Source organism: Cetorhinus maximus, chromosome 8 (assembly GCF_964194155.1).
Source record: "Cetorhinus maximus chromosome 8, sCetMax3.hap1.1, whole genome shotgun sequence".
NCBI classification, from domain to species: Eukaryota; Metazoa; Chordata; class Chondrichthyes; order Lamniformes; family Cetorhinidae; genus Cetorhinus; species Cetorhinus maximus.
The window spans coordinates 107,674,372-107,796,522 of NC_135886.1; the positions used below are offsets into that span (position 1 = coordinate 107,674,372).

Consider the following 122,151-nt stretch of genomic DNA (forward strand, 5'->3'; position numbering starts at 1 on the left):
GCATTCCTGAGATTAAAAGACATGCGAATGTGGTTCCCGACATGGAGGGGTGAGGAACCCCACCTGGCATGAGAGTCGGGAGCAGAAAATTGCAATCCATTTTTTCGGTGGGAAACTGACTTTTAATCATGCTCTGAATTTTCCAGCCCTGCCCACCGATGGCGGGGCCAGAAAACTCCATCTTAAATCTCTCTACTTCTCTTTCCTCCTGTAAAATACTCTGAAAAACCTACCTCTCCAACCAATCTTTTGGCCATCTACCCTAATCGCCTCATGTGACTTAGTGTCATATTTTCCTTTATAACCTCCTGTGAAGCAGCTCCAGGTGTTTTATCATTTAAAGGCACTATATAAATACAACTTGTTGGTGTTTTTGTTGTTCTGCAGTACTGCATCCAACCACCAGAGACCCTAAGTAATGTAAATATAATGGTGCTATAATTCTCTTTTGGCATATGTTCAGTATATATTTGTGCACTTTTATGCACATTACTGGCACAGATAAAATTTGAATTTGCAAGTTGAATTTCCTTCCCAAATCCACCTTTTTGGCTTGAAATAAACACAGAAAATCCTGGAAATACTGGCAGAATTTGCAGAGAGAGAAACCAAGTTAACATTTTAGGTCCTGTTTATGGATCTTGGAAATGGGCTAGAAGCAGGCTGTTCAGGGTTGAGGACAATGAGGTTCGAGGCCATGGAGGGAAGATCTCCAGAGATGAGGTCAGTGACAGTCTTGGAAACGGTGACTTGATGTTCAGTGGGAGATAGAATGAGGTATCAGGCAGTTGGCATTTAGCCTTTATTGAATTACCTTAGGTGGAGGGTGATTCGCCAAACAACAACAGTGCCACCCTTGTCAACAGGTTTGATGACGTTAGAGTTGGACCTGAGAGAACGGAGTACTGCAACTTCAGGGGGAGGCAGGTTAGAATGAATGAAGAGAGCAGAGAAATTGAGATGGTTGATTTCACACCAGCTGTTCTCAATGAAGATAAGAAATAGGGAGCAAGAATAGACCATATAGCCCACCGAAGCTGATCATCCATTCAGTGGATGATCTTCAGCTTCAATTCCACTTTCCTGCCTGTTCCCCACATTCCTTGATTCCCTGAGAGATCAAAAATCTGTCTATCTCAGCCAAAATATTTTCAATGATGGAGCATCCACAACCCTCTGAGGTAAAGAATTCAAAAAATTCACAACCCTTTGAGTGAGGAATTTCTCCTCATTTGTCCTAAATGATCATCCCCTCATCCTGAGACAGTGATCTTGTGTAGATTCCCCAGCCATAATGTGTACAATGTCTTCCCTAATTGGTCCTGTCACCCCACCTCCTTTTTTTCTTTCCCTATCATTTCTGAACACCTTGTATCCGTCAATACTAAGCGCCCAGTTCTCTACGCTTTTAAGCCACATTTCCATTATTGCCACTGCATCATATTTCTACATGGCAATTTGCACTTGCAGCTCACCAACTTTATTCAACATATTTTGCATGTTTATGTACATGCATTCTAAACCTATCTTTGTATTCCTCATAGTCTTAAACTGCTCTTATTTAATATGGTACTACTTCTTTCTATAGTACCATCCAACACTCTCATTCCTTCATGCACATTATTCCTGTTTCCTGCTTCGAAATGTTGGCTTCCACCCTCCTGCCAATTATTTTGAATCCTCCCCAACTACACTAGTGAACCTCCCTGCGAGGGCATTGGTCCCAGTCGTGTTGGCATTGGTCCCAGTCGTGTTGGCATTGGTCCCAGTCGTGTTGAGGTGCAGCCCATCCCTTTTGAATAGGAGCCTTCTGTCCCAGTCCTGGAACCCAATACTCCAAGAATCTGAAGCCCTTATCCTGCACCATGACTCAAGTAGTGCAATGATCCTCCCTATCTTCCTATTCTATTCTTGCTGGCATATGACACTGGGAGTAATCCAGAGATTACTACCTGCAAGGTCCTACTTTTTAACATCCTCTCCGAGCTCCTGAAAGTCTAACTGTAGGACCTCAATACCTGCCCTCTCTATGTCGTTGGTTCCGACCTGTACCACAACTTTAGTTCACTCCCCCCGCCCCCGCAGAATATTCTGCACCCTCTTTATGATGTCCTTTACCCTGGCACCAGGAAGGTAACACACTATACGGAACTCACAATGGCAGTTACAGAAATGCCTGTCTGTCCCTTTAACAATGGAATCTCCTATAATAACAGCATTTCTACACTTGGCTGTTCCCCCCTGCACAATCCCTTTCCCATCAGTGCCATGGTCTGGACTGCAGTCCTTCAAGGTATTGTCACTCCCAGCAGTTTCCAATGCTCAGTACCGGTTTGAGAGTGGTGCACATCAGAAAGATTCCTATACTTCCTGCCTCCTCTTGCTCTTCTGGGTGGCTGCCAATCTATTATCCTGAAATCTCTCTGTCTGTGGGGTGGCAACCTCCTGGAGTGTACAACCAAGTAAACTCTCAGCCTTTCTGATGCTCCGCTGTTCCTCAAGCTTGGAAAACCTGGTCTCAAGCTCCAGCAGCTGGAGACACATCTGACACACAATGTTCACAAAAATATAAGAAGCATTCTGGAGTTCACGAATGGCACAGGCATTGCAAGTGGCAGATCTCAGCTGTCCATTCATGATCTAAAAAAATCTATTTTCTCTTTTAGAATCTTATAAGTACTTTGTTAAACTATTAATTTTAGTTAATGCCTCTCGACTTCAGTCTCACTGTCTCTCACTCCCTCATTGGACAACTCCTTGCTTTTTTAAAATACCAGAACAATGCCTCTTCCCTCACTGCACAGAAGTTCTTCACTCACCAAATACCCCAGTGTTTTGTACCCTATAGAAGAAGTACTCTGTAGAGCTGGACTCCATGCTACTTACTTGTAAGCAGGAAGAGGCAGCAGTACTTGAGGCACACCAGCTCAGGTGAGGTGTGTACACAAAGTTTACATTTGCCCAGCTCGATCTGAATTGTAACCCTGGAATCCAAAAAAATGGCTCTATTCAATTTCTAGGTCTTTGTCCTTTTGTACAACTAGAGGCCAATTAGGTTTATTGGCTGTGGGTAGCAAAATTTACTTAGCATGCACGGCCAGGTGTGACCTTTTATATCTTATTTATTTATTTGTTTGTTTAATGTGGTTTATGAAAAGAATGCTGGAGGAGAGGCCAGTCAGGAAACTGTGGCCATGCGATTCTGAGAAACTTGTTCTAAATCTACGATATGCAGATACAACTGAAGATGGGGTGACTGCATTTGCTCTCCTTAGGACACATGCGTGATTTTGTTCAGCTTCTAAATTTCTAGGCCTCCTCCTTTCCAGGGTTCAATTGGTTAGACATTGAGACAATTTTTCCACTTCTAGTGGATTCAAGAACCAGAGACCACAAATATAAGATAGGCACTAATAAATCCAACAGGGAATTAGGAGAAGCCTCTTTACTCAGAGACTGGTTAGAATATGGAGCTCGCCACCATGAGAATTGGCTGAGGCACATAGCATGAATACATTTAGACAGAAGCTGAGGAAGAACAAAATAAAAGGATGCATTGATGGGGTTAGGTGAAGAAGGGTCTGCGGAGGATGATGTGGAGCATAAACAGCAGCACGGACCTGTTCGGCCAAATGACCTGGTTCTGTGCTGTAAGTACTTTTGTAATCTCTCAGTTACAACAAATGAACTTAACATCAATGGCTGAATTATTTCCTCGGAAGATCAAGTAGGAGCAACAGAGAATGCGGGAGTGTGGCAGAGAATGAAAAGAACACAATCCCTGGATGGAGAGAATGAAGCAGAGTAGCAGTCCGAAGGAGAGAAGACCCTACAGAGGAACAACTTGAACAAAGAGAAACAATATGGAAAGAAGACCACATGGTGGATCAGACTATATATAGCCATATCCTGTATTTTGAAAGCATTGCCAATTCAACAACAAGCACTTTTTTTAAAATTTCACAGCATGTAGGCATCCAGAAATCTCACCTGCGTTTCTGCCCTCTGCCATTTTGAGCAGCATGGGAAAGTGTTCGGGCGGCGATCAGACCCGCACCTATTAAATACCTCATTGAGCTCATTGAGGCCACAGTAAAAATCCCAATTTAAATTGCAACACTATTTTCACAGAGACAGACAGGAACTGGGAGCCCTCAGCAATCACCCCCAGTGAGAGGAGGCATGAATAGTGAAGAAGGCTAGTCAGCAGGTAAGGAAAGTGTGTATAACCTAATTTGAATTGTTTGAACTGGCTGAAAGGTCTCTACATCTGCTGAAAAGTTGCAGGAGCTCATCAAGGCAGGGTAGAGAGGCACAGGTAGGTCACTGGCACCTCGGGGCATCGAATGCAACAGTATTGCCAGGGCATCGGGGCATTGAACCAGATTATTAGCAGCAGGACCTGGGCAACTAGAAGAGTGCATCTATAAATGGGACTTGCTTCCTCACACATACAGGCTGGGTGGTTGAGGCATCACCGGAGCAGCATGCACAGCGAGGAAAGGTCCCCAGACATCAGGAGCTTACAGCCACAGTCACAGAGAAGAAGGAGAGGTTACCTGGAGTGCCGGATATACCGGAACTGGCAAAGCTATGTAGACATTTCAGAAAGGCAATGCCTAGGGTAAGTGTGACTCTCCAGGATGATGATAGATGGATTCTAGGGGACAGGGGCTAGTTTATGAAACAATGGCTCCTAACCCCTCTTCAACGCCACAGAATGCATCCAAAAAGCATTATAATAACAGTCATCTGCTGCCAAGAACCCTCATTGAACGTCCATCAGCCTTCTCAAGATGTGCTTTAGTTGCTGGACCGCTTGGGTGATGCCCTGTAATACGCACAGTCCAGGGTTTCTCACATGATTGTGGTCTGCTGCATGCTTCACAACATGGCTCAGCAAAAGGGAAGTGACCCTTGAAGAGGTGGAGAGAGGAAGGTGTGATGTCCTCAGAAGAGGATGAGCAGGACGTAGGAGAGGATGTGGCAGGGAATGCAGAGGGGGAGTCTTCTGTTGCACGAGATGGTCCAGGTGTTCATGGAGGTGGCTAGGCCCCGGGTCTCACAATGAGGTCTGCCCTGGAAGCCACTGTAGCAAGGGAGAACCTGATCCAGCAAAGGTTCAGCAGATAAACTCAGAAGCCTGAAAGACAAACCAGATGGCTGTGAATGCAGCAGGCATATCCTGGCACGGGAAAGACAACCGAGCATCCAGCCTATACAACCTGCCATCACTGAGAAATGGACTATTGTCACCAGTGAGAAGCTGGTGTTTTATTCATAAACTGTTACTACTGTTTATCACAAAGTTTTAAAGAAAATGCAACTTTTTGTGACGAGGAGTGAATTTATTTATTGAGTTAAACTTAATTCTTGCATGTAACATCTACAACACACCACAATGACCTACTTAGTGATCTACCTAATGCGATGTACTCTGAATTCAGACACTGCTACATTGTCCTCTCTGCAGGAGCATCCCTGCAAGACAGCTGACATCACTGCGACCCGGCACACAGCTGCATCCGCTACCGGGGGGTCAAGGATGAAGAGGGAGACACGAGTGTGGGACCATCATCTTCCTCTAGCACATCCTTAGCCCCTGGAAGGCTTTCCCATTTGCCTTGGGGAGTTTTCTGCTGGGACACACCTAGCATCCCATTGACCAGCAGCAGGCCACCTGTTCAAAAGTCCTGTCCAGGCTGCTCAGTGCTTCATGTCTTCCATGGACATCAGTGCGTAGGCCCTGAACTGACTAGTCCAGGCTACATAAAGCACCCTGCATCCTGTGCCGGACATGACATTGTCTTTGCTTGCGCACCAGATGTTGCCACATATGCCTCTTCATGAGGTTGACCACTGTTCACAGGAGGAGCTCATGCGCTTAAAGCCCTGAGACACGGAGGAGCTCATCTGCTCCATGTACTCCTCCAATCGCAGTCCATGAGCCTGCACGGCCTCAGAGATCTCCAACAGATGGCCAAACATCTGCATCTGGTTCTCCAAATACCATACCCCAAACTGTGACTCCTGAGGCCCTTCTTCACTGCCCAGTGAAGCATCCCTCCAAGGGCGACGGTCCATAGATGCCTTTGTCTCAGACACCTCCTCCTGCACACGAGTGTACCTCACCCTGTGCCATCATTTCTACACGCACACATGGACCCATTGAAGTAATAGAACCTGCACTGGTGGATAGTGCGCTAGTCTGCTGTGACGATGCATCCAAATAAGAACATAGCGTCGTCGGACAACTCCATCTCCTGCTGCTGTCCAAGGGATTCCTCAGAGGGACGGGTTGGCCTGAGACTGCTGGGACCTGTGTGAGACACAAAAGCAATTGATGAGAGTTAGCCTTAGAGAACCTGAACGCTCTCCAGTGCTAAAGCCTTCCACACCACCCAATGCTCAGCATACTTTCAAACGAGATGTCGTGCAGTGGCACTACCCTCCTCGAAGCACCATACCATATGCTCACGGGCCTCTTCATCTGTCATGTGAACCTGAGATGTCGGTCTCACCATCACCAACCTGTGCCTGCTCGGGGACCCTGGTTATCTCCATAGCCACCTCTTCGATTGCCCTGGTGGTCTCATCGTTGGGGCCCTTAGCCCAGTCTGGGCCATTTCGCCGGTGTATTTCACTCATTTCTCCTGCAAGGCACTGCAGTCTTGCTTGGCATAGGACAGCTCCTCCACATGGATTGAGGCAACATGTTGGTGTCTTCACCTGCAACTATGAGCATTATGCTGCAAAGTTTCTCCAAAGACTGAGTGAGTATCCTAGGCACACACTCCTCCAAAGGTGAGGAGCAGCGTGAATCCTGTGTCCCCTCAGCTGCTGGGCCTGTAGCAGGCTGTGTGGCCAAGGGCCTAGGTGACTTCTCGGAGGTCAGACTCACCTTTCCACATGCAAAAGGTCATTGAACCACTTGTGGCAATGGAACCCAAGTGTGGGGCTACTCCCCTGTGGCACTGACACTCCGCGATGTTGATCATGCCCTTTTGATTATTGACAGCGAGAGTTTTGGGCTGGGAAGTTCATTTCCCTCCTGAGTGTGATCTCATCAACTAGAAACTGAAGATCCGCACCTGTGAATCTTGGGGCTGGCGTGCACCAGCTCACCTGGCTGCTGCCTAACTATGACTGGGGCCTGATGCAGCTACACATCACTGAGTGCAGACACATGCAGGGGTTAGCAGGGAGAGGTTGGGCCACCAGTTTAGTTGTGAGGGGTGTCAGAGGTGGCAGTGTAAAAGCTCATGGAGTCTGCAATGGTTTCACTATTTCATAAGGGCTCAGTAATGCTGGGAATCTTTCAGAGAGGCAGTCAGATTGTTATATTATTTGAAAAGAATTAGGAATTATATTGTTATGCGTATGTATGTGTACGTAGCCAGGATGCCACATCACTCACTACTACACCACAGTCTGTGTATTGAACTGGCAATGGCCAAGATTTTCCGTGCCAGCTGGCGTCGGGCGTATTCGGTGGTAGGAGTGGACGATATGGCACGATCGGTTTCATGCAGCATGAAACCAGTTCACGATCGTCCATTCAGCCCGCCAATGACGAGCCACGTTCTCCGCCATTGGACATCGGGAACCTAATTTTAATACATCAGCATATCATTATTAGGCCTGCTTAGCAGAATTGTTCCCCCCCTACCACTCCCGCTGGATCGTCTACCCAGCCGACGTGTTTCACAAGAGCACATGAGCGACATGCGGGCTGCACTTCGCTCGGGACTTCAAGATTTGTTTGCCTACCTTGCTACCAGCACTCTCAGTCATCAGCGCCAGGCTCCACAGAGAGCACCACATCACTTATAGGAGGGCTCACGGCAGGTCTCTACCTACCAGATCAGCCATATGTGGGTGGCTTTTCAATGGCTGCAGGGCAAGGCCTTGCTTGGGGAAGGGGGAGAAGTGGCCTCAGGCAACGGAAGAGGCTGCAGGACGAGAGCTGTACTGGGGAAGGAGGGTGGGTGTGGGGGCACATGTTGATCTATGCAAGTGGCCTCAAGCTGGTGAGGGCTGAGGAGGCAGTCTCCAGAGGAGATGAGGCCAGATGGACATGTAAGGTATGTGTGTGAGAATGGGTGGTGAACTGGCAGTGAGTGAGATGCTAGTGTGTGTGTGATGGGCTTGAGTGTGTGAGTTTAGAGTGATCAGATGGCTGCCATACCTTGGCTACACGGATGAGATCATTCATCCTCTATCTGCATTGGATGGCTAACCTATTCTGTTCAGTATTGGCACTGATCACCACTGCCACTGCCTCCCAAGCTTGGTTGGTCATGCCACTGCCCATCCTGTGGCCAGAGCAGGGGTAAAGGTCATCCCGGCAGGCCTCTACAGCGTTCAAAAGGCGTTCCAGTAATGCGTCACAAAACCTGGGGGCTGCAGTCTTTTTGACTTTTGTGGGCATCTTCCCTGCAGTAGTCATGGGCTGGAAACACAGATCTGTGCACGTGGCTGGACTTTAAATATGGCATCGGCATGATGAAGTGGCGAGGTGATGACATGACGGGCGAATGAGAACCCGCCCACCATGGAAACGGCATGTTTCCCAGGAATGCATAACCAATGCGGCGGGTTTGGGACAAAAAACCTGCCTTTACAGCTGGTGGGTAAAACGTCATTTTAACCGCCCGCTATCGCACTTGGTGCAAATCTGGGATGATTCCGCCCAATGTATCATTTCACAGCATATGGTGAGGTCTGAAAAATACATTTGATGTCAGCTCCAATACCTGTGACTAAAAGTCTGATTATTTCAAAATTTTGAGAAACACAAGACATAAATATTGCACATCAAAGAGAGATAAAATATGACGGTCAGTACTCACATTCCAAGCTGCAGCCAACACTTTTAAGCCACCACGATATCTGCCAGCAAAGATGCCAAACAAGCTCCAATCTTTAAACAAAAATGCCGAGATAGGATTTTCAGCAGATCCACTCCAGAATCATTCCGCCTCTAGTTCTGGTGCGGGTCTTCTAATGCAGACAGCAGACCGCCCCCTCCTCCCGCCTCCCCACTATCCCCCCCAACCCCTTCCACTCCCCAACCCCTTCCAGGCCAATTAAGACCCGGGTTGCAAAATCTGCTACCAGCAGCTTGGAGACTGAGGCAGGAACGCGACTCAGATTTGGTCCCAACTCCAGGGGCTGAATTTTTCCGTCGGTGAGAAGGGAGCGGGGCCCGCTCGCTGACGCGTGATGATGTCGGGGGGAACTCCCAACATCATCCCGCCCCATTTAAATATTCAGGAAGGCGGGGGCACAGCACGATCAGCTGTCCGCTCACCGACCTGTCAATGGCCAATTGAGGCCATTGACAGGATAATTAAAACAATTAAAGGACCTGCCCGTCCAACCTTAAGGTTGGTGGGCAGACCAGGAGTCCCCGGCGAGCTTCTGAAAAAGCATGAAACCTCATCCACTGGCGGGATGCGGCTTCATGCCGGTTTTAAAAAAGTTTAATAAAGTTTTTGTGCAATTTATTAACATGTCCCATCTCATGTGACATTATCACATGAGGGGGACATGTTAACGGTATTTTTATTTTTCTATTTTTAAACTTTGAAAACCTTTCAGCGATCTCCCTGAGGCACCATTTAGCCTCAGGGAGATGTGCGCTCTTTCATGCGCATGCGCAAAAGAGCGCACTCTCGCATTTGGGGAATTCCCCCCCGCCCGCACAGGAAGCGCATAGCGCTTCCTTTCGGGCATCATGCTGGGTGGGCCTTAATTGGCCCACCCACTTAAAATGGCGGCGAGGCACGTTTCGGCGGCGGCGATCGGCGGCCCGCCCGCCGCCGAGTCGATGGAGCCCGCCCACCCGTCAAGGGCAAAATTCAGCCCCAGATTTCTGCCTCCATGGGGAAAATTGGGTTCCTCTTGTCCAACTATACTCTGGATAGTTACCTGCCGCTGATGGGATCTCTGTTGCATCATAGTAATTCATTATGGGATTCCAAGGGAGGAGCCCTTGCAACTGATAATTATTCATATTAAAAATAATTTTAATGTACCTACCACAGCTTCAGTCCCTGCCCAACCCCAACCAATCACTTAATGGGTAAAACTACTACTGGCAAAGCGCTTATCCACACAAACCGGTCTATCTTGAATTCACAGGACTTCAGCATGGTAGAAATGTGCAAAGGTTTCACAAAAGTTTAACTTATTTTTCTTTGCATTGTGGGTTAAATTCATGGACCCATCCTACACAAATAATATGAATATACACCACCAACCTATACAGACATGTGCAGCTTGAATCTACAAGTACAGCCTTTTCTTTTACTTTCTGATTGTACTCATCAATGCAAAGAACTTGTGTATTGAAAAATAGAAGTCCTCTCATTTCAGCACAGCTAAATTTGGATTAAAGCTCCTTTATAACATATAGTAAAGCAGGAAAGGTGGCTCAACCATGGCTTACAAAAGAAATTCAGGATAGCATTAGATCCAAAGAGGAGACATATAAAATTGCCAGAAAAAGCAGCAAGCCTGAGGATTGGGAGCAGTTTAGAATTCAGCAAAAGTGGACAAAAAGATTGATCAAGAAGGGGGAAAATGGAGTATGAGAGTAAACTTGCAAGGAACATAAAAACTGACTGTAAATTTTTGGATATTAGGGGCGTCCAGGGGTATGGAGAGAAAGCGGGAATATGACTTTGAGATAGAGGATCAGCCATAATTATATTGAATGGTGGAGCAGGCTCGAAGGGCCGAATGGCCGACTCCTGCTCCAAGTTTCTATGAGTTCTATATCAGAACCTACCCTTTGAAGAGCACCCATGTGTGTTATTTCTGTGCGAGATTTGAATCCACATGCTACGGGTGGAAAGTCAACATTTAACTCATGGGCCAGAATTTTTCTGTTGGCGAGTTGGGGGCAGGGCCCGCTCGTCGACACGAAAATGACGTGGGATGACGTCGGGAGGAACCCCCGACATCATCCCGCCCCATTTAAATATTCAGGAAGGCGGGGGAACAGCGCGATCAGCTGTCCACCTGCCGACCTGTCAATGGCCAATTTAGGCCATTGACAGGATAATTAAGCCACTTAAAGGACCTGCCTGTCCAACCTTAAGGCTGGCGGGCAGGCCAGGAGCCCCAGCGGGCTTCTGAAAAAACATGAAACCTCATCCACTGGCGGGATGAGGTTTCATGTCTGTTTAAAAAATCTTTAATAAAGTTTTTGTCATATTTACTAACATGTCCCATCTCGTGTGACATTGTCACAAGAGGGGGACATGTTAATAATTTTTTTATTTTCCTATTATTGAAATTAATAAAACTTTCACCGATCCCCCTGAGACAGCACTTAGTCTCAGGGAGATGTGCGCTCTTTCGCGCGCATGCGCAAAAGAGTGCACTTTGACGGTTGGGCAATCCCTCCCCTGCACCCCCCCCCCCCCCCCCCCCAAAGCACAGGAAGCGCACTCAAAATGGCGGTGGGGCCCGTTTCGGCAACGACGGTCAGCTGTCCGCCCGCCGCTGAGCTGGTGGGGCCTGCCCACCCATCAAGGGCAAAATTCTGCCCATGGTATCACTCATTTCCACATTCCAATTCATCTTTGTACAGGCACTGCATACCCACCATTGTACAGTCATTGTACCAGCTTGGAGACATTATCAATATAATATTTAAAAGCAAAATACTGTGGATGCTGAAAATCTGAAATGAAAACAGAAAATGCTGGAAATACTCAACAGGCCTAGTAACAGCAATGAAGAGAGAAACAATATTAACATTCAAAATCTCTGACCTTTCTTCAGAACTGAGAAAAATTAGCAACTTAATAGATTTTGAGCAAGTGAAAAGGCCGAGGGTGGGAAGAACAAAAGTAAATGTCCATAATAGAGTGGAAGACAGGAGAGAGTAAATGGCAAAAGGCTTCATGGTACAAGGTCAAAGGGAGTGGTAATGGAATCCTGAATACCTGCTGTCCAAAAGCAAAGTAAAGGAAATAAGAGAGGAACAAGAGAGAGAAAAAACAAACCAGCAAAGAAAAGCAAAACATGAGCAGAGATTACGATCCAAAATTGTTGAAATTAATGTTGAGTCTGGAAGTCTGTAAAGTGCCTCGTTAAAAGATGAGGTGCTGTGCCTCGAGCTTTGGTTAGGCTTCTTTGGAACAGTGCAGCAGGCAAAAGACAGAAAGGTCAGGATGGGAGCAAGCTGGAGAATTGAAAGGACAAGCAACTGGAAGCTTGGGATCATGCTTACGGACTGAACAGACGTGTTCCAGAAAGTGATCGCCCAATCTATGTTTGGTCTCCCCAGTTTAGAGCAGACAACATTGTGAGCAGTAAATATGGTCTACAAAATTGAAAGAAGTACAAGTAAATCACTGTTTCACTTGGAAGGAGTGCTTGGGGCTTTGGACAGTGAAAAGGAAGAAGGTAAAATGGCAGATGTTGCATCTCCTGTAGTTGTTTGGAAAAGTGCGTAAGAAAGGGAAGTGCTCGAGTGACTGAGGAGTGGGCCAGCTTATCACGGAGGGAATAGTCCCTTTAGAATGCTGAAAGGGGAGAGGAGAGTAAGATGTGTTTGGTGCTAGCATCACACTGAGGAATCCTATCATGGTTCTGGGAGGGAGGAAAAGGAGTAAGAGCAGAAGTGCTTGAAAAATAGAACAGACAAAATTGAGGGCTGTCAACCATGGAGGTGGGGGAAACCTCGGTTGAGGAAATAGGAAGACATATCAGAAATGCTGGTATGGAAGGTTGCATCATCCGAACAGATGCGAGTGAGAAGGCGAAACTGGGAGAATGGAATAGAGTCCTTACAGGTAGCGTGAGATATTATCAGCCTTGACAAGTATTATGCTAACTTGAAGCTATATTCCCACCCTTGCTAGGTCGTGTGCTTACTTGTAGCTGCATATCCACCCTTGTGCAAACATTGAGTCATCCTAGAGGTACATTATTTTTATTGTATCAGGGTGGATAGCAGACATCAGTGAACTCAGGAGAAAATTAGAGAGGGTGGAGCAATGGCACACCTCTACACAGACATTCTCAGTTCTCTGTAATTGTAAGGCAAATTTTATCAAGTAAAATCTCAGGCATGTAAACCAAATCCAGAGTGGAAAGGGCAGTACTGCCTTCAAATAAAGCTGTAAAATCAAGATAAAGTTACAGCCTAGTGGGTTAGTTAAAAACTCATAATTATTATCACAAAATCACAAGATAATTATGGATCCGGAGAAGTGTTGATCTCTTTCTGTGTAAGAAAGAAATTCCTGATATCAATCCCAATTAACTTTTGCTAGTTTAAACCTGTGCCCTCTTAGCCTATTCCCACAGTTTAAACTATAGTCTGATTTACCTTTGACATATGGTTTGCTAACTCATACATCTCTATAAGATTGCCTTTCAGATGCCTCCTTTCCAGGCTGAGAAGAAACTGGTTGTTCGTTTAATTAAACCATATCAATCACTTTAATTGGCTTAGAGCATTGATTTTCAATTAATCATTTAAATAGGTTGATACACTTTCATGCATATATTTTAGGCCTGATTAGGCCACAACTAGAGTATTGCATTCAGTTCTGGTCACCAGATTTTAGGTAGGATGTGAGTGAGGGTCCTTGAGTGGGTGCAGAGATGTACAAAATGGTTCCAGGCGTGAGGGATTTTAGCTACAAGGTTAGTTTGGAGAAACTGTTTTTTCTCCTCAGAACAAAGAAAATTGAGGGCAGTTTAGCCTGAGGTGTATAAGATTATTACAAGTTTAGGTAAGAGAAATAAAGAAAAGCTGTTCCCTTTAACTGATCGTACAAGGACAAGGGGACATGGATTTAAGGTTTGGGGCAAGAGATACAGAGGGAAAGTGAGGAAGAACTTTTTATACAGTGAGTTGTAATGACCTGGAACTTGCTGCCTACAAGTGTTAAAAGTGAAGGTGATCAATGATTTCAAAAGGAAATTGAATGGGCATTTGAGGGAAATAAACTTGCAGAGCTATAGGATTGAATGGGGGAATAGGACTGACTGGATTGCTCTACAGAGAGCCGGCATAGACTTGATAGGCCCAGTAGCCTTTTCATGTGCAGTAATGACTCATGACACTATATTTATGAAAAATCTAACTGATGCAGAACTCAGACATCACCACGCCTGAAAAAGTAGATGAGTGGGGTAGAAATTGACCTGCATTGTTCCCAAGTTCTGGATGCTAAATGAGTGCTTGGGAGATGAATTTCAGTCAATAGAATTCCCTAGATGCTCCCCACTGAAATGTGGTTGGTGCCCACAGGTGTTAGACATCTTGAATACGCTAATCTAAGGCCTGCACCATGCGTGTTTCACTCAGTTTTTCCAGGTCTACTGTGGCCTAACCATCAGTTCTTAAAGGGACTGCTGGCAGTCACTGACAAAATGCAAGTAATTAAACGTAGGTCTCCCCTTCCCATTTGCCTTCCCTCCCATCATTGCCCGCTATCACCCTCACAACCATGTGCCCCCAGCAGGATCTACCTGTGGCCAGATGTTCCAGTTGCTGCCCAATTCATGTGCCTGGTGTGAAACCAACTTCTCAGCCATTGTGTCTTCACAGGCCCTGGTGTAACTTTTCACCATCTGTTCTAGAATTCTACAATGCAAATGCACATGGAAATTTTACAGAAAGCTTTAGGTAAACTCTGCCATGGACTTTGCTGAAATGGACTCAGATATTAGATCAGGAAAAAAATTAACAGCAGATTGATAAGGACAGTGATCAGGAATTTAGCCTTTCCACTCGATTCTCACCCTGTCCCTTGACATTAAATCAAAGCAATGAAATAATTCCACATAACAAGTTTTCTCTCCTCTCATGAAAAGGTTGACCTAATTTGGAACAACTGCTAACAAGCCTTCCAGAATGGATGTTGTTCACTTGCAAGTCTGCAAAGTTGTTTGAATTTGGTGGAGAGTCATCATTAATCTTGTCCCTGTCCAGCACTTTAAGCACTGATTGGCAACTCACCAATTGGGAGGGAATAGACAATAAATAAATGGCTCCATCACAAATTTCATTAAAGGGGACAAGTTATGCTGAGGATGGGGCCAGACAATCATCCTGCCCTCACAAAATTGATTTCTAAACGAATGCACATACTGGGCAGAAGTTTACGTCCTGCAGGCGGGCGTGCACCCAACCCGATCAGGCGGCAAATTGCACGAGAAGACGTCAGGCGAGCATCCCAACATCATCCTATGTTCACACGATATTTCGTCCTGCGGGCGCGTGCAAAAGTTGGAAGCCCGCCCGCCAACAATCAAGAGGGCAATTAAGCCCATTAACGGCACAATTGACTCCGATTTTTCGTGGTCCATCCAACTGAAGATGGTTGATGAGAAGAAACCAGCTCCCAAGAACGGAGCCATGAAAGCCTTAAAGAAACCGTCAGCAAAGGGCGGCAAGAAGCAGCGAAGGTCAAGGAGGGAGAGTTACTCCATCTACATCTACAAAGTGATGAAGCAGGTTCACCCCAACATCGACATCTCTTCCAAGGTCATGAGCATCATGAACTTGTGCGTGAACAATATTTTCGAGCGCATTGCGGGTGAGGCTTCCCGCCCGGCCCATTACAACAAGCGCAGCACCATCAGCTCCCGAGAGATCCAGACCGCCATGCGCCTGCTGCTGCCTGGGGAACTGGCCAAGCACGCTGTGTTGGAAGGGACAAAGGCGGTGACCAAATACACCAGCTCCAAGTAAAACTCCGCCATGTAATGAAAAACATTCAATCTCACGGTTGGTGTACGGGCAAATTGGCTAGGCGGACTTTGCATTTTTCATGAAACCTCATCCAAGGGCAGAGTAAAGTTTTTGTTATTAAATAAAATAAAAATCTATGGACAACACTTTTTTTTATCTATATGTTCAGGTGCCTGATTGTGATGCTTGGACATTTTTTTCCGTAATTTTCAAAACTTTATTTCATAGTTTTCGGGTCTGCAGCTCCCTGATGCAGCTCTCTGCCTTCAGGGAGCTTTCTCACTGCGCTCACCCGCGCCTGCGGAAACATCATTGCCCGCCTCCTCCCGCCCCTACCATGTCAGCGCTGAGCTTCTCAGTGCGCGTTTCACACTGGCTGGCCGTTATTTGGCGAGTCGGCGTGAAATCACGGCCGGGGGCTGATCATGTCCACCCGCCAAGCTGAAAATTCAGACCACTCTTTTCAGAGTGGCCTCTAGCAGTCCCTTTGAGGACCGTTGGTTTGGATACTCTATCCTGTTCCATCCACAGGAAGACCAGAACTGCATTGTGATCCTAAACAGATCGTAGGACAGTAATACCATAAATACATTAAGAGCAAGGTACTGTAGATGCTAGAAATCTAAAATATAGACAGAAAATACTGGAAAAATTCAGCAGGTCTGGCAGTATCTGTGGAGAGAGAAACAGAGTTAATGTTTCAAATCAGATGATAGGTCACTGACCTGAAGGGTTAACTCTATTTCTCTCCACAGATGCTGCCAGACCTGCCGAATATTTCTAGCATTTTCTGCCCTTATTACTCATTTAAATATATTTGGGCATAAGTGCTATCTACCTAAACCTAAAGCAAGGCTCTTCCAAAATTGTTTGAGGCAAGCGTAAGGTGGCAAGTGAGCAGTACTTCGTTTTAAAATATTTGTTATTCTACTGCCCCAGTCCTACTGGAAAAAATGTTGTGTTATTAAGGTGAAAATCTCCTCTCCATTCCTCTACCTGTAGTTATCAGCTTTTGAGAAGCCATTGGTCAGCTTTTACTAGATTTTTAAGTTGGCAAATATGGATACATTGGAACTGATCACTTATTCAGCTACTAGCAGAAACATGTCAGAGTGAGTACAACATAATTTGTTAGCCCTAACCGCAGAAATACACAAATATGTTTGAACAGGTTGAAGTGGTTTAAAATTTGAGCTACCAATAAGTCCACGCAGAGGTGTCTGAATGAATCTACTTGCTCCCAAGCTATAAATTTATTTACATATTCCCTGTTTTGTCTGTATTGTGATATGATTTCAAATCAAATAGAGAAAATAATGCAGCATAATAGTATCAACAGACCAATTTCCGCCAGATGTCAAGTGAACTAATTTCCTCCCAAAGTACAATAAGTATTGAGAATGATGAATGGTAATGTTCTGTTATTTTTATCTCAGTATTTCCCACTTTTGTTCATATTAAACATCTATGCATGTTATTTAACTCCTGTTAGGTATAGTATTGAATTATCCTCAGTAGCATTGGTATGGAATAACAATAAAGAAATAAAAGAACATTTGCATTTACATAGCGCCTTCTACAACCTCAGAATATTAAAAGCGCTTTGCAGCCAATTAAGTACTGCTGTAATGTAGGAAACACAGCAGCCACACAGCAATGACCCACAAACGGCAGTGTGACAATGAGATACACTATGTCTCCTGCCAACGCAAGTTGGCCCATGGCTGTCGATATCGGCCAGTGCATGCACGCTTGTCTGCACATGTGCAGAAACCCAATGACTTTGGTTGCAGGAGAAACAATGCCAGCAAAAACCTGACTGTGTTAGGAGCTTCCTTGCAATGGTTCCAAAAGTGACAAAAACATAAAGGTGTGGCATTTCACGATAAGCATTTTTGCAGGTTTTTTTTATTAGTCTGTCAGTCCTCCAGTTACCTGATGTAGTTTTCCAAAAACTGGAATAACGTTTGAGTAGCCAGTTGATTTCTCAGATTTACATTAATTGAAATGAGCAAATCACAAATAAAAATATAAACTGAGCGCAATGCTTAAAGCTTAATGAAACAAGCAAAAGGGGAAAGGGTAAAATACAGAAAGAATAACCTATATGACGGTCACTTTAAGATCAGTTCAACAGAGGTAGGGGGTCACATGATTTGTTCAACCAATGTGTGGCTAGCGCGGGGGAATAAATTCTAGGGAGGGGTTTCCTAGGGAAAAGAAGATGACTGTATGAGGGGCTGACTGGACATAAGCAGCCACAGAAGCTCTCATGTAAATAAAGTTTGTTTTGTTTGACTAAGAAGCTTCCCAGATCGTGTTTCTACAACGACCACAAATGAACCGTGCATGTACCCTGCTGCATATTATCCCCTATAAAGATGGTGGCCACTAACCTGGGTCTATCATCACCATGGAACTACACATGTATGGCACTGGCAGCAAACACAGCTGATTGGATCATCTGTTTAGTGTTGTTGAGCGAAAGGTAAACATTGCTCAGAACACTGGAGAAAACTCCCCTGCTCTTCTTTGAAATTGTGCCACAGGATCACTTGCTTCCATAAAATTTTAGAATGGTTACAGCACAGAAGGAAATCATTTGGCCCACTGTGTCCGTGCTGACTCTCTGTGAAAGCAAATCAGCTAGTCCCACACCCCGCCTTTCCCCGTAGCCATGCAAATTTTTGGTCTTCAGATATTATTCCATCTGAGAGGGCAGACAGAGCTGCCGCGGTTTAACTTATCAAATCATTATACATAATCGCCAGGAACAATTCCCCCAATATAGGTAGTACTGGATACTGTGGAGGCAAAGTATTGGATTCACATCCACATCCATATAGAGTATTCCATTGTTAGAGCCTTATTAAATGTATAAGGTGTTAGGATCTTGGTAGAGACCAGTAGCTTTCTTAAAATAGAAGAAATATGAAATCCAAGTTATTTAGCAAAACGATTAAGCCACAAAATTCCACTGTTTAAAACAGAATATTTTTACTATGCAAGATACAACAAAAGAAACACTAAATACTAGGGTCTTAAAAGAAGTGGCTAGTGAGATAGTTGATGAATTGGTTATAATTTTCCAAAATTCCCTGGATTCGGGGAAGGTGCTGTTAGATTGGAAAATAGCAAATGTAATTCCTTTATTCAAAAAGAGAGGGAGACAGAAAACAGGAAACTACAGGCCAGTTAGCTTAACATCTGTCATAGGGAAAATGTTGGAAGCTATTATTAAAGACGTTGTGGCAGAGCACTTGGAAAAATTCAAGGCAATCAGGAAGAGTCAACATGGTTTTGTGAAAGGGAAATCATGTTTAACCAATTTATTGGAGTTCTTGAAGTAGTCACATGTGTTGTGGATAAAGGAGAACCAGTGGATGTACTGTACTTAGATTTCCAGAAGGCATTTGATAAAGTTAAATCTTAACCTTAAAATCATCAAAGGTTATTGTGGAAAATAAATGCTCAAGATGTAGGGGGTAAAATATTGGCATGGTTAGAAGATTGGCTAGCTAACAGGAAACAGAGGGTAGCCATAAATGGGTCCTTTTCCAGTTGACGGGATGTGACAAGTGGTGTGCCACAGGGATCAGCGCTGGGGCCTCAAGATTTTACAATTTACATAAATGACTTGGATGAAGGAACAGAAGATATGGTTGCTAAATTTGCTGATGATACAAAGGTAGGTAGGAAAGTTGTGAAGAGGGCATAAGGAGGCTACAAGGGTACATAGATAGGTTAAGCAAATGGGCAAGGATCTGGCAAATGGAGTATAATGTGGAAAAATGTGAAATTGTCTATTTTGGCAGGAAGAATAAAAAAAGAAGCATGTTATCTAAATAGTGAGAGATTGCAGAGCTCTGAGATTCAGAGGGATCTGGGTGTCCTAGTGCATGAATCACAAAAAGCTAATATGCAACAACAGCAAGTAATTAGGAAAGCTAATAGAATATTATCATTTATTGTGAGGGGAATTGATTACAAAAGTAGGGAGACTATGCTCCAGTTGTACAGGACACTGGTGAGACCACATCTGGAGTACTGGGTACAGTATTGGCCTCCTTATTTAAGGAAGGATATGAACACATTAGAAGCAGTTCAGAAAATGTTTACTAAACTAATACCAGGAATGGGTGGGTTATTTCATTAGAAAAGATTGGACAGGTTATGCTTGTATCCGTTCGAGTTTAGAAGAGTAAGAGGCGACTTTATTGAAAAATACAAGACCCTGAGGGGTCTTGACAGGGTGGATGTCGAGACAATGGGTGGAATTGTCCCAGATTTGTATTAAGTGCGGTAGCGAGTGGGTAAAATGACGTTTTACCTGCCGGCCGCAATGGCGGGTTTTCACGCTGTATCATCCCAAACCCGCCACATTAGCTATGCATTCCCGGGAAACACACCATTTCCATGGCAGGCGGGCTCTCATTCGCTCACCACGCCATCACCTCGCCACTTCATCACGCCGGCGCCATACTTAAAGTCCTGCTGTGTGCATACATCTCAGTGCTTCCAGCCCATGACTACTCCAGGGAAGATGTCCACAAAAAACAGAGAGACTTCAGCCCCCAAGTTTAGTAACGCATCACTGGAACGCCTTTTGGATGCCGTGGAGGCCTGCCACAATGTCCTCTAGCCTCACTCTGGCCACAGGATGAGCAGCGACGTGACCAACCAGGCTTGGGAGACAGTGGCAGTGGTCAGTGCCAATGCTGCACAGAAGAGGTTGGCCATCTAATGCAGATAGAGGATGAATGATCTCATCGGTGCAGCCAGGTTATAAACTCACACACTCAAGCCCATCACACATTCACTGGCATTTCACTCACTGCCAGCTCAAGGGACATCACCACCCATTCTCACACACATGCCCTCACATGTCCATCTGGTCTCATCTCCACAGGAGACTGCCTCCTCAGCCCTCACCAGCTTGAGGCCACTTGCACAGATCAACATGTGCCCCCACACCCACCCTGGGTTACCCTCCTTCCCCAGTACAGCTCTCAATCTGAAGCCTCTTCTCTTGCCTGAGGCCACTTCTCCCTCTTCGCCATGCAAGCCCCAGCCCTGCAGCCATTGAAAAGCCACCCACATATGGCTGATCTGGTAGGTAGAGACCTGCCGTGAGCCCCCCTAAACGTGATGTGGTGCTCTCTGTGAAGCCTGGCGCTGATGACTGAATGCTGACCGAAGCAAGGTAGGCAAACAAACCTTGAAGTCCCGAGCAAAGTGCAGCCCGCCAAGTGCACATCGCTTATGTGCTGTTGTGAAACACGTTGGCGGATGGGCAGACGATCTAGCGGAGGGGGAACAATTCTGGCAGGCAGGCTTAATAATGATATGTTGATGTATTAAAATGAGGTTCCCGACGTCCGATGGTAGAGAACGGGGCTGAGCGGGCGATCGTGAACTGGTTTCAAACTGTCATGAAACTAATTGTGCCATATCGTCCACTCACGCCACCAAACATGCCTGACGCCAGCGGGCACGGAAAATCCCTGCCGATGTTTCCTCTTGTGGGAGAATTTAGAACTAGGGGTCACTGTTTAAGGGGTTTCCCCATTTAAGACAGAGATGAGAATTTTCTTTTCTCTCAGAGGGTAGTGGGTCTTTGGAACGCCCTTCCTCAAAAGGCAGTGGAAGCAGAGTCTTTGAATGTTTTCAAGGCAGAGTTAGATAGATTCTTGATAAACAAGGGGGTGAAAAGTTATCAGGGATAGCGGGGAGTTTACAGTCAGATCAGCTATGATCTTATTGAGTGGTGGAGTAGGCTCAAGAGGCCTATTCTTGTTCCTAACTCGTATGTTCGTTTGTTCATATTTATCCTGTAGGGGTTCCCCTTTTTCCTCAGAGACCCTCCCCACACTCAAGTTTTGTGACACCAGATTCACAAGTGTATGGCTTGAACAGAATGACCAGCGAGACAAGTTTCTTCTGATAATTCACAATTACTTTATTGAATCACCCACAACCCCACAGTACAAAACCCAAAATTTAAAACAACCTATTCACAGTACCCAACACAAAGTCACCACAACTCAGTTAAAACTTACAAAAGCACAGGCAAAATACCATGTCCTGTCCTGAAACTATAAGAAAAAAACCCTCAGACCAAGATCACAAAGATATGGCTAAAACAAGTTACAAGGTATTGGCAAAAAACTCCCAAGTTTTCCCCTAAACCTTCACAAAACCCTCAGACCAATATCACTACGATTTCACTGAAACTTACAATCCCCAACACGGCTGGTCTGTCCGGTGTTGACTGTAGGCCTGAGTCAAGGTGACTAAACTCAACCCTTCTTCTGACTGCAGCCCAAAACCTTCAGGCCAGTATCACCACGATATGGCTGAAAACACTTACAATCCCCAACATGGCTAGTCCTTCCGGTGAGAACTGTAGGTCCCCGAGACAGGTTGACCCTTCCTGACCCTCCTTCTTGCAGTGCCAAACCCTTTGCTCTTTTTATGATGATCCTTATCGAAATATCATGAACACATTTCCTGAGGCCACCCAGCTGGATGGTTAGTGCATAGCACCTTCTTTGATTCTTCAAGTCTGTTCCCAACAGACCTACTCAGTGCTGATGTTGCTTCCACAACTGAAAACAATGAATCCCACCAAGGTGAGGCATCCCTGGCGCCAAAACTGACCTTTATGTGAAAGGTTTCTCTCCTTCTGTTACAGAAGTGAATGGCTGTTGTCTAGGGTCATTTGATTTAACAATGGCCTCCTTCATTTCTTAATTAGATTACGTGATGATGATTATCCTGTGTTCACTGCTGTGATGGTATCTTAAATTCCAATCCTTTTAATAGTATCAGTTCTGTTGTGATGTTGGAATGTCTGAGATTAACCCCCACCCCACAATGTAGCCTGCCTCAGGTGTGTTTTGTTTTGAGGCTGGGCTTTCATTCACAGTACGTGTGTCTGTGGGGGTTTTGGGGTTCTTCCATCACATTTTATACAGTCCAGTTGCAGGGGATTTTTATCCCACAATCCTATATGCTAACATCCAGAATTAACATGAGTTAAACATGAATTAACAGACAAATTGTGGTCAAATTTAAACTATAAATTTAAAGATACAACTGAGACAGATCTTACATATTGCCTCGGCAGTCCACTCAGATTTTTTTGATCATCGTGAGTCACAAAATCATTCAAACCCTATCGTCCTCACGAGGAATTTTAGCTCCTCTCCTTCTAGAAGCTAGTGCGATTCCCAAGCAACAGCAGCGCAAAGCCAACCCAAGTTCTACGAGCACAGTCTTCACAAGTGGCACACATCTGCAGAACCTGCTCAGTTCGGTCTGGATAGCATAGATCCACCAATGTTATCTTCACGTAACAGAATCAGCTGCAGCGACTTATTCCTTTGCTTATTCTCAGCTTCTGGATTTTTGCCTCTTCTTCTTGAGTCTTCTTCAGCTTGGACTCAACAACTGCTACGGTCAGCTTGGAGTGATCTGTGCCATTTTATATCTTTCAAGCTTTTGTTTCGATTTCCCAACCTCAGCTTGCTCCTGGTTTCCTTGGAGACTGGGAAGCTCAATTTCATTTCTGTGTTTAACTTTCCTGCTTTCTTTTAGTTTCATTGTCAGTTCAGCTTCTGTTTTGAGGTTGGGTCTGCCTCAAAACCATACAAATTAAATTTAAAAATATAGATTCCCTCACAAAGGTTAGAAAACTGTTGCTGGCAATAATTATTCGAACAAGCTAACATCTCAATGAAAAAAGCACAGAGGAAAGTTATATAAACACGTAAAGTATTCCTCTACTAATATCTACTAATATTACTAGCAATAATTTCTGTGATAGCATTTAGTTGCTTTGAACTGCATTAGGGCTGTCAGATAATCATTGACCTCATTAGATGCAATGTGCATTAAATAGTGTCAAATAATGATAAGCCCCATTAGTGTAGGATTGTTATAAACTCAATTAGATTTTGTATTTCATTTTTATAAACCTGTTTATATATAATATCAGATAATGAAAAATCTCATTAAATATAATTGATTTACTAATAATTTCATTAGGCACAGTATAAAAGATAGATGTTTTGCTAAACTGATGGTCATGTTAGCTTTTGTGTTATCGTGAAGATTTGGCTTTGATTTGCCAATCTAACTATACAGTTCCACTAAAAAGGCAGACCCTCCTTTTCTCTTTTTTTCATGTGTAGACCCTCCAGCAGACCATCCCAGTTACTAGCCAGATTCTCATTGCTGCTGCAATTTTCAAGTTCTACAGCCACCGCTATCTCACTGCTGTAAGATTTAAGTACCCACATCCATTGCCTCCTGTGAATCCTGGTCTTCCTACTGCCGTGTTACCCAATTTCCCTGCCACAATGAAGTTCACTTGCTGCTTGAAGTTGGGAAAGAAAATAAATACAATAAAAAGAGACATCAAAGAAAGGAAGGAGAGTAAAAAGATAAACAAAACAAAAGCGTGAAACAATGCAATCAAAATATATAATGGTTTGATCAAATATGTGTATATATTATGTATATAAAATTTTGAACTTTTATGAAATAAATACAAATATGAACGTTAATGTACAATTGCTTCAAATTTATATGCCTACTGCTAATTACACAAAGGCTATATATATATATTTCCTATATGTAATTTTTGAAAATCCAATAAAATATTATGAACTCAATTACATGTAGTGTCAATAATTAATGAGTCCATTCAGTTTGTTTGTAGTTCAGTTTTAAACTCATTAAGTACAGTATTGGATTAAAATACACGTTGTTAGATTGGATTTACCTGTTTGGGGAGCGTCATCTCTTTTGATGCCATTGTAGACAAGGAAATGGGCAATAGGCTTTCAAAAGCAAACAGCGATTCAGCAGACTCTACAAACAAGTGTGGAGCAACCACAGCCTCAGAGCACAGGCCAAACTCACCACCTCATCACCCTCCTGCATGGCACCGAGTCATGGGTCCTGTACCACCGATATGTTTGCCTTCTAGAGCACTTCCATCAGTGCTGTATCTGTAGCATCAATGTTCACTGGTAGGTCTGCATTACAAATGTTGAAGTCCTGGAAACAGTTAACATATCCAGCATTGAGGCCATTCTTCTGCAAAGTCAACTGCGTTGGGTGGGTCACATTGCCTGGATGGACAACAGCTGGCTGCCCAAGATTATGTTGTATGGAAACCTGACCCCCACTGGCAAACAGAACAGAGGGGTCTCACACAAACGTCTCAAGGACTCCATGAAGAAGTCCCTCCCTTTGTGCCATATCAACCATCATCAGTGGGAAGCGCAAGCCCTAGATCATGAAGCCTGCAGGTGCTACAGATACCTTTGAGACCGAGCAAAAAAAAACCAGCATAGAAGAGGAGGAGAAGGAAAGATCAAATTGCCCCCAGCAGTTACTGCACCTTCACTTGCACCCGCTATGGAAGAATCTGCCGGTTATGGATAGGCTTGACTAGCCACCAGCAGGCTTGCAATCATTGAGCACAAACATTCCTAAAATCTTCGTCTTCAAAGAAATGCTGAGGGAGAGAGAGATTGGATTGTTACAAACTCACTCTGGCATTATTGGGGTGCAACCCCAAACTAAGCTTCCCCCCACACTTCTGCATCATTACCTAAACTGCTTTATTACACTTACACAAAAGTCTCCACTAGTGCACTATCTTAGCCTCTCTGCGACTAAAACCCTAGTCCATGCCTTCATCGTCTCAAGGCCCGACTTCTTTAGCACCCTTCTAGTGACAAGCATCCACCACCTCCAACACTTTTTAGAACCAATGATGACGAGAGCCCAGACAGCTATTCTAATACTAGAACACCTGCACCTCAGAGAAAATGTTGTTTGATTGATAGCTCAGGCTCTCTTATCTCTGCAGTCAATTTCACAATGTTTGTTGATTTAACTTAAGTGGTTACAAGGGTTTGTTGTTTTTGAAACTTCAAAGGGACTGGATGATTGACACTCTTATTATCTTGCAGGCCTGACTGTATTTCAAGGATTACTTTTTTTTTTCAAAGCTTTTTTTAGGAACACATCTCACTATACATTGATTCTAGAAAGTGTACAGTGGGTCAATGGGCATGGAAGTGCCATAGCTTGGCATATGGGGCCTGAGGTCATGGGTGGAAGGATAGAGGTTGGCATTTCTTGTATTCATTTGGGATGTGGGCATTGCTGGCTAGGCTAGCATTAATTACCCATCCCTAATTGCCCTTGTTCAGCATCAACCACATTGCTGTGGGTCTGGAGTCACATTTAAGCCAGACGAGGTAAGGACGGCAGATTACCTTCCCTAAAGGGCATTAGTGAACCAGATGGTTTTTTATGACAATCAGCAATGGTTTCATGGTCATCATCAGACTTTTAATTCCAGATTTTTTATTGATTCAAATTTCACCATCTGTTGTGGGATTTGAACCCATATCCCTGGAATACTAGTCCAGTGACAATACCACTATGCCACCGCCTCCCCTATATGAGGAGACATGGGGGTGGGTGGGGGTGTGAGATGGCATGAATGGGGCATGGGGAGTGTTTGGAGTGTGAAGGGCGTGGGGTGAGGGCTGGAGGGTCTTTGTGTGTTTTTTCACTGGGGCAAAGTTCCACGGCATCGAGACAGGCCTTTTAAATATCTCACCTGGCAACACCTGCGGCTGCCTCCACACTTCTTCCTTGATCAGCTGGCCCAACTCCAGCCTGCATCCGGCTCCCACCAATGATGATCCCTCCTTTGCAGGCACTTTTTCCCTGGTGGGGGGGCTGGGGGGGGGGGGGGGGGTGATGATCTTGAGTGGAGCTGCACCAGAAATTTTCCTGACGGGTCCCACCACCACCACCACCAGTCGCTTTGAGGATGAAAATTCAGGCCGATGTGTTAAGGATGAGATATTAACCTGGGTTGCCTGATGGATGTAAAGATCCCATGGCAGAATTTCAAACAAGAGCAGGGAAGTTATCCCTGGTGCCCTGACCAACGGTTATCCCTCAAACAATATCATGAAAACAGTTTATCTGTTCGTTATTGTTGTTTCTGGGAGCCTTCTGCACACAATTTGGCTTCTGCCTTAATATCAGCACCTTCAACACCCCTTTGTTCCTTTAGTCTGTGACATCTTTTGATTATCTCCTCCTATCACTGCTTGCTTGTCCCTACAACCACAACCCCCCCCCCACCAACTTCTCCCACCCCCCCCCCCCCCCCCCCCACCTCAAACCATCTTATATTTCACCCCTCTCCTAACTATACTCAGTTCTGCTGAAGGGTCATGAGGACTCGAAACGTCGACTCTTCTTCTCCACCGATGCTGCCAGACCTGCTGAGTTTTTCCAGGTTAATTCTGTTTTTGTTTTGGCTTCTGCCTTTCCGATATTATAACACGTGGTTTTGAAAGGCGCTGTATGATGCAAGACTTTCTTTCCTCTCTCAGTCAGTGTGCGATGTGTGGACAGCCCCACAGGGTGTGAGTTCCCCTGGCCGGGTGTAATGTTCAATGACGATGTCTTCAGCCATGACGCGCTTTGCCTGTGATGGGCAGGAGGAGGGGGAGGCTCAGTATTGAGAAAGAGACTCGGGGCAGGTCGGATTCGGCTGTACTCTGGAGATTGTCCCTGGCTACTTCATCCTAAGAAAGCAAACAGTGAGTTTTTAACCTGCCGCCGAAATGCTCATTATTCCCCTTTTATCCTGAGGAGGGGGCGATGAAGTGAGATTCACCAGAGACACAGGCTGGGAATGAATGGAGGGCGGTTAGAGCAGAGTGTCGGCTACTCATGAAATAGGCTTATTGTAGTAAAATATTTAAACCGGGACGCCGATTAAAACATTAAGCGATTCGTCCGGTGGACAGCAGCACACGATCGGATTTTTTTTTTTATTAAAGATCTGCATAAATCTACACTTTGGGAAGTCACCATGCGTTTGGCGCCTAAATGCTCCTTTTTGACGGGTTTCGACATTGTGGTTCATTTGTGGCTTCGAGCACTTGGGTGTTGGGTTTGTATTTAAAATGACTTGGATCGCAGTGGGGGGGGGGGGGGTGGGTAGTGGGGAATCGGGGGGGGGGAGGGGGATGTGGGGAATCGGAGGGGGGATTAAACTAAAACGCACATTGAATTAAAAGTAGGCAGCGGGAGCTGAAATAAATTCATGCCGCCTGCGGATTGTCTTCCCGGATTGACATTTTAAATGGCTCATCTTGAGGGGGTTGTCAGTGTTGTTGGAAGGAGGAGGAGGGAGGGAGGCGCGGCTCAGGGCTGGTGCCTGTTGCATCAGCCGGCCGGCCCTGAAACTTCAGGCCACTTTCACCGTTGCCAGGAACAACCGCTGGTCCATGCAATACCTCCCAGCGCCTCCTCCCTCAGATCCAACTCTTTAAATTCACTCCCCCCCCCCCCCCCCCACCGACTTCAAAATAAAACCCACTTTTTAAAAAATTTTTACAGGAAGCAATCACTAAAGTGACTATAACCCTCTGGTACATAATAAACCAGTAAAAGATTCCCCCCCCCCCCCCCCTGTCCTTCTGCCTGGAAGGAGCGACATAGAGATGAGGTCCTATGCCCAAATATGGCGAAATCTGAATTGTTTATTTCTTTGCTCGACTTTTTAGTTTTCCACTCGAAGGGAAACGGTGTTTTTTCTCATTGTGCATGGAGAGGAGGAGGAGGAAGAGGAAAAGGAAGCGGAGCGGGTTTAAGGGTTGATCTCCTCATGTGTAAATAAATTTTAGGGTCGTGAATTTCCTGTGTGAATTACGCTGAAATTTACACCGTGGCAGAAACAGTACATTCGGCCCAACTGATTTGTGCTGTTGTGTGCCAGTCTCTCTGACAAGTTGCAACGAAATTTGTTGAGAGTTTTTAGCGTGTGTTGGAATGTAAAAACTGCATAAGACAAGCAGAATTCAGGGCGAGCAATCGGGCCAGTGAAAGTGCTGGATGTATACTATATTCCTTTTTTTATGCATGGAATTCAAAGTTTGAAACCATCAAACCAGTTTTTATGCGCATCAGGGATGGCATGTTTCAGAAAATGCAATTGTGGAAGTTTTTCCATTTTTGATGCAAATCATTCCAATGCCTAAAGATACAGCCAAAAATACATAACATACACCTTGAGCCTGACTCAATGAGATGTTTTTTTTAAATTGCTTTAAAAATTGCCAAGGAGGAACAAAAATATGACTTTGGTTCCTGCTGCATTATTGCTTGGGGATGGAGCTATTCTAATGAGTTGGCAGAGGGCTATATTATTTTTTCCACAGAATCAATGCAAAAGATCAAGGAAATTCAGGTGGAGAGTAAGAGCAGGCATATGGCACTTAATGCCTGACTTTCCTCAATCTTTTGCAGTAGATTATGCCATATAAATGCTGTTGTTTCGGGGTATGTATTCAGCAATTTCCAGGCCTATGTTTTTAAAAGATTTGGGAAAGAAGGGTGAGGGGATACAAGGCAGAGTGTTTTAGGGAGAGTTTCACAGTGCAAGGGCATCATTAATGATGGTTTGGCTTCTGATGCGGAGTGGGGACAAGCAATAAAGTGGAGAATGTTAAGGATTTGGGCTGGAATGAGGTATAAGCAGTTTTCTTAATATTAATTGATCTCTTGCTGCATTACAGACAAAAACAATTTTAAAATGGTGTATGCATACAATACCATATGTTTATTTAAGCTCTGCTTTTTGCATTGCTTACCTACCTGAACTAACAACTCTGTTGTTTGTTTTCTAATAAATGGGAAGAAATGTTGAACCACCTTCTCCTGTTAGTGATATTGATTTAAAAAACTGAAGCTGCTCTATGATATCACTGTCATTATGATATCCTTGCTTGATATGGTCAGTGGTCACCGGGGACCAGTGAATAGTGGCTTTTGTGGTTGATAGGTATCAAAACTTTTTATTTTTATGGGTTGCGTAAGTAGCTTTTGGAGCCCATATATGTAATTTAACTCCATGTTACCATTAATATGCATACATTTCACATTACTGATACGATCAGATCTTGGTGTTCTAGTGTAGGATTTATCCTACCAAGGAAGCAACAATGTAAGAACAGCTCATCCTTTACCTCCAGGCACCTAACATCAAGGAGGACAAATTTGTAAATAAGAAATATAGCGGTTGCATGTGCTTTGCGAGTTATATATACACCTATTTATAATTAATATAATATTTTCTGTCTTCTGAGAATAAACCTGGTGCTTGTTTGATTTGCTTTTATATAAATATGTTCATATTATTTAAAGTAAATCAGATAATTCAATTTGATACAAGTGCCATTGTATAGCTATGCAATAAGTTTGGAGTAAACATTTGAACAGTTTGTTACATGAGTACTGTGGGCTGCAGTTACGTTTAGTCGTCATATTAGAAAATCCCTGGGACATTTCCATAGTTACCACCATTATAATTCCCAATTTTAGACAAAAATCCATCCTGTTTTGCTCCTTCCTCAGCTCATTTGTCACAAACCCCTCTAGAACTTTGTTAGCTCTAGACTAAAGTATTCCAAATCACTCCTGGCCACATTCCCTAAACTTGAGTTTATCCAAAACTCTGCTACCTATGTCCTAACTCAGTTAGTCCCATTCACCCATCACCCTTTTGCTTGCCGACCTACATTGGCTCTCCCAGTTAAGTATTGTCTCAAGACCCTCTCCTGCCTCGTTCCACTAATTCTAGCTGGCCTCTTGAGCATCCCTGATTTGAATTGCACCATCATTAGCAGCTGTACCTTTAGTTGCCAAGGCTCTAAACTGTTGAATTCACTTCCTTAAACATTTTTGCCTCTCTATCTTTCTTTCCACCTTTAAGACACTCCTTAAAAGCTACCTCTTTGACCAAACTTTTGATCATCTGTCTTGATATCACTTTATGTGGCTTATAATGCTCCTATGAAGCTCGTTGGGATGTTTTGCTATATCAGTGGCGCTATTATAAATGCATTTGTTGCTGTTGCTGCTGCCGATTTTCTTGACCAGTTTCTGAAATGTGGGCCAGGATTTTTACTGAGTCGGGTTAACTGAGAAACCCTTTAAACATGGCGGGTGGGTCCTGATTCCGGGATTCCCGACCTCATTCCCAGTCTGTGCGATTTTTGGGAGTGCCTTTAAAGGATGAGGACTGCTTACTGTCAGACGCCCGCATCCAGTACTTCCGACCTGGCCGGGTCCATTGCGGAGATAGGCATGCCCCCCTGCTCCACAATTTTCATGGAGTCTGGCTAGGTGTTTAGAGAGTCGTGGTTCATGGCTCCTTAAAGGAGCCGTGAACACATGGTATATGAGGGGACCTTTAAAAAGGTAAGATCAAAAGGTCCCCTCATGCCCCCTATGCCAAGCTCTGCCTTTCTGCCCACCCTCTATGCCCCCTATGCAGACCTCTGCCTTTGCACCCACCCTCTTAGGCCCCCCAGGCCCTCTATGTCAGGTTCAGCCCTTCCACCCACCCCGTTTGTCCCCTCATGCCCCTATGCTAGGCTCTGGCACGCCCATTGATCAACTGTACACTTTCTAAAACTAATGAACACCACAATGTAAAGTGGGATGTTGAAAACAAAAGCTCTGGAAAAATGTAATCCATTGATCACTTTCTCCATTGGGAAAAAAGTCTGGATGGCAAGCTATTAAAGTGTTGATCATCCACGCCCTTCGAAGTTTCAAAAACTACAAAACATGAACACTTGAAACCACTTACCAATGTCAGTAAACATTGCGAAATTGACAGCAGAGATCAGAGAGCCTGAACTTTCAATTTCACCATATTTCCTTTGGGGAGCAGGTATTCTGTTATTCTAATAGATGTCTTGGCCTTGGACCGTGTGTTGGACAAGCCTGTGCAAAGCGCACAGAGATCCAAATCGAATTGTTGTAGTCAGGCACTTCATGAAAATCTGTTTTAATCAATAGATGGTTGTATTTTTGAAACACACACTTTTCACAAGGTCTTATTCTGCAGTATGTTCCTTCAATATATGAAGTTTAATCGTGGATTAGCTACTGACAAGATAGCTGTTGTAATAACATGGCTTTGTTGCAGCCACTTTTGGCAGAAGTTGATTCAGGAAGTTTATCTTGTTGCTGGTATTGCGAATTCCTGCAGCATACCAGGAAACAGCCGATATTGCACAAGTACATTGTTTAAGAGAATATTTACATCTTTTACAGTATGTGTCTTTTCCGTGACATTCTATGAACAAAGTGTCATTTGGAGACCACTCCTCCAATTCCTTATCGAGTGGCTTCACACGGACACTTCCAAGATTACAAAATACACAACTTTTTTTAAGCAAGGAGTGCATTTTGTAGGACAAATTGTTTTTCTTATCTCTGTTTCTTCCCTAAGGAAAAGAAACTATGTAAAAAATTAACAGCTCACCTAATGACTTAGAAGGTTAATTCACCACCTAATGCATTAATGAACTGTACAGGCTAGAAGGTCATTCATTTAAATCCCAGTCAGTGTTCGGTTTGCTCATCTTGCTTTTAGTATCTATGTTTAGGGTAGAAGGGCCAGAAAGATCAACCAGTGTTCCTGCTCCTGATTGGTACCCAGTACCTTGTGCTGGTGTTGAGGGTGAATACGATCAGGTTTGGCTGTGCTACCGTACTTCCTTGCTTTGGTCAAGTTGCCTGTTGACATTTTATCTGCAGGTGCACAGATGAAAAATGACCACCAATGGAAGGTTGTGGAGAGAGAGTCGCCTCTTTCTTTAAATGGGGTTAATAAGGCATATGGGATCCTGGGCTTTATAAATAGAGGCACAAAGAACAAAAGCAAGGAAATTATGGTGAACTATTATGGGACACTGGTTCAGTCTCAACTGGAGCATTGTGCCCTATTCTGGGCAGCACAACTTTAGGAAGGGTGTGAAGGCTTTGCAGAAGGTGCAGAAAATACTTACGAGGATGGTTCTAGGGATAAGAGACTTCAGTGACATGGATAGATTGGCAGATAGACGTGACATGGATAGACTGGGGTTGTTCACCATAAAAAAGAGATGGTTGAGGGGGAATTTGATAGAGGTGTTCAAAATCATGAGGGGTCTGGACAGAGTAGATTGAGAGAAACCTCCCACTGGTGGAAACGTCAAGAACCAGAAGACACTGATCTCAGGTTAAAAGAATGGCACCCTCCATGTTTGCAACTTGCACTTGGGACTTGATTTTGAGGCCCCACCGGTGGGAAGGTGCTAAAAATAGTGCTGCTGGCTGGAATGCTGGTTCCCCAGATCCATCCTTCTCCCCTGAGCCATTTTCGCAGAGGCGGGATGAGGGGGCACGGTTGCCAGCAAGGCTACTCGCCAGCACTGGTGGGTAGCCAACATGCTTGTTAAGGGTCAATCAAAGGAGGCTGACTGAGATTTTCCAGTTGGCCTCCAGGTTCCCACAGGCAGCGAGGGCCAATTTAGGTGCCTGGAGATGGCCTCCCGGTGACAGACTGGGGGGGTGTGAGGAATGGTGGGGCAGCCCACTAGGCAGGCTTTGAGGCCCTCCCTGCCTGCCTGGGTGCTGTAGCATCTGTGGGCTGCTGTTTCGAGGGGTTTCCCACCATCCCCAACAGTGATGGCCTGGCTGCAAAATCAATTTTTTAGTTTAAGTTAAAAAATGTTAGCGAAAGAGCACCTCCTTTTTGAGGCATCCTCTCCCTTACTTACCCTCCACTGCAGACTGCTGCTCATTTCAAGTAGGAAGACCTCTGATTGACCCTGCAGCTTCTAGAGCCAGTGTCCTAAATTAAGTGACAAACCCACTCTCCAGCCATTAATTGGCAGTCCCAGGGAAAATCATGATGAGGAAAATCATGATGAGTGACTGTTTCTGTGGGCTTGTGGCCCCTGATTCCCTTTGCTTCCTTTTCAAGTAATTGTAGAGTCACAGCCCCAATATTTCGATGATTTCCTCATCATGTTGTGTAATATGAAGGTCTGTGTTTCATGTATACGGACAGCAGTCTTCTTCAGTGTCTGTCTCTGTGAGAGGCTTTATTAAGCTGAATAAAAATGACAGCCTACAGTGACTTTGCCTCAATGCAGAGTGACATGACTATGGCAAGTCAGATGTGACATCAGACTGGTTACATTTCAAAACCCAAATGACCTGTTTTTTACAGTTTTTAGTTTGCAGAGATCTCAGACTATTTTTATATTCATTTTAATAACTAATAAAATCAAATCTTTAAAGCTAAAAAAGTACCACTTTTAGTTTATGGGATGCCTTTTTCATCTGAAGTTCTTGACAATGGCTTCTTTAGCCAAGGAAATCAGTATGTCAGCATGAGTTGTCATTGCTAGAAGATAAAGGATAGAGAGGAGCAGAAGAAAGATTAGATTACAATCGTTGCTGTATTGAATGAGCCTTATTGCACAAGTCCAACTTTAATTGAATTTCTCATGACCAGAAACATGTTCGCAATACTGGAAATCTTTGTATCAACCTGTCACTGCTTAAACTGTGTAACAGTAATTAGCTACGAAAAGCAGGAAGGGAGATGATTTAATCAGAGACTAACAAACTTTCAAAACATTTCTTTAAAGCTACTGTTCATTGTCAGGGAAACAAGTGACATGCAGACAGAGAGGTTGTATGGAAAATATATTTTTTGAAATGGATAAATGTGTTTTAGTGCCCTCCTTAGGTTTAGTACCATGTTTATTTTGAGTGTAGAAATAACCCCTGCATTTGTGCTTCAAACTTGGATTTAATCACAATGTTTTTTCTTGTTTCCTATAACAATCCTCCTCTTTTTGTATTGCTGTCAAGTTACTTTGTAAAATGCCCTGAGTCTAATGACTATCATCATGTAGGTAAAGAAATACTCATTTTGCAATTCTCTGAATTGAGTCAGAAAATGGGATACACAGCTGATTCATAGTTCCAATGGGCAATTTGGGGTAAAAAGGGCTACCAGAATATATGGCCTTACATACTATAAATGTACCTTTAAAATAAACCGATAGCAAGGGCGGAATTTTCAATTTTTGAGTCTAAGTGCCGTGGCGGGCAGGTTTCGTGCATATCCTGCTGCTCAGAAGGGCGGGAACCCACGCACCATTCCGCGCTTGGAAGTTCATTAATTATGCACAGGCGAGTAATTCTCCGACTCACCCGGCGGGTCTGTAGCTGATTCGCCCGCCTGCAGTTAGCTGGCAGGGTTGAAAGTCTGAGCGCCATATTTAAACACAACCCGAACACATACATGTCACACTCTCCAGCCCACCTATTTCCAGGAGACCGTTAGTGATGTCTGCGAACCAAAAGAAGGCAGCTGCACCCCGCTTCACCCACTAAGCCCTTGAAGCCTTGATCAGCGGATACACAGGGATGTCTGTATCCCAGGGGCGGCTCCAGAAAGCACACCAGCCTTACCTCTGCTGCCTGGAAGGCCATCACAAAGGAGGTCAGCGCGGCTGGCAACCTGATGACTGCAGACTACACTGTCTCCCTTCCCAAACCACCTCCCTAATGAGTTTGTGTGCAACTCATCCCTCTTGCGACACACTAATAACCCCCTGCTTTCCCTTTCAGGAGTCTGCGTGCATTTCCTCCCATTCATACATGTGGTATCCCTTTCGCCCCCTTGTTTGTTAGCCTTTCAGTTACCCTTGTCAGGCTCCAGCTTCCTACCTCTCAGTCTACTTCTGCCTCTCATCGTTCCGCCTCCTCCTCCACTACCTTGCAAAGCCTTCCTGCCTCTCTGCCTTCCATCGTGCTCCCTTCCTCCCCCATCCCCTTGCATAGCCTTCTTTTCCCATTGCCCCGCCCCACCCACCCCCTTCCCCGGTTGGTATGCTGGTTCCTGAATGCTTGGCCCTGTGTAAGTACCGCTGTACAGTGCTGTCCTTCTGGACAAGGTTAGCACCCTCAGGGAGCAGACCACCCCTAAACCCCCACCAGCAATGCTGGTCAGTGTCTGAAAGTTGAGCCCTGCCTGAATACAGCAGAACAGTGGTGTCCTTGTGACTACAGAGGCAAGCACCAGCAGCAGACCAACACTACAGCCCAGCAGTGTGGTGTTCCAGCAATGTCACAACGAGACCAGCATGGCGCTACGGAAGATAGGCTATTTGTGTTGCGCTCACCTCGAAGTCTCGAGCAAAGTGAGGTTGGACATATGCGCGCCACCCTTTTTCAAACGAGATTCAGACCAAAATGATTTCCTGCTGCCGTGATTGGAAGATTGGAAGGTGGCACATGATTCTGGCAAGAAGCCAATTTAATAAGCATTCATGCGATGGTAATGAATGGTAAGGTATTCACACTACTACTCAGCAGAATACTCAACCCACCATTGGGAGAATCGCAGACAATTTTTACGTCGGCAGGCTTCTGACTTTTTTGCCTGACACTGGATTCTCTGCTCCCGCCTCCCACAAAAGCCGTGGCAGCGGGGTTAGACGAATTCTGCCCTAAATCTGATGGATGTAGGTGAGAGATCATTCATTGCGTGCTTCTTATCTATAACTGGATATAAAGACCTGCCCTGCACCTGCAGAGCTCTTTAATTAAAATCCTATGAAAAGGTTTCTGGTGGAGATTTTTAATTAGTCTTCCTGTCAGCATGAATTTCATTTTTTTTTTGGATAGTCCTTGATTTTTTTATGCCCTTGCCAATACTTTTGGAAAGCTGGCCAATGCTATTGTGCTGGAAAATGTTTGAGAGTGAATAGAATTTGGCATGGCTGTAAGGCACTCCATGTGTAAAATAGCCCATTGATATTGTTTGGCTACATGCAGGAAAAATATAGGCAAGATGCTGGGTGCATATGGGACTGCAAAAGTTAGCACCTTGAGGGTAGGAGGAGAGATGTTTTAGTGGGAAGAGAGAATTACATAACTTTGTACCAATAGAACTACAGTGTTTCACCCAGATTTTTTTTAAAAATTAGTTTGTCACAGATCAGGACAGCTCAGGAATGATAGTTGACACCACAGTTAGGTTGGGACCATACTAAGAGATAAAACTGGTGGGCAGCATGCCTTGGCTTTTCTGCTCCAAGGCCAGAAGAGGAGAGATTAGGGTAAACAATTATCAAAGCAAGTGTATGTAATGTGGGTGATTGAAAGTTACAACATCTGTGTATGTTGCTGCTTGAACATTCTGTTCCTATGGGGTTTACTGGCTCATTTCTCTAAAATCATTAGTCTAAAGAAATGGCCATTGCACAAGGAGGTGAGGGTGGAGGAGTTGGGGGGGGGGGATGTTCTCATGAGTTACAATTTTCTTCCAAAGTTGCAAAATAGTTGACTAAACTTCTCTGATTTTTTTATGACTCATGGCTGAACTTTGCAGTGCAAAACCAGAGAAAATCACAGCATGTCCCATTCACTGCTTTGACTTAGAATTAACGAGTATTAGGAAATCACGTATGTAAAACTGAAGCATTCATTTCCTCTAAGTGGGTGTAGGTAGCATGCTTGATAGATGTTCTACCAAGACAGCAACTAGTAAATGCAAACACAACCTTTATCTTTAAAGCAGTGGCGCACCTCCTATTACAGTGATGCAGAATCATGACTTGCATTGCTTTGACATCAGCCTTGAAGTGCTTTTGCTGCCTGATTCCTGAGTATGAGCTTTGTGTGTAAATTGCTTACGAGGTGGTGCCAGATGCTGCTTCAAGACAGCCCTCCAGGTCAGGAACCAATAATACAAGCACCTGTTTTGGGCTACATTCAAAACAGCTTAAAGGTGTACCAGTTGTCCAAATAGAAGAGCTCCTACTGTTCCATTTGCATCTTTTTCACAAACCATTCCCCAACCTCCTTTTAGGCCTTTTTTTTGTCACTTTCATGTGACTTTTCACCCTCTTCCTATTTAGCATTCCATTCTCCAATTTAAAACCCTGTTGTTTTGACATTTTACTTGGCCTGATTTGACCTACAAAGGCTAGTTCAGGTTTCTGATTTTTATCTAGTTCTGATATAAAATGCAACAGTATTACACAGTGAAACACACAGAGAATACTAATAAAATAACATACAACCTTGTTGCAACTCTGAAAGTTCATTACTTTTTCTTGGTGTTTCCCTCTGAAAGCTTGATCTGTTCTTCTCTTCCTTGACTTTTGCTGACTTTTGAAAGATACAAAATAAGCCATGAAAATCCCTGACAAAATTCTTTCAAAAATGATAAAGCCAAACATGGGTTTCTACAATCTACTGATGGATTGAGGGCTGAGTCATATTCATCATCTGGACTCTGTGTAAAGATCCCACAGGGCTTGTTTACTCTGAGTGGACCATGAAGAAGCTGTGTGATTGTCAAGCAGGACATGAATTTCTGTGGGGTGGTATGGTGAAGGTTTTATCATTGACTGAGTTCCAATACTGCATGTTAATTCAAGTTATGGTCCAGCCAAGAATTGATCAAGGCCTTCTGAAAATGTCAGCTGTGGCTCAGTGGGTAGAAATAACTCTCGGCTCCGTGTAGTTGAAGTCCCACTCAAGTTGCTTGAGCACAAAACCTAGGCTGACATTCCAGAGCTCCAAGGAGGGAGTGCTGCATTATCGGTGGTGCCGTCTTTCAGATGAGATGTTAAAGCAGGGCATCATCTGCCCTCTCAGGTGGACATCACATGGCACTATTTTGAAGAAGAGCAGAAGAGTTATCCCATTGTCTTAGCCAATATTTACCCCTTCATCAGTACCATAAAAACAGATTATCTGGTCATGATCATTTTGCTGGTTGTGTGAGCTTACTATGCACAAATTGGCTGTAAAGCACTATGAGACGTCCCATTGTTGCAAAAGGTGCTTTATAAATGCGAGTCTTTGAAGGTTTCCTTTCTTTCTTTTGTTGGCTCTTCAAAGGTTCATTTGAATTTGTTGCTTAGACATAAACCAGGAGGACCCCCCCTCCCACTATTGAATTCAGTCTATGCTGTTAGTTGACCACAAAAGGGAAGCTAAAATTGGTTTCTTTAAACTTGGGTGAGGGAGGGTCCTGGTCGCAATCTCCATCCTGTGAACCTGCTGGAAGTTGCATGTGTGTTGATGCCTGGTTAGGATAGGATCAGGTTAAGCAATGATTCATCCCCACCTTGGTCAAATACCCTGTTGGCGCACTCAGTTTGTTGGATAACATGATGCCATTAGCCACAGGATGATGGTATACATGACATTAATTTTCTAGGAAAATACCTAATTGTGCAATGATGACTTTCATCAATGTGATGTGCATACAATGAAGGATATTTATAAACCATTACAAGCCTACCGACTCCCACAGCTACCTCGACTACAGCTCCTCACACCCCGCTTCCTATAAGGACTCCATCCCATTCTCTCAGTTCCTTCGCCTCCGTCGCATCTGTTCTGATGACGCTACCTTCAAAAACAGTTCCTCTGACATGTCCTCCTTCTTCCTTAACCGAGGTTTTCCACCCACGGTCGTTGACAGGGCCCTCAACCGTGTCCGGCCCATCCCCCACGCATCCACCCTCACGCCTTCTCCTCCCTCCCAGAAACATGATAGGGTCCCCCTTGTCCTCACTTATCACCCCACCAGCCTCCGCATTCAAAGGATCATCCTCCGCCATTTCCGCCAACTCCAGCATGATGCCACCACCAAACAAATCTTCCCTTCACCCCCCCTGGCGGCATTCCGTAGGGATTGTTCCCTGCGGGACACCCTGGTCCACTCCTCCATCACCCCCTACTCCTCAGCCCCCACCTATGGCACCTCCCCATGCCCACGCAGAAGATGCAACACCTGCCCCTTCACTTCCTCTCTCCTCACCGTCCAAGGGCCCAAACACTCCTTTCAAGTGAAGCAGCATTTCACTTGCATTTCCCCTAACTTAGTCTACTGCATTCGTTGCTCCCAATGCGGTCTCCTCTACATTGGAGAGACCAAACGCAAACTGGGTGACTGCTTTGCAGAACACCTGCGGTCTGTCCGCAAGAAAGACCCAAACCTCCCTGTCGCTTGCCATTTTAACACTCCACCCTGCTCTCTTGCCCACATGTCTGTCCTTGGCTTGCTGCATTGTTCCAGTGAAGCCCAACGCAAACTGGAGGAACAGCACCTCATCTTCCGACTAGGCACTTTACAGCCTTCCGGGCTGAATATTGAATTCGACAACTTTAGATCTTAAACTCCCCCTCCCCCCATCCCCACCCCGTTTCCTCCCCCTCCCTTTTGTTTTTTTTGTTTTCAATAATTTATATAGATTTTTCTTTTCCCACCTATTTCCATTATTTTTAAATCTACAACTAATACCTTGTCAATCTTTCCACCCCACCCCCACTAGAGCTGTACCTTGAGTGTCCTGCCACCCATTCTTAATTAGCACTTTTCTTAGATAATATCACCACCTTCAACACCTCTTTGATCCTTTTGTCTGTGACATCTTTTGATTATCTGCTCGTATCACTGCTTGCTTGTCCCTACAACCACCCCACCCTCAACTTCTCTCCCCCCGCCCCCCACCTTAAACCAGCTTATATTTCACCCCTCTCCTAACTATACTTCAGTTCTGTTGAAGGGTCGTGTGGACCCGAAACGTCGACTCTTTTCTTCTCCACCGATGCTGCCAGACCTGCTGAGTTTTTCCAGGTAATTCTGTTTTTGTTTTATATTTATAAACTTTAAGTTTCTGTTCTAACTATGGATTTAAACACTTAGTCTTCATTTTAGAAATAGTTTTCACAATAAAGAAGGAAAATTCTTGTTCACAAAGTTGCCCAACAATTACTTAACTGGTTTTTTGAGGCTTCAACTTTCAGTTTTTGTAACTCTTTCCAATACAGCCTGCACTGATCTGTACTCTTGGCTGTTTGAGTAAACTTGTGCTGGCAAAAAAGATTCTGCTTTCTGCAGCCCAAATTTAATACTATATTTTTCTGTTATCCTGAAGCTTCTGAATATTTTCTCTGGTTACGGCCACTCACAAAATTGTGATCACCATCCTTGGCAAAATCATAAATGAATTCTTTTAGGATAATTTATGATTTCACTAGAAATAGTCAATATAAGAAGTTGTGCCATTATGTTTATGACATCTGTTAACACAGTGACCAGAGGATCACTCCCCTCCAATTTCTTTGAGGCAATTCTGTCACAGGCAGGCATTGATTGCATCTCTGAGTTCTGAACTTTGTAACTTCTCACCAAACAGGCAGCCATCTCCTGGCCTTTAAAGACTGTCCAGTCACAGGGTAAGAAGCATTTTACCAGCAAGATCTTCATGGAGATTTCCAAAATGTATTTGTTCACTTATGTTCTGGTGTTAGAGTACCTGTCCTATCGGAGACAGATATCAAAAAACCACAGTGGGCAAGCTGTGCTGCTTACGATTTTTCTGATGTGTGCTACAGCCAGGCAAGGTACCATGTGCTGTGGAAAAGCCTTGGTTAGAAATGTGGAAATGTTGTCAGCGTAAAAAGATTATTCATTTTGCTATGATTCCTTTTGAAATAAAAAAAAGGGAACAATTGCCTTGCCCCTGCTCAGATTAATACCCTCCCAGTTTTATCTGACATGTTGGATTAAGTCAGTATTAATAAGTAAATAAACCTAAACAAAGTGTCTGGCATAGCAGGTTTTGTTACAATAATGGAGTTAAATCGATACGGAATGGTCAATCGTGCTCTGTTGTCATGTGTTTGTGGTATGATCCTTTAAGTGAAACAGTGTATTCCTTGTTGAAAGGACTGGTGGCAAAGCAGTTTCTGTGTAATCGGATCTAACTAACTGTGGTATGCTTTTGAAGGCTTAAGGAAGCTTTAAAATATTTTTGAATTAGTTCAGTGTTCTTGTCCCTTTTGGTCACGCTCTGATCATGGAAAAGGGGAATTCTAATGAATCAACACTTCCTTCTCCTACTGTAAATATAAACACTAGAGGTCTCACATCACTGTTAATTTGGAACGTGAAGGTAAGAACAAGAATTCATGGAAAGCTATATGAAATGTGGACTAGTTATGAGATGATAGAGAAGTAAATGTAATAATTAGGATTTGAATACTAGGTGATATGTGCTTTAGTCAGTGCAGGCTGTAGGGATAGGCTCCTCATGTTGAATTTAAATTCAACAGAGAAATGCTGCAGATTTGCTGGCAGGATCAAATTTGACAGTTGTTTTTTTTTGAAATCATGAACAGTATAAGGAGACTGAGACAGTCAGTGGTCAAGGCCATATTTTTAGTGTGATTAAGAGACCAACTGATCAAATTAGCAAAGGAGTTCCACACTTAGCATCTGAAGACTGGACAGATTGCACTCTCAGTGCCATCAGTGTGTACCATAGGGCAGCTTTTCACCTGTAACAGAATGATAGGAGGGGCGCGAGGAAACTTAAAATTCATAGAGCATTGTAAAACTCTGACATCACTGACTGGCTGTATATTAGTGACATGCGCTATCATGTAATTTCTCTTACTGGACTCACCAGAAAAGCACTTTTAGAGGTTACTTTTGTTAGATGGAGTTCTAAAAAAATATTTCTTACCAATCGTCTTGAGCAATTACAGCTGAGCTGTGCAAAATTATTGTTCATATGATTATAATTGTTTAAGAATCTGATCTTTTACTCATTTTCTTGAAAGATATTTTGGGTGTTTGTTGCTGGGCAGTATTCAAGAAGCACTTGATCTATGTACATAAACTGTTGGGCTTCATCTCTAGTTTCTAGCCTTGTAATTGAATGTAACTGAAGAACAGAGAGAGATTAGAGGACAACAACCTTAAATTGTTCCTTTAAATTGGTCTCTACTGCAAAGAAAATGGTTTGAATTGCAGAAAGCCTTTGTCAGCCCTGTAAATGTTATGATCAGGTACTTGTGCCCTTCAGATTTAGTTAGAAGAATTTAAATGTGGAGTAGTGGTTAGGATGTAAATATGGAGCAGTGAGTAGTTTGATTGGAAAGGTGCCCTTGAGTACTGCCTGTACACAAGTTTCTTGGGCTTGGTAACTGTGCAGTTGGAAGCCTGGTCAGATGCCCAATTCATATACAGCAGGCAAGGAAATGGACAGGTAAATACCAAATCCACTTGTTAGTGGGTGTCTGTATTTTGAAAAGAAATTAACTATGGGCATTAGCATTTGTCTTTGTTTTTGAGTCTGGTTACCATGTTCTAGTATCTTCTGTCCTTCACATGTTAATGATTAATCAGAAGCTCTACAATGTTGTCAATTGTTCTGTAACTGAGCCACAGACTATGCAACATCTCCTGCAATGTCTATCGCTAGAGGAACCTCTTGCCGAATTCAACAACAAAGCGCAAAAATGTGCCCAGTTCTAACTGGACCATGTATAGACTGTCCGTGGACACGATAAGAAGAATTGTTCTGTAACTTGAAGATTTTGACTCTTGCTGTTTGTAGTTAAATACTTGCGTGCTATATTGAAAATAAACAGATTAACAATTGCATTATAACAGTACAGACTGGAATTCCTGTGAATTCTTAGCACACACAAGGAATTAAAACATTGAATGTTAATTAAAACATTAATCAATGTCACACAGGCAAGATCTCTCATACTGAAACGATATATCAAACTGTATTCCTCATCTTTCTTCTCTTCTTACCAGCTTCAGTCATTTAGAAACCGACACTTAATCGCTGGTTCCGATTTATCTTGTATTCTTTTCTGTTCTCAAATTTGGTGTTGGATCTGCACTCTTAAATAAGACTTGCCAATTTTTAAAAATCTGATCTTTTATCCAATGTGACTTAATCAGTGATCTCTCAAGTAGTTGTGGTACCAGCCCCTTCCTATATAGACAAGATTTATTGCCTGCATACAAGCTTTCCTGTAAATAGAGATTAGTTTATATATTATTCCACCTTTCTTCCTTTTGACAATCGGTTTAGGTTTCAAAGTGTGTTTTTTTTTTTAACGGGTGTGTCAAATATCCTCTCATTCATGTCTTTGGCTATGTCTTTCCACTATGGTCTAATCTTGATTTCTACAACTTTCTTATAGCTGGGTACCTATACAAACTTAACTCATTTAGAGCTTTACCACCCATAGCCTGCCTTATTTCATGTCCCATTTTGCAGTCCTATCAACCTGCAATACCTGCCCATCCCCACTTCACATCCCGTTGCAAAAAATCCTTCACTTACAAATGTGTCCATGGCCTCACAGCAACCCTGTCACTACAAATTCCTTCAACATTTCCTTTTCAGCTCTCACCTCCATTGTTCTGAGTCCAAACTGCTGTGCTTCTTCTCTGTGTTTGTCTTTATTCATCATGATCTATTGTTTTGGATTCTTCTCTAACCTTCTGCTTTTCTGCTTCTCCTGTGACCTGGAAAAGAACTGCTGAAATCCACCTTATCGACCATCTCTTGAGGTGCTCTCTCAACATCTCTCTAGTCCTGCTTGCTGTTCAACTATCTCCTTTGCGAAGCACTTTGAGATGTTTTGATGATGTGTAAGTTTTAAACATTTGATAATGGATGATTTTCTTTTATAAACAGCACTTCTATCAATATGGCAAGTAAGATGATGGAAAATTTTGGGAAGAAGTTGATTCGTAGACGAATTGTTGACTGCAACACAGATGAAACTCGGTTTGTCAGATGTCTGACAACATTGGACCTAATTGCTCTGGGGGTTGGCAGTACTCTTGGGGCAGGTGTGTACGTTTTAGCAGGTGAAGTAGCCAGGGACAAGGCAGGTCCCGCTATTGTCCTCTGTTTCTTGATCTCTGCTCTTGCCTCAGTACTTGCTGGCCTGTGCTATGCTGAGTTTGGTGCCAGAGTTCCCAAGACTGGATCTGCTTACCTCTACAGCTACGTGACCGTGGGTGAAATATGGGCTTTTATAACCGGCTGGAATTTAATCTTATCTTATGTACTGGGTAAGTTTGAGTTTAATTTTGTCTTACTTTTCAAGTTGGCCAAAGGGCTAAAGCTTAGCTTTAATGTTTTTGTATCAATGATTTTTTTTGCACTCTTGTCTCTTGAGCCAGAAATAAGGATTCAAGCACCATTACTAGATCACATAGGGATAGAATTGTCATAGCAGTTTTCCCAGTTATCTACTGCAACTTCAGCAGAGGTCGCAGAAGTGGCCTTCTATGCTATTTCATTGGAGTTTCTGCCAAAGTTACGGTGGATGTTCAGGAGAACCCCAATGGAAATTCTACACTATAAGCTAGCGTGAAACTTCAGTGCAGTATCGAGGGAATATTCATTGGAGGTGTCATATTTTGGATGAACCTTTAAACTGGGTCCTGTCTGCCTTCTTGGATGGATATTAAAAGATCCCAAAGCACAATTTGAACAAGAGCAGCAAACTCTCCCCGCATCCTTACCAATATTTATCATCTAATTAACACCTCCAAAATCAGATTAAATGGTCATTTGGGACTTTGCTGCATGGAAATTGGCTACTACCTTTGCCTGTTAAACAACAGTAACTAATAAAGTATTTAATCGGTTATAAAGCATCCTGAGAACATGAAATGCACTTTAAAGAAAACAAACAAATTTGCATTTATAATCAAATCAGTGGAGGTGGTGGAGCAGGTCAGAGGCTAGGAATCCTGCAATGACTAACTCACCTCCTGATTCCCCAAAGCCTGTCCACTATCTATAAGACACAAGTCAGGAGTGTGATGGAATACTCCCCACTTGCCTGGACGAGTGCAGCTCCCACAACACTCAAGAAGCTTGACACCATCCAGGACAAAGCAGCCCGCTTGATTGGCATCACATCCACAAACATTCACTCCCTCCACCACCGACGCACAGTAGCAGCCGTGTGTACTATTTACAAGATGCACTGCAGGAATTCACCAAGGCTCCTTAGACAGCACCTTCCAAACCCACAACCACTACCATCTAGAGGGACAAGGGCAGCAGTTAGATGGGAACACCACCACCTGGAAGTTCCCCTCCAAGTCACTCACCATCCTGACTTGGAAATATATCGCTGTTCCTTCACTGTCGCTGGGTCAAAATCCTCCTTTCCCTTCTCTCCCTATATAACCAATTAAATATTTTATTAGTTACTGTTGTTTAACAGGCAAAGGGAGTAGCCAATTTCCATGCAGCAAAGTCCCAAATGACCAAAATCCTCCTTTCCCTCCCTTCCTAACAGCACCGTGGGTGTGCCTGCACCACATGGACTGCAGCGGTTCAAGAAGACAGCTCACCACCACCTTCTGGAAGGCAACTAGGGATGGATAATAAATGCTGGCCCAGCCAGCGAAGCCCACATCTGCATAAATAAATAAAAAAAAGAAAGTTGGAATGTTCATACTATAGAAAGTAAACTAATGGAGACTTTATTGCATCTTTCACAGTACTAAGGGTATGGTTAAATTGGACACGATAAATTGTTTGACATAATGACACACTTTGTAACTAAGGGGTGGATTATACTCTCCCCAGTTGCCAGGTTTGAAGGTAGGTGTGGAGGGGGTGGCATGTAAAATCCAGCAGGCAGTCTGCCCACCATCCACCTGTCCCCACTGTAATTTTACAAGCAGCGGGGTTGGTGTCTGACAACCTGCCAGCCAGTGGAACAAATGAGGCCCTTAAGTGGGCAATTAATGGCCACTCAAGGGCCTCATCCTGCCACTGCCAGAATTTAAATGGTGGTGGGAGAGGCCCATGCCAAGCTCCCAACCTAGCAGGTTTCCCTGTGTAGAATAATATGGTGGGCGGGAGGAGGTGGTCCCTCCATAGCAGGCACTTTGGAGGAGTCCCCTTAGTTATAACCCCTCCAAGGCCTGATCTGAATGCCTTCTCAAGCTCCGAGTGCAGTACCAGCAGTGGCCACCATTCTGATTGGTCGGGAGCTCTCTGAAGCATGACTTCCTGGTGGTGGGGGGGCGGGGTTCGACTACAGTGCCCAGTAAAATCCAGCCCCAAGGGTTTGGACTCGAGGTCAGAAGAGGGTAGGTGTGCAGACAGTTTAGATTTAACTGTTTTCTATGTGGATGTGTGCAAACAATTGCCTAAAGAAACAGTGGAGGCAGATAATGTTGGAATATGCTAGACCTGGCTGGATAGTTAGTGACAGAAATGATTGAGGAGTACAAGATTCAGAATTTTTAACACTGGGGTGTTTAATCCTGTCGATGCATTTCTGTGTTCCTAAATATATTTCAGAAAATAAATGGTGTGCCATTTTAAAGGATAAATGCAACATTTCTTTATATGTCCAGGTCCACATTTGTAAAATATATTACAGTAAGTATGGGTTAGAGGTAAACTTTTGTGCTATTCACCCAGAAAGAAGAGTATTGGTGCTGGCAAATGAAATATTTTTCAATTTCTGTTATCTACCCAAATCCACATCAAGCAGTCCCAGCTTTAGCTTGACACTAATAAGGGGGAATGCAGATAGAAGTGTTCTCTGCTCTGTCCCAACTGAAATCTGTCTCAACTGACATTTGCCTTTAATTCTCAGGCACAGCAAGTGTCGCTCGAGCGTGGAGTTCTACATTTGACAATCTCATTGACCAAAAAATTTCAATTTTCTTTGGAAGTTACCTGAACATGAATTTTCCTGGTGTGCTTGCAAAATATCCAGATATATTTGCAGTCATCTTAATCTTGCTTCTCACAGGTAAGCTAACAACCTAAATAAATACTGTTATGAAAATTAACTGATCAGTGGAGGCTGAATTTAAGATCATTATGCTCATTTTAAGGGCCTAAACTGAAAGTTAAATTAACAATTTAGCAGTGCAAAGGCCTATTTCTGATCTGCATAAATGTTTGGTCGACTGTTAAATTGGTCCGCATCTTCTTTTAGTCAGCAGCACAGACTCCATTTCAATATTGAAATAAAATGTGTGCTTATTTCAGATGCAGACTTTTAAATTTGTTTACTCTAGTCTGAGCTTGCTACACATCTAGCTGGCATTTCCAGGTCCTGGCTTGCCCAATTAGTGACCCTCAGAGGAACTGCTGGAGGCTGCTCAGAAAAGGCCCCAACAACTTGGAAATTTTCTAGAGTCAAAAGGCACAGGAGTGCTCCTCCTGAGCCCAGAAAACAAGTGGCACTGATATCAACCAACTCTGGAACTGCCTCCTGATCACCTCACCCCTCCCTTACATGCACGCCCCACTCTCCAGACATACTTCTGGGTTTTGGCACAGACTGAAAGAAATTTGTTCGGCACACCTGATTGGTACTTGCAGCTTGCCTAATTTATTCTGTTGAGGCTCAAGGTAAATGTGCTTTGAAACCTCAGACTTCCTTGTTCCAGCTTGCACCGCTTGGCACTGCTAGAATCACACCCTGTTTTTGGATGTGAAGAAATTTAGGCTACAGCATTTAATGGGCTGTCTAATTATTCTGAACCTGAAATTATAATAAAACAATGCTGGGCTTGCTTTCTTTGAGAAAGCAAAAGCTGAACTGACCTAACTGAAGTCTGTAAGAATATGAATTGTTAAAGTTGATGCAGATATAGTTGTTAACTGTTGTGAAGGCTTCAGGTACCAAGAGCATACAGTAAAATTCAGAAAAGTAAGAGTGGAAGTCAAATGGATACATCTCATCTTCCCATGATATAAACAATATATAAACAATACACAAGCACTGGCCCACCATCTATCATTAAAATCACTGCATCTAAACTGCATTACATAATGATTTTGAATTTTCCATCAATCAGGTAGCAACACTGAGTACAGACCTTTTCAAAACTAGTGGACCAAACCAATGAGTATAACTACAAATAGAAATTGTTTCACTTCAACTTTGGATAGGTCCTCAGATCTCAGTTTGGACATCCCATCACTGTATGATGCAACCTTGTATACTGCCCTCTTCAACAGCTAGAAATGCTAACTTCTAGGAAAAGAGGGGGAAAAAAGAAGAAAGAAAGCTAATGACTCTGGAAAATTTCTTCCTGACCCCAAGGCAACTAAGCAAAATTCAAAACCATGGTCACTTATTCACTTACGATGCATCACCAGGAGAAGTTGGCTAATCAACATAGTCTGTGTTGCAAAGCTTTTTTCTCTCATCAATTTGTCAAGTCCACTGGAAAAACAACTGAAAATAACAAGAAAATTAATAGTATAATTATGTTAAACAATTTTAAGTGGATGGATAAAAAAATGCTTCTGTGTAACTGTCTTGTGCTTGTATTTTTAAAGCTCTTTTGGCATTTGGAGTGAGTGAATCAGCACTAGTGAATAAAATCTTTACTGCCATAAACCTAATGGTCCTGTGCTTCGTCATTATAACGGGCTTCGTGAAAGGTGACATCAAGAACTGGCAACTGACAGAGTCTGATTACAATGAGACCTATATCAACAGGTGTGTATAAGTCCTTTCTCTTTCAAAGTGTCTTGAGTTTTTCACATTGTGTTTTCATTGGTTTTTTTTCTCAACCCTGTTCCCCTTCTTTTCATTTGAAAGTGCTGATGTGTTTTTTGAGAATAAGATAGGTACTGGGAAGCCCTCAACAATGTGGCTTAAAGTTTCCAGTCAATATTATTTTAATTCTGGCTTTAATGTATGTATTTTAAATGAATTAAAGCAGATGTTAAACTAATACCAATCAGAATATTCAACTATGCAGTGACATTAGAGCTGAAGAGAGCATGTCCTCAGTTGATGTTGATATATGTGATGTTTCCAGCAGGAGTCATTAATTGCAATCAGAATTTTTCCTTCTCTCCCTAGCACAGGAACTGAGTTTTATCAAATTTGCCAACACCAGATGTGCGTTCGGTTTGTGTAGGTGTGAGGGGGGCTAAATTTAAAACAGAATTGTGTGCATTAAGACGTAGGATGTTAGCACTGGAGTTGGGACACTTTAAATGAAGAATAAGGCTCCCTCAATTGTATCCCAAACATGTTTCAGAAGAATATTCTGTATTGGACCAGGTCTGGGCTGAGTTGGAGTGGTGGCGATCGAGGGTGGGTGGTGGTGGGGCAGATGGGTCAACCGATCACGATGTCTGTAAAGAGGTAAGCTTGGAGAGCTGGAGGAAACACTTCTGCTCCACCAGGCTCTCAGATAGTCTTTTAAAAGCACTTGCCTTATGAATCCAGCCTTTCTTGGTTTATTTTGCCTGCCTGGTACCTACCAAGCTATGGGTAACTCAGGTGATATTAGTTTAAAAATAAAAATCATATTAACATGAGGAATGCAGCTTCCTTAAAAGATTTCAGTGATCAACCTGCCTCCTGAGAGTGGATTGGTTGTCTGTCTCTGTTAAAATCGGAAGTGGGCAGGTTGGGTTTGAAATTTTTAATGTTTTTACTTCTTGTCTGAACCAAACCCACCCTTTCTTGGGGTTTAACTTACTCCCTTTGTATGAAGGGATAACTTTATGTCTCTGAATTTTCTGCTTGTTTGGTTATACTGTATTTGTTAATTGTTCATTTACACGTATTATGTTTGTGTCTGTCTCAGTACTGAATCTAGAGCAGGAAATTTTGGTTCTGGAGGATTCACTCCGTTTGGATTTTTTGGAGTTCTCACAGGAGCTGCAACTTGCTTCTATGCCTTTGTAGGATTTGATTGTATTGCAACTACAGGTAAGGACAAAGTCTTTTTGAAACATAATTTCAATTTTCTGCCTTTTCCTGAAGGTGCTTACTCTTTTCACAATATTGTTCTACATGTCAACCTCTGGTACATCACCCAAACATGGTTTATTTTTCCTTTGTTTTCTGGAAGGGAGTAATGGTGAAAAGGCTGTATTTGTAGCCCATTCCTAGTTGCTATGAGAACATTCTGGTGGACCACCTTGAACTGGTGCAGTTCTGGAGCCCCACAGTGATGTTAGAAAGGGAATCCCAGGATATTGACCCAATGGTGATGAAAGAACAATGCCTTGTCTCCCAAAGCAGGATAGTGTGTGCTGTGAAGAGGAATTTGAAGATAATAGTGTTTTCTGCCTTGGCAGTAGAGGCAGCAGGGTGCTTTCAGAGTGACCTTGACAACTTGCCTCCTGCTCCTGTTAGTTGCCTCGTGGTTCACTGTTCTTGACTAGTTGTGTTAAGGCTACAGAGCTTGCTCTGACCTGTTGGTTGCGGGACTACTTAGCTCCTTTAGGTGATTAGCATGCAGGCGGCTCAGTTTTAGTGTCTTCATTATGTTGATGCATCATTCTAAGCTGTGCCTAGTGCTGCTTCAGCATGTCCTTCTATACTCTGCATTGAACCAGGATTTGTCTCCTGGTTTCATGGTGTTCAAGGAGTAGGGCATATGCTAGACTATGAAATTAAAGATTGTGGTTGTATATAATTCTGCTGCTAATAGCCCACAGCGCCACACCAATGACAGTTTTGAGTTGCTAGATCTGTCATTAGCCTTGTCCATTTACCGCAGTGGTAGTACCACGACACATGATGGAGGGAATCCTCACAATGGGGACAAGGGCCAGGATCTTTAGGTCGGCGAACGGGGAGTGGGGCCCACTCGCCGATGCATAAAATGACGCGGGATGACGTCAGACGGAACTTCTGATGTCACACCGCGTCATTTCAATTTTCAGGTCGGTGGGGGCGCAGCCGAATCAGCTGTGCGCCCACCAACCTGTCAACTGCCTATTGAGGCCATTTAAAAAGTAATTGACATAATTAATGGAGTTGCCCATCCAACCTTTAGGTTGGCGGACAGGCCGGGAGACCTAGCGGGCTTCAGAAAAGGCATGAAACCTCATCCACGGGCGGGATGAAGTTTCATGAGGGTTTTTAAAAAGTTAATAAATGTTTGATTAAAAATGATGGACATGCCCCAACTCATGTTATAATGTCACATGAGGGGACATGTCAGGGACATTTTGGTTGTGCACCCTTACCATTTTTAAATTTGGCGCCGATCTCCCTGAGGCAGCACTTAGCCTCAGGGAGATGAGTGTGCTCTTTCGTGCGCATGCGTGAAAGAGCGCACTCTCGGCTGAGGGAATCCACCCCCCCCCCCCCCTGCCTGCACAGGGAGCGCTTAACACTTCCTGGCGGACGTCACACTGTAAAATGGCGGCACACCCCCAATCAGGGGTGCCGATCAGAGGCGCGCCTGCCTGCGCCCACTCCTGCACTTCCCCCTCCACCGGGGGATAATTCTTCCCAAGAGTTTGTTCCCACAAGAACTGTGCGTTGATCACTTCTACCTATGTTATCTTAGACGCTATGAACCTAGTTGGTACTTGTTGGCAACCTGTTTGATCATAGAGGGAACTGCAGCTGAGCTCAATCCTGTCATTAACTGGTAGCCACACTAGTCACCTGCCGGCTGGGAACATTGAAGAATGATCCAAGCAGGAAACCCAGGCTGATTTGTATGCCCCCTACTTCAGAGGCAATGATGCTAATTGTAGCATTCCTAGCTCAGCTGAGATCAACAAAATCAACACAGGTCAGAAATTGAACCTGGGACCTTACTTGTCTTTATGGTTTGGCAGGTTTAGTGTGGCAACTAAGGATGGTGCTTTAAACCAACTTCTTGAAATAAAATAGTACCATACCTCAAGAATACCTAATTTAATATTCACATTTTAAAACGTTTCTACATTGCCATTTTTAACACTGCCATATTTTAATATAAATTTGTGTTCTCCGTTGGTTTCAGGAGAGGAAGCAAAAAATCCTCAGAAGTCAATTCCTATTGGGATTGTGGTTTCCCTGCTGATCTGTTTTGTGGCCTACTTTGGTGTATCTGCTGCTCTCACACTCATGATGCCTTACTACGTACTGAACAAGAAAAGCCCACTGCCCGAAGCCTTCCAATATGTTGGCTGGGAACCTGCACGCTACATTGTAGCTGTTGGCTCTCTCTGTGCTCTCTCTACCAGGTATTTAGAGCTATTGTTCAAGGGAACACTATTGAAACTCTTTAAAAAAGAAAATTTTAAATAGTCTTCTGATGAAGACTTCCCAATTAGGAGTTGAATCATGCAGGCCAGAGAGGTCAAGTAGTCAAACTTTTTGGGCTGAGTTGTTGGCATTTATCTGCATGGTAAAAGGTGCACTACTTCTCTGGGGCTAAGATTGTGCAGAAATCTGACAGTTTCTGCTCCTGATTTACTATGCACAGCTCCCCTGTCCATTGCTGAAAATGTGCATATTTTGGTATTGTAAAGATACGATTGAGCTAGACTGATAACCCCTCCAGTTACTTAGCTTGCCATCACTTGCTCACTAGACTTGTATATATATAATGTTCGCATGGGCAATTATTTGAAGACAGCATCTCTTTGTACTCCAGCAAGGCTCAGCACCTTCAGAAGGGATAGGGGAAACGTTACAAAAATAAGTTGTTTTTACAACATTAAAAATTAAATTTACAAACTAGAACAGCTAAGTAAACATAAACAATATATCAGTGACCCGTAAATAATGCTGATAGCTGTCATTCCAGAACATCTGGCATCAGTACTTCAGATAGTACATATTGAATCTAATCAATGGAGGCAGATAGCCATTCTAAAGCCACTGGTTTCATAAATCCCTCTACATGAAGCGCACACGAAGAAAAGTGAAACTAAGTGGGCTAGGCTTTCAGTGGCTCCTAATCAATTATTCTCTTCCCTTGTATCCAGCCTGCTGGGCTCCATGTTCCCTATGCCTCGTGTTATATACGCAATGGCTGAAGATGGATTACTTTTCCGTTTCTTGGGGAATTTGCACAAAAAAACCAGGACGCCAGTGCATGCGACCATTGGTTCTGGCATTGTTGCTGGTGAGTACCAGTTATGACCGATGTTGTAAGTAGCTAATTCATTGAGATGCCCTACTGGTCTAGCAATTTGTCTCTTTGAATTCATGGAATGATAGAAGCTTATGACACAGAAGGAGGCCATTTGGCCTGTATTTTCAGTGCTAGCCCGAAAGAGCTATCCAACTAATCCCTCTTTCCAGCTCTTGGTCCATAGCCTTGAAGGTTATGGCACTTCAAGCATATATCCAACTATTTTTGTAAATGTAACGAGGGTTTCTACCTCTGCCACCCTTTCTGGCAGTGAGTTCCAAACCCAAAACACCCTCAAGGTGAAAAAATTTCTCCTTAATTCTCCTCTGATGCATCTACTAATCAATGCCCTGTGGTTATTGACATCTTGCTAAGGCAAATAGATCCTCTCTATAAACTCTATTTAGGCCCCTCATAAGTTTATATGCTCAAATTAAACCTCCCCTCAGCCTCCTCTATTCCAAAGAAAACAACCACAGCCTATCCAGTCTTTCTTCAAAGCAAATATTTTCATATATATTTGTAAAAGAAGGGGCAATAATACTGTAAAAGAAATACTTCTATTGACTCCAAATGCCCTGCGGCAAAGAAAGAGATAAATTGACTTGGGGCATTTTTTGTGTGTACCCAAGGAGATTTGGAAAATGCTGTTTGGTTTTATATTCATCTATTTTGTATGAAGGAGAGAAAGAGTGAACTAAATACATTGAACAGCAAAACTGGCTTTCCTGTGAACTGACAACAGGTTTCTGGAATTTAATAGGATGTTGAATGGAAGTGTGATGTGCCTGTGAGTATATTCACAGTTTTTTGTTTTTTTAACCAGCTATCATGGCTCTGCTGTTTGACCTGGATGTTCTGGTTGACCTCATGTCTATTGGTACATTACTTGCCTATTCCCTGGTGGCAGCTTGTGTTCTTATTCTCAGGTGAGCAAAGATCTTGATGTTAGCATGATTATTATGGTCATCCTTTACCAGCCAAGAATGCAGGCTAGCAACACATTGCCATGACACTGCTAAAGTCATATTCGGGTTGTTCTGCAGTGAACTCGGGGCCCATTAGAAACAGGACTGAAGTTGCATTATTGGTTGGATGGGGTTGTGGGGTTTCTTTTCCTGCTCCTTCTGTTCTTTGTAAAATTGATATATACAAATACACTACTCTAATACACTACTCTTCGCAGGTGGACGTCCTCCATTTGATTTCTCCTCCACCTCTAACCAGCAATTTTATTCTCCACATGTATAGAAAACTGAATTGATTTATCATCCCATCCCACTATACTGCACAAAAGCTTAACCTTAAGCTGTATTTTGTCTGCAGATACCAGCCTTCTCCGCTCCTCAAATGTGATTTGTATGAAATGACTCAATTTGGAGAAAACAAAAGCAGCCTGACAAACCAAATGAACAATGAAGATTATCAGGCTGAAGAGAATACCTCAGTGAGCTTAAAACTACTATTCTACCCAGAACAACACACCCCAACTAAATGTTCTGGATTAATTATTTATATCAGTGTTGGAATCCTCTGTAAGTATCCTGGGACAAATGTACTATGACATAACTTTTGTGGTGTGTGCAATAAACACTATGTAAATAGTTACTCTGGTAGTGGGCAAGGTTGTACCCTCTTTTGGAAGAATTGCCAGAGAAATTTATATCAGTTCCTTCACTGATCAACATGACTTGTCCTCCTTGCAAATATTAGCTGGTCAGGTCTTTTTAAGAAACCAATGAAGTCCAGTGCCCACAGAGGTATTGTCATGGGATTATTAGGAAAAAACTAATCAGGAAGTTTGGTGAATTGCACGAAGGGAGTAGCTGCAGAGTGAAGGGACAGTTTTGTTTTATATTGCCTGCCAACTGTCTCCTGACATTGTTCAGACTTATAAAGATATTGCAATGTCTTGGTTGGCAGCGGTTCTATTAAATGTACTTTCCATGATTGTACCCTCATTACGGTTATGAACATGTTGGAATTGGTATTTATGAGCCATAAGTGGGCAGTTGTGCAGTAGATTTGGGGCCCAATAAATTACACTATTTCATGTTGAGCCTTTACAGCTGCCAGTGCATATTACTATTCACAGTTTGAAGTTTCAGTCTGAGCCATAAGATCGGTTGGAATGGACGTAAGCTATACCTACTGCGGAAGAGGAGTAGTTAGGATAAAAATTAGGGTTCGAGTAGAGGGAGTGTAGCTCTGCATCTAACATATGCCCTACTAGAAAGAGGAGATTTTCATCCAGTCATCCTAATCTAATTCAGCACAAAGCCCATTCTTCTTTTTCACTAATAGAATACAGTTGCCTCTTACTTTAGTTAAGTTTTCTTTTTGTTTATTCCATTCTAGCGATTATTTTGACATGCATTTGCATTGTACTGGCGAAATGTTACAAGGAATTATTCAACGGACATGCCCTCTGGGTGATGCTACTTGTGATTCTCTGCCTGGCTGCTGCTGTTATTACTTTTATTATGTGGAAACAGCCACAGAACAATATGTCACTTTCTTTTAAGGTAAATCTTTTACTTTTGAATCAGTAGGAACAGCAGAGGAAATTCCCATTTCCCTTTATCCTAAAGGAACTAATTTCTGCAGGGTTATAATTCCATAGCTGCTAGCTGTCCTTCACTACCTCAGTCATAACGCACTACACACCCCTGCTCCAACATGCTATATAACCATTTTTTTCTGGTCAGGGTATATAATAGCCTGTGATTAGCAATTATTTTACTATGCTCCTTCACTTTGCTTAATACTTTGACTATTTTTTGAAGTTACTAATTGTTTATTTGGGGGTGGAGGAGAAATGCATATGAAGAATAACCAGAAACGCAAAACAACTGAGTTGTACACTCCTTCCTTCAGCTACCCTGTCCAAGTATGGAATGCCTATGTATTATCCCAAAGGCTGTCCAGATACTTAGAATTCCCAGAGCATGAGGATGCAGAAGCATTTAAAATGACAATGGATTCTGCATCACTTTTTAGTTAAATGTGCCTAATTGACCAAATGTTCCAGTAAGTTAGCAGGTTCAGCCCCCTGTTTGACCTCAGCCAGAGCAGCAGTTGTTACAGTTGACCTCGATAGCCCCAGATTAGGGAGAGAAAAATTCCAATCCCGACCACGCTTCACCAGCTCCTACTGGAGATTGCTGATTTTGGGTAATGTTTGGATCAGTGTCGCCTGTGATGGTGGACAGTCTGCCAACGCTCAATTCCTCAGCTCATGAAGAATGGTCACTTGGAGGACTGTGACACACTATGGGTGTGATTTTCCGATCCTGCCAGCAGCAGGCGTTGTTGGGGGTGGAACGGGAAAATTTGGAGAGTAGCCAAAAGTCAACTGACTTCTGGCTGCTCTCCAAAATTTTCCCATCCCAACCACGACAATGCCCGCTATTGATGAGACCAGAAAAATCCCACCCTATGAAGCTGTCTCACAGCAAAATTTAGCGCCTTCAGGAAAATTGAAGGAGAAAAAAATTGTGATTTTTATGGATGTTTGATAGAACAAGAAATAAAATATGTTTTTGCAAGTAGAAAACATATTTACAGATTCATTTTGTCTTTGCAGGTACCACTCCTTCCCTTCCTACCTGTTGTCAGTATGTTTGTAAATGTTTACCTGATGGTGATGCTGGATTTGAGCACCTGGGCCCGCTTTGGAATTTGGATGCTTATAGGTAAATACACTTCTACAATTTTGAGCCCAAAAATAACACTGTGATAAATGTACAGTTAACACCCCAGTCAAAACAGTGGATAAACATAAGTAAAAGTACAGAACAAAAATCCCATCTCCTGCTACAGACCACACACAAATTAGTCCAGTCTTGGATATCATGCCCCATAGTACCTCTTGCAGAAACATTTTGTATAAATCCCCAAGGTTACCTAGCAGGGCTCTACATCACCCATCCATACTCACATCTCTACTCTTCAACCTTGAGCTGCACCCATTGCACGCCATATTCCTCCCAATTCACTGTCAACAACGTAGAAATCATTGTGGACTATTTGACCTCCCCTGAAGATCAGGAATCATATTCTGCTTCAGTCTTTTCCAAGCTCAATTCTACAAATGTTTTCTCATAGTTTAAGAGTCCAAAGACGAGGAACCTTCTTTAATGAATCAATGTTCTTCTACTTAAAATTGTGCACATTTCAAAATAGTTGTCTGTACAAGGTTGAATAACTTGCAGTCAAATGGCCTTAAGATGCACACTAATTTTTGACTAACTCTGTTGAGAATAGCTTTGCATTTCAGTGATGATCAGCAATCACATCCAAATTCTTGTTTTTTGATCTTGACTAATAAAAACAAAAGGCTTTCATTATAAAATATTCTCCCACAGAAACAGCAAATTAAGTGCAGAGGCTGGAGGTGCAGATCAGGAATAGGGAGGGGATGCCAGGAGCACTGGTGCTCAATCGTGATTCCATACATAAGTAATATTTTCCAATTTCTCTGGACTCCATAGACTTCCACCATGATTGTGGCATCAGAATTGGCCCCACATGGACCAGATAAATGTAAAGTAGTCAACTGCTTTCCAGCGATGGGTGGCACCCTGTGCCTGATCTTAGTTGGGTTATGATGGTGAAGGGTGGAAAAATGACACAACTCGTGTCATCTTAACCCCCACCCCGCCATGAGCATTCCTGTTGGGAATGGAAGTTTAAAATTTACCTCTTGGTGTCCAGTGTATCTATTTCCTCTTACTGTAAGGTGTTCCAGGATGATTATTGGTATATCAGGAGCACTATATAAATACAAGATTTTGGTAACACCCTGAGGTTATTGTAAGGTGGTTGGTGTAGTTTCTCTGTAGATTGATAATTATTTGTCTTTTTTAACATTTACAAAGATTTGCATGTGGCACATGTGCTCTAAAACCTTTTTGATGTTTTATGAAATATTTGATATTTCCCTATTAATATAAAGTATTTTGAGACCTCTTCCTCTGGGGGTGGTTCTATAAAAATGTTACTGTGAAGTTACATTTGTCTTTTAATTTCTCTAGGTTTTGTCATCTATTTTGGTTATGGAATCAGGAACAGCTCCGAGAACCAGAGATCCTCTTTCACTCCTGTGGGTTTGGGAAGCCAAGAGAAAATTGATAAAATGCTTGACTGCAACACTCCACTTTCTATGGAAAAAATGAAGGAAACATCAACAGCATGAAAGCAAAAAGATTGAAAGGAGAGATCCCTATTCCCATTGCTGAAGTGTGCATTTCCTTACTAGCTGTATTCATTAATGCTTGTTTTTTTTACTTCTATGGGAGTGAGCAAGGCTGTTATCAATCAGGCTGCACAAACAAAATTACATTCAGTCCAGCACTGATTAACTGGTACAAAGCTGTACTTGGGGTTAGGGTTTCCTGCTTGGAATGCTGGCCGGGGATTGCCAGTACATTTTTCTTTCAATTTTTATAAAGATACTCTATTAAAAAGTAACATTGGCTTGTTTACAGCTTGTTCTATAATCATTGTACTGTATGTACAAGATAACGCACAGTTTGCATTGTGTTAAAGGCAGTAGCAGAATGTAAAAAGTTGAGATGACATCTTTTGCCCTTTTATATTCCTGTGTTTCCCACTTAAACATAACTGAGGTGGCGTGCAGCCCTCCCAAGTGAGAAATCACTAGATGATTTTTATTCCCAGGGACAAGGCACCAGTGATGAAAATAGTAATTGACTTCCATCGATACTGCTTTTTTTTTAATTCATTCATGGGATGTGGGCTTCACTGGTTGAGCCAGCATTTATTGTCCAGCCCTCGTTGCCCTTCAGAAGGTGGTACTAAGCTGCTGCCTTTAACCGCTGCAGTACATGTGGTGTAGGTACACCCAAAGTGCTGTTAGGAAGGGAGTTCCAGGATTTTGACCCAGCGACAGTGAAGGAATGGTGATATATTTCCAAGTCAGGATGGTGAATGCTTTGGAGGGGAACTTCCAGGCCATGGTGTTCCCATCTGTCTGCTGCCCTTGTCCTTCTAGATGGGAGTGGTCATGGGTTTGGAAAGTGCTGCCTAAGGAGCCTTGGTGAATTCCTGCAGTGCATCTTGTAGATGGTACACACTGCTGCTACTGTGCATCGATGTCGGAGGGAGCGAATGTTTGTGAATGTGGTGCCAATCAAGCAGGCTGCTTTGCCCTGGATGGCGTCAAGCTTCTTGAGTGTTGTTGGAGCTGCACTCATTCAGGCAAGTGGGGAGTATTCCATCACTGACTCCTGACTTGTGCCTTGTAGATGGTGGTCAGGCTTTGGGGAGTCAGGAGGTGAGTTAATCGATGCAGGATTCCCAGCCTCTGACCTGCTCTTGTAGCCACAGTATTTATATGGCTAGTCCAGTTTAGTTTCTGGTCAATGGTAACCCCCAGGATGTTGATAGGGGATTCAGTGATGGTAATACCATTGAACGCCATGGGGCAATGGTTAGACTCTCTCTTGTTGGAGATGGTCGTTGCCTGGCTCTTGTGTGGCGTGAATGTTACTTGCCAGTTGTCAGCCCAAGCCTGGATTATGTCCAGGTCTTGCTGCATTTGGACATGGACTGCTTCAGTATCTGAGAAGTTGTGAATGGCGCTGAACATTGTGCAATCATCAGCGAACATCCCCACTTCTGACCTTATGATGGAAGGAAGGTCATTGATGAAGCAGCTGAAGATGGTTGGGCCAAGAACACTACCCTGAGGAGCACCTGCAGTGATGTCCTGGAGCTGAGATGACTGACCTCCAAGCATCTTCCTTTGTGCTACAGCGGGGAGAGTTTTCCCCACTCATTCCCATTGACTCCAGTTTTGCTAGGGCTCCTTAATGCCATACTCGGTCAAATGCGGCCTTGATGCCATGGGCAGTCTATTCTTACCTCACCTCGGGAGATCAGCTCTTGTCCATGAGGACATCAGGACCACCATTTTATTGTGACTAAGCTCTCATTCTGCCTACACAAATTGGATTTTAACATTACAAACCATCAAGGAGCTACCCCATTCTTTGAGAAAAGTTCAAGGCCTGACTGGGCAAGTTAACTATAACTGTACATCCTATATATATATATATATATATATATATATATAAGCAGTGGATGAAAAGATTGGAGTTTTGTGATGAAAATAGATTATTGAGATGAACAGTGTCATCCCAACCCCCTTATTTGTTACTGCCTTGAATCACATGCCAGAACCTATTGCTCTTATTTGGTTTGTGATTCAGCTAGTATGGATATTACTATTCGGTTAAATCATTATTATAGAGGAATGTCACAGCTACTTTACAGTAATGTAAAATGTGGGTGTTTTTGTGAAACAAACTTGCTGCTTGATAAATATTCACTGCCAAGCATATATATTTATATGCAGTTGATATTCCCTCTGCCATGACTATGCTGTGCTGTAATAGTAGTTTGTAGTGTGGGAGAGGGATGATGAAAATGTCTTATCAATTTGTTGCTGAACTCAGATCTTCGGCCTGCCCCACATGGCTGTGTCTTCTTTCCCAGTGAAGTTTTTGAATGCAGAGACACCAGCTTATATTTTTATGTAAATGTTCTGGTATTTTATAGATGTAATATGTCACATTACAGCCAAAAGACTTAGGTTGGGGGGGTGGGGGTGGGGGTGGCGGAGGTGTGGTTGCAGTTGGTTTAGTTCAAGTGTCAAGTCTAAGGCTGGGGGTTAAGAAAGAATGTGATGCCAGAATGTGAAACTGCGATTGCAACTCTGTTATAGAATCCGCCCAAGTTACTTTTCCTGTTAAATCAATGGAAATAAAAATTAGGGATTTTCATAATGAACAACTAATCAGTTGTGCAAATTTTATGCCTGGACAGCAAACTGAAAATATACCCCAATGTATCCATGAAACTCCAAACAGTGAAGAGATGATAAGTTATAACTGTTGTTAAAAATATATATTTTAAACAGAATATTTTGAACTAAACGAGCAAATGGGTGAAATAGTTTTCATTTTGGCCGAATTAACATAATAATGTACCTGTATTGGGAAAGGGGCTGTATTTAATTCAATGTACATGCAGGACAATTTTATAAAGGATTCGCCGTGACGTTATCCCGTGTCCTTCATTTTGAAAATAGCTTTTCATTTGTCACAGTCCAAGTGATTTCATCCAGAGGATGTTTACTCTGAAGTAATGATACTTGATTAGAGTTGCTTTCAATGTGTATCATTATTTAAACATTCCAATGTATTTTTTAAATGACAGAGAACACAAGCCGATTTGAAAAGTTAACATTGTTAACCGTGAATGACAGCAGGTATTACATTTCTTATTCCTTCACTAAAGCGGATGTGCTGATTAAAAAGGAAGGAAAGAAAGAAAGGAAGGTGATGGTATTTGTAAATGTACATTGTGACCAAAGAAAGGAAAATATTATCAAATGACAATTTTGTTTCTTTGGAATGTTTTATGTATCAAGATATGTCTTCCATAATAGGCTGTTCACTTAATGATTTCTTTCGTGAATTTCTCATATAAAATTTAAACAGCCGTAGATTATGTTTTATTGTTAACTTGAGGGAATGTTTTCTTTAAATGGAAGAAAATGACTGTAAATATTTCATGCTATTGTTTGTTATTTTATGTTTGTGTATATAACTATATATATTGTCATTGTGCTTAACTTGTACAGTGTTTTTGCAGTGTCCTTTATCAATAAAAATAGAAATACATTGTTTTTTTTAATCTATGAATTTGTTTATAAAACCAACCCATTTGTGCATTCTGCTTAATTTTCAAAAATGATTGCTATTGTAATGCACGTGGTGTTGGTCACTGTCCAGTGAAGCACCAACAATGTGCCATTACTCCAGTAACACTTGTAAAGAAGACTAGCAGCCAGGCTTCATCTATTATACAAACCAATCTCATCCAATAATAATGTTTTGGGTTATTCCGGTCCTAGCACCAACAGGTAGGTTTTCTTTACAATAGGACAATAATACAAGCTCAATGGGCTCTGTAAAACATGGAAGTTTGTCAAGTCACAAACCATGTTTGAAATTTCTTTACACTGGTCCTTACCTTTTCTAGCACAGTACTTTTTTGGGAGAAAAAACAAACTTCTTGGCTACAGTTCCATGTGGTCACCCATTTTTAATGTACAAATGTAGCAATCTGTTTCAGCAGGATAATTGTTTAGAGTACACCCCACTGACACCTACCTTGTCCTCATCAGTCAATTATACATGCACACTATAGCAAAAAGAGGTACAAGCAGGATTGTGAAGGAGTACCCCCCCACTTGCCTAGATTAATACAGCTGCAACATAGCAACTTGGACTTATATATGTCTTTCATGTAGTAGAAAATCCCAAAGTGCTTCACAGGAGCAGTATAAAACATAATTTGGCACTGAGCCACATAGGAGATATTACACCAGATGATCAAAAGCTTGCTCAAAGAGTTGGGTTTTAAGGAGCAACTTAAAGTTGGGATGGGAAGCAGAGAGCTTTAGGAGGGAATTCCAGAGTTGGCAGCTGAAAGTATAGCCATCAGTGGTGTGAACAAAACTAGGGATGTGCAGGACACCAGAATTGGAGGAGTGAAGGTATCTAAGAGGGTTATATGGCTGGAGGAGATGACAGAGCACAATCCTGACACTATCATTCAGGACAAAGCAGTCCACTTGATCAGTATATCAGCCTGAATGATGACCCCCTTCACCACCAGCACACCATGGCTGGCTTGTGCACACCTACAGGGTATGAACCAGGGTTTCTTTGGCATCACCTTACAAACATGCAAACTCCACCACTTAGAAAGGCAGGGTTGTGGATGTATGGGAATATTACTAGAAGTGACAAGCTTTCTGTTTTGCATTCATCAGGACAGTTCGCAAAATTCCAATAGTAAAGGGAACACCAATTTATACTGCATGAGAAGAGAGTGCTGATTGGTTAGCAAGTGGACTCTGATTCCACGGTGTTGCCATGGAATTGAAAGCTAGTCTCAGTAATGCTTGCCATAAAAACCTACCTGGTTCACTAATGCCCTTCAGGGAAGGAAATCTGCCATCCCTGCCTAGTCTGGCCTACGTGTGACTCCAAACCCACAGCAATGTGGTTGGCTCTTAACTACCTAGTGTTCTCTGAAATGGCATAGCAAGCCAGTCATTTCAAAGACAGTTAGGGGTGAGCAACAAATGCTAGCCTTGCCAGTGATGCCCACATCATGTGAAAGGATTAAAAAAAGTAAGGATACACACATCAGTTTCCCTGATTAGGAGAAGCTGTATTAAACTGGATGGGTTTGATTTTAGTCTGTGCTGAGTTATCTGATCTGGAATAGGACAGCCTTTGGTATGCTGCATTTGGACTTTAACACACCTGGGTTGTAGAGAGGAAAGATCAATGAGTGCTCTCTTTCTCCTGACTATTACCCAGTGATGATGCCTGCTAGAAGGTGTACACACATAGATGTTGCAAAGATAGCATTGGTCTCGGCTTTGATACCAAGTTGAACAATCCATCAGAACACACTGTCTGAATTTATAACATGGCGGATTAGGTGCACAGGGTATCAAGCAACCATAGAATCATATTTTAGTATGTGCCAGCAATCTTTAGAAGTAAAAACTGAAGGACAATGAAACTGCTGGAATACAATGAGATGGCAATGGAGGATCTTTCTAGCAAGGAAGTGGAAATAATACCCATATTCAACTTCATGTAGACAACACAAGAAACTAGAAATATATTTATTGAAATTCAGGTAATATACCCTCACTTCATAGTTGTTCAAGCTGAACAGAAACAGGTCTTTTATTCAAATTTAGCAGTGTACAATACCGTAAAATCTAGGACTGTAAAACAAAATCAGCATTTTAAGTGATTACAAGAGCCAGTTATTTGCAGCTTCAATAAGAATTGCATGAATAAGTGGGAAAAAGTTATCAACTTCCACACAATGATTTACTGGATAAATATACAATCTAGTACTGAGCGACATGAACAACGAAGGTCTCTGGTTCCTGTTTGATAGGTGCCGTCATGGTTACCTGTAACAATTGGCTTGTTACAATTAACTTCACTTCTCTTGAGCTACTGGGTTGGGTGGAGGAGAGGGGAGCTGTTGGACATAGTTCCTGCTGTGTGGTTGCTAAGCAAGGATAGACCATCCTTCCCACTCTCTCAGGTCCTTCAAGAGTGGACAGTTAAGAGAGATCCTAGAGGGTGACTGGCACCCTAGCGCCGAGGAGATGAGGGCAGAAAACTGAAGGAAATTAATATCACATTTTTGATTTTAAACACAGAACTTTAATAGAACTGACACAACCTTCCCTCTCCAATAACTTATAGCAGTTTATGAGCAAGTTGTGAACATTATCTCATGCACCGTAGATATTTCTTTTGTGCCATAAAAATAATAGATGACTGTGGTGAAATAGGGCCTGACAAGGTATCTTTACTTTCATTTCCCAAGGAAGGTAAACCTCTCATACAGCTTCTATCTTCGGGTTTTATGCCTGTTCCTGCGTTGGTGTCTATCTTCCTCTTTATATCGATCTTCATCTCTTTGTCGTTTATGATCTCTTTCCCTGCTTCTGTATCGCTCTCTATCTCGTTCGCGCTTTTCTCTTTCCTTGCCTCTCTCCTCTCTTTCTCTTCGCCTTTCCCAGTCTCGGCCTCTCTCCCACTGCCAGCTATCCCTTGATAGCTCTCTGGAACTTGATCTATCCAGTTTGTCTGCTTGCCCCTCTGTGTACAGTTCTGCTTTCAGTGCTGGAAGACTGATAGGTTTCCTGAATGGACGATCTCGCCCACCAAACCGTAGCTGGCCCGATTCCTTTTTACCACCTAATCCCCCTCCAAGTCTCCGTGGGACCCATCCTTTCAAAGTGCGCTCCAATTCAAAATCCACAAATATTTCATTCTGGTCCACCACTAATTTATTGCTATCCCGATGTGCCTTCAATAATGAGCGCTCATCCTTGTATTCGATGAAGCCATAGCATTTGGAAAAGCCAGTGACAATGTCACGCACGAGCCTCAGTCTGCGAATGTCCCCAAATCTGGAAAAAGTGTCTTTTAGCTTCTCTTCGGACGTCTGAGGATTCAACCTAGCAACAAAGAGTGTCAGATGGGGGTCTCCTAACACTCCCTTGTTTGGTCTATACTTGGCTGCAATTGCCCTGGATACAGCTCGGTCATGTGGCTCCTCATCTGTGCCATCGATGCTTCCAGCTTTAAGTGGGTTGTACTGCTTCGCAATTGGAGTCCAAAGCTCATTCATTGCCCTGAAACACAACAAAGTCTTGAATTAAACCACTAGAAGGCAGAATTTCTTTTATGTGCTTCCTTCACCACAAACTTAACACGATTACTGATACCACATTCAATCCAACTCTCTACTCATGGTCTGGGTCCCAGAAATCTGGTCCAGACAAATGCAGCAAACAGCTGAATGCTGGGGCATTCACAGGGTACTGTATTAACCCAGTAATCACATATCTGGATAATGAACCTGGCTCCAAGCACAGCTTAAATATCACAACTCAAGTCAATCTTTTTCTCACGTGACTGACATGCTGGTCACTGCAGTAAACATTAAGCAGGAAACATGGCCATTTTTCACCTCCCTAACCCAAGGACAATGATCAATTGCAGCATCCAATCATTGGGCCATTTAAAATTGGACCAAAGATCAAACCTGAGATATCCTTGCCCTCGGCAGTTCAATTTACCACAGGCTGTTACCACAAGGTTGAAACTGTTGTTTATCATTGGTTGCTATGGTCGGAGGGAGTGCGTTCACTGATTGTTTTGAGTTCACAATGTGTTGCATTTATTATTGGCTATGAGGTTGCAATGCTATGAGCTGTGTGAGGTAGCACATACTGCTACAATTTACACAGCTAAGTACAAGTGCAGAATTGCACTGGGAAACATATGACACAGACTGAACGATGGGGTCAGATATTTAGCAAATTCATCATAATCCCCTAACCACTCAGTCTCAATATTTTTATCTTAATTTCCTATATCTTATTATATTTATTAACTTTATCCTTTGCTCTTCTTGTATTTGTGATTTCAAACTTACTTTCAGTCACTCAAGCTTCCATAGCTGAATCAGTCAATATTAATACCTGGCATTAGATGGCACTGCAGCTCAACTGACAGCAGTCCGTATGACCTCTGAAGAAGGGTCATACAGACTCGAAATGTCAGCTCTGTTTCTCTCTCCACAGATGCTGTCAGGTCTATTGAGTTTTTCCAGCATTTTCTGTTTTTGTCCCAGGTTTGGAAGGAGCCTTGGTCAGTTGCTACAGTACATCTTGTAGATGGTACACACTACTGCCACTGTACCTCGACGGTGGAGGGAGTGAATGTTTAAGATGGGGTGGATGAGGTGCTAGCCACATGGTGATACAGAGGAATATGGGTATCCTGGTATATGAATCACAAAGTTAGTGTGCAAGTGCAGCAAGTGATTAGGAAGGCAAATGAAATGTTGGCATTTATTGCAAGGAAAATGAAATATAAAAGTAGGTAAGTTTTACTGCAGCTGTATAAGATCTTGGGGGAGACCACATCTGGAGTACTGTGTACAGTTTTGGTCCCTTCATTTGAAAAATGATATAATTGCATTAGCAGTTCAGAGAAGGTTCACTCAACTCATTCCTAGGATGAGGGGTTTATCTTATGAAGAAAGGTTGAACAAATTGGGCCTATACCCATTGGAGTTTAGAAGAATGAGGTGATTTCATGAAACATACAAGATCCTAAGGGGACTTGATAGGGTGGATACCAGTAGCATATTTCCTTTCATGTGGGTGACTAGAACTAGGGGACACAGTTTAACAATAAGGACAATCTGTTTAAGAATAATCTCCCTTTTAAGGCAGAGATGAGTTTTTTTTCTCTTGGAGTGTTGTTAGTCTGTGGAATTCTGTTCCCCAGAAAGCAGCGGAGGCTGGGTCACTGAATTTATTCAAGATTGAGTAAAATGGATTTTGCTCAAAGGGCCAAATGGCCTACTCCTGCTCACAAGTCCATCGCGTAAGGATGTTGCTTGTTAACTCCAGTTTTCTCCCCTTTCTACACTAGTATCATAGAGCTACAGACACATACAGGAGTCTGGTTCCACAGGCATGGAACATCCTATAATAGATGCTCTTCATATGTGAGCCTGGACAGTGAGTTCGCAGACTGTTCATACGTTGGAAGCATCACCTGATCATCTGAAATCTACATACATACACTTTCCAGCAGAAACCACTGAAGTGATCAAGGATCCTGACTGATTTACCCTTCCCTCGACTCCGCCCCCCCACCCCCCGCCCCCCGAGACCGATTGTAAAGTCACTGCTCAGATCGGTGAGCTCAGCCCAGCCCAAGGATTGAACCAATATTACAATAAGTATATTTCTGCACTCGGGGCAGCGCATGAGTATAATGATCCCACCAGACTAAGCCCTGGAAGGGAACAGGAGGTCAGGCACGGTTCCTGCCCTGATCACTCGCCGCGGGGCCAAAGCCGAATGCTCGGGGAGAGGGGGGAAGCTGTGGGTGAATGGTTCCCCTTGTCCAAACTCGGACACCAGGGGGTGTGAAGCGGTGAAGGGCGAGCGGGATCCCAGCGGTAGGAAGAGGAAAAAATTCCACAATAAAACCCAAGCAATTGTCTCTCGGAACAAATGAAATGAATCAGAGAGAGGCCGACCTGCCGTGCGCCACCACGTTAATAAATTATCGCTTCGTAAATCCAGAGCCGGTACCTCTGAACACAGGTCATTTCCGCTCCTTCCAGTTTTATGCTCCGGCTTGCTCAACTTCCGGGCGACCGCAGATAAGGGTTCCGAGTTTTTGTTCCGTTTATCTCGGCCTGGGCTCTGGAAATGAAGGGAGAGTGAACTAACTGGTTTCTCCAATAAAGAAAGTCTGATCCCTTTACTGATCTCAAATCAGTTTTTTTTTAAATGCCAAATTCCTAATAAAACTTAAACTGGCTAATTTCCTGTAAATTTCTGTGCTTGTTCCCGGTCTGGGCAACTTCCAATCTGAACAAAAGCGTACATTTAATCAGCATTTTTAATGTTTAAAATGTTGCAAGGTGTATTATCAAATAAAACTCTACACTGAGTTATTAAGATAATATTCAGGCAGGTGACAAAATATTTGGTCAAAGAAATAGGTTTTGAGGAGAGCCTTATAGAAGGAAAGAGAGCTTGTGGCGAAATGGGTAGTATCCCTGTCTCTAAGCCAAAAGCTTGGGGTTCAAGTCCCATCCAAGGACTTGATGGCTGTGGAAAATGCATTCGTAATGCAGCAGAACAAATTGATTATCAACCTGTAAATCTTTCCAACACACCTATGGTGGGCAATTAGAGTAGGCGAGACCCTATGCACAATTCAGATCCTCAAGCTATAGGCTCTGGCTTCAAACTAGTGCCCTGTTCCAGGAAAAACAAGCTGTGGAAAACAGAAGTAAGTATGTTCTTTGTCTGCCTCAAGTGTGCCTAAATATGTGAAATCATCTAAGTCTGAAGAAATTAAGAGTGGCAAAGTGTTTGCAGATGGGGAGGGAATTCCAGAGCTTATTGGCTGAAGGTACAACCATTGATGGTTGTATATGGTACAACCATATCTATGGTTGGAGTATTTTTCCAGAACTGGAGAAGTGCTGATATCTCAGAGGAGGGGGGGGGGGGTTGCATTGCTGGCACATTGTGGAGATAATGAAAGGTGAATTATGGAGGGATTCGAAAACAGACAATAGCTTTAAAAGACCATTAACGGAGGTAGAGCGCTGGTGAGGTTATTCCAGAGCTAAAAGCATATGAAAGCAAGAGACCAGAATGGGAGAAGTGCAGAGATCATGGGGGGTTGCAGAGGTGAGATAGGGAGGACCAAGACCATGTAGGCATTTGTGGTCTGAGAACCAAAGTAGGTCATATATGGAGAAATGGGACTTGGTGCGAGTTCGCATACGGGCAACAGAGTTTTTGATAAGCTCAGGCTTATGAAAGGTGGGAGGCTGCATTGTCAGACCACTGGAATATAGTCAAGCCTGTAACAAATCTCATTAAAATTCCTGCCATAGTGTCCAAATTAAGTCTAACTCCACTGTCAGCATTTAGTAGAATTGGTAACACTCTGCCCTCCACTCCATCCTGCAGCCCCCATCAATCTGGACCCTGCAATTGTAATCACCAGCTGAAGTTGGCAATGACTCTTGCTGAGTTGAAATGAATAGTTAGAGAGTTCGTACAGTAGCAATGATTGTGAATGATCACTATAGAATATCAAACTATCTTTCAATTCAATAGCATGTTGTTCAGACACCCCATTTGAAAGGTAATTAAAGTCACTCAGATTCATTGTCCTGTGAATTTAATCAATTGAGAGATAAGTATTTGGCTAAAGGCCCAGTGGTTCTTTGACACCCCATGAACTTTACAAGGTTTGCTCCCACAGTAAGGACACTATTAATGGAAAGCTTGTAATGCAAATAAGCCAGTACCAGTGCTGCTGGAGACATTGTAACTATCCATCAGAGAAGATCTGATAGAAAATGACAGCAATGGAGGTGGGCCGGGGTCAAAAATACTAGCGTCTGTTGGCATGCTGGTTTCCTAACACTATTCCCAGTGCCAGCACGTTTCACCAGAGTGGGTGAGGGAGGCCCCAGGTTCCTGCCGATCCATTAACAATGCCAATTAAGATTGCTAAAGAGCTCATTGAGGGGCATGTTCTGACTCTGACTGAGGCAGATGGACTGTACATGCTGTCTGGGGTAGACCAGCCAAATGGAAACTGTCACACAATGAGGAGCCAGTCGTGACCACCCCAGAGACTATGAAAGGGTGAACGACATTAAAGGGCACTTGGCCACTAGACAAACCTGTCATCAGCTCAGTGCAGGTTGCAGAGAGCAGTCAGTAATTGCACGGGTAGTACAGGCAGTCATCACCCTCCTGGCATCGTGGGAACATAAGAGGTGGGAGCAAAGGCTCCCAGACACAAGTTGGGGAACCACCTGAGCTCAAGGAAGGCAACAGCTAGCAATGGGAGCACGACTCTCTGATTTTGGGTTCAATGACAGAGCCCCATGCATCAATGGGGCAGAGGAGAGAAACAAGGGAGGCCTTTTGCATATGATCTACCACTGAAGGCAGAGATTGAGAGGACTGAGAAACAGTGCCACAGGAGACGTAACTCTCCAGCCTGATGGTCACAGATCTCTGCCCTCATTGCTGAAGATCTCCCTCATCATAGCACTGGTTACCATGCTCTGTCAGTAGCTGTCAAAGTCACTGTGGTTGCCTTGAGCTTCTTTATCACTGGCTCCTTCCAAGGATGAGCTTGGTGGCATTTTGCAAACAGCAGTGCACCACTGCATCTCGCAGGTTACTGATGTCCTTTTTGAGAGAGCTGGACAGTAAATTCAATTCCAGATTGATGGATCCTCACAGGCAGAGATTTCAGCTTCATCTCAGGATTCCCCCAGCTGTGGGGCATCACTGATCGCACCCAAGGGGCTATCAAGGCACCCAGTGACTAAATATCAACAGGAAGGGCGTCCATTCCCTCTACATTCAGCTGGCCTGTGACCTCAACAAGAGCTTCCTCCATGTGTCGCTCGCTTTCCTGCCAGCTTCCATTACTCCTTCAACCTCTGCCTGTCCAGGCTCAAACAGAATTTGGATGATCGCTTTGTGAAACACCTCTGCTCAGTCCACGAGCATGACCTCAATCTTCCAGCTTTTGTCCTTGTCCCACCCAGCTCTTCACTCCATGACTTAAACTTTGTGGTTGGTTTCTAGGAATCAAGGGATATCCCTCAGAGAGATGGCTTTAATTCTCACTCCCCTATGAAAGCCCCAGACAGAAGCACAGAGGCAATAAACCAAAGCCATCTGCTCACCGGGGCCACCAGTGAGCAAGCCATTGGGCTTCTGAAGAAAAACAGAATACTGCGGATGATGGAAGTTTGAAAGAGAAACAGAAAATACTGGAAAAACTCAGCAGCTCAGGCTGCATCGATGGAGAGGAAAAAAGAGCTAATGTTTCAGGTTTGTGACCTTTCATCAGAACTGGGAAATGTTAGAAATATAATTGATTTTCAGCATGTGTTGGGTGGGACAAGGACAAAAGCAAGGCCACAGGAAGATTGAGGTCATGCTCGTGGACTGAGCAGAGGTGATCCACAAAGCGATCATCCAACCTGCGTTTGAGTCATAGAGTTATACAGCACAGAAACAGGCCCCTCGGCCCAGTGTCTCCATGCCGACCATCAAGCACCTTTCTATTCTAATCCCATTTTCCAGCACTTGGCCCGTAGCTCTGTATGCCAAGGCGTTTCAAGTGCTCATCTAAATACTTCTTAAATGTTGTGAGGGTTCCTGCCTCTACCACCCCCTCGGGCAGTGTGTTCCAAATTCCAACCACCCTCTGGGTGAAGAAATCTTTCCTCAAATCCCCGCTAAACCTCCTGACCCTTACCTTAAATCTATGCCCCCTGAATGTTGATACCTCCGCTAGGGGAAAAGTTTCTTCCTATAATCTCCCCAATGTAGAGGAGACCACATTGCGAGCAGCAAATACAGTATACTAAATTGAAAGAAGTACAGAGAAATTGTTGTTTCAATTGAAAGGTGAGCGGGTCCTTGGACAGTGAGGAGAGAGGAGGTAAAAGGGCAGGTGTTACATCTCCTGCATTTTCATGAATAGATGCTGTGGGAAGGGGATAGGGTGTTGGGGTGTCTGAGGAGTGGACCGATCCTCTGTGCCCAGCTGCGGAGGACTTTTTTTGTCTTCCTTCCTCCATGGAGGGCTGACCACAGCTGAATTTCCTCTCGCACCTCCTCTTGCACACTTGTACCATGCTCCTCACCAATCTAAATGCACAGTGCGGTGAGGTAAGGGAGTTGGTCTCCTTCTCTTGACCTTTGCACCTGTGGGAGGCACAAAAAGAGATCATGAGAGCTAGGCTTGGAGAGCAGAAGCCTCTATAAGTGCTGAATTATCCTAATACAATTCAGTTTCAGAATGCTGTCAGACAGGGTGGAGTGCAATGCACCCTCTTAATGAATGCATTCCTGGATGTGGACCTTAAGGTCCTCCTCAAGTTGGCAAGGAAGATAGGGAGGTCCTTTTCCTGGAGAGTAGTAGGAGGAGGCCTCCCACCCAGACTAGCAAGCCTAGATGGAGATGGCTGACAGACCAGCAGGAGTGTGATGCATACACTCATACACTCTGACCTCATAATCTCTAATCATCATCTTCACACGGATATCCATCTCACCTTGCCCAAATTCCTCTTCTTCTGTGACCCTGGTGATATTCATGGCTTCCTCCTCCATGACAGCGATAATGTGAAGGTCGGGAACTCGTCCTCCAGTCTGGGCCCTCTCCCAGTCATTATGTGTCCATTTCTCGTATCAGGAAAAAGAGAGATAAGGTGCTGGTGTCCTGAATGGCCAATGGTAGCCATTCCTATTCAAGAAAAGCTGCATGTATCAATGATTACATGTCCTCAGCAGCACTGCAGCTCTGAACCATTCTGAGGCGTCAGTAGGTGACCTGGGTATAAACCCCTCCCATGTTCAGGAGCAGCATGCATCCTGAGGCTCCTCAGCTGGTGTGGCTGCTGGAAGGTGAATACCCAGAGGACTGTCCTGAGGGTTGGGGTTGCATTCACCTTGGCAGAGTGTATGAGGGCATTGAACCTTTTCCTACACTAGTTCTAGTTTTTATGCACCACATTCCTGCTGGCTATCATCTATCTCCATCAGTCTTGCCTAGTCTGGGTGTGTGGCCTCCTCCTGCCAACCTCGAAGAAAATGACCTCCCTCCTCTCCCTTGCAAACTTGAGGAGGACCTTCAGGTCTACATCCAGGAATCAAGGGCTATCCTGCACCAAATTCCAGGCCTCTGCCTCTCCTGAGATATTCTATGATCTTGCAACTGAAGGTGAAGCAATAAAATCGAGGCCATTACTGTAGTCAGTTTAGGGCTCATGCTTGAACAGTCCTGCCTCTATTCCCATCCCCACAGCTGTTAACTGGTCACCAAACCCATCTCGCAACCAAATAAGGGTACATCCCTTGTCAAAATCGGGGCCGATAATCGTTTCCTCTGACTTCCATTCCCTGCCCTCAGAAGGAAAATCCTGCTTATAGTTTTGGCTGTTCCATAGAAAAGTGGCCACTTGAATGAGGGACTAAAATGCAACTGCCACTTCTGGAACTGCATTTCGTCAAGAAGTAAAAACCTTCAGCAAAGCACAGAAGGAAAATTGGACAGGGGGTGGGAGACCTTTAAACAAAAATTACAAGTAGATAAAAAGATAAATACATTTGTATTATATTGATGGTAGGATTAATTAAATTTAACAAGGCATGCTTGTTACCTCTGCATAGGAAATCCAGTGCTCAGTAATAATGCACATTACACTAAATGTTTAATGGATTTTCCTGGCTCCTTTCCTGAGACCTGAATGTTGCTGTCAATCATCATTCCAAAGGAGAAACAATAAAGAGTATGCAGCTCTCAGGAAATAAGAACAATGCCCCTTTAGGGACAGACATTCCCATAAAAATTATCTTCTACAAAGTATTAACATTAACGATATCTATAATAAATAGCTTAATCATGACTTTAAATATTTAATGTCAATATATCAATCAGCAGCTTGTAGCTGATATTATTTTGTACTATTATTGATAAAGTTATTTTTATCATTGTTGTTGGACTTTCATTTTAATAAAATGGACCGAAATCAAATAATATCAGATTTTATAAATGCTACAACTGATGTACACAATGCGATGCAATCTGCACATTATTGCTTGCACAGTAACAATCCAATATAAACACAGCATTTTAACAGTATAGTTTTAACAGTATAGTTATTCCAGGAGCTCAGTCTCATCCAAGCACCAGCCTAGAAAATGAGTAGCAGTAGGTATTTAATTGTGGGAGCATCTCAACCAAGCCTCATCCTGTCTTTGCCTGATGCACCCAGATATTTTCCAGATGGTGAGTTTATTATGAACCACCAAAGAATGGAAAAGAAATAGGGGAAAAGATAGGTCAGAAAAAAAATGCAGATAACAAGGTGATAATAATGAATAACTTATTATTCAGTTAGACTGGGATAAAAGTAAAATTAATGGAGAAAAAAAAGAGGGGGCATTTTTATAATGTATCCATAACTGGTTTCTAGATCAACACTATAAGAATGTGGGGAGAGCAGTGGAGATATTTCTTTCACACAGAGGGTTATTACCACCAAAAACAGTGGTGGAAGCAGAATCCATTGCAACTTGTAACAGGGTAGTGGATAAAAGATAAGTTTAAATGGGTATGTGGAATGATTTATATCACTTGACGCAAATGTTAGGACATGAAGGCCTAAACCTTCTGTTACCCACCACCCATTCCCCACCCCCTAACCCACCCTGGCACCCACCAAATTATGTTTAGGGTGCTTTCAGCCTCAGGAGCCCTCAACTGTGCTGTAATGGCAGCAGTCTTTATGTTGTATGCAAAACTGGATTTTTTTCTTGAGTTTTCTTGGGTCTGTGCAAGATAGCCCGCCCTGAGTGCACAAGACTGCATATAGCTACTGAAAAGTGGATGTCTGGTTACAAAAAGCAATCCTCGTATCCAATGTTCAAACAGTGGAAAGGGTATACAGAGGCTTTTTCTCTCTTTATGTAAAGTGAACAGATACCTAGTCACTCGGTGGAATATAAAAAGACCTTTCAAAATGGTAAAAGGGTGGCAATGCACCTTGTTAGCTTTCCACCATGCCTGGCCCAGACCTGCTGATCCAGGGTGTGAGGGAGAAGGAAGGGAGTAGAAATCCTAGGCTGGAATGTCCTATTGGAAATAATAATGGAATCAGAATCCAGTCTAGCTTTTAAAAATTAAGTACATAAATATTTGGGGAAAAAAATTAAGGAGTATTGTGAAAGAGTAGATTTGAAATAAGGAGACAACTCTTTCAAATAGCCAGTATGGGCATCAAAGACTGAATGGCCTCCTTCTTAGTGTAAAATTCTATGATACTGTTTCCCCTACAGTTCAAGATTTCAATTACTGTCTCAGCTCACAAGTGAAGAATGGCTGCTTGTGTGAGCTTCAAGAGTTGCTGTTGCCCCTGAAACTAAACCCCAAATACACTCAAAACCTTCAGGAGAGATGGGGATAAAGTGAGAGAAAAAAAGTTTTATAAAACTTCTGCAACTTATAAAATGAGAATATAAGTTGTAGTGCATTAGCATGTATGTCACTGAAAGTTCAGTGTGATATATTATGTATACAAAATTAATGCGCATTGCTTATAACAATGAAAGGTTTATTTATCTGTGTTGGATGAATGACGTCTCTGTCCAAAATATTATGAATGAACAATACTTACGTACACAGGATCATTTCTGTTCAGTCATTGTTACAGTACAAATCATATTACTTATGTAATTTAAATATATTAAACCCTTTTGTGCTTTCTTTATAAGCTGTCATCCATTTGATTTAATAGCATGTCATTCAGCTCATTACTGCTATATCCCCTATGGGAAAAAAATGGTTTATATTCAGGTGAGAAACTTGATAATACTATAATTTGTAATAAATAATACCATATACAATAATTGAATGAGTTGAGTGAGTCATGGTCTTAAATAATTGTCGCCCGAAATGGTGGCAATATAATCTAGGCGCATTGAAGTTCTGATATAACTGCCAGATAGTGTGTAGTAAATTAATGTTCCCTAGTTGGGTAACATTATAATATATAAACAGAATTTTTCTGCATTTATAATACTTCATCTACAGTGGTATTAGTGTTGGGTGAGTGAGCCAAATGAATATTGCTTTTGTCAGCAATGGAAAACTTATAGTTTCATCTTACCATTTCTAAATTTTCCCCTTCACTTCCAAAGATGGCCATCCCATGGACACCAGTCATCCTTTGCTTTTCTTCATGAAACCATTCTTTTATGTGTAAGCCTAGACAAACTGTTTCATTGGGAGTGACATCACATCCAAGCCCAAAAGAAAACAATAATGAAAGCAACTGTGCAGGGGTGTGATGTAGTAATGCAGGCAACCCGACAACCAATTTGTGCACAGCAAGCTCTCACAAACAGCAATGTGATAATGATCAGATAATCTGTTTTTGTTACGTTGATTGAGGGATAAATTTGGCCAGTGCACTCAGTTTAACTCTCCTGCTCTTCTTTGAAATAGTGTCATGGGATCTTTTATGCCCACCTGAGAAGCATATGTGGCTTTGGTTTAACATTTCATCCAAAAAACAGCACTTCCAACAGAGCAAATTCCTTTAATACTGTATGAATTGTCAGCCTAGATTTTTGTGTTTAAGTCTCTGGGGCGGGACTTGAACCCACAATCATCTGCCTCAGAGGCAAGAGCTACCAACTGAGCCACAGATGGTGGTAATTTAGTGTTTATTATGTGTTTATTATTAGTTATTAATCTCACTTTCCTCTTTATTTTGGCAGTTGTACAAAACAATTCTCTTAGCCTCTTTTTTCTAGTTCTGAAAAAGGATCTCCACCAAAATATTTGGCTCTTCTCATTCTGATGCTAATTATTTTCTGTTTTCTATCAGTCTCTCAAATGTCACATGGAATATTAACACCTCCACTCGTTGTACATATTTTTGGTAAACCGGATTTCTAAGACACACAGAGAACTATCATCATGTCTTGCAATAAATTGAGAAATCTACAACTACAGAGTGGATTTTTGATGTGGAGTGCATACTCTCTCCTCATAGGGACACAATCCAGAGAACTGAGGCATAATGTGGTAAGATCAAAAGCTTCATTATTCCCAAATATCTGCGTGATACTGCTGAAGTTTAACTAATTAAAACACACACCCTACCAACATAACTGATTAGACTTTTGTTAGGTAATGTTATCAAAGGTATTGAGCAGGTAAATGGAGTTGAGGTACAGATCAGCCATGATCTAATTGAATGGTGGAGGAGGTTCAATGTGCTGAATGGCTGACTCTTATTCCTTTGTGCCTAAAGGACTTAGGGCCCCTTAATGAGTCAGGCAATCATAAGTGTTCTGGAGTACTGCAAACATGCCTGCTTTATTTATCAGATTACCAAATTTACCAAAGAAGATTGACTTGATTCCATTATCACACCATCAGGCATATCACCTTGAAGCCAACTGCATCCCAAATTGATACCACGAAAGATTGTTATTAGTCAGGCACTAGACAGCAGGCTTGAGTCCTTGTGAGGTGGACAACAGATACCAGAAACATCTCAGGGGCGGCACAACGAGCCTTAAAATGTATGAATACATTGTCATCATCCTCTTGACCATAGCACGGACACACAATGTCAATGAGCAGTGGTCCAGTTGAAGGTGCTTCCTTGTCATCCAACCACACTTTCATAAAGATAGTATTTTCATACATACTGAGATTATAATGAAGATAATGAACATTATCATAAGATAATGACATTCTTGAACAATTTCTCTGCTCCTCTCACCCATTCTAATCTGTCTCTCTCTGAACTCACTGCACTCCGTTCTCTCAGGTCCAACCCCAACATTGTCATCAAACCCGCTGACAAGGGTGGTACTGTTGTTGTCTGGCACATTGACGTCTACCTCGCGGAGGATGAGCGTCAACTCGCAGACACTTCCTCCTACCTCTCCCTGGACCATGACCCCACCACAGAACATCAAGCCATTGTTTCCAGGACTGTCACTGACCTCATCTCCTCTGGAGATCTTCCTCCCACAGCTTCCAACTTGATAGTCGCCCAACCTCGGACGGCCCGCTTCTACCTCCTACCCAAAATCCACAAACAGAACTGTCCTGGCAGACCGATCGTGTCAGCCTGTTCCTGCCCCACGGAACTCATTTCTCGTTATCTTGACTCCCTTCTCTCTCCCCTTGTCCAGTCCCTTCCCACCTACATCCGTGATTCCTCTGACACCTTACGTCACATCAACAATTTCCAGTTCCCTGGCCCCAACCGCTTCCTCTTCACCATGGATGTCCAATCCCTCTACACCTCCATCCCCCACCAGGATGGTCTGAGGGCCCTTAGCTTCTTCCTTGAACAGAGGCCCCAACAATCCCCATCCACCGCTACTCTCCTCCGTCTGGCTGAACTTGTTCTCACACTGAACAATTTCTCCTTTAACTCCTCTCACTTCCTCCAAATAAAAGGTGTGGCTATGGGTACCCGCATGGGCCCCAGCTATGCCTGTCTCTTTATGGGGTATGTGGAACATTCCTTGTTCCAGTCCTACTCCGGCCCCCTCCCACAACTCTTTCTCCGGTACATCGAAGATTACTTCGGTGCTGCTTCATGCTCTCGTCGGGACCTGGAAAAATTTATTAATTTTGCTTCCAATCTCCACCCCTCCATCATTTTCACATGGTCCATCTCTGACACTTCCCTTCCCTTCCTTGACCTCTCTATCTCAATTTCTGATGATAGACTGTCCACCAATATCCATTACAAGCCTACCGACTCCCACAGCTACCTCGACTACAGCTCCTCACACCCCACTTCCTGTAAGGACTCCATCCCATTCTCTCAGTTCCTTCGACTCCGTCGCATCTGTTCTGATGACGCTACCTTCAAAAACAGCTCCTCTGACATGTCCTCCTTCTTCCTTAACCGAGGTTTTCCACCCACGGTCGTTGACAGGGCCCTCAACCGTCTCTGGCCCATATCCCGCGCATCCGCCCTCACGCCTTCTCCTCCTTCCCAGAAACATGATAGGGTCCCCCTTGTCCTCACTTATCACCCCACCAGCCTCCGCATTCAAAGGATCACCCTCCGCCATTTCCGCCAACTCCAGCATGATGCCACCACCAAACACATCTTCCCTTCACCCCCCCTGGCAGCATTCCGTAGGGATCGTTCCCTCCGGGACACCCTGGTCCACTCCTCCATCACCCCCTACTCCTCAACCCCCACCTATGGCACCTCCCCATGCCCACGCAGAAGATGCAACACCTGCCCCTTCACTTCCTCTCTCCTCACCGTCCAAGGGCCCAAACACTCCTTTCAAGTGAACCAGCATTTCACTTGCATTTCCCCTAACTTAGTCTACTGCATTCGTTGCTCCCAATGCGGTCTCCTCTACATTGGAGAGACCAAACGCAAACTGGGCGACCGCTTTGCAGAACACCTGCGGTCTGTCCACAAGAAAGACCCAAACCTCCCTGTCGCTTGCCATTTTAACACTCCACCCTGTTCTCTTGCCCACATGTCTGTCCTTGGCTTGCTGCATTGTTCCAGTGAAGCCCAACGCAAACTGGAGGAACAGCACCTCATCTTCCGACTAGGCACTTTACAGCCTTCCGGGCTGAATATTGAATTCAACAACTTTAGATCTTAAACTCCCCCTCCCCCCATCCCCACCCCGTTTCTCCCCCCTCCCTTTTTTTTCAATAATTTATATAGATTCTTCTTTTCCCACCTATTTCCATTATTTTTAAATCTAAAACTAAAACTTTGTTAGTCTTTCCACCCCACCCCCACTAGAGCTGTACCTTGAGTATCCTGTCTTCCATTCTTAATTAGCACTTTTCTTAGATAATATCACCACCTTCAACACCTCTTTGATCCTTTTGTCTGTGACATCTTTTGATTATCTGCTCCTATCACTGCTTGCTTATCTCCACAATCATCCCACCCTCTACTTCTCTCTCCCCCCGCCCCCACCTTAGACCAGCTTATATTTCACCTTTCTCCTAACTATACTCAGTTCTGCCGAAGGGTCATGAAGACTCGAAACGTTAACTGATTTCTTCTCCACCGATGCTGCCAGACCTGCTGAGTTTTTCCAGGTAATTCTGTTTTTGTTTTGGATTTCCAGCATCCGCAGTAGCTTTTAGCTTTTTGTTTTTATCTCCTCATTCTGTTGCTAGTCAGGGGTGGAGGAGAAAGACTACAACTCCCAGAATGCCTGTGGATAGGCCGGAAATGACGTGGGGTTCCCAGGCCTGCCGACCGCCATGTTGCCGGGTGCCGGTTATAAACAGGAGAGGAGGGCAAGTTGTAGCCTTGGCCAATGTGTAGTTTACTGCTTAAAGCGGTGATATTTTTTTTTAAAAAAAGCTTAACTCGGATTAGTTGTGAGGGGGAAGCTGTCAGTTGGTGATCGGGCTCGGTATCAGGGTGAACTGGTGAGAGGGAGTTAGCCGGCCGGGGCTCGGGGGTGGCAGGAAGGGGCTTGTCCCAGTCTGGCCAGAGAGAGGATCCGCTAGACACAACCCCAGCCCGCACTTTAATTACCTCATGGTAAGCTATATTCCGGAATTCACTCAGAAAGCGACTTATTCTAAAAGAAGGAAATCAAAATCTTCCTTGAGAAATTTCCGGTGGCGGCCGGCAGGTTGTTTCCAATGTCAAGGCAGAACACCTGCCCACAAAGCTGCCTTTCAGTGTGAGACACTGCGGGTGGTCAGCGGCTTCCACGCACTCTCAGCACGGCTGGGCTTCCTTGAAATCCCGGGGGTCCTCACAGGTCCGATTAAAGGCACAGGCTTGCCTCTCCCCGCCGAATCCTCCTCTGGTCTTTCATACCACAGTCAGATAGATCCCTTGACTTCTCCTCCTGCCTATACTGGGTGCTACGTTTAGTTTGCAAACATCTCCAAGATGTCTTCTGCATCTATTGATAAGGTAGGTGTTTCTGTTCACATTTCTAACTTGGTGGACTATTGTGACAGTTTTCTCTTGACAGATTTAATAGCCCCAAACTTTGCTTTGCAGTCAGTAATACTGTTGGAATTGTTCAACAGCTGTTAGAGGAAATAATATGCATGTTTGAGGTTGTGAACACTGCTCCAGCCTGCGTTAGTGGCTGGAGAGGAGGATGGATTTGGTAACAAGGACATGAAGCTTGTGACAGGAGTTGAAAACCATAGCTTTGGTCGTCCTGTTCGACCATGAAGTTTAGAAAATATGCTGTTGATCTGAAACTGGATGTGAACAAGGAGCTTGGTACCACAGAGGCAATAGATGGATTTAAGAGAGATGGTGGTGACGTAGAACTGAATGATGAGGGCAAGGATGTGGGAGACCATAAATTGTTTAAAAGGAGGGTAGAGGATGATATTTCTTAAAAGAGTGAGGGGGTTATAATAGTAGGTTTGAAAGGGAGGAAGAAATTGCCTGAGCAGAGGAAGTAATTGAAAATATGAATGAACATGGGAAGTTGGATGGTCAGTGATTTGGGGGAAAAGAAGTCAATGGAGTAGGGGGTAATCCATGAAAGTGAAGAGCTCAGAGGTGATTGGAGAGGATTTAGAACAATAGGAGTTGTGTGGTGTGGCAACTTGTGGAGATGTGGCTTGGTGGGGGAGCAAAATAATAGATGCTATTGATTGGTGTATTTTTCAGTGAAAAAGCACCCATCAGCTCCTTACACTTGTTAGAGGGGAAAGTGGTGAAGGCGGCAGCCGATAGTGGAAATAAGGCAGTTATTTTTAATTTGTTAATCCGAGTGTAGTTGGCAATTTTGGCAAAGGAATGAGTTTAATTTGATCCAGCCACATCTAGACATGGATGGCTAAACCAGTAGTACACTAGGTGGCATTCCAAATTCCTTGAATTTGAGGGAGCATAGATTGAGACAGGGGGCTGGTTAGTTCAGTTAGCTAGGTAGCTAATGTGTGCATCAGTTAATGCCAACAGCATGGGGTTCGATCTCCGTTTCAACTGAGGTTGACCGGGGCCTGTTTCCTCGCCCTGTCCATAGTAAATAAGTCTTGGCACTTTGCTGTGGTTCAGCCAATTCTCACCTAGGACCTGTCTTTGGCCAGAGAACTAAAAGAAGAGGAGGAGATTGGGTCACAGCCAGGAGGTAGAACCTATATGGGGAATAGTGAAGGTTTTTCTTGTTTTTCCCTTCTGGTTGAATTCAATTTCAGTAAAACCACAATGGCAATATAGTAATCTACAATAAAGACGAGGTGAATGCAGCATTATCTCACTGCTACCCCTCTTGGACACTTTACAGTCTCTAGATGATCAGACTGCTTGTCCAGTACTGGATGAGCACTAAATATTGGTAAGACCGAAGCAATAATCTTCAGTCCTGCTACAAACTCTGTTCTTTAGCTATCAATTCCATCCATTTCCCTGGCAACTGCCTGAGGCAGACCTAGACTGTCTGCAACCTCTGTTTTACTTCATTTTGAGATGAGCTTTTAACCACACATCCATGCCATCGCTAGGACCACCTAGTTCCACCTCCATAATGTCGTCGACTCAGTCTCTGCCTTAGCCCATCTGCTCTGAAACCCTGATCCATGCCTCAGTTATTTCTATATCTGACTTATTCCAATGCATTCCTGGTTGCCCCCTCATTCTTTCCCCATGAACTTGAGGTCATTGAGAACTCTGCTGCTGATCACACTACCTTGTTCACCAATTATTTTGCCCTCACATTGATTCCTAATTAAGCAATACTACAATTTTAAAATTCACAGCCTTGTTTTCAAATGCCTCCATGGTCTTGCACCTCCCTATCCCTGTAATATTCTTGAGCCTCAGAACCCTCTGAACTATCTGCATTTCTAATTCTGACCTTAAACATCCCTGGTTTTAATTGCTCCACCATTGGTGGCCATGTATTGTGTACAGTTTTAGTCTCCTTGCTTAAGGAAGGTCGTACTGGCCATAGACGGATTACAACAAAGGTTCACCAGACCTGAATTCCTGGGATGACTGGATTGTCATATGAAGAAAGATTGAGGAAACTGGGCCTATGTTCCCTAGAGCTTAGAAGAATGAGAGGTGATCTCATTGAAACATACAAAAGTCTTACAGAGCTTGACAGGCTAGGTACGGAAGGATGTTTCCTCTGGAGGCGATTGGTGAGGAGAGGGTGCTGTAGAATCAGGAAACACTGTCTCCGAATAAGGGGTAGACTACTTAGGGCTATAATGTGAAAGAATTTCTTCACTCGGAGGGTGTTGAATCTTTGGAATTCTCTACCCTAAGGGCTATGGAAGCTCAGTCACAGAGCATGTTCAATAGAGTGAGTGACAGATTTCTAGACATTAATAACATCAAGGAATATGGGGAGGGTGCAGGAAAATGGCATTGAGGTTATAGATCAGCTATTATCTAGTTGAATGGCAGAGCAGGCTTGAGGGGCTGGAGAGCCTATTACTCTGTTCTGAAATTATCCAAAATGATGATCCCTGAAACACTCATTTAAAATCATTGGTCTCCCTCCCTGTAGCTGGATTTGGTCATGGACTAGGAATTTATATATGTAACTTGAACAGATCAACTAAATCATTCAAAATGGATTATTTTGAGGACTTGTGCATCAGTCCAGGTGCACACATTGTGCTGGTTCTCTAAACTAGATTATGTAGGTGGGGACAAGAAATTGAAAAGGACTGTCATTTTGATGTTGCCTACCTCAAGCAATGGGTGAGTATGCAGTGTGGAGAGTCTTCAGATCATTGAGGTTAACAATTGTATTGTTCATCTTTCTGATTATTACTAGCCCTGAGGTGTTCATTACTGGGCTGTGAAAGTTTACTGTATTGTATTGTACTGTATCTCAGAAAATTACTTGTCATAATGTCCTGAATGCTAATTGTTTGTATTTCTGCTGTATTATGGAGAAAAGACTGGAGTATTGTGGAAATGAAGTAGAGTGACCACCCAGTTACATACATTAAGAATTTAAGTAGCTGTAATGGCACCTCAATTCACCTTTGGAAATGATCCTTGGGTGATGTACACATGCTTTCTATGGTAGGTTTCATGCAGCACTAACTTGAAATGATTCCTCCCCAATTTTCATCCTGTTCTTGAGGACACTGACATGTGCTGGATTGCAATTCCCCATTATCCAGATTTAAGAATCTGGGTAATAAATATTGGTAAACAACCTGACTCTGATCTCTACGCAGTACTCAATGGGTAGTGTTCACAGGTGAGAATCAGACCTTTTTAGTTCCTCTTCCCAAGTTTCGGCACACGACAATTGTAGCAACTCTTCTGCCACCTCACAAACTTGGTGAAGGTAGAGACTGACCATATTTTCTTCCTGGTTTGGAGTGCTTAGTGACAGCAGGTTAGTGGAACTTGGAGAATTTACAACAGAGAAGGAGGCCACATTGCGTCTGTGCTGCCCAATAAAAAGCTAACCAGCTTAAACCCATTTTCCAACTTTTGGTCCATAGCCCTGTAGGTTACAGCATTTTAAATACATATCCAAGTTTCAGAATTAATTACGTAATTATAATTAAAAATAATTCCAGAATTGCCAACTGAACTATTAGTCTCTGGATCTTCTACATTATGTGTATCATAGCACAATAAAGGGAGAGAATGGGTTACTGTTCTATCTACATGCCTCCAGCAAAAAAACATTCTCTACAGATGCTGATTTTAAAAAAAAAAAAATATTCGTTCATGCAATGTGAGCATTGCTAACAAGGTCAGCATTTGTTGCCCATCCTTAATTGCCCCTGAAGGTGAGCTGCCTTCTTGAATCTGATGTAAGGTACATTCACAGTTCTGTTAGGAAGAAAGTTCCAGGATTTTTGACCCAGTGACAGTGAAGGAACAATGATATAGTTCCAGGGTGGGATGGTGTGGATTGAAAAGGGAACTTGCAGGTGCTGATGTTCCCATACATCTCCTGTCCTTGCCCTTCGAGGTAGTGGAAGTCACATGTTTGGAAGGTGCTTTTTAAGGAGCATTGCCAAGTTGCTGTTGTGCATCTTGTAGATGGTACACACTACTACCACTGTGCGTCAGTGGTGGAGGGAATGAATGTGTAAGTTGGTAGATGGGGTGCTGATCAAGTGGGTTGCTTTGTCCAGGATGATGTCAAATTTCTTAAATTTTGTTGGAGCTGCATTGATCCAGGCAAGTGGAGAGAATTCCATCACACTCCTTGTAGATGGTGAATAGACACTGGGGAGTTGCTGGGTGAGTAACTCACTGCAGAATTCCCAGACTCTGACCTGCTCTGGTAGCCACAGTATTTATATGGCTGGGCCAGTTCAGTTTCTGGTCAATGGTAACCCCCCCAGGATTTTGATGGTGTGGCATTGAATGTCTACAGAGATAGTTAGTTAGATTCTCTTTTGTTACAGATGGTCTTGCCTGGCATTTGTGTGGCACAAATGTTACTGGCCACTTATCTGCCCAAGCCTAAATGTTCAGGTCTTGCTGCATGCAGGCCTGGGCTGCATCAGTATCTGAGGAGTCATGAATGGTGCTGAACGTTGTGCATTCATCAGTGAACATCTCCACTCTTGACTCCTGACTCCTGATGAGGACAGGGTCATTGAAGCAGATGAAGATAGTTGGGCCTCAGGCACTACCCTGAGGAATTCCTACAGTGATGTCCAGGGACTGAGATGATTGGCCTCCAATGAACACAGTCATCTTCCTTTGTGCTAGGCATAAATAACTGCAACCAGTGGAGAGTTTCCCCCCTGATTCTTATGACTTCAATTTTGCTAGGGCCCCTTGATGCCACACTCAGTCATATGCTGCCTTAATTTCAAGGTTACTCACTTTCACCTCGCCCCTGGAGTTCAGCTCTTTGTCCATACTTGGACCATGGCTGTAATGAGGCCTGGAGTCAAGTGGCCCTTCAGTACCCAAACTAAGCGTCGGTGAGTAAGTTATTACTGTGTAGGTGCTGCTTGATAGCACTGTCGTTGAAACTTTCCACCACAGAGTAGTCTGATGGGGTGGCAATTGGCCATATTGAATCTATGCTGCTGTTTGTGGACAGGATGTCGTACCTGGGCAATTTTTCACAATGTCGGGTAGATGCCAGTGTTGTACCTCTACTGGAACAGCTTGGCCAGGGGTGCGACAAGTTCTGGGACACAAGTCTTCAGCACTATGCTGGGATGTTGTTAGGACCCATAGGCTTTATATCCAATGCCGTCAGCTATTTTATGATTCCATTTAACCTGTTGGCATGGATTTATCTATTGGTTGTGGGCAGATGTAAGGGACTTTTATGAGCAAGGCATTCAGTTTCTAATAAGATTGAGAAACCCCAAGCTGACCAGTTGCACCGATAGTGTTGCTATGGCAACAGTGGGATCACACACAAGTGTTGCATGAACAGAGAGGGAAAACAATTTATGGCCTATAGCTTTGTATGCTACCCCCTACGGGGAATAAAAACAAAGATTCCTTACAGTAGGCTTTCAGTTTGTTTAACTTTGAGTTCAAGAGCGAGCCAAGGTAAATCTAGCAATTTTTTTCAAAAAGCTCTCTCAAGTTAGCTTCTGTATTCTTAAATGTTAGTAGATTTGTATTTTTTAAATTCTTCTCAGAAACACAAACATTGGGAGAGTAAAAAAGAGGAAGGTTAGAGCTCCATTTTGTTCTTTACTCATCGTACTTCAAAGTATGCTGTTTGGGGAGTGTTTAAAAAGAAAATTTGACATAGCTGTAAGTGGTTGAATACTTTGCAGTACATTGCAGATAAATATTTCACAATAATCAGGAAGAAGTTGCTGAGTATATACATGATGCTTTTTTATAAAAAGGATTAAATTAACAAGTGCCCATCTAAAATGATACGATCTCTGTTTTAATAGATCTAATGGTGCCTGCTCCTACACTCTGCCTAAAACAATAACTTTATCTCTTGTAGTTCTGTATGTGGTTGCCTCTTAACTGCCCTCTGAAATAGCCAAGCAAGCCACTCAGTTGTGTCAAACCACGACAGATAGTTGAATAAGAATAAATTGGATGGACCACCTGACATCAACAAGCACCGGAAATGACAAAGGCACACCCTGCTAAATCACCCTCATTAATATCTGGGGGCTTGCGCCAAAATTGGGAGAACAGTCCCACATATTAGTCAAGCAGCATCTGTTATAGCCATACTCGCTGAATCATATCCAACAGCCAATGTCCCAGGCACCACCATCACCATCCCTGGGTATGTCCTGTCCTGCTGGCAGTGATGCCAGTACAGTGGTATACATTCAGGAGGAAGTGGCTCTGGGCATTCTTCATATCGATTCCAGCCACATGAGTAATGATGTTAGGCCAAATATGGTCTAAGAAACCTCCTCCTGATTACCACCTACTGCCCTCACTCAACTGATGAAATGGTACTCTTCCCATGTTGAACACCTCTTAGAAGAAGCACTGAGGGTAACAAAGACACAAAATGTACTCTGGGTGGGGGAATGGGAGGGGGGCTTCAATGTCCATCAGCAAGAGTGGGCTTGGAGGATCACCACTGACTGAGCTAGCCTAGTCCTGAAGGACATATCTGCCAAACTGTCCCTATGGTAGGGGGTGAGAAAGCCAAGAAGAGGGATAAACCTACTTAACCTTGTGCTCACCAGTCTACCTGTTGCAGATGCATCTGTCCATGACACTATTGATACGATTGACCACCGCACAGTCCTTGTGGAATTGAAGTCCTGTCTTCACACTGAGGACATGCTGCATTGTGTTGTGTGTCACCATCTCTGTGCTAAATGGGATAGATTCAGAATAGATCTGGCAACTCAAAACTGGGTATTCAAGAGACACTGTGGGTCGTCGTCAGCAGCAGCAGAATGTACTCGATCATTTATCTATAACCTCATGGCCTAGTATATTCCTCACTCCACCATTACCATCAAGTCTGGTGACCAACTCTGGCTCAGTGAGGAATATAGAAGAGTATGCCAAGAGGAGCAGTAGGTATATCTAAAAGTGGGTGCCAACCTGGTGAAGCTATAACACAAGGCTACATGCATGCTAAACAGTAGAAGCAGCATGCTATAGACAAAGCTAAGCGATCCCACAACCAACAGACCAGGTCAAAGCTCAGGAGTGCTGTCACATCCAGTCATGAATGGTCGTAGACAATTAAACAGCAAACTAGAGGAGGAAGCTGCACAAACATCCCTATCCACAATGTTGAGCACAGCACTTAGTGCAAAAGATAAGGCATTTGCAATTATCTTCAGCAAGAAGTGCTGAGTTGATGATCCATCTTGACCTCAACATCACAGATGACAGCCTTCAGCTAATTAGGTTCACTCCAAGAGATATAAAGAAACTGCTGAAGGCACTGGAGGTGAGAGTGATTGCCCTTGATATTAAGGCAGCAATTTGTGGAAGATAGTGGTAATGTCATTGGATTGGTAATCCAGAGACCCAAGATAATGCTCTGGGGGGTATGGGTTCAAATTGCACCATGGCAGCTGGTGGAACTTAAATTCAATTAATAAATCTGGAATATAAAGCTGGTCTCAGTAATGGCGACCATGACAACTATCATCGATTGTTGTAAAAACCCATCGCTAATGCCCTTTAAGGAAGAAAATCTGCCATCCTCACCTGGTTTGACCTGCATATGACTCTTAAAATGCCTAGCAAGTTACTCAGTTCAAGGGCAATTGAGGATGGGCCACATTTTATTCATTCAAGGGATGTGGGCGTCGCTGGCTAGGCCAGCATTTATTGCCCACCCCTAATTGCCCATGAGAAGGTCGTGGAGAGCTGCCTTTTTGAACTGCTGCAGTCCATGTGGTGTATGTATACCCACAGTGCTGTTAGGGAGAGTTCCAGGATTTTGACCCAGTGAAGGAACTGCGATATATTTCCAAGTCAGGATGGTGAGTGACTTGGAGAGGAACTTGCAGGTGGTGGTGATCCCATGTGTCTGCTGCCCTTGTCCTTCTAGGTGGTAGTGGTCATAGGTTTGGAAGGTGCTGTCTGAGGAGACTTGGTGAGTTCCTGCAGTGCATCTTGTAAATGGTACACACTGCCACCGTGTGGTTGGTGGAGAGAGTGAATGTTTGTTTGTGGATGGGGTGCCAATAAAGCAGGCTTGCCAGCGGTGTCCACATCACATGAAAGAATAAAGAAAAAAAATTGATCGAGTGTGGCGTCAAGGAGCCCTAGCAAAATTGAAGTTGATGGAAATCAGGATTGAAAACTCTCCGCTGGTTGGAGTCATACCTAGCACTAAGGAAGATGGTTGTTGGGGGCCAATCATCTCAGCCCCAGGACATCACTGCAGGAGCTTCTTAGGGTGGTGTCCTATGCCCAACCATTTCCAGCTGCTTCATCAATGATCCAACATAAGCTTAGAAGTGGGGATGTTCACCTGATTGATTTCAGTATTCACCATTTGCAACGACTCAGGTACTGAAGCAGTCTGTATCTATATGCTGCAAGACCTGGACAACATTCAGACTTGGGCTGAAAAGTGGTAAGTGACATTTGTGCCAGGCAATGACTATCTCCAGCGAGAGTAAGTCTAACCACCACATCTTTCTTCTCTGCCCTCCCTTGACATTCAATGGCATTACCATCGCTGAATACCCACCATCAACATCCTGGGAGTTATTGTTGACCAGAAACTGAACTAATCCAGCCATATAAATACTGGCTACAAGAGCAGGTTGGAGGCTAGGAATCCTGCAGTGTGCAACTTGCCACCTCCTTCACCAAAACCTGTCCACCACCATAATGCACAGGTCAGGAGTGTGTTGGATAATATCCATTTGCCTAGATGAGTGCAGCTCCAACAATTTCAAAAAGCTCGACACCATCCAGGATAAAGAAGTACCTTGATCAACACTCCATTTACTGCCTTAAACATTCACTCCCTCCACCAGCACACAGTGGCAGCAGTATGTATCATCTACAAGATGCAGTGCAGCAACTCGCCAAGATTCCTTCAAGTACGCCTTCCAAACTCTCAACATTTACCACCTACAGGAACAGGAGCAGCAGTCACATGGGAATACCACCACTTGCAAGTTCCCTTCCAAGCTACACACCACCATCTGAACTTGGGACAGCCTCATTATTGTACTCAACACAAAAACAAAAATACCTGGAAAAACTCAGCAGCTCTGACAGCATCTGTGGAGAGGAGCACAGTTAACGTTTTGAGTCCGCATGACTCATCAACAGTACTAAGGAAAAATAGAAAAGGGGTGAAATATAAGCTGGTTTGGGGGGGGACGGGACAAGAAGTGCTGGATAGAGGGCCAGTGATAGGTGGAGATAACCAAAAGACGTCACAGACAAAAGGACAAAGAGGTGTTGAAGGTGGTGATATTATCTAAAGGAATGTGCTAATTAAGGGTAGAAAGCAGGACGAGCAAGATACAGATAGCCCTAGTGGGGGTGGGGTGAAGGAATCGAAAAAGGCTAAAAGGTAGAGATAAAACAATGGATGGAAATACATTTAAAAATAATGGAAATAGGTGGGAACAGAAAAATCTATATAAATTATTGGAAAAAACAAAAAGGAGGGGGAAAATCGGAAAGGGGGTGGGGATGGAGGAAAGAGTTCATGATCTAAAATTGTTGAATTCAGTATTCAGTCCAGAAGGCTGTAAAGTGCCTAGTTAGAAGATGAGGTGCTGTTCCTCCAGTTTGCGTTGAGCTTCACTGGAACAATGCAGCAAGCCAAGGACGGACATGTGGGCGTGAGAGCAGGGTGGAGTGTTGAAATGGCAAGCGACAGGGAGGTCTGGGTAATGCTTGCGGACAGACCGAAGGTGTTCTGCAAAGCGGTCACCCAGTCTGCGTTTGGTCTCTCCAATGTAGAGGAAACCGCATTGGGAGCAACGAATGCAGTAGACTAAGTTGAGGGAAGTGCAAGTGAAATGCTGTTTCACTTGAAATGAGTGTTTGGGCCCTTGGATGGTGAGGAGAGGGGAAGTGCAGGGGCAAGCGTTGCATCTTCTGCGGTTGCATGGGAAAGTGCCATGAGGGGGGGTTGAGGTGTAGGGGGTGACGGAGGAGTGGACCAGGGTGTCACGGAGGGAACGATCCGTACGGAATGCCGCCGGGGGGGTGAAGGGAAGATGTGTTTGATGGTGGCATCATGCTGGAGTTGGCGGAAATGGCGGAGGATGATCCTTTGAATGTGAAGGCTGGTGGGGTGATAAGTGAGGACAAGGGGGACCCTATCATGTTTCTGGGAGGGAGGAGAAGGTGTGAGGGCAGATGCACGGGAGATGGGCCGGACACGGTTGAGGGCCCTGTCAACCACCGTGGGTGGAAAACCTCGGTTAAGGAAGAAGGAGGACATGTCAGAGGAACTGTTTTGGAAAGTGGCATCATCAGAACAAATGCAACGGAGGCGAAGGAACTGAGGGAATGGGATGGAGTCCTTACAGGAAGCGGGGTGTGAGGAGCTGTAGTCGAGGTAGCTTTGGGAGTCGGTAGGCTTGTAATGGATATTGGTGGACAGTCTATCACCAGAAATTGAGTCAGAGAGGTCAAGGAAGGGAAGGGAAGTGTCAGAGATGGACCTTGTGAAAATGATGGAAGGGTGGAAATTGGAAGCAAAATTAATAAATTTTTCCAGGTCCAGATGAGATCATGAAGCAGCACCGAAGTAATCATTGATGTACCGGAGAAAGAGTTGTGGGAGGGGGCCGGAGTAGGACTGGAACAAGGAATGTTCCACATACCCCATAAAGAGACAGGCATAGCTGGGGCCCATGCGGGTACCCATAGCCACACTTTTATTTGGAGGAAGTGAGAGGAATTTAAGGAGAAATTGTTCAGTGTGAGAACAAATTCAGCCAGACGGAGGAGAATAGTGGTGGATGGGGATTGTTCGGGCCTCTGTTCGAGGAAGAAGCGGAGAGCCATCAGACCATCCCGGTGGGGGATGGAGGTGTGGAGGGATTGGACGTCCATGGTGAAGAGGAGGCGGTTAGGGCCAGGGAACTGGACATTGTTGATATGATGTAGGGTGTCAGAGGAATCACGAATGTAGTTGGGAAGGGACTGGACAAGGGGAGAGAGAATGGAGTCAAGATAGCAAGAAATGAGTTCCGTGGGGCAGGAACAGGCTGACACAATCGGTCTGCCGGGACATTCCTGTTTGTGGATTTTGGGTAGGAGGTAGAAGCAGGCCGTCCGAGATTGGGAGACTGAGTTTGGAAGCAGTGGAAGGAAGATGTCCAGAGGAGATTATGTCAGTAACAGTCCTGGAAACAATGGCTTGATGTTCAGTGGGTGGGGTCATGGTCCAGGGAGAGGTAGGAGGAAGTGTCTGCGAGTTGACGCTCAGCCTCTGTGAGAATTTGTGCCAAATTTGGGCAAGCTGCCCCACAAATTAATCAAGCAACAGTCTGACACAGTCATGCTCACATAATCATACCCTTCTGTCAACATATCAGTCACCTACGTCACCATCGTATCAGCGGAACAGCTGTAGTTGGTGGCACAGTGGTATACAGTCAGGCAGGAATGGCGCTGGAAGTCCTCAACGTTGACTCTGTGCTCTATCAAGTCTTGTGGAATCTGATCAAATGTGGGAAAAGCAACTACTGATAAATTCGCTCTCCTCCATGTTGAACACCACTTGGAAGAAATACTCAGAATAGCAAGGGCTGTCAGAATGTTATCTAGAAGCTAAAAATTATTTTACAAGGTAAAATTAAAATAAGTGACACTCTATAACCACACTTGTAGTTGATAGCAGATGTCCTTGAGAGGTTTTATGAAACTGGGCCCCCCAAAGTCCTTCATTAATCATTGCCTATATTGTATAATAAGCAATACATTAAAAGCATTTCATGCATATACCTAGGTTCAGCAGCTTCTGACTACAGAATTAACCAACAAACAGACTTGGAGTAACAGAGAAGGGGAACCATGTAGTTTCAGCACTCCAAACATAATAATAGCTGGAGTGATAAGACCTCCTTCTGTTGTGTCCAGTAGGTTAGCTGTGCAGCTCAGATGTTTAGCTTTGGATCAGATTACAAGGAAAATTGGGGCTTCATGAGCAGCATGTTCTCCAAGTATCTAATTTTTTAAATTGTAAGATTACATGCTTTATTTGTACATGCTGGGCACTTTAATGGGTGATCCAAATATGTCAGTTGGAAGCTACAGTATCACTATCATTTATGCTGAAACATTCCAATTTATATATATTTGCCTGCATTCCCCATTGGTGTTCTGCTGCAACATAGATTCTATTTTACATTAAAATTATGCTTGTGTTGTAAAGGAGGTGTCTTCTATAATCAGGAGAAGAGTTTCCCCCATTTTTTTCTGGAAATGTTGCTATGGTAATACAAAGGGACTATGTTGTCTGACTCGTAAGCAGGGCCACTGTTTCACAATACCTGAAAAAAAATTGAATTTGACTTGGCTTAGAATATTTACGGGTATTCTGGGGATTGCATTATAGAATGTAATCAGTTTATGCATGGGTTCACTAGTTGATGAACGACCAGGTTTATTACACAATTTCAGGGTTTTGTGCACTTTATTGATGTTTTTGGGACTGTAATGTGGGATTTATTTTTGGTCCAATTTTCTATGACAAATGCAGGTCAGACCTATTCTTTCTGAGCCTTTCAAGTTACTTACCTTAGCCGTCCCTCATCTTGTCATTTGTTGACTAAATTAGGAGTGGGGGTCTCTTTGGCCTTTTTCTTTACATTCTACTTGCTTGTTTTCTCTCTCTCCCTTGACCATCTTATGAAGACTGATTCTTGACAGGTGCTTGCTGGCATTTAGCATTTTTCGCAGGTGGACCATTATTCAAATAGAGTTAGCGTCAACAGACAAGCTAGCCAAGCATCATGTAAACCAAGTCCCACAGGGTTGCTGTGCAGGGTTCTGTTGAAGAGTCATACGGACTTGAAATGTTAACTGTAATCCTCTCCGCAGATGCTGTCAGACCTGCTGAGTTTTTCCAGATATTTTTATTTTTGTTTTGGATTTCCAGCATCCGCAATTTTTTGCTTTTACCCACAGGGATGCATATGGATTGTTTTTATAACCTAAATTTATCTAACAGATCACCAGTGGCTTTGAATAAATCATTTGAACAGGGGAAAATTGAAGATGCCAGCTTTCAGATAGAAGAGATGTTTTTCATGTTTTAAATTTTAAAGTTGTGGGGAGAGAGAACTTTTTTACATTGAAAGTGCTAGGCTTCCCATCAAGATGAGCTTTAATCACCCTGATTCAGGTGGTCAGGTTGTTCCTTGCATTCAGAACATCATCTAGGCTTTGTTTCTTCTATTTTTTTTTCCCCCAAAATATACATTCATCCCCAGCCCACCAACAAAATTGCTCTGCTGGACTAGAACATTTTGTAAAACTATTCAAAATTATCATCCATCAATGTAGCATTGTAACTGAGATCCCCAAACTAAGAGGAGTGTTATGCCTCTGGCTTTTGTCCATCAATAATTTGATTGAGAATGCAAAAGCTATCCACAGTTGGAACGTTACTGCCCACACAGAGGGGGTATACAATGAGACTTCCATACTGTTAGCCAAGGCTGGGTTTAGACTTGGGCATAAGCTGAAAAGATCATGCTCTAACCGACTGCAGCTTTAAATCTTAGTTTGTATGTGCTAGGTGTATGCATGCACGAGTAATGGAAGAAGGGGGTTGATGTCGTTCTTAATTAAAATTCTAGCTGTGTTTTTCCATTTATTGCTGCTGACATTTTTCACTCAATGTGTAATTGTGTTCCAGTCTGTGAGAGTATCCCTTGTCTGGCTATAACAGATGGTACTGCAAGGACCAGTGGAATAGGCTCTGACTTTGCTTGAACCTATTGTTCCAGAGTTCGCTTTTGCGACTGTCCGTAGTCATTGGCACCAGTCAGTTGCTTGGCCCTGTAACTTTTTACTCTTCCTTGCATTTTTCCTTTCTCTATTTTATCATCCTCCCCCTTATACTTTATTTAGGATTGGAGTTTGAGATAAAATAAGTGAGATGAACTGGGTGGCACTGTCTTTAAAATTTGACTGGTGCTGATGGTGAAATTCCTGTTTTTCTATTTTAATCTAATGGCTTCCAACTTCACACTGTATAATGTACAGTTTTGGTTACCCCTATCTCAAAAAGAATATAGAAAGATTTTGGATCTTTGTCTTGTATTTATATAGTGCCTTATTTTGATGTCCCAAAGCACTTCAGTCAATGAGTTACTTCTCTAGTATTGTGATTGCTACATGATTTATTACTGAAGGTTCAATGACTCTGACAATTCCAGGCCTTTGGGGGATAAGGAAGAAAATCTCAATTAACTAAGCTTAATTTTACTTTCTCTAGTGAAACTGAAGCCTTGATTGATTTTTGGAAATAAAATATGTTAAAGTAAGCAATCTATTTAACTTGGTTAATGAATGTAGGACTTGGAAGCTTTTTTTCTGTTCAACCGCTGACAAATCCCATAAGTGAGCCCTCAGACTTCATATCCCATGAAGTACTTTTACTTTTCATATTTAAATATGTAGATTGAATGGAGAATTCCATTTTTACTTTTATTGCGGTTCACTGGTTTATTACGTATCCTTATGACATGCCTTTGGAAGGCAGAAGGATTGCACTTTGCCACACTATAACTGCTTTTTAAAAAAAAATTAAATGGTGAACAGTACCTTTTTGATGCATTAGATTTTAAACTAATAAGTAGAAAACAACATAGTTCTGGCTTTTTTCCTCTACCCACACCTCTCCTCAAGTAGATTCTCCAATTTAAATCAGACATGCTGAGAAATAACTTCCAAAAATCAGCAGGGCCTAGCACATTTAAATAAATGCTTAAATTTCAAATGGCTTCCAGCCAAATATGGAGGTATTTGCATTTTAATTGAATCGGGTTTCCGCATCTTCCTCATTGGTCCCCCTCGTCTGTCTCAAGGAATCCCAAGATTTTTTGCCTCCCACTTCTCCATTGAGTAGTTCTTTCCAAGTGTTAATCACTCTGCAGAACTTCCTGCTGATGGTCTTCCATGTACTCTTCGTTAGTTTAAACTTGTGTCCCTTTGCAATATAGTTTAACTAATATTCTGACTTTCTGTACCCTAACTACTTTGTATACCTCCATGATTACTTCCCAGGTGCCACCTTAGAAGGCTGAAAAGCTCTTGTTTCTCTGACCTCTTGTAATGTAGGCCTTCCACGCTATCAATCGTTTGCAGCTCCTCTCTACCCTGCCGATGTTGACTAACATTTTAAACTGCTCCCTTCATTTTCTCCCCCATTGTTCATATGCATGTCTTTATCCACTTGGGTTCCATACTCTGGAATTCACTTCCTTAAATCCTCCAACTTTGCACTTCCCACTCCTCATTTAAGACCCTCCTTAAACCCACCTATTTGACTGATATTTCTTTTTGCTCAGTATCATTTTTACTTTGCATCTCTGAAGAGCCGATGTTGGGATTTTTTTTTTAAAAGGTGCTATATAAATGCTAATTACTTTTGAAATTCCTTGAAATTTGCTTGATAATATTTGTCTGGATTCCATTCCACATCAGTTATTTGAACCTTGTTGATATTTCAGGAATATGGTGTACCTTTTAGTATTTGCCCATTAGCTTGTTAAAGCTCTAAGGCAACCAAATTCACAGATCCAATTTTTTTATCTTCAATCTGTTCCTTTCTTAAATTGTTTCTTTATACTTTAGATTTGCTCTCTGGCATCATTACAAGGATCAAAAAGCTTTACAATTTTTTTCTGTCAGTTGTCAAATATTCTTTATGCTTCTAGCAGAACTCTGCAGGAACCATTAATATTTAATGGCTGCTGTCAGCCTTTCCTGTAAATATTGAATTAACATATACATTGTCACTTGAGTACATTTTTTCAAGATATCTTTGTGGCTAAAAGGTGCCACAGTTCATAATGTATTTTTTATGGAAAATATATTAATGGCGTAAAGTGCTTGGACACAATTTCTTTGATCATAGGTACCTTACTTTTTTCCCCTCGGGATTTTCTTCTCTTTTTGTAGAAATGCACGTGTCAGCATCTTCAATGATTGGCTGATTAGTTGCCATTTAGACAGATGTCAGCAGGTTACTTAAACATTGTGTGGTGGGAGGGGCATTATGGCTGATTCTGTCAACCATAAATGTGCAGTAACCAGTGACTATCAATGGATAGTAATTGGAAACGAGAATCGTGACTGATTTTTCTTTTTTTTAATTCATTCCTGGGCAGTGGGCTTCACTGGCTAGGCCAGCATTTATTCCCCACCCCTTGTGAAGGTGAGGTTAGCTGCCTCCTTGAACCACTGCAGTCCATGTGATGTAGGTGCTGTTAGGGTGGTTGTTCCAGGAATTTGACCCAGTGACAGTGAAGGAACAGTGATATACTTCCAAGTCAGAATGGTGTGTGGCTTGGAGAAGAACCTGCAGGTGGTGGTGTTCCCATGCGTCTGCTGCACTTGTCCTTCTAGATGGTAGTGGTTGTGGGTTTGGAAGGTGCTGCCTAAAGAGCCTTGGTGAGTTCCTGCAGTGCAATTTGTATATGGTACACACTACTGTCACTGTGCGTTGGTGGTGAAGGGAGTGAATGTTTGTGGGTGCCAATCAAGCTGGCTGCTTTGTCCGGGATGATAAGCTTTTTGAGTGTTGTCGGAGCTGCACTCATCCAGGCAAGTGAGAAGTATTCCATCACACTCCTGACTTGTGTCTTGTAGATAGTGGACAGGCTTTGGGGAGTCAAGAGGCGGGTTACTCGTCGCACGATTCCTAGCCTCTGACCTGCTCTCGTAGCCACAGTATTTATATTGGCTAGTCCAGTTCAGTTTTTGGTCAGTGGTAAGCCAAAAACTTCCCTTCCCATTACCCGCACTCAGCCATGACTACCATGCATAGCCCACTCCAGTGAGATCAATTGTAGACCATCTACAATATCACCCACTGAAATTAGTTTGCTAACTAGTACACTATAAAGATCTTCATCTGTATAGTGTGCACCCTGTGCTATCAGGATGTCTGGTGAGAAATATTTTGTTTTTCTATCAGTTTCTTTGATGGCGAATCTGCAGAAATATTTATTGACGCTCACAAGCTCCTGTAATCTGAGAGAGAATCTTTCAGACTACACCAGGTACCTTGCTTTAGTCTGTCGTTGGTCACCAATTCATTTTTTTTTGTGTTTCTCGTTTCTGTTGCCTACAGGTAAACCTGCGTCTTATTCTCGTTAGTGGGAAGACACAGGAGTTTATGTTTTTACCAAATGATTCTGCTGCAGATATTGCCAAACATGTCTATGAAAACTGGCCTATGGGTAAGTGCCCTAGATATTTCCCAGGTTTTTTGTGATAGTGGATGTACTTGATCTCTAGGGATGATTTTCCACAGAGCGCTGAATCTAACTTGGGCTGAAATCCTGAACCATGTGAGCAAAGCTGGAGCAGCACATGATTTATTGCTCTGAAATAACTCTTCAGTACCTTCTTTAGATACAATTTTTTTTGTGGTTCAGGATTTTGTTTTCTTTTATTTGTACCACTGTTTTAAATTTATAACTAAGAAACCAAGCTGAAGAGTCCATGTCAAAAGCCTAGAATACCACCACTGTTGAAGCCATTAGGAGGGGAGGCAGAATAAAGCAAAAATGTTAGTTTGGTGACAGCACATTTGGGTTTGATGAACCTATAAGAAGGGGGGAAATTTTAGTAATGCAAATTAGGGGTCACCCTTGAGACAGAGATCAGGAGAAATTTTTTTGAGGGTTGTACAACTTTGAAATTCTCTGCCTCAGAAGGTGGTGGAGGTGGGGTCATTGAAAATTTTTAAGGCAGAGGTAGATCGATTCTTGTTAGACAAGGGAATCAAACGTTATCAAGGTTGGATGGTAGTGTGGAAATTGAAACACATGATCATTAGCCATGATCTTGTTGAATGGTGGAGCTCAAGGGGCCAAATGGCCTACTCCTGCTCCTATTTCTTATGTTCTTACCCCAGTATTCTCTTCTGGCAAACTGCAGATTTAGTTCGTTAAACATATATTCCTGTGCAGAAATGGGGGTGGGGCTTGCTAAACAGTGGCTCTTGTCAATTTGTGTTTAAACTCTCTGGATTTGGTTAAATGGGGCTTGGCCCTTCAGAGAGTAAGTGTAGTCTGCTTCAGGCAAACAAAAATTCTACATCTGCAGATTTCTTAGTAACCTGGGTCTCAAGCGTAGTGATGGGTTTTTCTGGTCAAGTGTGACAGACACTGGGTGAACAAAAGAAGTCTTGTGTTGTAATGAATAGGAAACTGATTTTGGAATAGAAGTTTTATAAAGATTTGGCAGGTTAACGATATGATTAGAATGAAGCTCATTGCACAAGCCCGAGTTAGCCTATAAGAGATGAGCATAAAAATCAAGTAGATTATTAGCTCTATGCCACTAAGTATGCTGCATGTCACATTTCAACACACTTGTTGCAAATCCGGATCCTAAAATGTGGCAGTCAACCACTGATTGATAACCTGCTAAGATCACTCATAGTTATTTACCTTTTGGTAGAAGTTGGGTTTCCAGAATTGCATACCTATTTATGTTGGGTTGGTTTTTAATATGCCTCTGTCTATCATGTCCATACTGAGGGTTGTGGAAAAAATCTTTGTAGTGGCCATTCTCATGTGAAATGTACAGTGTTTCATCAAGTTCAAGGGTGGGAAGATGGGAACAGCCAAACCCGATTTTTCAGTTCTACCTTTCATCACCATACTTAATACTCGGGGTCATTGCAAAGTGATCAAACCTGGGATTGTACTAATAGGATTCCTCTGATCAAACTGCACTATCAGTACAATTTTAGGCATACCTCTCAACTTCCTTTTGATGCCTCCCTTCCACTTGTTGACCACTTTTTCCTCCCTTTTGCCTTAAAAATTAAGATATCATTCCTCTTCCTATTGAATTGTTTGACAAGTCTTTATTCTTTTTGATTTTTTTTCCTCTCCTGCCATGAGGGTCTGACTCATCCTGCAATATAGTTCCACTCTTTCCCCTTCAGAAGTTGAAGATGCATCTTACAGATTGGGAAGTTTTTGTGCTTGCCCTGATTTTTGTTTAATGCAATATTTTGCATTTGGCAGCTATTTTTTTCCCCCATTTTCAAATGGCACTGCCCTCCAGTTGAATGAAATGCTATGTTCAGAATATGTACTTTTAATTGAATGTTTTAGAAATGTTTGTTTTTACAGTTGAATGTAAAATTTGTTTGCTATCCTTGCAGACTGGGATGAAGAACAGGTCAGTAGCCCCAACATTCTTCGGCTCATTTACCAAGGAAGATTTTTACATGGAAATGTCACCTTGGGGGGTAAGTTGCAAATGTTGAGAGTTTTGTGTTTGTTTGCAATTGAAAAGATTTTGGGAAGATTGAGCAATGTGTTGCTCCTTCATTCTGCAATTTAAATGGAAATCTGAAATATGAAACTGCTGGAAGCACACAGGTTATCAGTATCTGAAAAGGAAAGATGGGTGATCATTTTCTGTCTATGCTGAAAGGCCTAATTAATGTTTACAGTATATTCTCTTTGTGAGTAGATTATTCAACAGTTTGAACTTGCAGTTAGATTATGGCTGACCTGTACCTCGATTCCTTTACCTGCCTTTATTGCATATCCTTTGATACCCTGACCAACAAATCTATTAACCTGAGTCTTGAAAGTTTCAGTTGCCCCCCTTCTGGGGGAGGGAATACCAGATTTCCACTATCCTTTTGTGTGGGAAAAAAAATCTTTGATTCTACTCCCAAATGGCCTGGCTCTAACTTTAAGGTTATGTTCAATTATTCTGGGTTTTTTTCCCTGCCCACCAAAGGAAATAGTTTCTCTGCATCTATGTTACCAAATCCTTTTTATCATTTTAAACACCACAACTAGATCATCCTCAACCTTTGGATGCCAGGGAATACAAGGCAAATGTTTGCAAATAATTTAACCCTTTAAGCCCGGTTATCATTCTGGTGAATCTGTGCATACCCACTCCAAGGCCATATAAGACTCTATACAACTGAAGCTTAACTTCCTCCCCTTTGTATTTCATTCTCTTGAGGCAATGGCCAACCTTTTGCTTTTTGTCTACTCGCTTTTGGTGATTTGTATACACAGACATTAAACCTCTTTGTTTCCCCAAAGTTGCTAGTTTCACACCACTTAAATAAATACTTGAATCCCAGAAGGGTGAAAAAAAATTATAAAGTGGATGACCTCACCTGTGCCCACCATTGAACTCCATTTGACAGTTTCACCCATTCACTGAATTTGTTTACGTCCCTTTAACTTGCTGCTCCCATCTACACAACTTCCTTATATTATTCTCTTTCTTTTTATCCTTGTCACTGATAAATATGATGAAAAACTGTGGTCTCAGTGCAGAGATCCCTGGGGAGCACCAGTTGTCCCATCTACCAATCAGAGTACTTTTCCTTTACCCAACTGAATCCTACCTCCCAACTTATGTTGAAAGATTGCCTCCAGTTCTCTGCACATCTGGTATAAGATCTTTCTGTCATGCTAATATATTCTGAAAACATTTGTCCCTTTGACAGCTCTGAAGCTTCCTCCTGGAAGGATGACAGTGATGCACTTGGTTGCCAGAGAGACATTGCCAGAACCTAATTCGCAAGGTGAGGTTGAGTCACATAATGTGTACTCGGGAACTGAAGTTATTGAAGCGTTCTATAATTCTCCTCCCCACTTTTCTAGGATAATGTAAAAAAAATTTTTGCTTCAGATTTTTTTCTCTACCCCTTTCCTGCTGAGTTACAATTCCAAGGTGCCAGCAATTGCCTGGTTCACCACTCAAATAATTATTCTTCACCACTCAAATAATTATTCTTCACATGTGAGCCCCGCCCATGAGGTTCACAGGTTCTTCAGCCATGAAGAGTATTGCATTGAAGTCGTAATCTGCCCTCACCTATAATGCCCACACTTGTGGCCTTACCAAATACCATCATTGGATATAAACCCTGACTTTCTACTTATGTCAGTTGTAACAGTTATCCTACTTTGGCACTGCCAAAAGTTTTGACCTGGGATTTCCTGAGCTGACTGGCTCAGTGCCACACTAGGCACTTGACAACTAAGCTGCCAAGAAATTCCTCTTTGAAAAAAATCATTAACAAGGGGCATCCATGTTGTGGTTTGGCAGGATGGGGGGGCAGTCAATATTCTTTTGAGGAGGGACAGTTATTGTGTAGTCAGTTGACCTTGTTAAGTATCACATCAGGGTCTGAGGGTGGTGCATGTTATATGATTGTTTTGCTGTTATTGATATTTTTTTACTGCTCCAGTCAAGGAGAGAGAAAATTTCATGTATCCATCATCATCACTACATTTCAGTAAATGGTAATTTTGATACTGACACAATACAGGACCTTTTCCTCCCTTATTTAAACATATATTCAGAAATATGATGGATAGAGGTGGTATTCAGCAAAGGCAAACTCTACTCAGCTGCTAGCCTTGACGTTCTTCTGGAATGTGTATATTGAAATGACTCTTGCTTTGGTCAAGATTGTTAATGTAAAAAGAAACATTTTTTCCTGCAAGGCTGGCTGTCTCTTATTCTCTTCCCTCCTTTTTCATGTTCTCTCTTCATGATAATGTCAGCACCAGTTAGAAGCCTGGAACCATCAGATTTGTGATTCAGTACTGCACCTGACATTTACCCATTATGCTATTGGGACAGGGGTGGGTGTGGTGAGGAAGCTTTTAATATTATATAATCTTGACAAGGTATTATCTGGCCAAAAGATGTTATTAGGAAAACTGGATGTAGCCTACTGGAAAATATGGGCCTAAGAATGTTAGTTTTGTAGCCATTAAAGAATATTATTTTTCAGTATTGATAAATTGTTTGTCGCTTTGCTTCGCCCCCCCCTCCCCACCCCCAGGTCAAAGAAATCGGGAGAAGACAGGAGAGAGCAATTGTTGTATGATTTTGTGAGAACTGCTTGCCTTGTACAAAGCAGCTACAAATCAAAAGAAGACTTTTTTTTTTAGGAACTTGTAAGAATTGTCCCAGAGTCTTCCCACTCGATTGGTATGCAGCTGACTGATGACATGTTGTCACTTACTAACTTCACCAACCCGTGGAATTCCACTGTGACATTGCATTAAGAATTGATATCCTGCCAAGGCAGAATTGCCTGGGAAGAAGTTATCTACATCTGATCTCATCTCATCTGTACAAAGCAAAAGAAATGTTCCTGCTATGGAGAAGCAGCAGTTACATTGGAGCCAAACTTTTCCATTGTGATCTTATTTATTTTTTTCTAACAATTAACTTTTTTTTTCTGAACTGTAGTTTGGGTTTCTCCAATTTTCTTCCCTTCCATTCTGGAAGTATTACTTTCTTGTTGGACACAGCTCCATGTGCATCAGCCACTCTCTGGTGCCTTGTCCAAGAGACTTAATTATGTGTAGGTCTTGACACTAAATATCAACAGACTATTTGACCACTGGAACATCACGGCTGAGCCTGATCCTGTTCTCCCCTGAAATCTGATCATGCACTTTACAGAAAAATGTCTAATGACCAGTAGAGGTAACCTTGGCTGACAATTTTCCTTGTTAATCAGGGGCATTGAGGCCATTTTTGAATCCCTACTGGTGCTTTAGGTTGAGACTTCTATGATCTGTACATGCATTAAGGATATTTCCATAGCCTTTTTTAAAGAGTGGGGGCGGCGGGGGGGAGGGGGGGCGGGGTGATTTGATTTTCTGCAATAGTCACCTTGATTGGAGAATGTGGGACACCCTTGATGTCAATTTAAGCCCTTGTGAAAATGTCCTTCAGCAGACATTGCACCTGTTTAAGCATGTGCTTTTGTAATGGGTTGTTTTTTTTTAAAAAAAAAAGTTTGAGCACTGTGGGGTAATAGCCAGCCTTTTTATTAAGTGTCTAGTTGACACTTTTACCATACACAGTGAAGAAGGAGTTTGTACTTTGGAATCAGTCTACTTATCGTGTGAAGACGTTTCAGGATGTTTCACGTGAGGTTTTGTTGTTGAGGGCTAAGAAAAGTTGCATTTCTAGTCTATAGTTTGCATGACTGAGGTTCCAAAAAAAAAAGCTACTGTTAATTCTTTCAATCGAATGAAACTGCTGCTATTTTACCTGTCCTTCCCTTCCCTCTCCTGCACAACACTTTGGGTCAAAGCTTAAATGTGTTTGAACCTGCGTCACAGCATTCCAGACAAATTTGATGAACCATCTTACTACTGCAGGCTCTTAATACATTTATTTTCTATCTGCTTAAGATTGAAGAAGTTTTTATTTAGTCACCTTTCAAAGTATTGTTGTACTAAATATTGACCAAGCCTGGTCCATGCTGCTGGGCAACATAAACCCAATTTTGTGCAACCTGCACCACACAAACGGGTATTTCATTCGGATTCCCATCTCTTCCACCTTCAATTAGATTGTGGCTGATTCTACCTCAAGTCCATTTACATGCCTTCTATCCATTCCTTAATTTTCTGTTAGACAAGGATATTATCAATCTTGTTCTTGAAAATTTCAATTGATCCAGCACCCAAAGCCTTTTGGGAAAATAATTCCAGATTTCCACTGTTTTGTGTGGAAGTAGTGCTTCCTGATTTTAAATAGTCTAACTTATTCTGCCACCTTACCCTTCACCAAAGGGAATAGCTTGTCTGTATCTACCCTATCAAACTTCCAGTTTTTAAACAGTTCGATTAGATTACCTCTTCTCCTTCTAAACTCGTAGGAGTAAAAGCCAAATGTGGTCTCAGTTTAACCCTTTATAAAGTCCTGTTATTCTGGCGAATCTGTGCTGAACCCTTGCAAGACCAAAATATCTTTCCTGCGGATCAGTGTGCAGAACAGTATTCCAGATGGGGTCTGACCAAGGCTCTGTACAACTGAAGCTTAATTTTTTATTTGTTCTTGGCATATAAACATTGCTTGCAAGGCCAGCGTTTATTGCCCATCTTTGATTGCCGTTGAGATGGTGCTGGTGAGCTGCCTCCTTGAACCGCTACAGTCCATGTGGTGTAAGTACACCCACAGATCTGTTGGGGAGGGAGTTCCAGGATTTTGACCCAACAACAGTGAAGGAACAGTGATATAGTTCCAAGTCAGGATGTTGTGTGGCTTGGAGGGGAACTTGCAGGTGGTAGTGTTCCCATGCATCTGCTGTCCTTGTCCTTCTGGGTGATAGAGTCCGTGTGTTTTGAAGTTGCTGTCAAAGGAGCCTTGGTGAGTTGCTTTAGGGCATTTTGTAGATGATGCACGTTGCTGCCAGTCTGCGCTGGTGTTGGAGCAAGTGAGTTTAAGGTAGTGGATGGGATACTGATCAAGCGGGCAACTTTGTCTTGGATGGCGTTGAGCTTCTTGTGTGGTGTTGGAGCTGTATTCATTCTCGCTTTCTAATTCCAAACCCATTGAGATAAAAGCCAACATTCCAGCTTTTATTTTGTGTATGTTCCCCAAATCCTGGAACTCCCTAACAGTACTGTGGGTGTACCTACACCACTTGGACTGCAGCGGTTCAAGAAGGCAGCTCACCTCCACCTTCTCGAGGGCAACTGTGGATGGGCAATAAATGCTGACCAGCCAGCGAAGCCTGCATCCCATGAATGAATAAAAAAAGTGTGGATACAAAATCCATTGTTCTTCCCATTGAGCTCCACCTGTCATAGTTTTACTTTTTAACTTGATATGACTATGTCCCTTTTAACTTCCTCCTCTGTTCACACACCTTATTGTGTCTTCAAACTTGATGCCTCCAACAGACCACTCAGTCTGCAAAGGGCAGAAACAGAAATAGACAGTGGTGCATTTGGACTTCATGGGACATCTACCACCTCCAAGTTCCCCTCCACTTTGCATGCCATCCTGACTTGGAAATATATTGCCATTCTTTCATCATCACTGGGTCAAAATCCTGGAATTCCCTCCCTATAACAACACTGGGGAGTACTGTCACTGCATGGTCTGCAACAGTCCAAGAAGGTAGCTTGCCACTACCTTTAAGGGCAGTAGAGATGAGCAATAAATGTTAGCCTTGTCAGTGATACCCACACCACATGAATGAATAAAACAAAAACAATTAACTGCAGTGTTGTGATATTACTCACAGGTTCCTTTGTTTTTTCCCCCTATTAAGAACGTTTGTTGAATAAGAAATAAAACCACTGTGCCAACCTAACTCTTGTCATAGCTGCTTAAGAAAAGTTACATTTGTGTAACAAACCCTGACACATTTACCTGTCAAATGGTTGCCTGTTTATAGACATCATCAAAGAAAAGAGTACTGTAAATTTTGGGGAGGTTATTTGTATGTCATGTGGAAAACTGCCTAAAGCACATACTGAAGCTGACTTGAAATCCTTGCTATCCTGACCCTACATTTAAAATCCCGCCAGTGGTTTTGTTGATAAATTTGATCACATCCAATCCCAGGATGCAGTCTCTCTATTCATGATAGTGTAGTCATGATGTGAGTGATTTGTTTTTGTTTTCACTAATTGTGATACTAGGAGTGGTCAAAAAGGATCCTTATTTCCAACTTCCTTCTCTTTGGCATTCTGCTACCATTCGTTCATTAAAACAGTTGTTTTGACTTTTTATTTTTATGCTTTTCCCCACTTTTTGCTTCAGGAATAATGTAATGTAATCATTAATATTGGTGTGTCAGTCTTAAGGATATGTTTACACCACTATTGTAGTGTCTGTGAGAAACAATTTTTTCACTTTATCATGGTGTAAATGTAGCTTAATTTCAGAGTCGGAGCCTGACTTGACACTAAAGAGTTAGATTCCTTGGAGCACTTAGAGTTGATTTATACTTTAACTCCACATTTATAATACCATCAGAATGAAGTCGAAACTGTCACACCAACACTAAATTTATAGTGGAAATGCATCCTGTTGTTAGGCTCTCTGACCCTCCTTTATGGTGGAATTTACTTGTTTCTAAAAGTGATCACTTTTGTGATGAGTCACTTTGATGATTGAAGTAAAATCTCACCTCTTGAGTTATACAGATAGGAGAGATGGTCTCTGGTTTTATCCCTTGTCTGTATTGAATTAGTAGTTCTTAACTTGGCTGATGATAGAAATGATGCAATTGATCATCGCACTTTTTGAGGTTAGGGAAGGGGAAATCAGTTGGCTTCAGATGTCTGATTTTTCTATTCTGCAAGAGGGCAGGATTGTGAAGGCCTCCACAGTTCAGCTGGAGCATCCATCAAAACTCTGTTGTTTCATAAAGTGAAAACTTCAAATTTTGGAAACCTGTAATAAAAAATATGCTGTTATACTCAACAGCTCCACCAGAGGGGAAGATAAATAGATGTTTTGGTTGTGTACCTTTGATCCAACTGAACTTATAGATCTGTGCATTACTTTTTTTAATTTCACGATTTTATTCTGCATTCTTCTGTCTGACCCTCAAAATGGACTTTGTTGATCCAGTTACTTCTTGGCCTTGGCTTTTTAAAAAGAAGCTGATCTCTTAATATACCATTCACTGCAGAAGCAATGAATAAATGGAAAACAGCTCATAAGAGACTGGCTGTAATTATGAACGTGTTTTTTGCAACAACTGTGAATGTAGTGTCAAAACCTTGAAGGAATTGAAATACTGAAGCTTTTTCAGTTTTCTGTAGTTCAAAATTCCTGATTCAAAAGGACTTTTAGGGAATAGAAGAACTATTGTATAATAAACTAAATCATGAATAATGTATGGCTTTTAATAACTGTATGATCTAATTTAACACAGGTATACAGGTATGTGTTAACACATTTATTTCTGTAGATGGGTTGGATATGCCTGCTTTAAAAAAAAATCTTGGCTCAAAAAAGTTGAATTTGCTTAAATGTATAAAAGCTTTAAAATAAGAAAATATAACCAGTGTAATACTTGCAGTGAAGAGTCTGAATTATTTGCACTACATTTTATGCTGAAACTCAAAGCTTCTGGCTTTAGCTATGCTACTGCGATGAACTTACACATTTGGGTTAATTCACTTTTTCCCCTACCAAATTTTCATTTGTAAGGCAATGAGCACCACAGATTCTAAGATCACAATAATCATCATAGCTGAGGGTAAACTGTCCTCACTCATGTCCATACGTGCAATTTACAGCTTAACCAGAGTGTAAGGCTGTCGGGTGTAACATGTCAAATGTGATCACCTAAAGTCAACACATCACCAAAGGACCTACGTGGTCTGTATGACTCAACTTCTCATTGCCTCAATTAGCTGAATCATCAGAGAATAAAAAGTTTTCAGTGTTCTGGTTTTCCAGGTTAATTTATCACTGCACATTATCTTTAAGTTTGTTCTGTATAATCCATTTAGGAGTAGTATTATGTATATGAATAATACCCTTGAGGATTGAGCTAAAAAATCAAATCAAATTTAAACCAACATTTCCTTCTAATTTGAAATTTTAAAAAAATGGGACTCTGTTCTTTGGAAAATACCCAATTTAAAATTTTGGAGATTGAGGGGAATAATATTCACTGGTAAGAAGTTCGAGTGGTGGTGGAGGTTTGGGTAGTGAGGAAGGTCCACCGGCCTAAAACAAAGGTAAGAAACCAGTTCCCTGGCCCCAACCGCTTCCTCTTCACCATGGATGTCCAATCCCTCTACACCTCCATCCCCCACCAGGATGGTCTGAGGGCCCTTAGCTTCTTCCTTGAACAGAGGCCCCAACAATCCCCATCCACCACTACTCTCCTCCGTTTGGCTGAACTTGTTCTCACACTGAACAATTTCTCCTTTAACTCCTCTCACTTCCTCCAAATAAAAGGTGTGGCTATGGGTACCCGCATGGGCCCCAGCTATGCCTGTCTCTTTATGGGGTATGTGGAACATTCCTTGTTCCAGTCCTACTCCGGCCCCCTCCCACAACTCTTTCTCCGGTACATCGATGATTACTTCGGTGCTGCTTCATGCTCTCGTCGGGACCTGGAAAAATTTATTAATTTTGCTTCCAATCTCCACCCCTCCATCATCTTCACATGGTCCATCTCTGACACTTCTCTTCCCTTCCTTGACCTCTCTGTCTCAATTTCTGATGATAGACTGTCCACCAATATCCATTACAAGCCTACCGACTCCCACAGCTACCTCGACTACAGCTCCTCACACCCCGCTTCCTGTAAAGACTCCATCCCATTCTCTCAGTTCCTTCGCCTCCGTCGCATCTGTTCTGATGACGCTACCTTCAAAAACAGCTCCTCTGACATGTCCTCCTTCTTCCTTAACCGAGGTTTTCCATCCACGGTCGTTGACAGGGCCCTCAACCGTGTCCGGCCCATATCCCGCGCATCCTCCCTCACGCCTTCTCCTCCTTCCCAGAAACATGATAGGGTCCCCCTTGTCCTCACTTATCACCCCACCAGCCTCCGCATTCAAAGGATCATCCTCCGCCATTTCCGCCAACTCCAGCATGATGCCACCACCAAACACATCTTCCCTTCACCCCCCTTGACGGCATTCCGTAGGGATCGTTCCCTCCGGGACACCCTGGTCCACTCCTCCATCACCCCCTACTCCTCAACCCCCACTTATGGCACCTCCCCATGCCCACGCAGAAGATGCAACACCTGCCCCTTCACTTCCTCTCTCCTCACCGTCCAAGGGCCCAAACACTCCTTTCAAGTGAAGCAGCATTTCACTTGCATTTCCCCTAACTTAGTCTACTGCATTCGTTGCTCCCAATGCGGTCTCCTCTACATTGGAGAGACCAAACGCAAACTGGGCGACCGTTTTGCGGAACACCTGCGGTCTGTCCGCAAAAAAGACCCAAACCTCCCTGTCGCTTGCCATTTTAACACTCCACCCTGTTCTCTTGCCCACATGTCTGTCCTTGGCTTGCTGCATTGTTCCAGTGAAGCCCAACGCAAACTGGAGGAACAGCACCTCATCTTCCGACTAGGCACTTTACAGCCTTCTGGGCTGAATATTGAATTCAACAACTTTAGATCTTAAACCCCCCTCCCCCCATCCCCACCCCGTTTCTTTTCCCCCCCCACCCGCCTTTTTTTTCAATAATTTATATAGATTCTTCTTTCCCCACCTATTTCCATTATTTTTAAATCTAAAACTAAAACCTTTAGTCCTTCCACCCCACCCCCACTAGAGCTGTACTTTGAATATCCTGTCTTGCATTCTTAATTAGCACTTTTCTCAGACAAAGACCGCCACCTTCAACACCTCTTTGACCCTTTTGTCTCTGACATCTTTTGATTATCTGCTCACACCACACCCTCAATGTGTCTCTTCCCCCCCACCCACCTTAAACCAATTTATATTTCTCCCTTGTTGAAACTATGCTTCAGTTCTGCTGAAGGGCCATGAGGGCTCGAAACGTTGACTGATTTCTTCTCCGCCGATGCTGCCAGACTTGCTGAGTTTTTCCAGGTAATTCTGTTTTTATTTTGTAAGAAACCAAGTTGGACAGTTGTTATCACAAGTGAGGGAGATTTAGAATGTTACCAGAGAATGTTGTTGAAGCAAATGGTATCAAAGGAAACTGATGTGCTTCTGGAAAGAGAAGAGATTAACAGGCCAGGGACCTGACTGGATCCATCTAAGTATCTTATGGGAGTTGCAAGAACAGTGGAAACCTGATAAATCATTATCTAAGCTTCTATTGTGAGAGGATATGTGCAAGAAATGTCCAATGCAATACCTCATTTTTCGATATGCCTGGTGCTGAACCTGACATACCCTCCTGCACTGTTCATTCAACTCTTCATTGTGTTGTAATTCCTATGAAATGAAGGGCCACAAAACTACAGGTGCTGGAAATTGTTTTTATTCAATGAAAAGGCTTTTTCTGCCACCTGAAGAGTTGGCAGGGAACAATCCCTGCCAATACCAGCTGCCCTACAGCCATTTGGCGCTCGGGTCATTAATTGGCTAAAGGTGACTCCCGTCCCCATCTAGGGAGATGCCCTGCCTTAGCTGCTAGTCAATCAGGTGTCTGGCAGTTCTTAGTTTCAGCAGTGCCAGGTTTGAGTGGTGGCTACTGTGGGACTACAGCCAGTCCCCTGAAGAAGAGAAATTAATATGGGCTGGATTGAAGGTGAGTCCAGGTTCAGTAGGGCCGGGCTGGTGGTTCCTAGTGAGGGTAGTGCAGGTTTTTGGGGGCCAGGTTTGAGGGGGGTGGGGTTGGGTGAGGTGGATTGTTAAAGAGGGTATGACCTTGGTAGGTTGCTGCCTCTGGTGGACGCAGAGGATCCTCAAAGGAGGGTATTCCCTTGCCTGACAATAGCCTGCACAGCTAAAGTTGGTGAGCTACCTGCTTGGCAGGGGACTTCCCATGCCCAGGGTAAAATAGCAATGGGACAGGATGAGACATTCAACTGGCCATTAATTGGCCACCTAAGGGTCTCAATTGATCCAAGGGTGGGCAGACCGCCTGAAGCCTCCACCGCCCCCGTAAAATGGGAGACTGGTCAGGGGTGGGAAGGTAGGCATCGAGTAAGCCATGCACTGCATTTTACAAGCCTCCCCCAGCCACTCGCCTTCAAAGTCATTGGCGGAGGACTGTAAAATTCTGTCCAAAATGCTGAAAACACTCAGGTCAGTTGGTATGTGAAGAGGACTGACTGATGCAGGGACTCTCTCAACAGATGTTGCTTGATATGCTTAGCAATATGGAAAAGAGATGGATAGCATTTTAAAATATGGAGTAGTTTGCTGAAGCAAATGTCTTTTAGCTAGTCTAAAATCTGCAACTAACAAGACAAGCCAGATCACTCATTCCCCATTTCAGTATCTTCCCTGCCCCACCCCTCACCCCCAGGCTGCTGCTTCTCTGTGGAATTGATTTTGGTATAACTTTCTTGAACGGTTAAATGTTTCAACCATAATCTGGTATTAGGTGTGAAATATTCCAACGATTTTTTCTCTTAGTGCATTGATTACAGGATGTAAACACTCAGGATTAATACTAGAGAAATAATGAGGAATGCTGGAGGAAATGTTTTTGTGTGAGGGGTTATTAGGGTATGGAATGTATCATCACATGGCTATTGAAGCTGAGTGAATCATAATATCTAAGAATGAATTAGATAATCATTAAGTGATACAAGGAAAGCACGAAACTGTGATTGCGATAAATAGTTCTGGTTTGAACTCACACCAGCACAGCCACAGGTGAATCTCGGCTGCAACTTTTCTATTTCTTTTATCTTCTATATCTTTTATCATGCTATAATGAGGTACTTAAATGTGCACAATATTCCAGTTTGGACCTAATTTAGGTCTTGTATGAGCTCAACGTTACCCCCTTTTTCTATGTGTCCAAGTACAAAGAGCTGACACTTCTATATCTGCATACCAAGGTCCTCCTACTCCATGAAAAACCTTACCATTTACGATACATTTGAAAGCAAGATAAGGAAATAAAATATATTATGGTGGCTCTTGCCTTAGAGTCAAAATATTGAGTTTAAAGTCCCATTATGTTTGAGTATATAATCTAGGTTGATTTAAGGAAGTGCTGCATTATTGGAGGTGGCATCCTTTGAAATGAGAAGTTAAATTGAAGCCTCTACTGCCTGTTGAGATGGATGTGAAAGCTTCCACACTGCAAGTCAAACATCAAGGAACTCTTCTGATATCCTAACCAATATTTTCTGGCAACTCTGGCTACCTATGAGACCCTGAACCAAGTAGGATAGCTGAGAAGAAAGAAGCGACCTTAAAAAAAAGTCTCCCTGACATTTTCTGATGTCCAGTCCCCTGTTTATATTCACAAAATACAAATGAGAGAAACATGGTTTCTGCACAAATCTTACTAATTTGCTTCTATTTTGATATTTTAATCGGAGAAATGGCTGGTGTGGGAAATGGACAAAAAAAAATGACACTGGTCTGGCTGGGACACAGTAAAAGGTGCTTTACTTTCCGCCTCAGTGCCTTGTACATGGGCATGCTGGCAATGAATTCTGGAAATGTGAAGAATTCTATTCCCCAGAACTAGCAAGCTTAATTTTTTTTTAAAATTAGTCTGATTAACTTGTGTTTCTCCAAGCACTTGGAACTTTCAGCCTGCATTATAGATTCTATAGTTTACCACTAATGAAAGAGAACCGGCCCATAATTTCCTAGTTTATCCCTTGCTCCAATTTTGAACATGGGGATCATATTTGTCACTGCCACTAGAGGGCAAATGTGAAGTCTTTACTTGAAACCTTGTTTGAAGTTTAATTTTATCCTAGTCATAAAATTTCTTTTCAGTAACTCAGATAATCATAGTGCCTACAGATCCATGAGGGAAAAATTGGATAAGACCAATAATTAGGTGTAGGATCACAATGCATGATTAACCCCTGTCCATTCATTGCAGCCAGCAGCACACAAACTTTGTGCTACCTGCTAATTTAAATGATAGTGGTGTGTAGCCAGCACTATGCGTGTTGCTGAGTGGCTGCATGCTTCAGCAAGGGACCCAAGTTTGTGCGAGTCTAGCACCACTTAAAGCTAACCTGCCTTACCTAAAGCCAGCCTCACCTCTTAAAGGCGAGTTGCATTCTGCTGCAGCAGGCTTTGTAAGTGGCTGGGGAAGAATTTATGAGCAAGAAGAGTTGAGGTGGTGCAACAGGCCAGAATACATCCTCCTTCATAGGGCCAGGAGGCTCTAGACATTAGGAGGGCAATGGGGGCAGATAACTGTCATAGTCTATGCCAGCTGTCCAGCTCTAAGGACCTGGATAGAATGTTGCACGCAGTGCTGCAGGAAGTCCAATGACCTTACACAAGTGGTCAAGGTAAATGAATGCATCTTCTAATGCCATATCCTTACAAAGGAACCACTAGCCTCACACACTGTTCCATTCACTACTCCACCTTCACTCACCTAACAACGATCTCTATCAAGCATGGTGCATACCAATATTCATAGCCTCACCTTCACACACAGCACTGTTGTAAGCCTTACATTCACATCTCGCAGCTTACACAGCTATTTAACAATGACAGATATATCATCCACATATATTCCACCATACTCACTGACACACAGTCCTCTCTTTTGCAGGACAATGTGGTGCAAAATCAGAGGTAGTACCATCTAATTGATAGGGTTTGCAGCCCCACCCCCAGGATGGAGACGGTGCTCGCAATCATTGGTATGATCATGGCCAGCAGCAGGGCTGAAAGCATTGAGGGTGATGGTATGTTCCTATCTAAACAACATTCCCACAACCCACTTACCCCTCATCCTACAATTTCTTCTGATATATAGGGCAGAATTTAACGTGTCACAGGTGGGTGCGCACCTGACCCGATCGGACATAAAATAGCTTGCGACGACGTCAAGTGAGCATTCACAGACGTCATTGCGCACTCAGGCGATATTTCAGTCAGCGGGCATGAACAGGTGCCAGAGCTGCGCCCACCATTAATTAACAAGCCACCTAAGGCCATTAAAAAGCCAAATGACGTGTGATTTTGTGCTCGTCGCATGGGCAAAATGGGCAGGTGGGCAGCCCACAATTTCAAAAACCTCATCCAAGGGCAGGATAAAAAGGATCACCAGCCTTGCTAGTGTGAGTATTGAGGAGTTTGGTAGATAGTTTGCTGCTGGTGACTTATTGGTACTTGATAGCTTCATCTCTGTTCGGGGCTTCATTGTTAGCATTTCCAGGCTTCACTTCAGGATTATTGGTGTCTCCAAAGGCCCTCGGAGGATTCAGACCATGTGGACCCTCCCAGGTATCAGACAGCCTTCTGTTACCCTGGTAATAGAGATTGTGGTCTCCACAGGATTGTGGTCTTCATCTGAGGGGGAAGAGAGGGGCAGAAGGAAGAGGAGGCCAGGTGTCCCAATGTAGCTTCCAGGGGAGGGACCAGTGGGAGGAGAGGTGCAGGCACAAGGGGCACAGGGCCAGCAGGAAATCCAAGAATGAAGGAGCTGCAGAAGATGCCACTACCCTGCTGCCAGGGTTTACAGGCAGCGATGCAGCTACCTCAATATGTTCGGGGTCCAATGCCGAAGGAGGCTCCGTCTCTCAAGGGAGACAGTGACCTCCATTTGTCGGATGATTGGGCCTGAGATCAGCTCCAACTGTGTGTGAGGTCACCTCATGCCTGTGGCTCTGAAGGTCACAGCAGCCTTCATTCTATGCTTCCGGCTTTTTCCAGGGGTCAGTGGGGGATCTTTGTGGAGTCTCCCAATCAGCTGTCCATAGTTGTGCCAAGCTGGCGACAGGAGATCTGTTCAGGCGGATACTGACCTTTATTCCTTACCGTACGGATGAGGCCAGCCAGACTGAGCGAGCCAGAGGTTTGAAACCATTGCTGGGTTCCCCCACACCTAGGGTGCAATCGACTGCACACAACTGGCCATCAAGGCACCAATGGGTCAGCCAGGGGCTTTCATCAACAGGAAGGGATTCCACTCCATGAATGTGCAGATAGTGTGTGATCACAGGATGCAGATTCTGCAAGTCTGTGCAAGGTACCCTGGCAGCTCCCATGAAACTTACATCCTCAGACACTCCCAGGTGCCGAGACTCTTCAGTGCTCTAGCCCAACTGGATGAATGGCTGCTGGGTGACAAGGGCTATCTGTTGAAAAGGTGGCTCATGACGCCTCTCCGCCACCCAAGAACAGAGGCAGAGAAGCGTTACAATACGAGTCATGCCTCCACATGGGCGGTGATAGAAAGGACCATAGGTCATCTCAAGATTCGCTTCCAATGCCTAGACCGTTCAGGGGGTGCACTACAATATCCCCCAGGTGTCACTGATATTGGTTACATGCTACGCTATCCACAATCTGGCACTGGTAAGGGGAGACCCAATGGAGGAAGGAGAAGAGCAGCTGCACAGGCCACAGATGATGAGTCCAGTAGTAAGTCAGAAGAGGAGCACGATGAGGAGAACGCTGAGGGTGTGGAGGCAGATCTCCAGGGAGGCAGAGACACCGGGGACGCTTTGATTCAATGCTCCTTCAGCTAGGCTACCACAGATCAGCTTCAACCTCACGCCAGGGCTGCGGCCTCCATCCTGGATGTCTGAAAGGACCCTTTCATTTGCACCTAGAATCCACTCAGTGCCTGTGCAATGAAGTTTTGAGCTACCCACATCCAGTGTTACATACTGGCATACCTTGCACCACATTAAATAAAAAAAGTGAAACATACTCAAGCCATTACAACAAAACAAAATTGATCTCAACAAAAAACTACTGCGGATGCTGGAAATCCAAAACAAAAACAGAATTACCTGGAAAAACTCAGCAGGTCTGGCAGCATCGGTGGAGAAGAAAAGAGATGACGTTTCGAGTGTAGTTAGGAGAGAGGTGAAATATAAGCTGGTTTAAGGTGGGGGGCGGGGGGAGAGAGAAGTTGAGGGTGGGGTGGTTGTAGGGACAAGCAAGCAGTGATAGGAGCAGATAATCAAAAGATGTCACAGACAAAAGGATCAAAGAGGTGTTGAAGGTGGTGATATTATCTAAGAAAAGTGCTAATTAAGAATGGATGGCAGGACACTCAAGGTACAGCTCTAGTGGGGGTGTGGTGGAAAGACTGACAAGGTACTAGTTGTAGATTTAAAAATAATGGAAAAGAAAAATCTATATAAATTATTGAAAAAAACAAAAGGGAGGGGGAAGAAACGGGGTGGGGATGGGGGGAGGGAGTTTAAGATCTAAAGTTGTTGAATTCAATATTCAGCCTGGAAGGCTGTAAAGTGCCTAGTCGGAAGATGAGGTGCTGTTCCTCCAGTTTGCGTTGGGCTTCACTGGAACAATGCAGCAAGCCAAGGACAGACATGTGGGCAAGAGAGCAGGGTGAAGTGTTAAAATGGCAAGCGACAGGGAGGTTTGGGTCTTTCTTGCGGACAGACCGCAGGTGTTCTGCAAAGCGGTCGCCCTGTTTGCGTTTGGTCTCTCCAATGTAGAGGAGACCGCATTGGGAGCAACGAATGCAGTAGACTAAGTTAGGGGAAATGCAAGTGAAATGCTGCATCACTTGAAAGGAGTGTTTGGGCCCTTGGACGGTGAGGAGAGAGGAAGTGAAGGGGCAGGTGTTGCATCTTCTGCGTGGGCATGGGGAGGTGCCATAGGTGGGGGTTGAGGAGTAGGGGGTGATGGAGGAGTGGACCAGGGTGTCACGGAGGGAACGATCCCTACGGAATGCCGCCAGGGGGGGTGAAGGGAAGATGTGTTTGGTGGTGGCATCATGCTGGAGTTGGCGGAAATGGCGGAGGGTGATCCTTTGAATGCGCAGGCTGGTGGGGTGATAAATGAGGACAAGGGGGACCCTATCATGTTTCTGGGAGGGAGGAGGAGGCGTGAGGGCGGATGCGTGGGAGATGGGCCGGACACGGTTGAGGGCCCTGTCAACGACCGTGGGTGGAAAACCTCGGTTAAAAAAGGACATGTCAGAGGAACTGTTTTTGAAGGTAGCATCATCAGAACAGATGCGACGGAGGCGAAGGAACTGAGAGAATAGGATGGAGTCCTTACAGGAAGCGGGGTGTGAGGAGCTGTAGTCGAGGTAGCTGTGGGAGTCGGTAGGCTTGTAATGGATATTGGTGGACAGTCTATCATCAGAAATTGAGATAGAGAGGTCAAGGAAGGGAAGAGAAGTGTCAGAGATGGACCATGTGAAAATGATGGAGGGGTGGAGATTGGAAGCAAAATTAATAAATTTTTCCAGGTCCCGACGAGAGCATGAAGCAGCACCGAAGTAATCTTCGATGTACCGGAGAAAGAGTTGTGGGAGGGGGCCGGAGTAGGACTGGAACAAGGAATGTTCCACATACCCCATAAAGAGACAGGCATAGCTGGGGCCCATGCGGGTACCCATAGCCACACCTTTTATTTGGAGGAAGTGAGAGGAGTTAAAGGAGAAATTGTTCAGTGTGAGAACAAGTTCAGCCAGACGGAGGAGAGTAGTGGTGGATGGGGATTGTTGGGGCCTCTGTTCAAGGAAGAAGCTAAGGGCCCTCAGACCATCCTGGTGGGGGATGGAGGTGTAGAGGGATTGGACATCCATGGTGAAGAGGAAGCGGTTGGGGCCAGGGAACTGGAAATTGTTGATGTGACGTAAGGTGTCAGAGGAATCACGGATGTAGGTGGAAAGGGACTGGACAAGGGGAGAGAGAAGGGAGTCAAGATAACGAGAAATGAGTTCCGTGGGGCAGGAACAGGCTGACACGATCGGTCTGCCAGGACAGTTCTGTTTGTGGATTTTGGGTAGGAGGTAGAAGCGGGCCGTCCGAGGTTGGGCGACTATCAAGTTGGAAGCTGTGGGAGGAAGATCTCCTTGATCTCATGTTGACACTCATAACAAATTAACAAAACCTTCTCTGGTCTTCAACAGCAGACCAATTAAAATAAACAAATCATTGCAGAACAGAAGATCACCCGCTACTAGTCCCTCTTGTGCTCATGGTGCCATAAACTTACATTTGCAAGTGTTATGCCTTGGTGCCCCCACCTCACTAGCACCGGCATTGGAGACAGCCTGCTGACTCTGGTGTCTTGTTGGCCTTGATGACCTTGGCGGTTGTCCTCAGGCCAGTAGAACCTGTGCTGTCCCGCCTGGGAGGGAGAGGCCAGTGCAACAGCTGGCATCTCTCCAGTCACCGCAGCCTCATCAGATGCCATGATCACTGGAAGAGGGGCGGAGGAGTTGCTGCCGTCAAACAGAGCGCCCTGAGAGGAGCCCGCAGAGACGACAAGCCGCTCAAATGCCAACATGAGGTCGCTCTAGGCCTCCCTGCTCACCATTGATGGACAGGCACCTAGCTAGATAATCACCTAGGGAATAAAAGGTTATCAGGGTTAGATGGGAATGTGGAAATTGAAGCACAAGATCAGCTATGACCTTATTGAAAGGCGGAGCAGGCTCAAGGGACTGAATGGTCTAGTCCTATTCCTATTTCTTATGTTCTTAGCTGGGTTACTGGGTGCCACATCCATCTCCCACACGGACACTGACCACCTGAGCTCAGTGCCTGTGTGAGGTCTTGCAGGCCTGAGCGCAACCCCAGGAACCCCTGATTCTGTTCCCGGAGCTGCCTCTCCATGAGAGTCGCCACTCTCTCCATGGAGGAGGCAGTGCGCTCGGCCATGAGGGTCACCGCAGTGCATATGCTCCACATGGACACCTCCATAACGAAGACCATGGCACTCATACCCACATGGGTCTTCACCAGATCCTCCCGGACATCTCGCTGGACATCCAGCATCTGCCACCTAATGGACGACTCCAGCAGCTCATTATCTGCCTTTGACTCAGCATTGTCCTGGTCTCCAGAAGTCCTCTGACTGCCGGCGCCCTGGGCACTCTCTGCCTCCACCTGCACCTCAAGCGAGTGTGAAGTGCCCTCATCACTGTGCACCAACAGTCTAGCCGAAGATCTAACATCTACCGAGACACTGGTATCTGCGCTGGTGTCCGGTTCAGTGAGCGGGTATGACGCAGTTGCAGCTGAAGCCTGGTGGGCCTCTAGCATCAGGGGTGGGTCTTCGGGGTCCTGCGATTGGGTGTGTGGTGGCAAACCTAAGGGAGAACAAGTTCATGTCATTAGTTAAAGTCATCACACTGTCACTGTGCATGCCAGGCACCCTGGTGAAACCATGGAGATCGGCATCATGGTGCCATCGTCCTTCAACAATCAATGGGGAATGCAGTTTCGAGGCTCCCATCAATGATGAGACTACACAATAATGTTTGCACCATCTGAAACTCTCACCTCTGTGCACTGCACTCTTACCTTTGTCTGACACCCCAGCATATCCATGGCCGGTTGGCTGAGGTGCACGGTGCCTCTCCAGGTCCAAGGCATCCTGCTTGTATTTGGACAGGTTTAAGAGGTTAGCAGGGCCTCCGCCAGTCTGCGACCCTCCAATGTTGTTGTGGGCGGTCTTCTCTTGAAAGGACAGAGGAGCATAGATGAGCCCCCTCTCTACCTGCAGCACCATTGCAGCCTGGCCAGCCCCACCATTTTTTTTTCATTCATAGGCCAGCATTTATTACCCATCCTTAATTGCCCTTTTTTTTCAGGGGCATTAAGAGCCAACCACATTGCTGTGGGTCTGGAGTCACATGTAGGCCAGACCAGATAAGGACAGCAGATTTCCTTCCTTAAAGGACATTAGTGAACCAAATGGGTTTTTTACAACAATCGACAATAGTTTCATGGTCATCATCAGGCTTTTAATTCCAGATTTTTATTAAATTCAAATTCCACCATCTGCCGTGGCGGGATTCAAACCCAGGTCCCCAGAACATTACCCTGGATCTCTAGATTATTAGTCCAGCGACAGCACCACTACACCATTGCCTCCCTCTGACAGACATTTTGCAGGCACATCTGAGTCGTGGCCCTCGAGCCTTAAGGCACTCAGTCCAAGCAACAAGGGCTCACCCCCTTGGCCAGCTCTGGTGTCATTGACAGTTGGAATTAGACTCTAACACCCCTGAGCTCCACGGGAGGACGGCCAGACCTTAACATTTCAACAAGTTGATCCATGCTAACACGGTGCTCATCCTTCCTGAGCCTAGCAGGTCGTTAAACCAGGTGGGCCGCACCACATCGTGGCTGCTGACCAACACTGCCACCTCCTCTCAAGCTCTTTTTGTTAGGTGCGGTGTCCTCCTCCTTCCATCCCTGGGGACAAGGGTGACCCTCCTGGCAGCCACCCCCTCCAGGAGGACAGCGAGGCACTCATCAGAAAACCAGGGGGCCGAGTGCTCACTCGACCTGCCCTCCCGCCTGGCGTCTGCAGCTGCATTACTCTCCATAATTTCTACTTGCCTGCTCACAACACCGGAGTTGTCCCCGTAGCCAGCAGCCTTCCAGGGCCGATTTTAAACTGGCCGCCGGGTCGCCATTGGACCAGGCAGCCAACAGGCCCTGGCCCTGCCTGCTGTTTGCCGGCCATTTGCCGGCCAGTGAAAAGCCACGTTTCACGCTGCGCAGGCCTTAATTGGCGTGCCAGATGGTGGAATTTGAATTCAATAAAAATCTGGAATTAAAAGTCTAATGATGACCATGAATCGATTGTTGTTAAAAACCCATCTGGTTCCCTTTAGGGGGAAGAAATCTGTTGTCCTTACCTGATCTGGCCTACATGTGACTCCAGACCCACAGCAATGTGGTTGACTCTTAAATGCTCTCTTAAATGGCCTAGCAAGCCACTCAGTTATAACAAACTAAATCACAAAAATGGAATGAAACCGGACGGACCATCCAGCATTGACTGAGGCACCGGCAATGACAATGGCAATCACAGCCCTGTCGATCCTGCAAAGTCCTCCTTATGAACATCTGGGAGCTAGTGACAAAATTGGGAGAGCTGTCTCACAGACTAGTCAAGCAACAGCCTGACACAGTCATCCTCACGGAATACAGATAATGTCCCAGACTCCACCATCACCATCCCTGGGTACGTCCTGTCCAACTGGCAGGACAGACACAACAGAGGTGGTGGCACAGTGGTATGCAGTCAGAAAGGAGTTGCCCTGGGAATCCTCAACATCAACTCCAAACCCCATTAAGTCTCATGGCATCAGGTCAAACATGGGCAAGGAAACTTCCTGCTGATTACCACCAACCGCCCTCCCTCAGCTGATGAACATCACTTGGAGGAAGCACAGAGCGCGGAAAGAGCACAGGATGTACTCTGGGTGGGGGACTTCAATGTCCATCACCAAGAGTGGCTCGGTAGCACCACTTTTGATCGAACTGGCTGAGTCCTAAAGGACACAGCTGCTAGACTGGGTCTGTGGCAGGTGGTGAGGGAGCCAACAAGAGGGAAAAACATACTTGACCTCATCCTCACTAACCTGCCTGCCGCAGATGCATCTGTCCATGACAGTATCAGTAGGAGTGACCAACGCACAGTCATTGTGGAGACAAAGTCCCGCCTTCACACTGAGGATACCCTCAATGTTGTGTGGCACTACCACTGTGCTAAATGGGATAGATTTCGAACAGATCTAGCAGCTCAAGACTGGGCATCCATGAGGCGCTGTGGGCCATCAG

At 43.6% G+C, this 122,151-nt stretch overlaps 3 protein-coding genes across 5 annotated transcripts; 2 read left to right on the forward strand and 1 right to left on the reverse strand.

Moving 5' to 3' along the window:
* The first annotated feature begins 27,281 nt into the window (after window positions 1-27,281).
* LOC144683861 (cationic amino acid transporter 3-like) lies at window positions 27,282-58,855 on the forward strand. The gene is made up of 12 exons (XM_078547372.1): window positions 27,282-27,375; window positions 44,173-44,555; window positions 47,117-47,275; window positions 48,820-48,982; window positions 50,088-50,212; window positions 52,251-52,473; window positions 53,221-53,360; window positions 54,196-54,298; window positions 54,696-54,904; window positions 55,728-55,894; window positions 56,956-57,064; window positions 58,406-58,855. Exons 2-12 carry the CDS (start codon window positions 44,186-44,188, stop codon window positions 58,564-58,566), a joined length of 1,929 nt encoding a protein of 642 aa, XP_078403498.1. The 5' UTR covers window positions 27,282-27,375; window positions 44,173-44,185; the 3' UTR covers window positions 58,567-58,855.
* Window positions 58,856-62,484: 3,629 nt separating this feature from the next.
* On the reverse strand, window positions 62,485-69,084 carry snrnp35 (small nuclear ribonucleoprotein 35 (U11/U12)). 3 transcript variants are annotated; one of them, XM_078547373.1, is made up of 2 exons: window positions 68,131-69,084; window positions 62,485-65,646 (listed from the first exon to the last, which is right to left on the reverse strand). In XM_078547373.1, the coding sequence occupies exons 1-2, from the start codon at window positions 68,145-68,147 to the stop codon at window positions 64,857-64,859; spliced, it is 807 nt and encodes a 268-aa protein (XP_078403499.1). In that variant the 5' UTR covers window positions 68,148-69,084; the 3' UTR covers window positions 62,485-64,856. The 3 variants fall into 3 exon arrangements, with proteins under 3 accessions (XP_078403499.1, XP_078403500.1, XP_078403501.1); XM_078547374.1 differs by having other exon boundaries at window positions 68,076-68,188; XM_078547375.1 differs by lacking the exon at window positions 68,131-69,084 and adding an exon at window positions 66,499-67,390.
* An 11,309-nt stretch (window positions 69,085-80,393) lies between these two features.
* LOC144683866 (ubiquitin-like protein 3) lies at window positions 80,394-103,392 on the forward strand. Its single transcript, XM_078547379.1, has 5 exons — window positions 80,394-81,065; window positions 98,326-98,434; window positions 100,378-100,464; window positions 101,698-101,775; window positions 103,048-103,392. Exons 1-5 carry the CDS (start codon window positions 81,042-81,044, stop codon window positions 103,098-103,100), a joined length of 351 nt encoding a protein of 116 aa, XP_078403505.1. The 5' UTR covers window positions 80,394-81,041; the 3' UTR covers window positions 103,101-103,392.
* Window positions 103,393-122,151: the final 18,759 nt, after the last annotated feature.

What these genes read in the sequence shown, in the direction of transcription:
- LOC144683866 (XM_078547379.1), top strand. Translation starts at nt 81,042, where the DNA reads ATGTCTTCTGCATCTATTGATAAG. An exon ending in CTTCTGCATCTATTGATAAG is followed by an intron (nt 81,066 to 98,325) that starts GTAGGTGTTTCT and finishes TGTTGCCTACAG; the next exon opens with GTAAACCTGCGTCTTATTCT. An exon ending in CTATGAAAACTGGCCTATGG is followed by an intron (nt 98,435 to 100,377) that starts GTAAGTGCCCTA and finishes CTATCCTTGCAG; the next exon opens with ACTGGGATGAAGAACAGGTC.
- LOC144683861 (XM_078547372.1), top strand. Translation starts at nt 44,186, where the DNA reads ATGGCAAGTAAGATGATGGAAAATTTTGGGAAGAAGTTGATTCGTAGA. An exon ending in GCTTGTGTTCTTATTCTCAG is followed by an intron (nt 54,299 to 54,695) that starts GTGAGCAAAGAT and finishes TTTTGTCTGCAG; the next exon opens with ATACCAGCCTTCTCCGCTCC. An exon ending in TGGAATTTGGATGCTTATAG is followed by an intron (nt 57,065 to 58,405) that starts GTAAATACACTT and finishes TAATTTCTCTAG; the next exon opens with GTTTTGTCATCTATTTTGGT.